General features: G+C 40.5%; 3 protein-coding genes and 1 pseudogene across 4 annotated transcripts; 3 read left to right on the top strand and 1 right to left on the bottom strand.

The window, feature by feature from the left end:
* Positions 1-552: 552 nt before the first annotated feature.
* TMOD3 (tropomodulin 3) lies at positions 553-80,624 on the top strand. 2 transcript variants are annotated; one of them, XM_053593126.1, is made up of 10 exons: positions 553-754; positions 39,175-39,376; positions 44,523-44,679; positions 60,133-60,255; positions 61,583-61,675; positions 65,992-66,122; positions 68,382-68,489; positions 71,067-71,210; positions 72,998-73,142; positions 80,286-80,624. In XM_053593126.1, exons 2-10 carry the CDS (start codon positions 39,251-39,253, stop codon positions 80,318-80,320), a joined length of 1,062 nt encoding a protein of 353 aa, XP_053449101.1. In that variant the 5' UTR covers positions 553-754; positions 39,175-39,250; the 3' UTR covers positions 80,321-80,624. The 2 variants fall into 2 exon arrangements, with proteins under 2 accessions (XP_053449101.1, XP_053449102.1); XM_053593127.1 differs by lacking the exon at positions 553-754 and adding an exon at positions 1,075-1,186.
* LOC128587213 (small nuclear ribonucleoprotein G-like) lies at positions 56,986-57,335 on the top strand. The gene has a single exon (XM_053593136.1). The coding sequence runs from the start codon at positions 56,986-56,988 to the stop codon at positions 57,214-57,216; it is 231 nt and encodes a 76-aa protein (XP_053449111.1). The 3' UTR covers positions 57,217-57,335.
* A 16,634-nt stretch (positions 80,625-97,258) lies between the features above and the next one.
* On the bottom strand, positions 97,259-109,328 carry LOC128587211 (RNA polymerase-associated protein LEO1-like). The gene is made up of 9 exons (XM_053593130.1): positions 109,231-109,328; positions 108,482-108,627; positions 105,985-106,069; positions 103,570-103,664; positions 102,210-102,344; positions 100,535-100,670; positions 99,525-99,693; positions 98,801-98,895; positions 97,259-98,618 (listed from the first exon to the last, which is right to left on the bottom strand). Exons 1-9 carry the CDS (start codon positions 109,309-109,311, stop codon positions 98,568-98,570), a joined length of 993 nt encoding a protein of 330 aa, XP_053449105.1. The 5' UTR covers positions 109,312-109,328; the 3' UTR covers positions 97,259-98,567.
* LOC128587672 (protein S100-A10-like) lies at positions 105,380-105,930 on the top strand (annotated as a pseudogene).
* Positions 109,329-110,796: the final 1,468 nt, after the last annotated feature.

The following is a 110,796-nucleotide window of genomic DNA, read 5'->3' on the forward strand; positions in this document are numbered from 1 at the left end:
CCATCCGCCCAGACCACTCCTTGGAGCTGCCGTGTATTTTTTTCTCCCACTTACATCAGCCCAGCCCTACAGCCTGAGTAACGTCTGAAGCCGGAAAGGGGCAGGCACTGCTGGGGAAGATAGGGGCAATATTGTTGCTTCATCATCCTTGGTTGCATACCTACGAAAACTACTAGGGTCGCCACACCCTTGAGGTAACATTCGCCTGCCTTATATCCCTCTCGGGCCTTAGCTTTTATTTGTTTACTTTGTCATCATTTTTTCATGACATGTTTAAGGGACTGGATGTCTTGTCCTTGGATTAACACCAAGAGAGCAATGCAAGTTCTGCCGTGTGCCTCTTTACAAAAGATCAAAGTAAAAAGGAAATCTATACCAAAGAACCTCTAGATATGATCGGTAACTTCCAGAAGGTCAAGGGTAGGTCTTCCCGAGAGTAGCGAGCTTTGTCTCAAGGTTGAATTTTCTGCCCTTTGTAAAGACCAGAGTTTGCACCCAGCCGCACCCTCGCTCGCTGGAACTACAACTCCCGGGATGCCCCGCGGGCTGCACGTGCGCAAGCGCTAGAAGAAGAAGGGGCGCTCGCTGCTCCGACAGCGCGGTGGAGCGAGGGAGCCACTGCCGGAGGACCGGGCAGCTCCCGGGAAGGCCCACACAGGCTGACGGACGGGTACTGGGGACCCAGCCTTTGCTTGCTGCCGGCAGTTCCCGCGGGTCTGTGAAGAGCTCGGCAGCCCCAGCGGGCGCCAGTCAGGTAAGCCCAGCCCGGTGCTTTCCAGGAAGTCCGTCTGCAGCTGGGACAGGGAGTCGCACCGGCCATGGTGGCCGAACAGGGAGAGGTTGCTGCCTTCCAGCCGCCCAGCTTGGGTCTCCTTCTCTAAGGGCCCCTGCTGGGGAGCAGGAGTACGCTGAGGGCTGCTTCAGGGCGAACCCGCCCGGGTGGGGCTGTGGGGCGGGCTGGGCGTCGCCCACCGCCGGGGCGCGCAAACCCGGAGCTGCGGATGAATCACTCGGGGGCCCGGCCTCCCCCAGGTTCGGGACCGGCCCCTTCCCCTCCCGCGGAGCCGGCGCCTGCTGCGGCCGCGCGGGCTCCCTCCACCCCACCCGGGCGTACCTCGGGGACGATGATCTTAAAGTCTTTTTTTTTTCTTCCCCACCAAGACTCCTTCAAAGACTTCTGCTTGTTGTAAGTTGGGGTGGGGGTGTGGAAACTTAGGGCACACCCATTTGTGATTGAAACCTGGCTTTTCTTGCATTCGCCGTTTCGAGCTATGCTCGTCTTAGAATAAATTCCTGGCTCTTGGGCAGCACAGCTGGATCCGGCTGTGAAGTTTGTTTGTTGGTTTGTTCTGAGGACGTGACTGAGTCGTTGTATTTTTGCTTACAGAGGCTGTGTGTTTCTTCTGCAAGCGTGCATTCTGATTACAAACAGAAATGGGCAACAGCCGCAGTTTCTTTCTTCGTTTGTAAAGTTTAGTTAAGCAATCACATTTCCAACTTGCCCTTGGCTTCTCTTAAAACCAAATGTCATCTGGTAATGTAACACTGCAGTAAAACATATCCCAGGAGGTCATACTTCAACAGGAAATTAGCCTGTGGAGATTTAAATTAGTTATGTGCAGTCTGTTTTGGTTTGTAACATTTTCATGCAGCTCATGTTTCTTTCGCTGAAAATTCTTCATATTCATTTTTTGGCAGATTAAATTGATTAATTAATTGACCTGTCAAAAATATATTAGCGTTAGAAAAAATAGCTTTGCCCAGGCTTATTTACTCCTGCTAGTTTCTTCCTAGTCCTAGGCACCTTTTTACATTACATTTCACGAAGAGCCAGCAATTCTAAGTTACAATCCCCCAACATATTCCTACAAAAGGAACAAAAAGGGAATTAAAATGTGAATTCCAATATATTCTAGCTTTTTAGCTTTTTTGCTTTTGCATCTCTCAGAATTTCTAGTTTGCTCATCTTTAAAATGAGATTGTTGGACCAGATGACCCCAAGATTATTTCAACTTTAAATATTTCTGATTTTTAAAAATTCACTTATTTATTTTATTCATTCATGAAACATTGGCCACATGAATCATTTTAAGCCCTGTGCTAGGAACTAAGAACAAAAATGAGTTCTTAAGAATGTTACTGACCTACTGCTCAATTGTCTTTAGTCATATGTTTTTATGACTAATTCCTAAGTTTTGTAATATACCCATTAGGCCAAATTACTCTGTAATATAACTTCACCTGAAGTTAAATAAGTACAGGTCCAATCCCAATACAAATACTGATTTCATAATCAAAGATTTTTCAATTCTCGTTTACTGGTGCATATATATATTTATTTATTTATAGACAGAGTCTCACTTTGTCACTCTCAGTAGAGTGCTGTGGGGTCATAGTTCACAGCAACCTCCAACTCTCTTGGGCTCAAGCGATTCTCTTGCCTCAGCCTCCCAAGTAGCTGAGACTACAGGCGCCCACCACAATGCCCGCTACTTTTAGAGACCCGGTCTAGCTCTTGCTGAGGCTAATCTGGAACCTCTGGGCTCAGGCAATCCATCTGCCTCAGCCTCAGAGAGTGTCAGGATTACATTTACTGGTGCATTTAAATGAAACACGATTCAGTACCAAGGGAAAGACCTGAATAGTGTAGGGCAATGCTTTTCAAATGTTAACATGTTTAAATCACTCAGGATACTGTAGGATTGAAGTGAGGATTTAGAATCTGTATGTCTAGTAGGTGATGACCACATTTTGAATACCAAGAGTGAGGATAAAATTTTAAAGATATTTCAAGGTGTTTAAAATATTGGTGCTGATCTTTTTTTTTTTTTTTTTTTGGCCGGGGCCGGGTTTGAGCCCACCACCTCTGGTATATTGGGCCGGTGCCTTACTCACTGGGCCGCAGGTGCCACCCAGGTGCTGATAATTGATATTAGATACATATTGATGGTTTTTCCAACTGTGAATTTTTAAAGATACTGTAATCCTGTTCACTCTATCAAAAACAATTTCTTTCACAAAAGATTTTTCTCTCCTTTCTCTTTCTTCTTTCTCTTTGCTGTATCTTCTCACATTTTTCTTTCCTCCTCTTCTACTCTCAGTTTTTTTCATTCACATTAATTCAGTAATTCACTAATTCAACAAGTATGCATCCCCATACAAGGCACTGGCTCAGGCTCCTGGTGAATTTGTGTAAGACATAGGTCCTGTCTGGGAGCTTACTTTCTTTGGGATTAGGCATGTATACTTGTTTAGTTCACAGCACTTGAGCCATTTATACAGAATAAAAACATGTGGTGGGTATTCAGGAAAGGTCGTCTTCAGTTGTAGGGGTGGGGAACAAATAAAGTCAATCCTTTTTTCTATTCACTGGCCATCCCTGTTTCTCCTAGGCTATACCTTCTATACTATTTGAGAATATATGACATATACTCACAACTAAAATACAAAGTATTAACCTGGAACCTGAGGTGGGCTAGGTACATGAAAATCAGTTAGAACTAGACATGGTGGCACACAGCTATAGTCCTAGCAACTTGGGAGGCTGAGACCAGCCTCAGCAACATAGCAATACCCTAAATCAAAAAGAAAATCAGTCACATCTGAATAATATTATAGGAAGGGTGAGAGGCTGTGGGGATAAAAATATACTGGATACTACTTGGGAAGCTGAAGGGGGAGAATCCTTAAGCCCACAAATTTGAGGTTGCTGTGAGGTGTGATGCCACCGCAGTCTACCGAGGGTGACATAGTGAGACTTTGTCTCAAAAATATGTATATATCTGGATAGCGACCAACAGAGGGAGGAGAAAAGATAAAAAGGAAAGAAAATAGAGGAGGATCCTATAAAATAGTTGGAAAAAAGGACTTCTAGTAAGTTTTCTGGGGTCAGTCCGATGTACACTGATACCCCGTTTCCCCGAAAATAAGACAGTGTCTTATTTTAAGGTGTGTTCCCAAAGATGCGCTAGGTCTTATTTTCAGGGGACGTCTTATCTTTCCTGTAAGTAGGTCTTATTTTCGGAGGATGTCTTATTTTCGGGGAAACAGGGTACTTAGGCTGTGTTACATCTTAAATATGTGTGTGCTCTGTTGAATAGTTGAGGAGGGTATTCTCTGGATTGCAAGCATGGCTCATTAATCTTGCTAGCTGACATCTGATTTACATACTTTCTCAGTTCTATAAATCAGATCCTTTATTTTATTTTTGAGACAGAGTCTTATTATGTCGCCCTGGGTAGAGTGCTGTGGCATCACAGCTCACAGCAACCTGCAACTCTTGGGCTTCAGCTATTCTCTTGCCTCAGCCTCCCAAGTTGCTGGGACTACAGGTGTCAGCCACAACGCCCGGCTATTTAAATCAGATCATTTAAAATCACAAATACAGGCCAGGCATGGTGACACATTCCTGTAATCCCAGCACTCTGGGAGGGTGAGGCGGGTGGAGAGCCTGAGTTCAAGAGTTTCAGACCAGCCTGAACCAGAGCAAGACCCCATCTCTACTAAAAGTAGAAAAACTAGCCAGGCATTACGGTGGGCGCCTCTAGTCCCAGCTACTCAATAGGCTGAGGCAAGAAGATCTCTTGAGCCCAAGAGTTGGAGGTTGCTTTGAGCTATGATGCCACAGTACTACTTTACCAGGGGTGACAAAGTGAGATTGTCTCAAATAAATAAATAAAAATAACAAACATAAAATCATATTGAAAGACAAATGATATAGAAAACTCCGGGCGGCACCTGTGGCTCAGTGAGTAGGGCGCTGGCCCCATATGCCGAGGGTAGCGGGTTCAAACCCAGCCCCCGCCAAACTGCAACAAAAAAATAGCCGGGCGTTGTGGCGGGCGCCTGTAGTCCCAGCTGCTCAGGAGGCTGAGGCAGGAGAATCGCGTAAGCCCAAGAGTTAGAGGTTGCTGTGAGCCGTGTGACGCCAGGGCACTCTACCCAAGGGCGGTACAGTGAGACTCTATCTCTACAAAAAAAAGAAAAAAGAAAATAGAAAACTCCACTGGACCTATAATTGGTTTATAATGTGCATATTAAAGTTATAAAGACTCATATTCAATTTGCTATTTATGAAAAATTAGATACTTGAACATACTTTTTTTTTTTTTTTTTTTTTTGTAGAGACAGGGTCTCACTGTACCGCCCTCAGGTAGAGTGCCATGACGTCACACGGCTCACAGCAACCTCTAACTCTTGGGCTTACAAGATTCTCTTGCCTCAGCCTCCCGAGCAGCTGGGGCTACAGGCGCCTGCCACAACATCCAGCTATTTTTTTGTTGCAGTTTGGCCGGGGCTGGGTTTGAACCCGCCACCCTCGGCATATGGGGCTGGCGCCCTACTCACTGAGCCACAGGCGCCGCCCTTGAACATACATTCTTATATCTATCTATCTGTATGTGTCTCTAATCTATTAGACTGTTTGCATGTATGAAGGAATATAGATGTGAATAATCCAAATGATAGAATATACATGGGTGGTATTCAGGAATTTCATTTGAAACAAAATTATTAACCTATATCTTGAAGCAGAATGCTACTTTGTATTTTTCTATTGAGGTATAATTAATACTCAGTAAAATTCACATATCTTAAATATCCAGTTCAAGGAGGACAATTTTATATATACTGTAACTTTTACCAAAATAAGAAAACATCTTTTTATTATCCTAGAAAGTTCCCTCATGCTCCTTTTCAGCCATTACCTTCCCCATTCTGCCTCCAAAGGCATCTACTTTCTGACTCCATAGATTTCTGACATCATAGATTTGTTTTGCCACGTCTCGGATTACATATAAATGGAATCATGTAGTTATGTCCTTTTCCTGCCTGGCTTCTTTCATGTAACAGTGTTTTTGTTTGTTTGTTTGTTTGTTTTATAGAGCAGAATCTCACTTTATAGCCCTTGGTAGAGTGCCATGGCATCACACAGCTCACAGCAACCTCCAACTCCTGGGCTTCAGCGATTCTCTTGCCTCAGCCTCCCGAGTAGCTGGAACTACAGGCGCCCGCCACAACGCCCGGCTATTTTTTGGTTGCAGTTAAGCCGGGGCCGAGTTTGAACCCACCACCCTCGGTATATGGGGCCGGCACCTTACCAACTGAGCCACAGGCGCCGCCCTGTTTTTTGTTTAAGTTTTGGCTGGGGCCAGGTTTGAACCTGTCACCCCCGGTATATGGGGCTGGCGCCCTACTCCTTGAGCCACAGGCACCACCCAGTGTAACAATGTTTTTAAGATTCATTTCTTTTGCACATTTCAGTGTTTTGTCCATTTAAATCAATGAGTAGTATTCCATTATATGAATATATCCCAGTTTATCTATTTCTCTCGTTTTTTTAAATTTCAGATTAATATGAAAGTACAGATGATTAGGTTACAGTGTTTGCATTTGTTGGGTGAACCCCCTGTTGTAGTTGTATCCAGCACCCGGGAGTTGTGTCATATAGAGGGGAGCACTTCAATCTCCCTCCCTCCCTCCTCTTCTCGCCTTCCTCCCTCCACTTCCTCTCCCCAACTTAAAGTAAGCTTTTCTCTTGTGCAGGCATGTATTACTTCATACTATACCAGCCTCATGTTAGTATTGAGTACATTGGATACTTGTTTTGCCATTCTTGAGATACTTTATTAAGAAGAATGTGTTTTAGGTGGGCCTGGAAACCTATAATGCTAGCACTCTGGGAGGCTGAGGGAGATGGATCATCTGAGCTCTGGAGTTCCAGGCCAGCCTGAGCAAGAGTGAGACCAGATGCTGTCTCTACTAAAAATAGAAAAACTGGCCAGGTGTTGTGGTAGGTGCTTGTAGTCTCAGCTACTTGGAAGGCTGACACAAGGGGATTGCTGGAACCCAGGTGTTTGAGGTTGCTGTGAGCTATGATGATGCCATAGCACTGTACCTTGGGAGACAGAGAGAGACTCTGTCTCCAAAAAAAAAAAAAAAAAGTGAAAAAGTGTGTTTCAGCTCCATCTAGAATAATACAAAAGATGTAAATTCTCCATCCTTTTTTATGGCTGAATAGTATTCCATGGCATACATATACCACAGCTTAACAATTTTTCTCTTGATATTTGTGTTACTTACAGGTTTGGGTTATTATAAATAGGTTGTTATGAACATTTTATTTATTTATTTTTTTTGTAGAGACGGAGTCTCACTTTATGGCCCTCGGTAGAGTGCCGTGGCATTACACAGCTCACAGCAACCTCCAACTCCTGGGCTGAAGCGATTCTCTTGCCTCAGCCTCCCGAGTAGCTGGGACTACAGGCGCCCGCCACAACGCCTGGCTATTTTTTGGTTGCAGTTTGGCCGGGGCCGGGTTTGAACCCACCACCCTCGGCGTATGGGGCCCACGCCTTACCGACTGAGCCACAGGCACCACCCTGTTATGAACATTTTAAGTCCTTGTGAACATGTTTTTCATTTTTCTTGATAAATACCTAGATGTGGAATTACTGAATGATAGGGTACATGTATGTTTAACTTTACATAAAAACTTTATTAAAAGCCAAACACTTCTCCAAAGTGGCTTATACATGAATTCCAGTTGCTCAGTATTTTTAGTGTTGCCAGCCTTTTAAAAAATTTTAGTCATGTGGGACCACACCTACGGTGCATCTTACAAGGGTACATGTGAAACTTACTAAATGTAGAATATAAATGTCTTAACACAATAACTAAGAAAATGCCATGAAGGCTATGTTAACCAGTTTGATGATAATATTTTATGGTACCCCATGATTGCATTAATGTACACAGCTATGATTTAATTAAAAAAAAATTTAGTCATGCTAGAGGATATACAGTGGTACCTCATTACGGTTTTATTTTGCATTTTCCTGATGACTGGGGATGTTGAATGCTTTACAATATGTTAATTGGCCATACAATATCTTCTTCTGTGAAGTATTTGTTCAAGTCTTTTGCTTGTTCTTTCATTGGGTTATTCATCTTTTTATTGTTTATAGGAGTTCTTTATATATTCAGGATACATACCTTTTGTTAGATGTATGTATTGGCAATTTTTATTTTATCCAATCTGTTGCTTGACTTGTTTTCTCAGTGATGTTGTAATGAGCAGATGTGCTTTCTTTTTATAAAGATGTGCTTCCATTTTATCAATTTTAAAATTTTATGGTTAGTGTTTTTTTTTGTGTGTCCTGACCAAGAAATTTTTACCTCCACCCAGAGCTGCAAAGATAGTCTGTTTCCTTCTAGAAGCTTTTTTGTTCTAAGTTTTTCTTATCGTCCCCCTAATCTGTCTCAAATTAATTTGTGTGTTTCAAAGGCTTAGGTTCATTTTTCCCCCTACATAGATCTCTAGTTGTTCTAGCAACTTAGGTTAAAACAAACAAACAAAAAAACCTACCTTTCTCCATTAGATTGTCTTGGCATCTTAGTTGAAAATCAACTGAGCTGGGGTGGCACCTGTGGCTCAAGGGTGCTGGCCCCATATGCTGGAGGTGGCAGGTTCAAACCTAGCCCTGGCCAAAAACTGCAAAATAAATAAATAAATCTAAAAAAAAAAAAAAAAAAGAAGAAGAAGAAAATCAACTGAGCTATTAATACTTTGTATTTTTATTGTACTTTATTGTTTAGTGTCTTAAAAACAGGCCCTGAATCATAAAAATCAAAAACAAAAAAAACACAAAAAAACCTTTAATGCACCCCTTCCAGATTGGGGCTAGACTGAGATAGATTCAGAACTAGTTACTATGTATTTCCTCATGGAAAAATGCTAATTATGAATTTGAATTTTAAATGGCTTTTCTGGGGCTTGAGTTAATGGAGACAACCTCATTTATTTCTAGACTCCAGTTGAACCTTGCCTATAAGCCAGGTTCTGGCAGATGCTAGGGAGGAGGAAGGAGATTCAAGCCCAGAGTGATCTCTTAGGACTCTAATAGAGCAATTAATACTAAAATATTGGTGGCACCTGTGGCTCAGTGAGCAGGGCGCCGTTCCCATATACCGAGGGTGGCAGGTTCAAACCCAGCCCCGGCCAAACTGCAACAAAAAAAAAAGCCGGGCGTTGTGGCGGGCGCCTGTAGTCCCAGCTACTCGGGAGGCTGAGGCAGGAAAATCGCCTAAGCCCAGGAGTTGGAGGTTGCTGTGAGCTGTGTGATGCCATGGCACTCTACTGAGGGCGATAAAGTGAAACTCTGTCTCTACAAAAAAAATAAATAAATAAATAAAATATTAATATTTTTTGGCTTACTGGCTTGATCAACATAGATGGAAATATATATGGCCCATGGTTTTTCATTGCCATCTCTGTACCCTATTGTCCATTCCAATCCTTGATGACACACAATTCTTGAATGTCCCTTACAACAATTTTTAAGGAAACAGATTGGTGATTTTTTCTTCTAGCGTTATTTACTGATAACACCAAAAAAAAAAAAATCACATTATTTTTAAAAGAATGTCCCTAGCCTAATTACTCTAATATTAATATTTCATTTTTCCTCATTCCCTCCAGGCTTTATTTGTCTGCATATTTTTTTTTTTTGTAGAGACAGAGTCTCACTTTATGGCCTCGGTAGAGTGCCGTGGCATCACACAGCTCACAGCAACCTCCAACTCCTAGGCTTCAGCGATTTTCTTGCCTCAGCCTCCCAAGTAGCTGGGACTACAGGCACCTGCCACAACGCCCGGCTATTTTTTGATTGCAGTTCAGCCGGGGCCGGGTTTGAACCCGCCACCCTCGTTATATGGGGCCAGCGCCTTACCTACTGAGCCACAGGTGCTGCCCTGCATATTTTATATGATTGTAATCATAGTGTACGTGTTATTTTTGTTCTAAGATTAGTGGATGCCATCTGTCTTATTTGGATCACCCCTGTTAGTAAAAACAAACAACACTAAAGATGGAGAAAAGATGACAAGGGGACTTACTTGTGTGGAATCTTGAATCCTGAAACTTAACTAAGATAGAAGCAGAAACAATTTTGATTTTCTTATTCATTCTCTCTCTCACTGTCTTCAATGTATAGCTTTATTGAAATAAAATTCACATATCATAAGTTCACCCATTTAAAGTGTATAATTCGCCTCAGTTCCCGTAGCGCCAGCCACATATACCGAGGCTGGCAGGTTCGAACCCAGCCCAGGCCAGCTAAAACAACAATGACAACTGCAACAAATAAAAAATAGCCAGGTGTTGTGGTGGGCGCCTATAGTCCCACCTACTTGGGAGGCTGAGGCAAGAGAATCGCTGAAGCCCAAGAGTTGAAGGTTGCTGTGAGCTGTGATGTCACAGCGCCTACCAATAATGAGATTCTGTCTCAAAAAAAAAAAAAAAAATTAAAAAAAAGTGTACAATTCATTGGATTTTGTATATTCACATTGCTGTACAATCATCACCACTATTTTAGAACATTTTCGTCACAGCATAAAAAAAAGCTTTTATTAATTAGCATCACTACCCACTTCCTCCCAAGCCCTCTCACTTCACCCCCAGCTATTGGCAATCACTAATCTACTATCTCTATGGATTTGCCTATTCTGGGCATTCATAAATAAAATGATTTAAATAATATGTGATATTTAATACTGGCTTAATTCAACCTGGTACTACTCTTAATAGTTCGTTTCAAGAATCACTGAAATACAGGCATGGTTCCTTCACAGATGTGCACCCTATTTGACCTGTCAAGATATGTTCTCCCTCCAGTATTTATGCTCAAACACCTACACCCACACAAACACACTAAGACAAACTTACAAACTAAGGTAACTGATAGGCAGTGATAACCCTCTACAAACAAACATCTTCATACCTAGGCATATCTAAGCATTAATATCACCATAAGTACATACAAGTGAACACAATTCCTGAAGTATGTGGGAGAAAATGGATGAGAAAATGAGGGCTGAGTGGACAAGAGTGAATGAGTATGGTGGCAAGTTGAAGTTATTTAAATAAAGTCTATTCTCTTGATGTTTAGAACTATTTCCTAGAACCTTTAGCTTTTTTTAAATGTATCATTAGTCTGTGTATATATTATTTGGTATGTATACAGACTTGTCTGTAAGATTGCTATAGTTCTTTAATCTATTACACAGCAATTTCTTTGAGCAGGATATTATTAATAATAATTATACAGTAGAGAATTCCATATGGAAGATTATGATCGATAAAATATTGTGGTTTCCTGGTGTGGTTTTTTTGCTTTAATGAGTTGTTAAGGAATATTCCCTTGATATGCATACGAGTAGAGGGGAAGGAGGCCCCTCAGATGAGTATATTATTATAAGTCTGTTTCATGTTCAGGCAGCCCTTATGCTGAGATAGGCGTGGCAAGGTTTGATACAACCTCAAGATTTATTTTCATTCATGGCAGACTTATTATTATTATTTTTTTTTATTTTTATTTTTTTTTGTAGAGACAGAGTCTTACTTTACTGCCCTCGGTAGAGTGCCGTGGCGTCACACGGCTCACAGCAACCTCCAGCTCTTGGGCTTATGTGATTCTCTTGCCTCAGCCTCCCGAGCAGCTGGGACTACAGGCGCCCGGCTATTTTTTTTTTTTTTTTTGTAGAGACAGAGTTTCACTTTATGGCCCTCGGTAGAGTGCTGTGGCGTCACACAGCTCATAGCAACCTCCAACTCCTGGGCTTAAGCGATTCTCTTGCCTCAGCCTCCCCAGTAGCTGGGACTACAGGCGCCTGCCACAACGCCCGGCTATTTTTTGGTTGCAGTTTGGCCGGGGCTGGGTTCGAACCCGCCACCCTCGGTATATGGGGCCAGCGCCCTGCTCACTGAGCCACAGGCGCCGCCCCATGGTGGACTATTATTAATCCAAGTTAGTATTCTTAAAGAACCTTTTTTGTTTGTTTTCCTCTTTTTTTTTTTTTTTTGTCCGGGGCTGGGTTTGAACCCACCACCTCCAGCATATGGGACCGGCGCCCTACTCCTTGAGCCACAGGCGCTGCCCTGTTTTCCTCTTTAATATGCCCAATAGCGGGCTAGACCTGCTGAGGGGAGGAGGGAGAGTCCTAATTTGATTGGGAAATATCAATAAGTAGTTGATGGTTTCAGAGCTCAGCCCCTCTCCCCTATTTTTCTGCTGTTGTCCCTAAGATCTATAGTTTCTTGGAGAAAAATCAGAACCATATGCAGAAATGAACTGTGACAGATTAGCACAGATTTCACCCTCGTCTGCAAGGCCATTGGTGCAAGTGGGCCCTTTTGTTGTCAGCTCGTCCTCCTCCTCTACCTACCTTTCCTGTGCACTTTTCTTGAGCCCCTATTATTATTCTTTGTCAGACGATCTCACTTCCTACTGTCCTTAGACACCTGCCAACATTCCAAGTGATACAGTTCACACTCTACCAGAGAAGAGCTCTTGTCACTCCATTCAGCCCCTTAGCTTTCCTTCCTGCCTCAAAAGAAACCATATATTCTTTTATCCCTTTGTCTTCTCACTGCCAAAACCATAGTGCTGGCCTGTATCTCCTTTGAGTAGGAAGCCAGGGAAGTCTCTTCAAAGATATGTTATTTGAACTTGTCTCTGAAATATGTGAAAGGCTTTGACATGGGAAAGAGTGCAGAAGAATAGTTCCAGAGTAGTGAACAGTGATGTAAGGGCTGGATGCAGAAGGGCAAGGTGACTTAACCTCATGGCTGTAACGCGAGTGTTTGCAGATCACTCCTTTCCCTTTACTTTTCTTCCCCTTTCCCTGGCTCCTCCCAACCCGCTTGTAGCCTGTGCTTTGATCTCTTTGCTTTGTATATACTTCTCCTCCCCCTCTATGTTAAACTCTATCCTTCCCTGACCACCCACAGCGATCTCTGAACTTGTGTAGCACTAATTGCTGCTGCTCTTTTTTGCAGTTAATTATGTATTGCCTTGATTAAAAAAAAATACAAAACAGAAAACACAGCTTTACGTGCAGGTCTCATTTTCCCAAATAGAGTGTGTATTAGTCAGAGGTTCTTAGGTCTCAGGGAATGCATACTCACTTAAGCTAGCTTGCTAGATTGTGTGGAGGCAGACTGAAAATTATTGTGTGTTACTATTGTAAGGGCACTGAGCTCCCTGAAATGAACTACAACTGAAACCCAGAGTAGGCATTTGGAAACCTCTGTCCTCCCTCTGTAGCTCGCATGGCCTCTCTTTGGCTTCTTTCTGTGCCTTTGCTCCATTCCAGGACATTAATTTTGATTTTTAAAAATAGCGTGCATTGGGCGGGGCCTGTGGCTCAGTGGGTAGGGCGCTGGCCCCATATACTGAGGGTGGTGGGTTCGAATCCAGCCCCTCCCAAACTGCCACAAAAAAACAGCTGGGCATTGTGGCGGTTGCCTGTAGTCCCAGCACTTGGGAGGTTGAGGCAAGAGAATCGCTTAAGCCCAGGAGTTGGAGGTTGCTGTGAGCTGTGATGACACAGCACTCTACCAAGGGCGATAAAATAAGACTCTGTCTCTAAAAAAAAAAAAAGTGTGCATTACATATCATTTATCTTAATTACTGAGTTTTTTTGTGCCCTCTTGAATCATGTGCCTGAGTCAGGTACCTCCCTCTAGCCCTAGCCTTGCCCTCCCCCATAGTTTGGCTTTCTCTGCTTTCCACCTAGCTTCAGCTTAAATAGGACTTTGGCTTGTTATGGTATTGCTTCCAGACTTGATAATACTTTATCTTTCAACTTAGGTTTCGTCTCCCAGCTTTCCAGGTCCCTACAGAAGAATTGGATTTGATCTATCCTGTCTGGGTTAGGTGCAGTGACCCCTGTACCAAATAGCTGTGAGAGATGGGGCATTGCTATGTGGTTTCTTTGGCTGTGTCCTTCTGGGGTAAGTGTGGGCCCACAAAAAGGTTTGTGGTTGATCGCCCATAACATACTTACTGTGCTGCCAGAAATCAGGGAGGTGAGCAGGGCTTATCTCTTATATCTACAGTTTGACAGCTGAAAAGTGTGTGTTTTCTTACTTAGTGTCTGTTTATTGCTATGACTGCCTGACCATTTTACTGTTAGGATTAACTTTTAGGTTTAACAGGCTACTCAGAGCATTATTCTTAATAACAGGGTGGACTGTGTATGAAATAATTACTGAAATTTATTCTATCATCATTTGGAAATTTTCTAATTTTATAGCAAATTATCTGCTTTTTTTTTTTTTTTTTTTGCAGTTTTTGGCTGGGGCTGGGCTTGAACCTACCACCTCCGGCATATGGGGCTGGCACCCTACTCTTTTGAGCCACAGGCACCACCCCAAATTACCTACTTTTTAAACATAACTTTTTGAGATTTATTTCCCAGTTCAGAAAGAATAGAGAAATAGAATATTGGTGATCAAACGCAGAGGGATAGAATACTCTGCAGCTTTACTGACTCTGTCCCCCAGCCCAGTTAGTTTATAATGTAACCAAGAACTCCCACGATTGATCTCAAAGTTTACTGGTCCCCCTAATTATTACAATTTGTTATACATTAATTTATTTTTATTTATTTAATTTCTTTTTTTTTTCTGAGACAGAATCTCACTATGTCACCCTTGGTAGGGTACCATGGCGTCACTGCTCATAGCAACCTCAAACTCCTGGGCTCAAGCGATTCTCTTGCCTCAGCCTCCCAAGTAGCTGGGACAACAGGCACCCGCCACAATGCCTGGCCATTTTTTGTTGCAGTTGTCATTGTTGGTTAGCTGTGCCGGGCTGGGTTTGAACTGCCCACCTTTGATGTATGTGGCTGGCGCCGTAAGCACTGTGCTACGGGTGCTGAGCCCTATTATACATTAATTTAGTGTCTACCGTGTTGTAGACACTAGTTAAGGGCTAGTAAAGTAAAAAAAAATAGGTCCTGCCCTCAAAAATACTGTCTATACTGAAGATAGGTATTTACACAACTGATTGTAATGTGATGAGATAAATGTTGATAGAAGTGTGGGCAAAGTGGTGACTAGAGGAAATATGTCCTTTAGCCTCTTTTTTTTTTTAAGACTCAGCCTTACTTTGTTGCCCTGGGTAGAGTGCTCTGGTGTCACAGCTCATATAGCAACTTCAAACTCTTGGGCTCAAGTGATCCTCTTGCCTCAGCCTCCAGAGTAGCTGGGACTAAAGGCGCCTGCCACAACTTCTGCCTGTTTTTAGAGATGGGGTCTTGCTTTAACTCAGTCTGGTCTCTAACTCCTGAGCTCTGGTGATCCACCAGCCTCGTCCTTCCAGAGTGCTAGATTTACAGCCGTGAGCCCCCCATGTCTGACCTTTAGCCTCTTTCTAAAGAACCTATGCCAGAGGGCAGTGCCTGTGGCTCAGTGAGTAGGGCACTGGCCCCATATACTGAGGGTGGCAGGTTCAAACCCACCCCCGGTCAAACTGCAACAAAAAAATAGCCAGGCATTGTGGCGGGCGCCTGTAGTCCCAGCTACTCGGGAGGCTGAGGCAATAGAATCTCCTAAGCCCAGGAGTTGGAGGTTGCTGTGAGCTGTGTGACGCCACAGCACTCTACCGAGGGCAACAAAGTGAGACTGTCTCCAAGAAAAAATAAATAAATAAAAAAGAACCTATGCCAGAGCAGACCTACCCTGCAAACAGTGAACCAAGCTTCTCGGCCAATAGCAATGGTTTCTAAGACTTCCTGTCTTTCATTAGTTCTGCTTTCTTCACCCATCACCAGTCTTAAGTATTATTTTGTTTTGCTTTCTTCCTCAACTGCCTGCCATTTCTTCTTTCCCAGGAACTATCCTTACTAGCTGAATATTACGGTTCTTACTATTTCAGTGGTTTTACATGGTTTGGTTTTTAGTTTTATGTATATTGTATTTTTCAAAGGCTATATCTTAGTAGTTTTCATCATTTATAGTGAATTCTCGTATCTTACTATCGTGAGACATTTTCACTTCTGTGCCAGAAGTTTTATGCCTTCTGTCTTGAAACCTCCAATAAAAACTTGTGACTACCCCTGCCTTACTGGACTGGATGCTTGTCCACGTGTGAATATTCTTGTATAGGTCACCAGGTTACTTTTAAAAGAAGACAATTTTATCAAAGTATAATTTACATCAATACTGATTCGTTTTAAGTGTATAATTTTTTTCTTTGGATTAGTATTGGATTTTTTTTTTATTTTTTTTTGATACAGAGTCTTACTCTGTCATCCCAGCTAGAGTGCAGTGGTATCATCATAGCTTACCACCTCAAATTCCTGGGCTTAAGTGATCCTCTTGCCTCAGCCTCCCAAGTAGGTGGGACTACAGTCATATGCCACCAGTCCTGGCTAATTTTTTCTGTGTTTAGTAGAGGCAAGGGTCTTGCTCTTGCTCATCCTGGTCTTGAACTCCTGACCTCAAATGATCCTCTTGCCTTGGCCTCCCAGAGTGCTAGCATTATAGTCATGGGCCACACTTGGCTAAGTGTAAAAATTTATTCATACCAAATTACTTTACCTACCAAACATTGTTCATTGCTGTCTTTGTCCTGTAAGATGATAGTCATCTTGTCCTTTTCACTGTGTATTCCCAAATCATTTATGGTGGCGTGTCCAGCTTCCATGTGGTTACTTACAAGTGCCCCGTCTGGTGGCTTTATTTCAGCTGTTTATTCTGGGTATCACAGTACCTCGTTAAGCAAAGAGATTTTCTATAGTTGGGATCCAGCTTTAAGATGGTGGAACAGTGATATTTTCTTGAAGAACTGGCTCCCTTTTGCCCTGCTGTTGACTGAGGGAGCTTGCTTATTTTCTCAGGTACTCAGTTTATCCTTTTATTCTACCTGATAAGAATTATATCCTGACTTCAGTGGTTACTATATCTCTTTGACTAGAACTATAGCCCTACCCACCACCATGAGGCATCAAGATACAATGTGCAAACTATAGACTGTGTCTCCTTGTTAATTTGAAAATTAAATGAATTGTGGTAACAAAGCTTGATGTGTCTCCAGGCCTCTGAAATTGATTAGAGTAGTGTCCCTAAAAGCCGCAAGTGTGCTATAAGGATAGGCAATTAAGTTCATGAACTCATTCTAGAAAAAGTATACATACCTCATTGCTGAAAATCACTATAGTCACCTTTCTTTGAAGTATTCCCTGGGGAAGCTATGCACAGATGCCAGCACTTAATCCATTCAAAGGAATTTTGTAACTTTTGTTCTGGAATGGCCATCAGAACTATTGTTGTACAGTCACCACATGGCCAAAGGGAGTACTTTGAAGGTGACCATAGTGATATTGAGCAGTGAGGTATATACCACTTATTCTAGGGTGAGTTCACATTTATTCTAGGGTGAGTTCATAAACTTAATTATCAGGCCTTGTACAATAGCAGCTCTGATAGCCACTCCAGAAAAAGAGTTCCAAAATTTCTTTGAAGGGTGGACTAGGCGGTGGGGTTGGTGCATAGCTTCCAAGGGGAGTACTTTGAAGGTGACCATAGTGTTATTCAGCAGTGAGGTATGCAACACTTTTTCTGGGATGAATTTGCAGACTTAATTGCCCAACGTTTGTATGGCTCTGAAAGTGTGTGTGAAGTGCCTTCACTATGTGGGAGGGAGGCATGGTCCATTGAGGAGCATGCACTTGTGCCAGCTGGGGCACCAGACACATGAATCAATGGCAGTAATGGGGCTGGTGGACCCTGTGCATGGTTGACCTTCGGGGGGAAAAGGAGACTGGGAAAGGTTGGAGAGAATGACTGGTCCTAGTCTGAATTGTGCAGAGTTGGGGTAGGATAGAGAGGTGAGATTTGGGAATGAGGTAGGGAGGGTTGTTGAAGTGTACACCGTTGTGGGAAACAAATGAGGCAGAGGGGTGGAGGTGAACTGGGGGTGTTTGTGAGGCCCGGAGGAAGCCAGCCTAATTAGAGAAGGTGATATTGAGTGCAAGTAGGAAGGAGAAGTTTTAGCAAAATCACCCGAGGATCTGTCAAAATGCAAACACCTAACAAAAATTTCTAAGTAAAGGGGTGAAATGTTCAGAGCAGTATTTTAGGTAGCTATAAGCAAGATGTATTAGAGCAGGAAAACAGGATCCTAGAATCAGACAGGTGAGGAGTTTGCTTGCCTAGGGCTTAGGAGAGAGAGCTTGATAAAGCAGTGTTTTTTATTTCTTCTCTATGTAAGATTCCAGAAATCTCTGTAGTTCCTGGGGAGGGAGAGGGCCCAGAGATGTAGGGCTTTGAAGTCTGCACAGAACTCTGAAAAAATTGTTTCTCTTTATGTTTCTTTAAGGGGAGATCTTGAGAAAAAATACCCCCACACTGGCCTCAATCCCAATTTTAAAATTTCAATTAAATAGAGCCTTTGGTCCTAAGCTGTTGAACTTGGAAGAATATCTAATTATGTATCTCTTAAAGTAAGTTTTGGTATTGGTTTCATAGATTCTTAGTTTAAAAAAAATAAATGTTCTGCAGTTTTTTTTTATTTCGTTGCTTATTTTTTTATTTTTATTTCTTTGCTTTTTTTTTTTTTGTTGTTGTTGTTGTTGTTGTTGTTGTTGAGACAGAGTCCCACCCTATGCCCCTGAGCAGAGTGCAATGGCGTCATAGCTCACTGCAACCTCAGACTTGGGCTGTGGGCATCCCACTGCCTCAGCCTCTGGAAGCCAATGGGATTACAGGTGCTCGCTGCTGTGCCTGGCTGGGATTTTCCATTTTTTCCATGAGTTGGGGTCTCTCTCTCGCTCAGGCAAGCCTCGGACTCCTGAGCTCAAGCAATTCTCCCTCCTCAGCCCCCTACAGTGTTGGGATTACAGGCATGAGTCACCATGCTCAGCTGTTCTGCAGTTCTTTAAATAGAATTATTTGATGGTTAGTGCTTCTTATTGTTTTGATTTTTCTACCAAAGCATAGTTTGCTATTATCTGAATGTCGTATGTAATTCAAAAGTCAGAGACAATATTTGTTATTTTTTTTCATACACAGCTTCAAAACACAACTAATGATTGAATTTTCCTTCAAATTAAAAGTAAAATTTAAGTCTGGGCATGGTGGCTTGCCTGTATAATCCTAGCACTTCGCGAGGGTGAGGCAGGAGGATACCTTGAGGCCAGGAGTCTGAGAACTGCCTGGGCAATAAAGCAATTTTATTTTAAAAATTTTTAAATTTTATTTTAAAAATTTTAAAATTTTAAAAATTAGCTAGGTGTGATGGTACATGCCTGTAGTCCCAGCTACTGCTGAGGCTGAGATGAGAAGATTGCTTAAGGCTAGGAGTTTGAGGGTGCAGTGAGCTGTGATGGCAACACTGCACTCTATCTCAGGCAGCAGAGCAAGAGTCTGTCTCAAAAATAAAAAGATATACATAGTGCCACTGAATGTATAGCAAATACTGGGTGAACATGTTCTGTATCTTCAGCTATCCAGTTTATCTCTGGTTTTATAGATCCTTCCATAGTTATTCTGAAGCACTTACTACATTTTTACAATTGATGTTCTTTAAGCTCAGAGGAATGGATGTAGTATTTGACCATAAAAGAAACATTTTTTTTTTTTCTTTTTTGAGACGGTCTCACTATATCACCCGTGGTAGAATACCATGGAGTTACATCTCACAGCAACCTCTAACTCTTGGGCTTAAGATTTGCCTGTGGCTCAGTGAGTAGGGCGCTGGCCCCATATACTGAGGGTGGTGGGTTCAAACCCTGCCCTGGCTGAACTGCAACCAAAAAATAGCCGAGCGTTGTGGCGGGCACCTGTAGTCCCAGCTGCTCGGGAGGCAGGAGAATCGCTGAAGCCCAAGATCTAGAGGTGCTGTGAGTCCTGTGACATCATGGCACTCTACTGAAAGCGGTAAAGTGAGACTCTGTCTCTACCAAAAAAAAAAAAAAAGATTCTCTTGCCTCAGCCTCCCAAGTAGCTGGAACTACAGGTGCCTGCCACAACGCCCGGCTATTTTTTTGTTGCAGTTGTCATTGTTGTTTAGCAGGCCCAGGCCGGGTTCACACCCACCAGCCTTGGTGCATGTGGCTGGTGCCATAACCACTGCGCTATGGACGCCGAGCCCAAAGAAACATTAATTACTTAAAAACATAAGGAAATAAAGTTGATTGTTTAGATTTGGAAGGACCTTAAGTGTCTTTTGTTAATCATTAGAGTTTTTTGAGGTACTAGAGAAAAGTGGGCCAAATTTGAGGAATAGACATGAATAATAGGGTGAGGGAACCCCTCTAAAACTCCTTAGAATATCACCTTCTGAAATTAAAGGCTTTGAGATATATTTACCAAAGGTCTCTTTCCTAAATTACAAATCCATTTTCCTAACCTATTTTTCATATTCTAAAGTCTTTTCCTGGAATTTTTGAGTACTATCCTCCTCTTGAGAATGTTGGCTATAAATTAAGATAAAAAGAGACAGTAACTTAAAAAAACAGCACAAAACAGATTAACAAAATGAAAAAAGTAAGTAATGAAGAATAATTAGATACTTCTAATTTTTTTAATAAGAGAAAATGTAATAAAGATAAAGGCAGTTGGAGGCCAAGGCAAGCAGATGGCCTGAGCTCATGTGTTTGAGACCAGCCTGAGCTAAAGCGAGACCCCGGTCTCTAAAAATAGCCAGCATTGTGGAAGGCACCTATAGTCCCAGATACCCGGGAGGCTGAGGCAAGGGGATCACTTGAGCCCAAGAGTTTGAGGTTGCTATGAGCTATGATGTCTACCAGGGGCTACAAAGTGAGACTCCGTAAAGGCAGAAATGAATGTGTTACGTTGATATTTTTACTATATTAATAAAAGTTGTATTTATTAAATTTTGTGATTAAGACTTCTTGCATTCATTCCTACAATTTGTGATATATTGAGAATTCATGTTTTTATAGTAACATTTCTAATTTTACTGTGGAAATCAATGTGACTGTAGGAAATGAACTTACAAATTTGCTTTATTATTTGGTCAACTTTCAGGAAAGCATTTATTAATATGGGCATACTGTTTTAACTTTTCTTTTTCTTTAGTACTTAACTACATTGGCCCACATTTGACTTCGTTATTTACTTTTTTCATTTTTTTAATCTATCTTGTTCTGGTTTTTCAAGTTACGTTCCTAAAGTATTTCAGTTTTGGTGTGCGTGTACATGCTTACCTAGCATGATTCAGCTGCCATATTTTTCCTTTCTAGTTATACATTATTCATCCTGGCAGTGATGAGGGCAAGTATTTTTTTCCCAAATGATGTTTTCTTAAAATCATAGATTGGAGCTAGAAGATACCCAGGGATAAAATGAACAGGTTTCATCCCATTGCCAGTTCTCATCTACCAGTAGTGGCTGCCTAGAGATTGAGGTAGATACCCTGTTTCCCCGAAAATAAGACAGTGTGTTATTTTAAGGTGTGCTTCCAAAGATGCGCTAGGTCTTATTTTCAGGGGACGTCTTATCTTTCCTGTAAGTAGGTCTTATTTTCAGAGGATGTCTTATTTTCGGAGAAACAGGGTAGAATCTGCTCAGTGGGGAAAAGGCTATTTGACTTTTCTTTGTCATGGACATAGAGGAGTTGATTGTCAGAACCAGTGATGTATTTTGACTTTATCTAGTCTAGGAAACTGAGAAATGAATTGACTTTTGTTCAAAGTCACAGAGCCCTTAAGCCTATAGATCTGCTGATCCTCAGTTCAATGCTGGGCGCTGACTAAGTGCTAGACTTTTTCTCCTAAAGAATTCTGATTCCCTCTGTGTTTTGTTTGTTTTTGATAGTTTAATCCTACTGGGAGCTTTAAGTTTATCACAGTTTACTACAGATCTTGGAGAAAAATTCTGGAGTATTCATCAAGCAGTCAGAGTAGAGAGGGTTCTTATCTAGCAAAGAAAAAGAGCTTGAGGGCGGCGCCTGTGGCTCAGTGAGCAGGGCGCCGGCCCCATATACCGAGGGTGGCGGGTTCAAACCCAGCCCTGGCCAAACTGCAACAGAAAAATAGCTGGGCGTTGTGGCGGGCGCCTGTAGTCCCAGCTACTCGGGAGGCTGAGGCAGGAAAATCGCCTAAGCCCAGGAGTTGGAGGTTGCTGTGAGCTGTGTGACGTCACGGCACTCCACTGAGGGCAATGAAGTGAAACTGTCTCTACAAAAAAAAAAGAAAAAGCTTGAGTTATGTAGTTTAGAAAACTTTTTAGCATCTATTTTTAAGACTAAAGATTTTTCCATTTTTAACATTTTTAAAATGTACTACTGTCTTATCTCCATTATGATTCAGCCAGGCCCGTGTTACCCCTAAAAATGAAAAACAAAAAAATAGAATTTTTTTTTTAGACAGAAGAGAAATTGTTTAAAAACAAAATCTGGTCTGGAAGGATTAAAATACTAGTAGAATTAGCGTAGGGGAATTTAAAAAACTTTCCAGATATTTATCTATTGTACTGTTGGACATTTTGGCCAGATCATGCATAATTTTGCAGTGAAGCAACACAAACAGCAAGAGTAGCTGTGTCGGGGCGGCGCCTGTGGCTCAGTGAGTAGGGCACCGGCCCCATATGCCGAGGGTGGCGGGTTCAAACCCAGCCCCGGCCAAACTGCAACAACAACAAAAAAATAGCTGGGCGTTGTGGTGGGCGCCTGTAGTCCCAGCTGCTCGGGAGGCTGAGGCAGGAGAATCGCGTAAGCCCAAGAGTTAGAGGTTGCTGTGAGCCATGTGACGTCACGGCACTCTACCCGAGGGCGGTACAGTGAGACTCTGTCTCTACAAAAAAAAAAAAAAAAAAGAGTAGCTGTGTTTTGTGCGTTTAGAGTATTTATTTTATTATCATTGATTTGGGGAATCTTCATGTTAAAAATGTCCTTTCTATCCTAATTACTCTGATTTTATCATTACACATTATCTACATGTATCAAAGTATGACATGTACCCCATAAATATATGCAGTTATTATGTATCAATTAAAAATTTTAATCCTGACATTTCCCACATCTTATATGCTTATTTTGGTGATATAAATTAGTTCTGGTAATCTCTTAGAACACTTTCCCCCATGTTTTACCAAAACCTTACCTTTTTAAAGTCTCTAGAATACTGGGACCATTTTCATACAAAATATTTTGATGCCTTCTTAACTGTTAATAAGCCGATCGGCAAGTGTGGCAGCGATACTCACGCCTGCGTTCATCCAGGCACATTGTGTTGAGAATTGATTTCTCCTAGCACAGTTGCTTCATTTGGGGGAATATTTTTCTATGTAAACACGTTTTCAGGTGAACAGTGATGCACTTCTGAATCTTTATTTATTGTGGCACAATTGTCAATGCATAGCATTGCTGGAGGGTGGGGTTCTGCATGTCTATGGATGTAAAAAGGGAACGGAGAAAAGAGCAGAGACATTCCAGTGATGGCACCTCTTCAGTCCACCACTCTTCCGAGGGACAAAACCTAGGAAAGACTAGATTTCCTTTAGTTGTTTGCCCAACTGTGCAGCTTACCATTTTTGTAAATTTAGAGATGGTGTATCTAAAGAAGATTCAAAAGTATTGTTTTGTACCTGCCTTTAACATTAAGTCTACAATTGAGTATTACAGTCTCTGTCTCCTCTTTGTGCCGTATCTTTTGTTCTTGTGGTCTCTTAAACTCTAGTTTGACTTACTGAAGGCAGAATACAAATGTCTACATACAGTAGCTAAGGAAATGCCATGAAGGCTGCGTTGAACAGTTTGATGAGAATATTTCAGATTGTATATGAAACCAGCACATTGTATCCCTTGATTGCACCAATGTACACAGCTATGATTTAACAATAAAAATAAATAAATAAATTCTAGTTTGAGAAACATTTATAAAAGGGGGAGAGAGAACAAAAATCTGTTCTACGTAATTTTCTCTAATTCTTTTCCTTTCATTCCCAGGGTTGCTTTCCTCACCCTACATCCTACCCTCTAGTCCAGCACCTTCTCCCCTCCAGGAAAGTACATTAAATGTGATAGGCATTTAATAAATGTGTATGTGTGTGTTATTTTGCTTGAAGATGGGAAAATTGGTAAAGTTAATTAACAAAGGAGAGTGTTTCAGAATTCGGAGGATCTAAAATGAAGCCAATATTTTAGCTCGAAGCCCAGGAAATTCAGAAGGAGTGAAACTGAGGAAAGATAATACCTTTTGTTTGCTGCATAAAATTCACTTTGCTCTCAGCACGATTTCTGGTCTAGTTCATTTTTTATGTACTTCAGCGCTTACTAACTTGATGGATTAAGAAAATTCTTGCAAGAGGAAGAATGAGTCATGGCAATACTTCCCTTTGGGGGTTGGGGGAAAGAGAGAAAACCCTCAGATTAATCTCTCCATTATAAACTTGGAGTGGATTTAGCATTTTGAATGATAGCTGAGCACTGATAATCTTTCCCTGTAACCCACCTTATATTACTTTTGGTTGTGTCTACTGTGTGGCTGGTAGAAAGCTCTTTTAGGTTAACCAGCAGAGATAAAGAGTTCCGGTAACCTTATTATCCTGAGGGCCTTGTTCGTATGATGTCATTTCTTTTTTAAGATGTTTTGAGTTTGCAACAACTTTTAGAAAAGCTTCCGCTTTTTCTAGTCAGCCCAGTCTATTAAACAAACAAACCAAAAATAAAACAATAAAATAAAAAATAAAGACGGAGGTATGTGGTACTGAGAAAACTGGATGTGCTCAGGGTGTGGCTGTTCTGGCATCCGTCTTTGGTCTGCACGCAGTGGGTTCCTGTCTGACCTTGCCTTGTATCTCTGGTGCTGCAACCCCACCAGGAAGAAAAAGAGGAGGTGGGATAGAACTTGGAGCTAGTTTACTGCTTTGAGGCAGAAAAGGAAGTGGGGTACCCACATGGGAGCCACAAAAGTCTTGCAGAAGGGTCTTGGTGAAAGATCATTTTTTGAAGTGGGACGAGTAACCCATCAAGTATTTTCTTGTAGTAATCAGAGAACTGATCTGGCTGCTTTCTACTTTAAGGTTGCCCTCAGTAACCTGCTTCTAATTACATCCCTTCTTTGTTCTGGCCCCAACAAGTTTTTCTGAGCTGACTTCAGACTTTATTTTCTTTCCTTATGCTTTTGGGATCTATAGATCTCATTATTAAAAATGCAAGATGGGGCCATACCCAGTGGTTCACGCCTATAATCCTAGCACTCTGGGGGAGGCTGAGGCGGGTGGATTGCTTGAGCTCATGAGTTTGAGACCAGCCTGAGCAAAAAGTGAGACCCTCATCTCTACTAAAAATAGAAAAACTGAGACAAGAGGATCACTTGAGCTGGAGTTGGAGGTTGCTGTGAGCTATGATGCCCCGGCATTCTACACAGGGTGACAACTTGAGTCTCTGTCTCAAAAAAAAAAAAAAGAGCAAGATGGTATCAGCAGTGGCAGGAAAGGCGTCTTAGCTGATCTTATTCTTGGGTTGATTAGTTTCCATGGAACCTTGTAATCAGCCACCATTTTCTCAAATGTGTGTGTGCAAAGCAGCTATCTCACAGATAATGCTTACAGCTGAGGTCAACTAGAGCATCCCAAGAATGTCACAAAAATCATTAAAGTACTATCTTTTAGGCTTTTGTTTGTTTAGAAGAGTCAGTGAACTGAATGGATAGATAAATTTAGTATCTATTCAAATCACTTACTTATAAAAATGTCTAATTTATGGCTGCGCCCAGTGGCTCATGCCTATAATGCTAGCACTTTGGGAGGCTAAAGTGGGAGGACTGCTTGAGGCCAGGAATTCAAGACCAGCCTGAACAACATAGTGAGATCCAAGTCTCTACAAAAAAAAATACAAAAATTGACTAGGAGTGAGCTTGGGCACCAATAGTTCCAGCTTCTTGAGAGGTTGAGTCAGGAGGATCGCTTGAACCCAGGAGTCTGATGTTGCAGAGAGCTGTGATAACACCACTACACTCTAGCCTGACAAAAGAGCAAGACCCCGTCCAAAAAAAAAAAAAGTCTTATTTACTATAGCAGTAATATATATTAAATACAACTGAAATAAAATGGGTTTCATTTTTTAGAAGGTAAATATTGTGAGCATAGTGTTTGGACATGGCGGATACTGATATGGTCTGAATGTTTGTGTCCTCCCAAAATTCGTATGTTGAAGTCTTAATCTCCCTACTCACGAGGAGGTGAGTAGGTCTTGAGGGTGGAGCCCTTTGTGGATGGGATTAGTACCTTTTATAAAAGAGGCCCTAGAGAGCTGCCTTGCCTCTTCTACCTGTGAGCACACAGCTAGCTAGAAGGTTTCAACCTATGACTCAGAATCACGAGCCACTGAATCTGCTGGCATCTTCATCTTGGACTCTCCAGCCTCTAGAACTGTGAGAAATAAATTTCTGTTGTTTATAAGCTTTCCAATTTATGGCATTTTGTTATAGCAACATAGGCTAAAACAGACATTGAGTACATTTTTTGGTTATAATTAGTGTTATTTAGAATTATAAGCTTATAAAAAGGAAATGACCTTATGACAGTCTTTTTTATTTTATTTTTTTTTGAGACAGAGTCTCATTTTATTGCCCTCAGTAGAGTGCCTTGGCACACAGCTCACAGCAACCTCCAGCTCTTAAGCTTAGGCGATTCTCTTGCCTCAGCCTCCTGAGTAGTGGGACTACAGGCGCCCGCCACGACACCCGGCTATTTTTTGTTGCAGTTTGGCCAGGGCTGGGTTCAAACCTGGCACCCTACTAACTGAGCCGCAGGTGCCACCCCCTTATGAGAGTCTTAAAACTCCCTTGGAGCTGAGAAATCTGCCACATACTATCATGACAGATACTCATGCTCAGCCTGTACTTTAACAATCCCAAGAATACATAGATGACTTTCTTTAGTTTGGTGTTCTCCATTAAAGAGAATGTTCTTCCAACCAGCAGAGATGGCACTCAGCCTAACATTAAATAAGAGAGCATTTAGATAAAAAAAAATCTTCAGACAGAAATAACTTATTTCAACATTTTTTCCAGATTAATTCTGAAGCCTGGTCCAAACAAAAAAGAAAAAGAAACGTTGATTTGAATTTTTAAAACCAAAGTAAATTGAAGCAGATACTTATAAAATTACTGGATAGTGAACCATATCCAGTTCAAAAGATTGTAAGGATATTTATCTAGAGGGAATTTTTCAATCCAAGCTATTATTATCTAGTATGTATCAACATTGAAATATTTTTACTTAAAAATAAACATATGTTATCACTAAAAGTTTCTCTAGCATGAAAGGATGATGACACTACCAGTCAATATCTGAAGCAAAAAGGCAAAGCTGAATTTAATACTGCCTATAGTGAGGGAGAGCTATGCTGGCCAGCCACACTTCTCTAAAGAGAACAGGCTAATTTTTTATATAGGATTTTGAAGAAGTGTGGAATTCAGGGATTGGCACACTTTCAGAGGCCATAGTGGATTCTCTGTAGAAGCATAACTATGATTGGTCGGCTGGCACTCAGAGGCATGAGTAAGTCTGTTCTGTCCTGATTGGCTGACTACCAGGAGTGAAGGACTCGACTGTGATTGATTAGCTTGCATTTTGGAGGCTACTTATTACTATGACTATAGAAAAAGCAGTCTTTTCCAAGTTTGTAGAAACTTTTTAATTTTCAGCATCAAATATTTGTAATTACCTGTATAAAGCAAGCATATATGTTAATTTTTAAAGATAACTTTTTATATATAACTTAAAGGGAGAAAATATTAAATATATAGCCCAACAAATTTTCTACATCTGTGTATGCCTGTGTAACTACTATCCAATTCAAGAATATAAGACATTTTTATCGGGCAGCACCTGTGGCTCGGTGAGTAGGGCGCCAGCCCCATATACCAAGAGTGACGGGTTCAAACCCAGCCCCAGCCAAACTGCAACCAAAAAATAGGCGGGCGTTGTGGCGGGCGCCTGTAGTCCCAGCTACTCGGGAGGCTGAGGCAAGAGAATCGCTTAAGCCCAGGAGTTGGAGGTTGCTGTGAGCTGTGTGATGCCATGGCACTCTACTGAGGGCCATAAAGTGAGACCCTGTCTCTACAAAAAAAAAAAAAAAAAAAGACATTTTTATCACTCCAGAATGTTCTCTGATTTCTTTTCTAATTAAACTTCAATAGTTATTCTGATTCCATGCCCGTGGGTTGATTAGTTTTATGTATTCTTAAATTTCATATAAATGATAGTGTATAGTATATATTACTTTATGTCTGGCTTTTTTTATTTCTTTCAATATAATGCATGTAAGAGTGATTTTATGTTTTGGTACATAAAACCATGTAGTATTCAGTTATGTGAATATTATACCACAATTCATTTATGTAAACTCCTGATAATGGACGTTTGAGGCTGCTATGACCATTTTTGTTTAGATTTTTTTTTAAATGAACACTTTTACTCATCATTATACTCATTTTGGGTATATAGGTAGGAATGAAACGCTGAGTTATTATGGTACATGTATATTTAGTTTTAATAAATATTAACAAAGTTTTTTAAAGTGGTTAAATAATTTGTACTCTACCAGAAATTTTTGAGATTTCCAGTTGTTCCGTGTCCTTGTCAACACTTGGTATTGTCATTCTTTTAAATTTTAGCCAGTCAGGGTTTACACAAGGTTTGATAATTGAGTTTGTGAACTCATCCTAGAAAAAGTGCTACATACCTCATTGCTGAATATCACATGGTCACCTTTGAAGTACTCCCCTTGGGAAGCTATGCACCAATGTCATCACCTCATCCACCCTTCAAAGCAGTTTCGGAACTTCTTTTTCTGGAATGATCATCAGAGCTGTTGTGGAATGACACACAAAAATACGCAACAAAAATAGTGAATGCTGCTGAGCAAGACACTGGCATACGTCAACACAAACACAGCTGTGAGACACTGATATAACAAGGTTACTGAGTTGTTAGTACAGTGCTGCCAAAATAAGTGCACAGTGGCCATCATGAACTTAATTGTCAGGCCTCCTAGAATAACAGCTCTGATGAGATCCCCGTCTCTACCAAAAAAAAAAAAGAAATTGGCTAGGCATGGCATTGGGCACCTGTAGTTCCAGAGGTCCAGGTTGGAGATAGAAAATAGTCATGTATGAAATTGCCAAGAGAAGGAGTTTAAAATGAGAAGCTGTCCAAGGAACTAAGTCCTGGGAGCACTTTGCCATTTAAAGATGAGGAAGATGAGGAGGAACCAGCAAAGAAGAATGAGATGAGGCAGAGAGAAAAGGGAGAAAGGGCCAAGAGAAAAAGTCCTCAAATCCATGTGAGGAGAGTGTTTTATGGCCAGATACTGCTTCTAATAGGTCCTGTAAAATGTGGACTGCAGGCTCGGTGCCTGTAGCTCAAGCGGCTGAGGCGCCAGACACATACCCCAGAGCTGGCAGGTTCGAATCCAGCCTGGGCCTGCCAAACAACAATGACAACTACAGCCAAAAAATAGCCGGGTGTTGTGGCGGGCGCCTGTAGTCCCAGCTACTTGGGAGGCTGAGGCAAGAGACTCGCTTCAGCCCAGGAGTTGGAGGTTGCTGTAAGCTGTGATGCCATGGCACTCTACCCAGGGCCACAGCTGGAAGTTCTGTCTCAAAAAAAAAAAAAGTGTGGACTGCAAATTGACAGTTGGATTTGGCACCATGCGGGTCATTGCTGACAAGGTCAGTTTGGGTGGAGTGAGTGGTGGAGATGAAAGCCAGATTAGGGAAGATTTGAGAGAATAAGAGGGAAAAGAATTGGGGTACCAAATGTAGACAGTTTTTTGAAGGAGTTTTGCTATAAAGGAGAGTCAAGAAGTAGGATAGTATCTGGTGAGGATGTGAAGTGCAAGGAACGTTTGTATGTTTTTAATCCGGGAGATGTATGTCAGTCTGTGTGCTGATCCACTAGAGACAGAGCACAATTACTGGAGTGCTTTTGTGTAAATGAGCAGGGATGGGATCTGGTCACAAGAGTCGGGATTGGCTTAGATGAGGGTCTGGGTACTTAATCCATAAGAGCCAGAGGGAAGGTAGAATGTATGGGTACAGATACAGGTAGGATGGTAGATGTGGTGGGAGCTTACATGTCACTTTGATTGTTTTCATTAAAATATATTTTCAGTGAAATATTAAGGTAAGGTGTTCAGAGAGTGAAGGATAGGCAATATTAAAGGCTTGAGGGGAAAAAAAGAGGTAAATAATTTATCTAAGAGGAGAATGACTAGATGGGATTTGAAATACAGTAGAATTATTAGGCAGCACTTTGGTGTTAGTGATGGTAAATTTTAAATATGTCTGGTCAGTTCATGTGTTTTTCTTCAATTTCATCTGTATCGTGGTGCTGGTAAAGAGTAGGAAGAGTTAATTTTAACCAGAGAAGGGTCATAGATGTTGAGCGCTATGGAGAGCACACTTATTGGTGAGGATAAGGACTAGGTGGTAGTGTGGGGCTGAGGTAGGCTGAAGACTGAACTATCAGAAGAGAAAAAGGCAAGGAACTCTGACCAGGTGTTAGAGAGTCAGCTATATAGAGCTTGAAATCACTAATGATTGCTGGGTGCCAGATTCTTGACTATTTCTTCTTCAGCAGTTTGACCGGTGACTTTGAAAATATAGGGAAGAAAAGAAGTTAGAAATAGCCATTGTCTGATTTTTATTTTTTAAGTCATAACAAATTATTTGTTTCACTTTTTAGACTTAGCCTTTTGCAGAAGATGATATGAGAAATGGCATTAACAAAGACATGTGCTTTGGTTTAGCTTGTAAATATGTTAAAGTGTAGCCAGCAAATATTTCATTTAGTAATTTTTGGTTCATTTATTTTACTTAATTTGTTGTTATTATGGGTGTGTTCTTAAATTGTCATGTTAAGACAGTTCACTATGTGGATCTCAAAACAAATCACCCTAAAATATTAACTAAGAAACTTTTTTAAAAGCAGACCTAGAAATATAGGTGACAAAGGGCCATACTTATCTCCTCAGGAAAAAAAAAATAGATATAGAATAAAAAAACATTATTACATACTAACTGAAGTTGACTTGGGAGTCATCCCTCTTGCTTTGGTATCTCACAACCAACCTGTTAAGTCATTTTGGTTGTGCTTCCAAAATACATCACATGTTTATACCCTTCTCTCCATCTGCACAGCCACAACTCTACTCCAGACTACTCTACTATGACTGTTAGCACAGAATCTTAGGCTGAGAAAGCTGCTGGGGGCGTAGCTCAAAAGTCATCTTTCAGAACAACTTATCTGAACCACTTAAAGTAGCCTTCCTAATCTCCCCACACTCCCATAGCACCGGACACTCCTATAGCACTGTTCAGGGTTTCTTTTCCTTATAGTATTTATTGCTATCTGATAGTATCTTTTTCTTTTGTTCATTGATTTTTGTTCATAGGCCACCTATACAATAATTTAGAGCAAGGAACTTGTCTGTGTCTTTTATATTGCCTATGCCTGTTGTCTGGAAGAAGTCAATTCCTGACATAGGAGATGTTAAAAAATAATACGTTGAATGAACAGTATATATATTTTATTGTTCAACATATTATTTTTTAACATAATATTTATATACACTTTTTAAATATTATATATATGCACACACACACTTTTTTTTTTTTTTTTTTGAGATAGAATCTCACTTTGTCGCCCTGAGTAGAGTGCCCTGATGTCATATCTCACAGCAACCTCTAACTCTTGGGCTCAAGCGATTCTCTAGCCTCAGCCTCCCAAGTAGCTGGGACTATGGGCGCCCACCACAACACCTGGCTATTTTTAGAAATGGGGTCTCATTCTAGCTGAGGCTGGTCTTGAACTTGTGAGCTCAGGGGATCCTCCGACTTCGGCCTCCCAAAGTACTGGTATTTCAGGTGCGAGCCACTGCATCTGGCTGAACAATAAATGTATTAAAAAACAAATATTCATCTGGAATTAAAAAAAAATTTTTTTGGTACAGATACGGTTTTACTATATTGCCCAGACTGGTCTCTAACTCCTGGCCTCAAGTGATCTTCCTGCCTCATTTACTCAAAGTTCTGGGGTTATAGGCATAACCACTGCACCTGAAGTGCTGGGTATCTTTGAGACCAAAAAATATCTCTAATCTAGTGGGTCAGGGAGGTTTAGTACCTAGAGATTTTAGGAGAAGCTAGTGAAGAGAAGACACATTTTGAGCCTAAAGCATCTGAAAAGTAGGCCTTCAACACTTGAAGTGGGACTGACCTGAGGCTTGGTGCCTTCTAAGGAAGAAAGTAATTTCTTTACCTAAAAGAAAAGCAAATTTTCATCAGGATTTATATTTCATTTCAGAAGTCCGATGACTGATTATCAGGTGGATATGTTTTTTTTTGGTTCTGACTGGGAAAGATTAGCAGAGAACTCTGAATATCAAGCCAAAGTGGGTTGATACTAAGGGAAGAAAAGATGAATAATGCAGAAGCTCTAGAGGAAGGAGGGTGTCCATCCTCTGGCCTGCAGGCTGCATGCTAATTTTGTGAGAACTTTTTTGTTTATCTGTAGTGTCAGATATCACCAAAAGTATGCAGGCTTTTTTTTTTTTTTAATCAGCTTTCATTGGGGCCCAAGACAACTCTTTTTCTTCCAATGTGTTACAGAGAAAAAATAAGACTGGACACACCTGAATGTAGAGGGTTAACAGACTAATTTTCAATCCTTTTTAGTTGTGATAAGGGAATTAGAGTTAGGGAGCAAGAGGACTAGATAGCTGGGGGAGGAAGATAAACTATCAAAGAAGAAAAAGTAGAGACTGATAGATGATCTAATTCAACCAAATTTGGCTTATCTATGTGCCACCAGGTACTGTACCTGGTGATAGTAACCCGGTGAGGCATGAGATCTAGGAGAGAATCTCTGCTCCTCAGGAGGTTTATCATTTCTGGCAATGGAGACAGATGAACGACTATGCATTTTTTGGTTGGAAGTGAGATTATGGGGTGTCGTTAAGGGGTAGCTGGCTGGCCTGGGATAGGATTTCATGTAGTGGTACATAGATTTATCTTTGCAGAGACCCGATTTTAATCTACCAACAGGTGCCTAATCACTTAAAACTTGGCCCATAGTAACCATACTCATAAAAGACTAGTACAAAATCCCAAATGTCTGGCAGGGCATAATGGCTCACACCTGTAATCCTAGCATTCTGGGAGGCCAAGGCGGGTGGATTGCTTGAGTCCAGGAGTTCAAGACCAGCCTGAACAAGCACAAGACGCTATCTCTACTAAAAATAGGAAAATTAGCTGGGTGTGGTGGCACATGCCTGTAGTCTCAGCTCAGGAGACTGAGGCAGGAGGTTTGCTTGAGCCCAGGACTTTGAGGTTGCTATGAGCTAGGCTGAGGCCATGGCGCTCTAGCATGGGCAACAGAGAGAGATTCTGACTCAAAAACAAACAACTAAACAACAACAACAACAACCAAAAACCCAAATGTCACTTTATTAATTTACGGTAGGGAAAGCTACATGAATAGCCAAGCTTTAATTAGAAGACTACTTGGTGAACATGGAGAAAAATAGGGAGAAGTAATTGGGTGCTACAAATTTTGTCTTCTTTCTTTGGTTATGTTACCATCATTTCAAAGTAATTTGTTATTTTATCTGCTTTCTTAGGAAACCCTCTTACCATTGTGTGTTGATATTTTCAGTTATACCCTTAAGTTTTGAAGTTACATATCAGGTTAATGGCAACATCAGTAAGGAAAATATTAATTTTTGGTGGGGGTGAGAATAGAGAGACCAAAGGAGATTTTTCAGGGAAGATGTGACATTTCAGCTATGCTTTGAAGAATGTGTAGGAGTTCAGTTGAGGACAGAGATAGATGGAAAGAAAACATTTGTTTTGTTTTTTTCCTAGAGGGAGGGAACATAATAAGCAAAGAAAGAGAGAAACCTAAAGTCTTTGGCCTATTTGGAGTATGTGATAGGGAGCGCCAGGAGATAACACGTATTGGAAAGCTAGGTAGGACCAGGTTATCTCATGCTGAGGAGTTTAGACTTTCTCTTATAGGTCAGAGATGGGAAAACTTTTTCTGTGAAGGGCCAGATAATAAATATTTTAGGTTTTGCAGGCCATCTGGTCTCTATTGCAATTATTCAATTCTGCCATTGTAGCCCCAAAACAACCATCGGCAATATGTAAATTAATTAATGTGACTGTGTTCTAATAAAACATTTATAGAGACAGGCAGTAGGCTGAATTTGGCCCTCTGGCTATAGTTTGCCTAACCGTGTTGCAGGCTTTTATGAATGTACCTAACGTTTTTGAACCAGAGAATGGTAAGATCCTATCTTTGCGGGCAGTGCCTGTGGCTCAGCGGGTAGGGCGCCGGTCCCATATGCCGGAGGTGGCGGGTTCAAACCCAGCCCCGGCCAAATTAAAAAAAAAAAAAAAAGATCCTATCTTTGCGTTAAAGAGAGGACAGATAACAGTCTAAAAATTGTGAGCCCATCTTATAGAAATGGTGCTGAAATGGAGATTAACAATTCATATATTGCAAGAATATATATCTGAATCATGCAATTCCACATTTTTAAAATATAGCTAGTGTCAAGACCTTCCTCTCCATAAAAATATAAAACTGAAAAATAAGTGGAGATTGGTTAAATAGAGTAGACCAGCAGTGCTTCTCAAACTTACACAGTTTATAGACCCCTTTTAAAGGAAAAGAAATTATTATGAAACCCAGTGTTAATTGATGATTTTTATAAAAACTAAATTGCTATTGGATAGGAATGTGATACATTGCAAGTTTTTTGTTGTTGTTGTTGCAGTTGTCATGGTGGTGTGGCTGGCGTGGGCCAAGTTTGAACCTGCCAGTCTCGGTGTATGTGGCTGGCGCCATAACCACAGTGCTACAGGTTCCAAGCCTGCAAGTTCTTTTTGAGTTCATTGTGTCTGTCCTACAACCTGCCATGTGCAAAACTAGTCTCCGGTCTTTCTATGTTTGAATCTCAGAGAAACCTTTGGTTGTATTGTGCCCGTGACCTTTATTTTGTGTAACTGTATCCATTAAGTATTAAGGCTGGCTCTATTAGAATAGAATAATTAAAGCAGTTCTACCTGGTGCTGGTGCACTAATAAATATAAATGTAAACATGGCAACAGTGCTTTGTTTGAAGTTATCTGAAAAAATTCAGAATATGGTGATTTTTGGAAATTATTCGTATAGAAAGCTAATATTTAAAACTTCTTAAAAAAATCAGATTGCCAAGAATCCATCAAAAACTTTATATGGTTCTGAAAGTCCACTGTGAAAAATAAGGATTCTAAAGACAAATGATAAGTGAAAAAGAGGTAAGTTTAATAAATGATGACTTAAGTTAATAGAATATTCCAGGAGTTTCCTGCTGTCCCTTAGTACAGCCTTCACTAATTGAAGTGCAGTGCAGCAGTGGGCAAGTAGAAAGAAAAGTAGCAGCATGCATAGGCTTTGGGGAATATTTAAACAAAATTCTTTAGCTTGTGAGTAGGACGAGATAGACCATCACAAGAATATGAGACCTTGTTGTCAGAACTGATGAGGCAAGTGCCTGTAGAGCAATAGATTTCAGAAAATCTGCAAAACGAGAAATACTAAGACACGGGTCCCTTAAGGCATACCATACTAAATTTAATAAGATTTGAAAGAAAATGGAAGAAGAGATTTGTTGCATATAACTGACAAAGATTGGTATCCAGAATATATGAAGGGCATTTATTAAAAAGAAAAACAGGCTCAGCGCCTGTAGCTCAAGCAGCTAAGGTGCCAGCTGCATACACCAGAGCTAGAGGGTTCGAATCCAGCCCGGGCTTGCCAAACCACAATGACAACTACAACCAAAAAATAGTGGGCGTTGTGGCAGGCGCCAGTGGTCCCAGCTACTTGAGAGACTGAGGCAAGAGAATCGCTTAAGCCCAGGAGTTGGAGGTTGCTATGACCTGTGATGTCACGGCACTCTACCCAGGGCAACAGCTTGAGACTCTGTCTCAAAAAAAAGAAAAAGAAGAACAACCTCAGTATAAAAATGGACAGTGAATTCTTCACAGAATAACTAATACTTTGGCCATGAACATATGAAAAAAAAATGCTCAACTTCATTATAATTCAGCAAAATGCAAATTAGAACCACAATGAAATACCATTTTACATCCATTAGAATGGCTAAAAATAAAAAACTCTGATAATAGCAACATTATCAAGGATGGGAAGCAACATGAATTGTCATGTACTGAATCGTCTAGGGGTGTTCATTGATACAATCACTGTGAAAATAGTTTGGTATTATCTATAGAGTTGAGTATGAGCAATGCCCTTTTCCTAGGAATTCCATTGCTAGGTTTGAATCTTGGAGAAACTGTTGCACATATGTACCAGGAACCAGGTAACAAGCTTCTTTACAGTAGAGAAATAGAGGGAGAAAGACTATAAGTAACTTAAATGTTCATTTATGATAGAATACTATATAGAAATGAAATTAAAAGAAGTATAACTCGTAAGCAACAACTCAAAAGTGCTAAATGAAAAAAGCAAGTCAGAAGGGTACATACTGTGTGAGTCCATATACATAAAGTGCAAAACTTAAACTGTTAAGGGCATGTACATACAAGGTAAAACTAAGGGAAAGCAAGGGAATAATTAAAATCAATACAGCGGCCACTCTGAGGGGGATGCAGCTAGAGCGTGAGGGTGTTAGTCGTGTTCTCTCTCTTAAGATGGGCAGTGCAATGCCCCATGATTATATCAACGTACACAGCTATGATTTAATAAAAAAAGAAAAGATAGGAAGTGCATTCATGGGTGTTCATTTGTGTGATAGATTTTACTTTGGGATTAGGAGGAGAAATCCCTTGGAGTAAGCTATTTAGTCTTTCCACAGGATAGAGCACATTATAAAACATGAATGGCGTTTAACATTGCCCACATTTGCCCTTAATATGTCATTCCTATTGTGTTGCCCATTACAGAGCCTTATTTGTAGGGTGTCCATGGAATTTATTGCCTGTGCTGGGATAATATTGAAAGTAAATTGAGGGAATGCTCAAAATAATTTAAATTTTATATATATATATATATATATATATATACACACACATATGTTATGTATTTAAAAATATTTTTGATGAAGAAATTGGCTCATATATTATAAATTTTTAAAAATTAAAGCACATTAAAAACTTTTAAAATGTTTAAACATTTAAAGAAAATAGCATGAGCTAAATTATTCTTGGTACAAATTTATATACTTTTATCAATTTCATACCCTTAACTATCTCAAATACCATGTCATTGAGATTTTTATATAGGGAATATTTTTTCAAAGTGGTCTCATTTTTAATTTTTGTCCCTTGAAATTGCTCACTATCTTCTTCTAAATTACATTTTATACTTAATATATTTGAAAATGCTGGTATCTTCCATTGAATCTTCACTGTGGGCTGTGTTGGTTTTAGTGGAGAAAATATACTCTCAGAATATCTGTAAGTTGGAAGTACAAAGTCAAGGTTTAACAAGCTTAGTAATGACAACAATGATGATTAAAAAAAGAAAACAAATGCAGTTTAACTAGTAAACCAGAAAAGGTGCCACAGACCAGCCATAAGCCAGACCTGTCTTGAGCAGTTACAGAAAACGCCTGCAGTTTAACATCTGCATGAGGAAATTCTGTTGGTTTGTTCCCTGTCCTGAGGTGGTGCTGTCAGACCTTCTGTTCTAAACTTGGCTTGAGCAGTTCTGTTCCTAGGAGATGAAAGCACACACAATAATCCTTAAAAGTTAGTGGTTTGCAGAAGAAAATATATTAATTAAAATATTAAGCTGGAAAAACTTAGGGGAAGGGGATAGTACAGGAAATAAGTCAAACTTTGAAACACTGGGCATTTTGAAGCCAAGAAGAATTTAGCCGCATCACTAAGTCTAAGGATTATTTCTTAATCCACACATATGGCTAGGATTTATGGAAATACTTGGTGGGGTTTTTTTGGTTTTTTTTTTTTTTTTTTTGTAGAGACAGAGTTTCACTTTATCACCCTCCGTAGAGTGCCGTGGCATCAAACAGCTCACAGCAACCTCCAACTCCTGGGCCTAGGCGATTCTCCTGCCTCAGCCTCCGGAGTAGCTGGGACTACAGGCGCCCGCCACAACGCCGGGCTATTTCTTTTTTTTGTTGCAGTTTGGCCGGGGCCGGGTTTGAACCCGCCACCCTCGGCACATGGGGCCGGTACCCCGCTCACTGAGCCACAGGTGCCGCCCAATACTTGGTGTTTTGTTTCTATTTTACATGTGATTTATTTTAAGTATCCTTTCCTATCAAACAGTCCTGCTGTGGCAGCAAATAATTAGCTCTTTGAGATACATCAAGTTCTGTGTCTCTTCAGGGCTTCTATTAACCTAATTCTTGATTAACCTCATAGTGAGGAAATGGTAACAGTCCTTTCCCATGGTATCCATGGGTGACATAACCCAGCATGATTTTTAGTATTTTATTGAAATATTTTCAGAATTCTGTATTTTTTCCTTTAAAAACACATTTTCAGAAAAATATTTTCTGAGTGAGCATATTTTCAAATGTACCTTTTAAAAAAAATTGTTTTCCAGTGGCAAGAGACCACTCTCCCTCCATGGGGAGTGTATTGATATCCAACCTGTATTAACATTGGGTCATATTGTTCTCCTAAACAATTTACAGTAAGATCATTGTGCCTTAAACATACTGAGCTGAAGCAAAGTACTCTGGAAAAATAATGTAAAAGCTATTGATAAAAAAACTTTTATTTGGCACACATTATAGTTTCTTTCCTTCTAAATTTCAGTTATCAGAAATTCTAAATTCTATTAAGTAGCTGTCTTAATGGATTTGAATTTTCTTCCATCCTCCCACCTTTTTTTTCCCAGTTGAGTTTTTTCCTCAACAAAAGACAAAAAGTGTCTGGGTGTAGTGGCTCACACCTATGATTCTAGTACTCTGGGAGGCCAAGGTGGTGGACTGCTTGAGCTCAGAAATTCGAGACCACCCCATCTCTACTAAAAATAGAAAAATTAGCCAGGCATGGTGGCAGGTTCCTCTAGTCCCAGCAACTCGGGAGGCTGAGGCAGGAGCATTGCTCATGCCCAGGCCTTTGAGGTTGTCGTGAGCTGTGATGATGCCACAGCACTCTAGCCCAAGAGACACAGTGAGACCCTGACTAAAAAAAAAAAAAAAGGACAAAAGGTAAAAGACATTGAAAGATTCACAGCCAAGCGTATTATGTGATAGATGATACAAGAATATATGACATGGGAAAATTACATTTTACTTAATCTAATAGTAGATTAAGTAGGTAGAGATTACTTAATATTTAAAATGTTTTCATTTCTTTTCTCTATAGCTTTAAGAAAAAGTAAAAAAATCACTTCTAACTGTACTGAATAGCAAAAATTAAGTGACATCCTACACTGCAAATCATGGCACTACCATTTCGGAAGGACTTAGAGAAGTACAAGGACCTTGATGAAGACGAGCTCCTTGGGAATCTGTCAGAAATAGAACTGAAGCAACTGGAAACTGTTCTGGATGATCTTGACCCGGAGGTAGGTGTTAGCTGCTGAGGAGAAACCAAGTACCTTTCAAATCCTTTGAAAGTTCGAAGTTGCCTTTGAGCAGATAGCTTTTCCACGACTTTTCCCTGGGACCCTCCACACCCACCCCCTTCATCCAGGTGAACTTGCTTTTTGCTGTTGCTTCAGTTTCCCCACTTCTGTCTCTGTATGTTTACTATTCTAACCTATCTTCTCCAATATCCTTATTTTCAAATTTTCAAATATCTCTGAAGTTTTTCAGATATCCTTTTTTCTGTATGCAGGAAAGGATATATATACATACATATATATATATATACACACATATATATATATATATTTTTTTTTTTTTTTTCTTGTGGTTTTTGGCCGGGAATGGATTTGAACCTGCCACCTCCGGGATATGGGGCCAGTGCCCTACCCATTTTTTGCGGTTTTTGGCCGGGGCTGGGTTTGAACCTGCCGCCTCCAGCATATGGGGTGGCAGTGCCTGTGACTCAGTGAATGGGGTGCCAGCCCCATTTACCAAGGGTGGCGAGTTTGAGCCCGGCCCCGGCCAAAATGCAACAAAAAAATAGCTGGGCATTGTGGCAGGCTCCTGTAGTTCCAGCTACTCGGGAGGCTGAGGCAAGAGAATCGCCTAAGCCCAGAAGCTGGAGGTTGCTGTGGAGCTGTGATGCCATGGCACTCTACCAAGGGTGACAAAGTGAGACTCTGTCTCTAAAAAAAAAAAAAAAAAAACAAAACAAAAACCACACACAGAGACGGGACGATTAGCTCCTTGATAGACGAGACACCTCTATCTCTCTCCAGAACTTCTATACCATGGTGGCTCCAGCACAGAATGCCTTCAGAAGGTTCTTTGTGACTTTCAACCTACCTGTTACCTTTCTGAGAGATGCTGACCAAATTGAATAAATTGTTAGTCAGTGGTAGAATAGATCTAAGTAGCTTCTTGGCGATACAACAGTCTATTGTTAAGCAGACCTGAATAGATATATGTTTTAATTTGCAGAGTAGATGTTATTTGTTTTGTAAATTACACAGGCTAAGGTAGAAGCTCTTAACCCTTCAATTATTATGTCTGATATGAGGGTTTGGGCAGGGAAGGGAGAACCTAAAGATAAATGGTAATGGTTATTTGCTAGGCTGTGTCATCTTTTTTTGTAATACCACATTTCTTTATGCCAATATACAGATTTAAAATGCCTTTCATGGAAGTTTTCAGGACACTTAAATGGGGGGGGGTTTCTTAGAATAACAGTGCTGTTTTTATCATGTTGCAGTGATATCTTCTACAGGCTATTCAACCTGTTAGATCTATTTGAAGCATTTGAGGTTTTAGAGTGAGTAGAATCCTAAGAGTTCATCTAGTGCAGGGTTTTCCATCCTCAACACTATCGACATTGGGGCTGGATAATTCTTTGTTAGGGGTGCTGTCCTGTGCTTGGGAGGGAGTTGTGCAGTGTCCCTGGCCTCTAGCCAGTAGCACATCCCCTGTTTTAAAATGTACCTGGGGTTTTGTTTTAATCAGGTCTGGTAACAAACACACAGACAACTGCCTTGAAAGAAGAGTTTATTACTTACAGTTCCCAAGAGCAGGAGGCACACCATGCCATGCAGGGACACACGGGGAAGCCCCTAGGTCCGTCAGGAGGCAGCAAAAGGAAGGAATGAGCATGGTCCAGAGCCTGTATTGTGGTTTCTGGGGGGAATGAATGGGTAAAGCAGGATAGGCAAGTTGAGGACTGGATAGTTTGGATAATTTCAACAGACTCAGGGCTATTGTCATCTAAGACCCGGCCCTGGGGCAGTTTACGGCTGGGGAAATACTGGCTTGGTGTGTGAGAGATAGGTTAAAGAGGTGGTTGCTGGTGTGGGCCCTGGCCTGGTTGGTTTATGTGTGAAAGGTATGCTCATGGGGCAGGGAATGAGGAGTAGTGAGTAGTGCTATCTCCATGAATTAGTTAGCCCTGGGAAAATTAGCAGTCCCTCAAGATGTCAAAGCATTATAAAATTCAGAACATAAAAAGCATAACACTCCCCCCTCAGTGTGACAACCAAAAACATTTCTGGATATTGCCAGGTGTCCCCTGGGTACAAAAGTGCCTGGGTTGACAAACATTGATCTAGTCCCTACCTTCTGTTTTATAGATTAAAACAAAAGTCAGGTGACTTGCCTCAGTTATTACAGTTAGAAAAAGAATGGAGAGGGCAGCGCCTGTGGCTCAGTGAGTAGGGCACCGGCCCCATATACTGAGGGTGGCGGGTAACAAAAAAATAGCCGGGCGTTGTGGTGGGTGCCTATAGTCCCAGCTGCTTGGGAGGCTGAGGCAAGAGAATCGCGTAAGCCCAAGAGTTAGAGGTTGCTGTGAGTCGTGTGATGTCATGGCACTCTACCGAGGGCGGTACAATGAGACTCTGTCTCTACAAAAAAAAAAAAAAAAAAAGAATGAAGACTAGATCCCTGATTAATACCTGGCAGAATCTAGCAGTCTTTCTGTAAAACTGTGGTATCAGTCTAAAATCTGCGGCTTTTTTATTATTTACAAATCCATCACCTGTTCTTGTATGGAGAGGTTTGAATGTAATATATTCAGATCTAACTTCTGAATGTAATATATTGTAAACTCCCTAACCCAGTTGCAACTCTTCCAACCTCAGATACTGTCCATAGAGACTAGAATGCAGTGATGTTTATTGACAGCATGCCCCTTGTTGGGTGATACTTTGGGGAAGAGTTTTGATGAAGGACTAGGTAAGAAAGGAGGGTACCACAGTAATAGTTATTTTAGCCAGAGAAACACTACTGTAACTTACAAAGTCTCAGAAGACAGGATAAGAGCAGGTGAAGGTGTGTGTGACAAGCATATTAATGAATTTTTTTTTATCTATTTGTTAAGTAACTGTAATCTATTAGCTTACTTGATTAGAATATGCGTATAATGAAGCTCAGTTCGTGGGTCTATAGCTTTTAAAAACAGTTAGCTGTCATTTATTTTGTAGTCAAAAATTGTATTTAAAGAGTCGGGATCCCAGCTAATATTTAAAACTGTATGTTACACATGGGCTTGAGCAAGCATGTAGAATAGTATAACTCCATCACCACCACCAGGAAATAGCAATGCATAAGTACATGCATTATTGATGGAGAGGCAATGTAACTTGTTAATTATTTGCCTTAATAAGCATTTTTCTTTAAGAGTATTTTAAAATCTTTATTTAATGAGTACTTGAGGGGCAACCTGTAGATCCAGGTACTATGCTAGGCTTAGGGATATACAAGTAAGAAAAACAAAGGTGGTCTTTGCCCTCATGATGCAGGCTGGTAGGAATGGGGGCAGTTAGTCATTAGTCAAGTAATCATACCATACTAAAAAAAAATGGTAAGTTGGGCCGCACATGTGGCTCAAGGAGTAGAGCGCCGGTCCCATATGCCGGAGGTGGTGGGTACAAACCTTGCCCAGGACAAAAAAACAAAACAAAACAAAAAAAAAGGTAAGTGTTATAAGCTATAAGAACTTTAAATGAAAGATCAAGATGGGCAGAACATTGGGGACCACACACATAGAGGCCTTGTGGTAGAAGGAAGTACGTAGAACGCCATAGTTGGCCACCTTTCCACGTTGACCACTTCCTTAAGTTGACCTAATTTTCAGAGACTGGACATGCATCACAGGTACATATCGGTACAGTAGGCCTAATTCTTTACGTTGACCACTTCCGCATGTTGATCAGTTTGTTACAGTCCCTTGGGTGGTCAACTTACAGAGATTCTACTATATATGGCAATCACGGGGAGGAAGAGCAGCTGACACAACTAGAATGGAGAGGGTGTGTGAGCTGAGGCTAGGGTAACTAGCTGAGGTGATGGCAGTGAGGGTGAAGAGCATCAAGCAGCTAATCCAATCAGGAGGCTAATGTGACATTCTAGGCAAGCTCCAGTCATAGCTCGGGCCAAAGTTGATTAGATGTATATTCTAATGAAATAAGCTAATGGGTCAGTTACTTAATAATGGTGTCAGAGATGGGAGAATGAGTGAGTTCTTTAGGAAGTAAACATGGATAGGACTTGCAGATTGATTGGGAATGGATTCTTTGTGTATATAGTTCTTGTCTTGATGTCCAAGTTTGAAAGTAGAAATCTTGTATTTTCTTTTTATAGTTTCATAGACAATTTGGAATTACAGATACATAGTTGGTCCAGAATTAGGAACAGACCTTTGTATTTCATTTTTATAGGTCATCTTTCCATGTAATGAATGCCATTCCATAAAGTGGAACACAAAGTGAAATTTATGAAAATTATTATGGATCTCAGCAAATGGCCAAAGCTGAATTGCTGTACTTTCTAGTTATAAAATGAATGTTTTCTGCTATCATTATTCATATAAGATCAGAGTAGAAACTACAGGAGATAATTTTAATCCATTGCCCTCTAGCTCACCACCCCCAACTCTATTCATTCAGAAAGGCTGTAGCCACGTGGAAATCCAGGAACTTGGCTCTTACTCTGAGGGTCTGAGGGGTGCCTTGGGACATGCGGGACATGCGTGGCAATGGCAATGATTGTTGCAGGTACATCCTAGGGCTCACATAAATACATATGAACACACACAAGTGGAACACTTCACATTGGGTTTGAAACGTGTAAGTGTGAATCTGATCCTCTCTGTATGGTATTCATGTTTTTATCATGAGAAAGTCTGTACAATGAAATAGGAGTCATTATGAAGGCATGTCATTTATATAGTCATTTAACATTCTTTTACAATAAAATTATTCTCTGTATATATGTGCTGAGCATTTATTAAGTATTTAGAAAACTACTTTTTAATCCATCTCAGAACACTTAAAAGCTAAAGTGTGTTTCCTGCTTGTAGAATACTTTCTGAAGAAAATGTTCTATTTTCTTCTGTTGTTTTATTAGGAAATGTTCCAATTATGTGCCTATTTTAGTAATAACGTAACTGAATTCTACCTAATTAAAAAAAATTCTTTGGAGCACATTTATATTGCTGCCCTAAAATCCTGCAATAAAACATTTAATGCCAAAATCACATTCTAGTCTGTAATTCTTTCATATGTGGGTAATCTATGGAAGCGTATAGTGTTAGTATCTTGGTGGTCATAATGGCTGATTCATTCTCTTTGGCAGAATGCCCTTCTGCCTGCAGGGTTCCGGCAAAAGAACCAGACATCAAAGACCGCCACAGGGCCATTTGATAGAGAGCACCTTCTTTCCTATCTGGAGAAGGAAGCATTGGAGCATAAGGACAGGGAAGACTATGTGCCCTACACTGGAGAAAAAAAAGGTAAACCCAGAACTTTGAAGTTATTGTGTGATAGCACTTGATTTTTATTTTTATAGGTAGATATGGAGAAAATCATATTTTTAGAGGTAAGTCCCTGGTAGCCTTAAAGATAATGACACTGTTGACTTAAAATCTTAATAGTTTAGATATTTTATTTATAATTTTCATCAGCTCGGCTGGTAAGTTTCTTCTTAATGATTTGTTAATAATATTTTATTGCACAGTGGTTTTGTCTAACATGGTAAAGCACTGTGCTATTCTAATGCCTGTCTTTAAAATGGAATGCCATGGGTGGCGCCTGTGGCTCAAAGGAGTAGGGCCCCGGCCCCATATGCCAGAGGTGGCAGGTTCAAATCTAGCCCCAGCCAAAAACTGCAAAAAAAAAAAAAAAAAAGAAGAAGAAGAAAAAAAAGTGGAATGCCATAAAACAATTTATATTTTTAAAGACCTTGTAGCCTTCCTTAGTAATCATGGTTATAATTGCCAATGCTTTGTAATCATTACTTTCAGGAAATATTTCTATTTTAACTCTCTCTCTCATTGCAATATTTGATTTTATGATTCTCTCATAAAAATGGAATGCAGGTGAGTTTTCAAAAGTTCTGTGTATAATAGCACTTAAATGAAATAGGATAAGTTTCTCAGCTTTCACAGCAAATAAGAATACAGATTGGCCTAAAAAGCCAAATTATACATGGCACTGTTATTTGGGATATCATGTGTAAAATACTGGGGAATGGTGGCAGCATAGTAAAGCTGAAAATCAGTTCATCCAGGTTTATCTGAATTTGTACTAGTCCGGTAGGGAAGAATGGGTTAGAGCTTAGTGCTTTCTCCTATCGAGACTCAGGAAAGAAGCCTTTCTCAAGAAATTTGGTGAGGGTAGCTTTTGTGACTACCCCAAAGCTGCAAGGGAAACAGGAAAGTTCATTCTAGCATTCCACCTCTATAGTTGAGGAAGGCTAGTGAATGACTTTGAGTACATAAGCCACAATGTCTACATCAGGCCTTTTCAAAATTGTCCATCACCCCTAGTCCCTCTGCTCTTTCTTTAGATTCCATCTCCCTTCCTTTCCAGTTGAGGATTGCTACCTTCACTACTTGAAATTGCCAGCTTCTCCAGAGAAACCAAACCAACATGATATTGGGAGGGGAAGAAAGAGATTTATTTTAAGGAATTATCTCACATGATTGTGGAGGCTTCATAAATCCAAAATCTAGCAGGCCAGAAACACAAAGAAGAGTTACAGTACCTGTTCAAGGCAGCCTGCTGGCAGAATTCCTTCTTACTTGGGGGAGATCAGTCTCTCAAACTATTGTTAGAGAAGGGAATGTCACATCCCTCAGGTGTCTGGGGCCAGAAAAGGGGTGGAAAACCAATGCAGAATATTTAAGTGTAGAAAGTCACAAAGACAGGCAGAAGCATCTGTTCCTTTGTATTTGTCATAGGAAAGACAGCTGGTTATATTCTCTCTGTACAGCCATACCCTTAATCCTACTTAAATAGGAGAGCATGATTTGAGGATAAAAAACATTGATTGATTACCTTTTACTCATCTGAATGTTTCAGGTGGACTCTAGAGTTATAATTAGGAAGAGTAATGGAGACAGAAACAGAGAGAGAGAGATGTGAGAAAAAGAGATGCAAGGGAAAACTTTGAATTCCTCTGCAAAATGGAGTGAGTAAAAAGAGAACAGGAAAAACATTAAAAAAAAGAAAAATGAAAAAACTGGAATTTGAAGACAAGAAGGGGAGAAAATTAAAGATATAAAAGAGTACTGTATTTATCCCAGGCTCACCCAGGAAGATTCCTAATAGGTTCTTGTTTTATAATCTCTGGTTACCTAGGAAAAGATCTTTGAGGATTAGAGGAAATAGGAAAGTAGAGAATTGTGGAAAATAAGAAAATATGATAGAGTGAGGAATATGGGTGATGATTTTTTTAAAAGTGCTATATTCTCAATATGATGGAATCATTTTTCTCTCCTTTTGTATCTTTTTAAAATTTTATTTCTTACTTTAGGTTTTAGATGAGTAAGAGATAAATGGAAATAGTTGAATTAAAAAGCAAGTAATTTTCCATTCGCAAATAGTGCAAAATCAGGTCGTAACTTGAGAGTTTTTATATAGATATAAATTAGTAATTTCATTTTATGATTTGTGAAATGATTGTCTCTATAACTATACTTTTGCAGACTTGAAAACATATGTCAAAATCTGAGAAGAAGGATTTAATCCTAATTAAGTGAAGCTCAAGGCCTTATGTCTTAGGTGAATTTGGGGGAACATTTTGTCCTATACTAGTAAAATGTCCTATATTTAATAGTATAGTTAATTGCAAAATGAAGCCATCAGGCAACTAATAGGGCACATCTGACAAAAGATGTGTTAAGGATCATTTTCAAATGCACTATTTATAGGAGAACCCACAATCTATAGTTAAATTCATCTAAATCTAATAAGCTTATAGGAATGGTATCATGGTATAAAATAATCTTGGCAAAGATTAATGGAAATGTCTTTTTTTTTCATCAGCTCTTATGGAAATGTCTTTATGAGTCTTACTATGTTCAAAATGTTGAGAAAGTAAAACTTAAGAAAATTAAAATAATATAATTTCAATGTATGTTTCTTTTACTAAAAGATAAAATGTTAAGGTGTTTTTACCTCTTCCTCTTGAAATTTTGCAAAATAGACCAATACAAGAGTGAAGGACAGTATTCATCCAGCTCTTTCTCATTCCTGAGAATGGTGAACATGCACAAGACATTGATTATTATTTCCCATCATATTTGTACATAACGTGGATATTCTGTCCCAAAGTCAGATAAGGCATAGAGCACTGCAGTGAACTCGTCACTTGGAGAAATAGTTTGCCCTAGTCTTTAATATTTTTTTTTACTGCCTCTCATTTTGTTTTGTTTTGCTAGGGACTCCTCCTTCCCGTTGCTACTATGCTTTCCCTTTACTTATACAAAGATTTATTTTTTCACTGTGTTCCTTATTTCACAGAGGCACCAGAGCTGTACCTTATATACTACACAGAGGTGTGCCATCTAATTTCATTGAAGCTGCTGACTCACCCAATGTGGGCTCCTCCCTTCCCTGCGGAGCACTCCTTTTCTCCCTGTTGGCCTTGGGTTAGAGCCGTGTGTGCTTTTTTTTGTTGTTTTTCCCTTCCCCATCCTGAGAATGGAATGCACTTGAGTTCTTTCCCAAGAATGCCACATGCCACACCTTAATTTTCTTTTTTCTTCCTCTCTTTCTTTCTTTTTTTTAGAGACAGAGTCTCACTTTATTGCCCTCAGTAGAGGGCTGTGGCGTCACAGCTCACAGCAACCTCCTACTCCTGGGCTTAGGCGATTCTCTTGCCTCGGCCTCTTGAGTAGCTGGGACTACAGGTACCCGCCACAATGCCTGGCTGTTTTTTTGTTGCAGTTTGGCTGGGGCCGGGTTCAAACCCAGCACCCTGGCACCCCACCCACTGAGCCACAGGCACCGCCCCACACCTTAATTTTCTAAAGGCAAATTTAAATAGACTGTCTTAAAATAAGCACTTCCATATATTTTCCAAGTTACTTATTCACAATTAACCTTAGTTTTCCAGAAAACTTGTTCATTTTTATTCTAAAAGAGGCTTCCCTTACCTTGCTGGGTACATGATTTTTTATTATTTTGGAGGAAAGACAGACCTTATCCTTTAGTAAGATCATGGTTATAACTTGCCTAAATCAGCAGAATTATATAACCACCAGTGGGCAATTGGTTTCCACTAAGTCAAGATGAAAACTGGTTCTTGGCCAGATGTGGTGGCTCCTGCCTATAATCTTAGTACTCTGTCCGTTCACGGGGTGTTTCAGGCATGTGGGTAAATTCTGTCCCTGTTACTCTATCTTGACTAGAAATAGAAATTTCCAGAAAAGGATGCAGTAGATATTCTATTTCTCCAACAAGTGAATTGGTTCTCTTATTTTGTTTTTCTTGTATCTTCCTAGTTCATTATCTAGTATACACAAGCTCATTAAACATTTGTTTACTAAGTATTTATTGCTGCTCAGTTTATCAGCATTGAGCAGATATGGTGTGTGTCACTGGATCAAAACAAAAATGTTTTTCCAGGATCTTCTCCCTCGTCCTTTAGTTTGGATGGTTTGAGGTTTGTATGCTGCTTGTCAAGCATAAATCCCAAAGCCCCTTGGAGATTATAGTGGCATGGTTTTCTGGAATAAGGCAGCTTATAAACAAACAGTAAAATTATCCATGGCCTTTCAACTCTGTAGGAGTGAAATAACTAAGAGCCATCTGTTTCTTGTATTGTTGTATTTTCTGTAGACTCAGCTAGGAAGGGAGCCATGACTAAAGTAATTCTTAACATTTATTATAGCTGCAACTTGGTATCAGAGCAGAAGAGATGAGGACTAATAAAGAAAGGTCCTGGCAATAAAATTGTTAACACAGTTCACAGTATCTCTTACTGATTTTGTGACAATAACAAGGATCTTGGCACAGGATATTCCCTTTTTTTTCTTGGCACAAACATGCTTTGGATAAATGCCATACATTTAAATTACCATTATGTGAGTTCTTATCTCGGTTTCTTCTATTTCCTTGGCTGTCATTTTGTAGTACAGAAACTTACTGAACTATTTTAACATTCTTAGCAAACAAGAGCCCTAGCCCTGGTTTTGTTTGTTTAACTTAAGGGTGGGGGATGTGTCATTTTATACTTGTCTGAGAGAGTTTTTCTGATCTAGTCATTTATTTTTATATTTTGCTACAATATAAAGTCATAATTTCAAAATTAAAAATTCCAGTCTGGGATTTAAGTTTATTAAATAAGGAAATTAAAGTCATTGAGATAGAATGCTGTCTACTGAAGGATAAAAAATGAGTAGCTGTTTTATCAAACATTGTTATTTCAGAAATTACAAATATTAAAAGTTACAAGTCAAAGGGTCTTATTTTTTTTTTTTAACCATATTACAAGGAGAGGAAAAGTAAAATTAGATCAATCTGAGATAACCCATCCTCATCTTTTCTGGACTGTCATTATACAGGTTAGTGGTTAGCAACCTGACTGGGTAAGAATTAGAATCACTTCTAGAACTTTTTCAGAAATATCTATGCCTGGCCAGTCCTTATTCCATGAGTAAGAACACCAATATGGATGATTTGGGACTACATGGTTTTCCATGCTCCTGGGTTGCTAGTTTGTTTTGCAAAACTCTCTCTCTTTCTCTGTGTGTCTCTCTGTCTCTCTCCCTATCTTTCTGTCATACTAGAAAGCCTAGAGGTAATAAGAATAAGGAATTGGGCGGCGCCTGTGGCTCAGTCGGTAAGGTGCCGGCCCCATATACCGAGGGTGGTTCAAACCCGGCCCCGGCCAAACTGCAACCAAAATATAGCCGGGCGTTGTGGCGGGCACCTGTAGTCCCAGCCACTCGGGAGGCTGAGGCAAGAGAATCGCTTAAGCCCAGGAGTTGGAGGTTGCTGTGAGCTGTGTGAGGCCACGGCACTCTACCGAGGGCCATAAAGTGAGACTCTGTCTCTACAAAAAAAAAAAAAAGAATAAGGAATTAAGGTGTGTCAAGTATGTTTCCTAAAACATTTGTTAATAGATGGTTTGGACTAAAGGCAGTATCAAATTTGCTATGTGTGTTCTTAATCTCTGCAGAAAGACACACCACTCTATGTAATACTTCTGTATCTAATAACAGCCCAACATTTCATTCTTCCTGCAAGACGGAGCACAAACCAAACTCACCATCATAAAGGAGCTCTGTGAAATTTATCAGTGTCTTATAGTCATTAAGATTTTTAAATTGAGTTGATATTAATTTAAACTAATACAAATGTTTAGAAATTCATTTTCTGTTATATGAAACTGTTCCAGGAGTTTGCTAATTATGTATTTTCCAGAAAACAGCTGATTTTGACTACGAAGCACAAACATAGACTGTGTCTGGCTCATTTTGTCTCAGAAAATTATTTTTTTTCTCTTTAAATTTCAAGGGACCAAATATAAATTTACTCAAGAAAACAGAAAAACCTGTTATCTGATATATTAGCTTCTTCATGGCTTTTGTAAATATCTTTATTAATAAAGATGATAGATATCGGTATAATTCCTATATCGTAAAATTTACCCATTTAAGAGAAATAATTCCATAGTTTTTAGCAAATTCAGATTTATACAACCATCACCACCGTCTTACAGTCTTATATTTAGAACATTTTCATAACCTCAAACCAAAACCCTGTACACATAAGCAGTCAATCTCCATTGCCCACTATGATCCCTAACTCTAGACACAAGTAAGAGACTCTGAACATTTCCTATACATGGACTCCCTGTGATTTGTATTTACTACTAGCTTCTTTCACTTGGCATAATGTTTTTCGGTTTCATCGTGTGGCATGTTCAGTACTTCATTCCTTTCTGTGGCTGGATGACATTCCATTTGGATATATACCACATTTTGTTTATCCCTTCATCATTTAAGGGATACTCGGGTTATTTTCATTTTTTAGCATATCATGAATATGCTTCTATGAACATTTTTATACAAGTTGTTGTATAGACATATGTTTTCATTTTCTCTTGGATGTATGCCTAAGAATGAAATTTGCTGGGTCATAAGGTAACTATGTTTAAACAATTTGAGGAACTGCCAAACTGTTTTCCAACATGGCTGCAGTATTTTACATTTTCACCAGTAATGTGCGGGACTTGAAATTTTTCCATGTCCTTGCCAATTCTTGTCTGTTTTTTGATTACAGCTATCTTGCTATGATATTGAGGATTTTTTCATGTACTATTACATTTTTTTCTGTTCTTTTTCTTTTTCCTTTTTTTGTTTTTGTGTGTTTGTTTTTAGAGAGTGGGTCTGGCTGTGCTTCCAGGCTGGACTCAAACTCCTGGGTTAAAGTGATCCTCCTGCCTTAGCCTACCAAGTAGCTGGAACTACGAGCATGTACCGCCCTGGTACATGTATAGCTCCTGGCTATATATTTTCTTTGTAGAAATATCTTTTCAAATATTTGCTTATTTTTAAATTGAGGTGTCCTTTTATTATTGATTGGTAAACATTCCTCATATATTCCATTACAAGTTCTGTATTAGATAATTTGATAATGTTTCTCCCATTCAGTAGGTTATCTTTTTACTTTCTTGATGGTACCATTTGCCTCACAGTTTTAATTTTGATATGATCCAATTTATCTATGCTTTCTTTTGTCCTTCATCCTTTTGATGTCAGTTCTTAAAAACCATTGCCTAAATCAAGGTCATGATAATATAATCTTATATTTTTTTCTATGAGTTTTATAGTTTAGCTCTTACATTAGGATCTGTAATCGATTTTGAGTTACCCTTGTGTATGGTATGAGGTTCACCTTTGTTCTTTTGTATATGACTGTCCAATTGTCTTAGTTCCGTTTGTTGAAAACACTGTTCTTTCTACATTGAATTGTTTTGGTATCTTTGTAGAATGTCAGTTGACCATACATAAGTATAAGAGTTTCTTTCTGGATTTCCAGTGCTATTCCATTGACCTGAATATCTTTCTTTATGCACTGTAACATTGTCCTGATTATAATAGCTTTGTCTTAAATTTGGAAATTGGGATTCCTCTAACATTGTTCTTTTTCAAGATTGTTTGGCTGTTCTAGGTCTTTGGATTTCCATATGAATTTTAGGATCAGCATGTCACTTTCTGCAAAAGAAGCCAACGATTTTGAAAGAGATTGTTTAAATCTGTAAATAAACTTCTGGAGAGCCCCTTAGATTTTGTATTTATAGCACTAAGCTTAGGTCCTTCCTAGTATATCCTTTCATATAAAATAAATTTATTTACTTTCAGTTTTCTATAACTAGATTTTGTATATACTTTTTTTTTTGGAGACAGAGTCTTGCTCTGTTGCCCAGAGTAAAGTGCTACAACCTCATACTCGTGGGTTTAAGTGATCCTCCTGCCTCTTCCTCCTGTGTAGCTGGGAGTACATGTGCCTGACACAACACCTGGCTAATTTTTCTCTTTTTAGTAGAGATGGGGGTCTCACTCATTCTCAAGGTGGTCTTGAACTCCTGAATTCAGGCGATCCTCCTGCCTCAAGCCTCCCAGGGGAGTGCTAGGATTATAGGCATGAGCCACTATCCCTGGCCTGTATATATACATTAAAAGATAATTTCTTGAATATATTAGTATTAAACTATGACGTAATTACTGTTTGTGAATAGTTAAAAACACAATATTGTATAGTTTAAATACCTCTATAGCAAAAATTCCTACATACAGACAAATTATCATTAAGAGAAGTATCGGATGGACCCAACTATATCATATAAAATAGTACAAAATTCTATATGACAGAAAAATTTTCGTCAGTCTTTGGAAGTTTTATTTTGTTTTGCCTTGTTTTTTCTGTTGAGATTCATTTTGTGTTTGTAAGCATTAGCAAAAGTTTATGTATGGAAGGAAATTAGATATGAATAATGCCTCGTAAGGAATGTGGATGAGGATAACAAAAAATAAACATCTTGAATTTTTATAATGCTTTAGATTCCATTGGTCTCTTGAATAAGACATGGGCAGCTATTTGATAGCTTGTGTAGTTTTTTAATTGATAAGTAAAAACTACATATATTTGTGGTATACAACATGTTGTTTTGATATATGTACACATTGTGGAATAACTAAATCAAATTTAAAATATACATGACCTCACCATTTTTTTGTGATAAGTAGCGTACATAGTTTTGTTTAGTCAGTGAATGCCATAATCTAGTTGTTTTAATTATCATTATTTTTTTATTAAATCATAGCTGTGTACAATAATGCAATCATGAGGCACAATGTGCTGGTTCCATATACAGTCTGAAATATTTTCACCAAACTGGTTAACATAGCCTTCATGGCATTTTCTTAATTATTGTGTTCAAACCCTTATACTTTATACTTAGTAAATTTCACCTGCACCCTTCCAAATCTGGTTGTTCTTGACCTTGGCTGGTACACATCAGAATCCTTGCAGAGCTTTTAAAAATTCAGCTCCCCCATGTAGCACACTAGACCAATTAGAGTCAGAATGTCTGGGGTGGGATTTGGACATTAGAATTGTTTGTTTTTTTTTTTTTTTTGTAGAGACAGAGTCTCACCTTACTGCCCTCGGTAGAGTGCCGTGGTGTCACACGGCTCACAGCAACCTCCAGCTCCTGGGCTTATGCGATTCTCTTGCCTCAGCCTCCCAGACGCCTGCCACAATGCCCGGCCATTTTTTTGTTGTTGCAGTTCGGCCGGGGCTGGGCCCGAACCCACCACCCTCGGCATATGGGGCCAGTGCCCTACTCACTGAGCCACAGGCACCGCCCTGGATATTAGAATTGTTAAAGCTGTTGTAGTAAAGCCAATGTGCACCTAATGTTGAGAACTACTGCCCTCGACAGTTGAAAGTGCAGGTGAGATTGAGCTCAGGAGAATGTAATTATCCTGAAATGACAATAAAAGAGAGACATGTGCCCTGAACATGTGCCACTTCAATGGTAATATCAGCCACTGTGAAAAGTACTGTGGAATTATCAGTACTTAATAATGATTTGGATTTGCCTTTATCTGTGAACAGTAATAAAAGATTATATAATTACCAGAAATCGAAAATGTGGTACTAAGATCAGCTGTGCATATCACCATGTAGGCAGACATTTGTTTGGGGAGAAAGTCTACTACTAAAAAAATTTTGTAAGCTACCAGTTTATTGGAAGAAGCCCTGAAGTACTGGTTCAAGGGTTTGACAACTTGTGTTGTCTCTGCTGTGTAACTTGGAATCCGTGTATTTAAATTATGCTTTACAAAATAAAGCCAGTGGGCCGGAGGTGGTCTAGATTTTTTATTCAGCAAATTGGATTGCCTACCTTGTTCAAGGCAAGGATACAGGGATGAACAGAACATAGATCATATCCTTGAAAAGCTCCCAGAAGGCAGACACACACACATGCAGAATACAGCAAGAGTGCAGTTTTCAGGAAGTTACGACAACATGGAAATACTTCATTTAGTTTCAATTTGGGACAAACACTATGACGTTGACAAGTTCACAAATTCATAGCAGAAAAAGTGCTGCATACGTCATTGCTGAATATCACTGTGGTCACCTTTGAAGTACTCCCTTTAGGAAGCTATGTGCCCACGTCAGCTCTTGGTCCACCCTTCAAAGCAATTTTGGAACTCTTTCTAGAATGACCAGCAGAGTTATCTTTGTATTACCCTGATGTCCTGAATGTCACCAAAATGTCTTCCCTTCAAGATTTCCTTTATCTTTGGATAAAGAAAACAGTCAAGGGCGGCGCCTGTGGCTCAGCGGGTAGGGCGCCGGTCCCACATGCCGGAGGTGGCGGGTTCAAACCCAGCCCTGGCCAAATTAAAAAAAAAAAAAAAAAAAAAGAAAACAGTCAATTAGGGCCAAATCAGGTAGGTAGAGATGAGTTATTTGTTTTCCTGGCTACAAATTCACTCATAATGTCGTATATAAGCTGGTGCATTGTCATGGTGCAAAGAGTCAAACCTTTCTTATGCCAAGATTTTCAGTTAGGATTTTCCTAACTGTTTATCAGTGTTTACTTGGTCTGCTATGCTTCTCACGGTCAGCTGATGATTTTGACACACAATTCAATAATTTTTGCAGTGTTTTTGTCAGCTCTGCTTGTTACTGGCCTCCCTGACCTCTTCATCAATGATGAATTTCTTTTCCATTTGTACACTGCCATTTTCTTCATGGCATTATCCCCATAAACTTGGATTAACATGTCCTTGATTTCACTTCCACTCTTGCCAAGTTTAACAAGAAATACATGAATGTTTGTTGCTCTAATTCAAGCTCCAACATTCTTGCAACAACACACAAAAGCACACGGCAATGATGAACTCAACTCAGCAAGACCCTTCCACACATCAGTGCTAACACAACTGTGAGATACTGATATACCAAGGTATGAAACCTTACTGAACTATTTGTACAGGGCTGCCAACATAGCCACATGGTGGCAAGTTTGCTAACTTAATTGTCAGACCTAATATAGTTGCTTAGTCAGCAACCACTCAGAGATGCTTGATTTCCTAGCTGCCCTTCCAGCTTAGGACATGGGCATGTAGCCCAGTGCTGGTCAATAAGACCAGAAAAAATCTGAAGGGCAGGTTTTCTTATAAAAGTTGTCAATTGAAGGCCAGGCGTGGTGGCTCAGGCCTGTAATCCTAGCACTCTAGGAGGCTGTGGCAGATGGATTGCTTGAGCTCAGGAGTTGGAGACCAGCCTGAGTGAGAGTGAGACCCCATCTCTAAAAAAAAAAAAGCCAGGTGGGGCAGCACCTGTGGCTCAAAGGAGTAGGGCACCAGGCCCATATACCAGAGGCGGCGGGTTCAAACCTGGCCCTGGCCAAAAACTGCAAAAAAAAAAAAAGCCAGGTGTTGTGATGGGTGCATGTAGTCCCAGCTACTTGGGAGGCTCAGGCAAGAGGATTGCTTGAGCCCAAGAGTTTGAGGTTGTTGTGATTTATGATGCCACAGCTCTCTATTGAGGACAACAAAGTGAGATTCTGTCTCAAAAAAAAAAAAAAGTTGGCAATTGAGAAAGTACTCTTCCTTCTATCCTGACCTTATTACATGGGGACATGATACTTTGTGTTAAAGAGGTCATCTTGAGACTAAAGGTCTCCATGCCAAGAATGGCCAGAGAAACAAAGAGCCTTGACTCTCAGATCCTTGATAGCCACACTGAGCTGCTGAGCCAACCTTAGAGCCACCTGCCTGTGGGCATATTAAATAAGACAGTAACAATTCATGTTATTTGAACCGTTGTTGCTTCAAGAGTGGTCTGTGAATCAGTGTCACCTGGTGGGGAGGTTGGATGTGCAGAATCTCAGACCCCACTTCTAACTTAACTGCATCAGGATCTATAATTTAATAGATCCCCAGGCGATTACTATGCACATTAAAGTTTGAGAAGCACCAGTTTAAACCAGTTTTAATGAGATATTCTGCTATATGCAGTTAAAAACATCCTTACTTAGCCAGGCATTAGGGTGGGTGCCTGCAGTCCCAGCTACTTGGGAGGCTGAGGCAAGAGAATCGCTTAAGCCCAAGAGCTGGAGGTTGCTGTGAGCTGGGACGCCACGACACTCTAGTGAGGGTCTTAAGACTCTGTCTCAAAAAAGAAGTCCTTACTATTGCAAATACCTTGTGGATTGACTGAGTGCCACTTTTTAAATAAAAATACCTGACTAGGCTCATCCTTGATCTGGTGGAGTTACTACCATGAGCAAAGCTCACCCTCCCGAACTGAAAAAATTTATGGACAAGAAGTTATCATTAAAATTAAATGGTGGCAGACATGTCCAAGGAATATTGCGGGGGTTTGATCCCTTTATGAATCTTGTGATAGATGAATGTGTGGAGATGGCAACTAGTGGGCAGCGAAACAATATTGGAATGGTGGTAATACGAGGAAATAGTATCATCATGTTAGAAGCTTTGGAACGAGTATGAATAATAGCTGTTCTGTGGAGAAATCCATGTCCCGTCTCCAATGAGCCTGTTTTACTATGATGTCAAAATCAAGTCTTGTACATTTTCATATTCAACTTTTTGTTAAATAAACTTTTCTAATAGTCAAAAAAAAAAAAAAAAGAAAGAAAGAAAATACCTGACTAGAAAGACTTTATTCAGACCTAGGAAGTTGTAAGAGACTGTTATTCTTGCCATTATAATAACCAAAACAAGCACTGTAAGCTACATAGTTTCTTGTTAAGCCTATTAGAGAGCTTGAGAACACAAACCTAAATGATTCCAGAAAGTGACAAGCCCTTCAATAAAGAGATGATCCACTTCTCTCATCCTTGACTGAAACGTAGGGAGGAGGAAACAACCACAGAGGGGAGTAAGGAGAAATCAGCCTAACTTTTTTTGTTTTTTTTTGTTTTGTTTTGTTTTTTTGTAGAGACAGAGTCTCACTTTACTGCCTTCGATAGAGTGCCGTGGCATCACATGGCTCACAGCAACCTCCAGCTCTTGGGCTTATGTGATTCTCCTGCCTCAGCCTCCTGAGCAGCTGCAATCAGCCTAACTTTTAACAAACTTTTAATGGCTGTGTGTGAGCTGGCACAGTAGGTTAGAATCCAGAGAAGCCCTACCAGCGCTGTCCACTAGATGTTACCAGTATGGCAGCGACTAGCTACTGTAGATGTATCTGTTGAATGCTTGAAATGTGGCTAGTGTGACCAAGTAACTGAATTTTTCATTTTAATTAATTTAATAGTCACACATGACTAATGGCTTCCATTTTTGAATAGTGCAGCCCTAGAGGCAGACTGGTATATAATATGGTACCCCTGGCTCTTTTCTGGGTTCTTCATTTGGTGCTAGAGATAGTACTCCAGGAACAGAGGCAGTGAAGCGGAGCTGAGAGAAAATCCCCAAGGCGTGAATTCTCATCTGGGGGAGATGAAGGGAAGGGCGGTAGAGCTATACTTCAGAAAGAAGTATCACAGTCCATGGTTCAGAAAAGAAGGCAGCGTGGCAAGTTTCTAGAATCTCACCAGGGTTCTAATCCCAGGCCTTGCTGAAGGGAAATTCCTGATTCTCTTCTCAAAGTGTTTTAAGCCAATGAGGAATTTAGTCAAAAACTAAAGTTGCAGCAAGGCCCAGATTTAGCTCAACAGTAGAACACAGATTGATTCACCTCTGACCCAAAATCATGCTCCTTTCTAGGAATAAATATCATTTCCTTTAGTCTCTGCTATAATTTTACATAAAATGCTCAGCATACAGTCAAAGATCTTAAAACACATGGAAGCAAAAATAGTCAAGAACATAAACGGTCGATAGAAAACCTAGAGCCAGGGGAAGACGAGGATGTTTGGCAGAAGGAGGGAGGGCATGGGGCGGGACCTCACCTACTGTGCACATTGAGAGGGTGTATAACACGCCCCCTGGGTGAGGGGCTCTCTACAAATGGAACTTCACCCTGGAAGTGAGAACAATGTAACCTAAATATTGTACCTTCATTAATTTGAATAAAGTTTACCAAAAAAAAAAAAAAAAAAGGAAACCCACTGCCACACATGGCAAGGCATACCAGTCTTCTCAGCTACTTCGGAGGCTAAGCCAGGAAGATGGCTTAAGCCCAGTTCAAGGCCTGCCTGGGCAACATAGCAAGACCATATCTCTTTAAAAGAAAGAAAAAATGATGACCCAGATTTTGGCATTACTAGTCAGGGACTTTAAGATAACTTTGCTGGAAACGGTTAGACAGCATGTGTCAGATGTGGGAGATTTTAGCAGAAACATGGAAATTGTTTTTTTTTTTTTTTTTTAAAGAACCAAATGGAAATGTTAGAAATAAAAGTATGTCCGAAATTAAGATCCTTTAGATTGGTTTAGCAGAAAATACCTAACCAGCCTTGGTCAAATTTGTGAGAGCAGTCTGTATTGGGAAGTCATCATTCCTTATGACTGATAATTACCTTGATCAAGACACAACAGTCACTGAAATTATAAGCCCACAAACGTTTCTTTTGATAGAGTACTTCATAGATTCATAAGGTCACATAGTCTTGCGAATTTCCCTGATAGTTTCTTTTACTTTTTTTAGACAGAGTCTCACTATGTCGCCCTCAATAGAGTGCTATGTTGTCACAGCTCACAGGAACCTCAAACTCTTGGGCTTAAGCGATTCTCTTGCCTCGGCCTCCCAAGTAGCTGGGACTACAGGTGCTCGCCACAACAACCATCTATTTTTTGGTTGTAGTTGTTATTATTGTTTGGCAGGCCCAGGCTGGGTTCAAACCCGCCAGCTCCATTGTATGTGGCTGGTGCCCTAGCCGCTGAACTACAGGCGCCAAGCTACTCCTGATAGTTTCTTGATAGAAAAAAAAAAGTGGCAGTTCTTTAAATTCCTACATAGGCATTGTCAAATAATTTGGGTTATAATTTTCACTTGTCTTGGGAGAGAAAACAGAAGCAGCCTGGGTAACCCGGTTTTCACTTTGTGTGAGTGCATCTTGTTTGGTCAGTTGGTACAGCAGTTATATCATCATTTTCTATTCCCTTTATATTCTCAACCTTGCATTGAACGTATGGTCATAAACATGATTTTCACTTAATAAAGACTACGTCTTGGATCATGTTGTTTTTAATCTCGCTAAAGTTGTATACATTTTTGTTCTTTTATTGCTTGATTATTTGTAAAGTAACTCATTATTACTCCAAAAAGAGCCTCTTTTTATTTCTACAGATGAAAAATTTCTCAGTTGATCTTTTCTTTCACACTTGTATAGCTGAAGTATTGCCCTGGAAATTTATAAATCCATGTAAAAGAGGAAACAAAATGACTATAGATGTTAATCTTCACTTTTACTTCAGTTTCAATTGAACATACTTTTAACAAAGTGTTTTATTTTACAGGAAAAATATTTATCCCCAAACAGAAACCTGTACAGACTTTTACAGAAGAAAAAGTGTCTCTTGATCCAGAATTAGAAGAAGCTTTGACAAGTGCTTCTGATACAGAATTGTGTGACCTTGCAGGTATCTCATAAAACAAATTAACTGGTGAATGAGCATGGTGTGGGAGGGGAACACCAGCACACACCTATATACATTATACAAATGCCTTGCCTAGTAAACTGCGATGGAATTTGTAACCACCCATTTGGCTTTGTATTTTATGCAATAAATCAGACATAGAGGATTCCATTTGTATAAATACTTTAAATGGTAAAATTTCTATATTAATGGAATTTGTTATTTGACTCTTTTCCCAGGCTGCCATATTTGAAAGTCTTTTTAAATAAGTATCTTTTATCTGCTTTTGTTCAGTTTCCCACCTAAGCACTGGAACAGTCTTTAGGATTAACTACTGCCCCATAATTTATCAGAAAACCCAGAGATGAGTAACTAGAAAGCAAATGGAAGAATCAGTCCTAGGCTATATTCACCACTTTCCAAACTTCCGAAATGTGTATTGGCACTTTCCATGCGTCTGTCATTTTCATCATCGCTGATCTTATCTAGACCAGTATCTTCCCATATCACACCCGCTCATACATAACTCATTTTCTTAGATGGAAAATGTGGTACATGGGGAGATCTTAGTACCACAACAATCCTAGGAACTAGCATATTTGAAAGTTACACTGATGGTTTTGGGGGAAGGACCTTGGAAAGGAATATGTTAAGTTGTGCTATATCTTAAGTCTTGAGACAACATCTTGCTCTGTTGTCTGGGCTAGAGTTCAGGGCTACAGGCCCATGCTTCCATGCCCAGCTAATTTTTGTTTTATAGAGATGGGGTCTCGCTGCTGCCCAGGCTGATATTCTTGAGGGAAGCTACATTTTTCTTAAATACAAGAATGTAACAATACTTTTAGTATCCTACTCTTAGCTAGATTATGAATATAAATTAATGAGACTAACAAATGTAAAAATACTAAGGTTAAATCGAAAAACCTGCATTTTACCATCTTCCTAGAAACCTTGTGAGATGGGTGGACAGCAAAAATAGATTGTTTCAATTTTCTCCTTTAGCCACCAGATGGAGCTAAGCACAGATTTATGTTTCGGGATAGGCTGGCTCCAGCTATGTATGTGTCTGAATTTGGAAATATGAGGACATCTAAATTCAGGAATGTGGGAGAAAATAACAAAGGTCTTGATGAGAATGAGATTATAGGTGACTTTTAATTGACTTTTAATCACTTTGTCTCCCATTTTTCCCCCCGGCTACAAAATCTATAATTCAATACAAAAATGTCCAGAGGATGTTAAAATTATTGATAGAAACTTTTGATTTTAAAATTAATCCTTTATGTTTAAAAGAGTTGGAAAGATGATCTTTGTTTTCCTATATTTTTAGCTATTCTTGGGATGCACAATTTGATAACGAATACACAGTTGTGTAATATAGTGGGAAGTAGCAGTAATGGTGTCGACCAGGAACATTTTTCAAGTGAGTACTTAAAGTGAATTGTGAATTTCAGTCCTTTATTAAATGTATATTGTTTTCTCCATGTATTGACGTCTGCATTTACATACTGGATGTTATATATATGTACTTAAAACCCAAAGTCCAGTTTATGATATGGACAGAAAGCCATTAAAAGCATAATATTAAATATTTTTATTGATTTTTTTTGTTGGCATTTTATTACCAATGTTACTGATTTTCAAGAAATCCCCCAAAATGCTGACAAATTACATTATAAAATCAGATTCAGGAGAAACCACAAAACCATCCAGCCCCTAACCCTTTCAGTCTGATACAAAATATTCAATAGCCTAAAGCAAAGCTTTTTTAAAAATTCATTTATAATCATATGTACCCTTATTAATCCAAAATAAAATAAATAAATAATAAAAATATAATAGATGAAAAATTCATTAATAAGGTGTTTTATTTTTTTGAGATAAAGTCTCACTTTGTAGTCCTCGGTAAAGTGCGATGGTGTCATAGCTCACAGCAACCCCAAACTCTTGGTCTCAAGTGATTTTCTTGTCTTAGCCTCCCAAGTAGCTGGGACTACAGGTGCCCACTACAATGCCTGGCTATTTTTTTTTTTTTTTTAAGACATGGGGGTCTTGCTCGATCTCAGCTGGTCTCGAACCTGTGAGCTCGGGCAGTCCACTTGTAGCCTTCCAGAGTGCTAGGATTATAGGCATGAGCCATCTGCCTGACCATATAAGGTATTTTTAAATTACAAAGGTGATACATGCTTTTTGCAGCACACTTAAACAAAGGTATATATGGTAAGACGTAGAAGTGTCTCTATCCATAGTCACCAGGCCCTCTGCTCCCCATACCACCACCCTTTTAAGAATTTAGTATATATACCCTTCTATATTTTATACTATATTTTTATAGTACAAAAATGGGATCATGCTATAAATATTTTTTGCAACTTAATTTTTCAATAATAATACTATTGGCTAATTTTTTCTTTTGTTTTCTTTGAGACAGATTCTAACTCTGTCACCCTAAGTAGAGTGCTATGGCATCGTAGCTCACAACAACCTCAAACTCTTGGGCTCAAGCTATCCTTTTGCCTCAGCCTCCCAGGTAGCTGGGACTACAGGTGCCCACCACAGTGCCTGGCTATTTTTAGAGATAGGGTCTTGCTCTTGGCTCAGGCTGGTCTCAAACTCCTGAGCTCAGGCAATCTTCTTGCCTCAGCCTCCTAGAAGTGCTAGGATTACAGGCATGAGCCACCATGCCCAGCCTATAAGCTAATTTTTTTTGATGCTTAGTATGGACCATGTTCTTTTGTGCACACCTTTTTTTTTTTGAGATAGTTTCACTTTGTCACCCTGGGTAGAATGCCAGGGTGTCATAGTTCACAGCAACCTCAAACTCTCAGGCTCAAGTGCCTCAGCCACCCAAGTAGCTGGGACTACAGGTGCCTCCCACAATGCCTGGCTGTTTTTACAGATGGGGTCTCAGTGTTGCTCAGGCTGGTCTTGAACTTGTGAGCTCAAGCAATTAACCCACCTCGGCCTCCCAGAGTACTAGGATTACAGGCGTGAGCCACCATGCCTGGCTCTTGCGCACAACTCTTGAATGTGGATTATTTTCTTTTAATACTCACAAGAGTTCTGTGAAAAAGGTATTATTATCTTTAATTTGCATGTGAAGGAGCTGAGAATGTCACACAAAGTAACTAGCCTGATGTCACACAAAGTCAGTGGTAAGGATTTAACCAGTGTACATGTAGTCAGTGTACCTCATTTGGGCATAACCACAACACCATCATCAAACTTAAAATTAACAATAATTCCTTTATATCATCCAATACCCAGAAAACATCATCTCATAGTTGTTTGAAATCAAGATTCAAATTAAAGTTACACCCTGCACACAAGGTGGTTTGTCTTTTCAGTCTCCTTTAATTTCTCAACAGTTCTCCTCCTCAGCCTCTTTTACCTCTTTTTTTCATGACCTTTATTTCTAAATTAAACTAGGTTATTTTTCATATAGAATTTTCCACATTCTGGATTTGGCTGATTTTGACCTCATAGTGTGATTTTATATATTTTTCTGTCACCTATGTTTCTGTAAACTGTTAGTTCTAATAGCTTGATCAGATTCTGGTGCAAATCTTTTTTGGCAAGAATGCTTCATGAGTGTTCACTGAATTATAGTAGGAAGCTTATCAAGTCTGGTTTTTCTTCTCTGGGAGATGTGTTAAGATGGATTACTGGGTTCAAATGTTAGAAGCCTGATCCATCATTTTTAAGTTCATCATGAACTATTTTGCCCAATGATTTCAGCATCATATTGACTAGATCCATTATTTCATTAGGGGGCGAGGCTCTTTACATCTTTTTTTTTATATATATAAAGGTGGAGTCTTGCCATGTGCTCAGGCTGGACCCTGGGCTCAGGTGACTCTACCACCGCATCCTCCCAGTTAGTTAGAACAGCAGCTGTGTGCCACCATGCTCAGCTCTTTAAATTTAAATATGTAGGTGATGGATACCCCAACTACCCTGATTTGATTAATTCATATTATATACCTGCATGAAAACATCACATGGACTCTGTAAAGATATACAGATACTACCATTCTGAAAGTACCGTTTTATATAATAAGACACTGATCTCTTTTATTCTTTCAAGTAGGAGTGATAATGAACAAACTGTGTTATTTGCCTTGGGATTTTCTGAACATTTGTAAAATGCTGTCTGCCTTTGTAGTCCAGACAGCAGCAGTTTGGGAATTGTTCTTTTTAATTATACTTCCTCTGACTTGTATCCCTGAATACCTGCACCCTCCAATCATTAGAGAAAAGGGGACAGGGAAACAATATAGCTTCTGTTCTAAGGTTATATTCCCATTATTAACTTGCTGATTACAGTTCAGAGCATTTATACTGGAATGTGTGCTGGAGAAATTGATAATATTGGGGTTTTGTGTTTGTTTAATGGTGCCTATTTAGAGTTGGAAGTTGAACAGCTGTTGCAGTACATACTTTTTGCTTTTTATTAAAATTTTGAAATCAAATTTGTCTTGATTTTTCTGTTCTATTGAATTGCTATGTTCAGGATGTTCTGCAGGGGGTGGGGGCAGGGACTCTTTCGTAATAAGCACTTGTTTTATTTTGTGTGTGTGGAGTATAAAGACTACACCCTTATTGTAAAAAAAATAATAAAGAAACAATCAAAAAAGATATACAAATATTATATGCCCATAATAATTAAAAATAAACATTAAAAAATAAATTTAAATACACTTATTCTGTGGAGTAAGGAAAGAAATTTTTTGGTTTTATAAAATTTAGAACTCAAGTTTCATGAACTCATCCTAAAAAATGTGCTGCACACCTCACTACTGAATATCATGTTTACCTTTGAAGTACTGCCCTTGGGAAGCCGTGCAGCAACATCAGTGCCTAATCTTCCTTCAAAGCAATTTTGGAGCTCTTTTTCTGGGTTGGCCATCAGAGCTGTTGTCCTATGAAGTCTGGCAATTAAGGCCATGAACTCATGCATATATACCACTTTTTCTTGAATGAGTTCAAGAACTTAGTTGTATGACCTTGTATTCTGTGTCTTGTATGTGGATGTATAAAGTGAAAATGAAGGTAAGAGTGAAGGAGGGCAGTGAAAGTTGGAGTTTCTGTCTCAGGAGATCTTCTACGCACCTTCACTTGTCTCTCCCTCTCCACTCCTACCCCTACCCTTCTTCATATGTATTTGCTACTTGTTAGTATGAAGTTCTTTCCTTTTGCCCATTGCATAGTGCCCCCTGTGGGAGGAGAAAGGGAATATGCCCTCCTCTTACCTTACTCTTCCCAATGAGGCTATATTTCTTTAAGTCTGATTCTTATACCAATTATCTGTCAAATCTCAGAGAAAGTGATAAGAAATGCTAGATTTTATCATGCTAAAACTTTATCTTGAATATTGCTAAAAATAAATGGGATCATCAGTTTGCACTGTCAGATTATTTGAGTGGTAAAGATATATTGTAATACATTAGGAGGCAGTAAAGATATTCATTTTTGAAGGCTGATCCACGTCAAACAAATGTTGAATGTATTTTGGTGTTTATATTCAGTAAAATTTGACTTGGATGCTTGAAATAGGTGTTAACACATAAAGGATCTTTAGGAGCTGTGCGAAAAACTTTTAAAACTGTTCTGTTGTATAAATATGTTTATGTGTGTCGGTAAGATTAAGAGAGAGAAATGTGTTACCACGTCAGTATACACATGCACTGTAATAGTGTCAACCAGTCAGACTCTTGCTCTTTTCGTCCGCTACTACAGATGTGGTAAAAGGTGAAAAGATTCTTCCAGTATTTGATGAGCCACCAAATCCAACCAACGTTGAAGAGAGTTTAAAGAGAATTAAAGAAGATGATGCTCATCTTGTTGAAGTTAATTTAAATAATATAAAGGTAAGTGTACTTAGCGCACAAAGTTGGTTTGTATGGCTTTAAGGCAGTTGGACCTAGGATGAGAGCTGGGCAGTTTTGATATAGCCGTCTAATTCTTTCTACTTACAGGCAAAGGTTTGCTCTTAACAGTATGCTAACATAGATTCCTTCATATTTTAGATCTTAAAGTATTACAGTAATTTCTGAATTGCTTTTTAAAGATTTTATCGTATAAAAATGTAAACCCTACAGGTGCCATAAATCTCTCTGGTTTTCAAAATACTTTCCCTTTCTAAGAAGATTTAGCTTTTGGGGTTTTGCTTCTTGAAAATCAGGATTCTTGAGATAAAATTTAAATATATTTTGTGTACAGTTCTGTGAGTTTTGACAAGTACATGCAGTCGTATAACCATCACAACAGTCGACATACCTATCATTGTCCAGATTTTCTCACACACCTTTGTAGTCATTTTCTTTTTTGTTGTTGTTGTTGTTGTTGTAGAGAGAGAGTCTCACTTTATGGCCCTGGGTAGAGTGCCATGGCATCACACAGCTCCCAGCAACCTCCAACTCCTGGGCTTAAGTGATTCTCTTGCCTCAGCCTCCCGAGTAGCTGGGACTACAGGCGCCCGCCACAACGCCCGGCTAGTTTTTGGTTGCAGTTCAGCCGGGGCCGGGTTTGAACCTGCCACCCTCGGTATATGGGGCCGGAGCCTTACAGACTGAGCCACAGGCACCGCCCACCTTTGTAGTCATTTTCTTCCACCCAGTTCTGGTCCCTGAAAACCACTGCTCAGTTTTCTTTCTTGTTCATTTTGCCTTCTCCAGAATGTCATAGAAATGAAATCATAAGTATGTAGCCTTTTGAGTCTGTTTTCTTCTACTTAGCCGAATGCATTTGAGATTAAGCGTGTTATTGTGTGTTTCATTAGTTTGTTCTTTTTCATTGCTGAGTATTATCCCATTGTATGGATGGGCTGTAGTTTGTTTATCAATTTATCAGTTAAGAGATACATGGCTTCCTTCCATTTTGGGTTGATTATGAACGAAGTCACTATACACGTTCACATACAGGTTTTTGTGTGAACATGTTTTCTATTTTCTTTTTCCTTTTTTTTTTTTTTGAGACAGTCTCACTTTGTCACTCTCAGTAGAGTGTCATGGCATTGCAGCTCACAGCACCCTCAAACTCTTGGGCTTAAGCAATTCTCTTGCTTCAACCTCTCAAGTAGCTGGGACTACAGGCGCCCACCTGGCTATTTTTAGAGATGAGGTCTCACTCTGGCTCAGGCTGGTCTCAAACTTGTACGCTTAGGCAATCCACCCACCACAATTTCTCAGAGTGTTAGGATTACAGGCGTGAGCCACGCTCCTGGCCATTTTTGATTTTCTTGAGTAAATACCTAGAAATAGGCTTTCTGGGATCTTATTGGTTTTTATTTTTTTATTTTTTTTTTTGGTTTTTGGCCGGGGCTAGGTTTGAACCCGCCACCTCCGGCATATGGGAGCGGCGCCCTACTCCTTGAGTCACAGGCACCGCCCTCTTAATTGGGTTTTAAACAATACAGCTTTTTCTTGGGGTAGGGAAAAGAAGAGAGTAGGTAATTATCAAAAAGTAAACTTGAATTATCTCCTGGGTATTGGCCATTATACAATAGTTTCATTAAAAATTTCTTATTTTATATCTTAACTTTTCTGAAATGAGGAGTGAGAGGAGGAAAGCATCTGAAAATTACCTGAACCTAGGGAAGAAGACCTTTGTGCTGCTTGAGAGGCTGTTCCTTTCTGTGATTGAAGGGGAAAAAGCCTTGGATAAAAGTATTATTTTTAGTTGATCACTAATCATTGATCTTTTTTTTTAAAACATTTGGTCCCCATGTATCTCTGTCTCTAAATAAACAGCAATGATCTGAAAATAACCAGGCTATAAGGAATTGCGGTTTTGGGTACTAAAGGCAGAAATAAGTATTCTCAGTAACTATATTTTTCCTCCTTCGAGTAGTGTAGGGTTAATCTCTGTTAATACCTTATAGCTTAAACTGAGGGACTAAGAACAGTAGTCATCTACCTCAGACATCGTACTCATTACAGATAGATTTCTACATCTCTGTCCTTGTAGGAAAGTATATCCACTTTTAATTATTAGGGGATGGCTGCATATAATAATAATTAAAAGTAGAATAGTGAGACTTTGTTTAACCTAAATACTAGAGAAGTGATGATATACACTTTGTCCTGAAAACTAAAATGTAATGATGTTTCATGTTATTGTCTTTTAAGAATATCCCAATTCCAACCCTAAAAGATTTTGCAAAGGCTTTGGAAACTAACACACATGTGAAATACTTCAGTCTTGCAGCCACCCGGAGCAATGACCCTGTTGCTGCTGTAAGTAAGCTACTGTTAATAATATTGAAATTATGCCTACATGCCAGGGTATGTAGTGGTGGTTAAACTGGGATTTTATGGACAAGATTTACTCCCTTTTCCATTGGTGTTTTGTCTCACTATTAGGCAATATAACATTTTTTTTTATTATTATTATTATTTTATTATTATTTTTTTTTGTAGAGGCAGAGTCTCACTTTACTGCCTTCAGTAGAGTGCCATGATGTCACAGGACTCACAGCAACCTCTAGCTCTTGGGCTTCCGCGATTCTCCTCCCTCAGCCTCCCGAGCAGCTGGGATTACAGGCGCCCACCACAACGCCTGGCTATTTTTTGGTTGCAGTTCAGCCAGGGCTGGGTTTGAACCCGCCACCCTCGGTATATGGGGCCGGCACCCTACTCACTGAGCCACAGGCGCCACCCTTATTATTATTATTTATTTATTTATTTTTTTTGTAGAGACAGGGTCTCACTTTATGGCCCTCGGTAGAGTGCTGTGGCCTCACACATCTCACAGCAACCTCCAACTCCTGGGCTTAAGTGATTCTCTTGCCTCAGCCTCCCAAGTAGCTGGGACTACAGGCGCCCGCCACAACGCCCGGCTATTTTTTGGTTGCAGTTAGGCCGGGGCCGGGTTTGAACCCACCACCCTCGGTATATGGGGCCGGCGCCTTACCGACTGAGCCACAGGCGCCGCCCTATTATTTTTTTTTTATTGTTGGGGATTCATTGAGGATACAGTCAACCAGATTACACTGATTGCATTTGTTAGGCAAAGTCCTTCTTGCAATCGTGTCTTGCCCCCAAAAGGTGTGGCACACACCAAGACCTCACCCCTGGCAATATAACATTTATTGCCCTTTTATGTTTATTGCTGTATTTCCTTCCTATGAATTTTTTAACACATAATGTAATATATGCTATTTTACAACTTGATTTTTTTTTCTTTTTATATCAACACATAAAGATCTACATTGTTTAAACATCTGCAGAGGATTCCATTTATAGATCTATAGTGTTGGATTTTTGTAAAGTGTTTTTTGAGATGTTCATGTGGGTTTTGTCCTTTATTTGATTGATATGGTCTATTACACTGAGTGACTTGTATGTTAAACCAACCATGCATTCTTGAGATCCCACTTGGTCATGATATGAACCTTTTCCTTCACTTGGTTTTAGGGCTATCACTCTTTTCGGTTCTCCTTCTGGGCGGTCCTTCTCAAGGCCCCACACTGGTGTCTCCCCATCTCTCCAACCTCTAAACACTGGAATGGCCCAGGGCTTAGTCCTTCTTTTTTCTGTCTATCCAAACTCCTGGGTGGTCTCATTCTGTTCGTTGTTACCTGTTATCTACATGTGCTAATGACTCCCAGTGCTATTATCTCCAATTTATACCTCTTTCTTGAACTTTATACTTAACATCTAACTGCCTACTCAATAGGTTTACTTGGATATCTAGTAGACAGTTTACATCTGTGTCCCCATCCAGACTCCTGACTTCCATCCCAGGCCTGCTTCTTTCACCCTCTTTACTTTCTTTCTTTTTATGATTTTATTTTATTTTTATTAAATCATAGCTGTGTACATTAATGCAATCATGGGGTACAATGTGCTGGTTTTATATACAATTTGAAACTTTTTTTTTTTATTGGGGATTCATTGAGGTCATCCTCTTTAGTTTCTATCTCACTAAATGCAACTTCAGGTTTTCATTTGCTCATTGAGGGGGGTGGCGGGAGGAAAGAATTATCTTTGACTTCCCTTTCTTACAACCTCAAATATACTTTCAGCTGTATCTTCAAAGTATTTCTATCCCTTGTTTAGTGGTTAGGGAAAAATACATATATATTTCTAGAATCTAGCTACTTCCTCACCATTTTCACAACTATCACCCTGAGCTAAGCCACTATCTTCTCTCATCCAGATTGTTGCAGTAACCTCCTAATTGAGCTATCCCCTCTTATCTTACCCACCCCGAAGTTTATATGTAGCACCAAGTGTTATTCTTTTAAAACTTAAGTTAAGGGCGGCACCTGTGGCTCAAGGCGTAAGGCGCTGGTCCCATATGCCAGAAGTGGTGGGTTCAAACCTAGCCCCGGCCAAAAAAAAAAAAAACTTAAATCATTTCATTCCTATATTGAGAACCCTCTGGCAGCTTCACATCTCTCTAAGAGTAAAAATCAAACATTTTCAGGGGACTGATCAGGCCACCCGTGAGAAGACCTCATCTCCTTTACTTGCCCTTTCTTTCATTCTGTACAGCCATCTTGCTTTTCCTTAAACATGCCCTGCAGGTTCCCAAAATTATATACTATTCATCTGACTAGAATTTCTTCCTAAGATAACATACATTGTTTCACTTCATCACTTTGAGTCTGTGCTCAGATGTCTCCTTCTAGGTGAGGCCTACCCTGTATGAAATGGCAGTCCCAGCCCTACCCCAGGCACTCCTTTACCTCTTTTCTTCTGACCACCTGACATTACCTTTTGCTTAGTTAAGTATTTGTATGTGGCGGGTACAGTATGTAATAGAAGGCTATCAAGTTTTAATCTTCACATATTTTCTTCAATTTCTAGGCTTTTGCAGATATGCTGAAAGTGAATAAAACTTTGAAGAGCCTAAATATGGAGTCCAACTTTATCACAGGAGCTGGGATTCTAGCACTGATTGATGCTTTAAGAGATAATGAAACCCTGGCAGAGCTGAAGATTGACAATCAGGTCAGTGTCCTACAATTGTAATTTTGAGGAAGTGACAGCCCACACTGCTATGTAGGGCTTGGGGACTCAGAGGAGAGTGGGATGAGGGCTGTCAGGGATCTCTTTTGGAAGGTGGTGACTGAAAAGGGATGAGGGGACATTTGGGGCATCCAAAACACTAATTCATGTATATAAAGGTGTATACAAAGTAGGGGCTGGGCACAGTGGCTTATGCCTGTGATCCTAGCACTCTGGGAGATCAAGGCAGGGGAATTGCCTGAACTCATGGGTTCAAGACCAGCCTGAGTAAGAGCAAGATCCTGCCTCTAAAAATAGCCAGGGGTTGTGGCGTGCACCTGTAGTCCCAGCACTTGGGAGACTGAGGCAAGAGGATCACTTGAGCCCAAGAGTTTGAGGTTGCTATGAGTTATAACACCATGATACTCTACCTAGGGCGACAGAGTGGGACTCTGTCTCAAAATAAAATAAAATAAAACAAAATGAAGTAAAAAAAAAAAAATGAAGTAAAGTTTAAAGTAAAATTTAAAAAATAATAAAATAAAAATTTTAAAAGGTATATACAAAGCAACTCTCTGTAAGTCATTTTAAGAAAATTTAAACAACTGGCCGTTTTGAACTAGAAGGACTCTTATGTGTGGCTCAGTCCATTTTCCAATTCCTTGCTCTGTGGTGGCAAAGTTCACACTGTTGACTTTGTATTTGTAGTAAGAGGCACAGAGATGTGTATGTTAGAAACATTTCCATCCATAGTGGCTATTAATGTTTTATTTGAAAAATAACTGCAGTAGTTAAACCTGGTAAGTGTCTCCCTCAGTCTTTCAAAGTAAATAAATTTTGTAGACCTTGAAGTTAAAAAAGATTGTCTTAAAAAAAATTTTTTTTTTTGCCTGTGGCTTAATAAACTTTTATTATTTTTTCGTTATTTTTATTCAAAAGAATGTGTTTCTCTGTCACAAAAGTTAGATAACCACACCACCAACAGCAGTAAAGTCTGTGGAGTTACATTGATTGGTGGAGAGTTTTTTGCGTGGTCCCAATGTCCCAAAGGTCATAAAAGAGGAAAAAAAGAAAAAGAATATGTCTTAAAATTTAATCAGAATGCTTCTTAATCCATGTTTTCGGGTTTTTTTCATTGAGATATAATTCATTATTTCAAAGTATACAATTAAATGGTTTTTAGTACATTCAGAGTTTTGCACCCATTGCCATTAATTCCAGAACACTTTCATTTAACGTAGAAAGAAGCCCCATGGGTAGTAGCAGTCATCCCTCTCCGTCCATCCCACCCACCAGACCCTGGCCACCACTAATCTGCTTTCTGTCTCACTGGATTTGCCTATGTATATTAGTGGATTCAAACAATCTGTGATCTTTTGTGACTGGCTTCTTTCACCTTGTATAATGTTCCCGAGGTTCATCGGGTGGCTCTAACTTTTTGAGTAACAGCAAAGAAAAAGTTCTCCATGGTAGCTATACCCTTTTACATTTCCACTAACAATGTATTAGGGTCCCAATTTTTCCACATTTCTGGCAATACTTGTTATTGTCTATCTTTTTTGTTATACTTGTAGTAGGTATGAGGTGGTATCTATCGCATAGTAATTCACTTTTTAAATGTCTATATGATCATGTGAACTTTTGAACATGTATTTTTCTTACATATGTTTTTTTAGGAATTGGAAGAATTTAAAGAGACCAAAAGAATCAGCACATGCCTGAATATCTTCATCTTAATTTACCTGAAAAGTATTACTGTCTATTAATATTGTTCTTTGTGATTATTCCAGAGGCAGCAGTTGGGGACAGCTGTAGAATTGGAAATAGCCAAGATGCTTGAGGAGAATACAAATATCCTTAAATTTGGGTATCAGTTTACACAGCAGGGACCACGAACCAGGGCAGCCAATGCTATAACAAAGAACAACGACTTAGGTAAGATACATGTAGTGTCCAGTTGAGTTTCTGAATTGTACCATAAAGCTAACATATTGGGCAAACGTTTTTCATTTTTAAAACTAAATGTTAGAGAGAAATTACTCGACCTTTGTTTCTAAAATTGGTACAGTCCTTTTTATATTTATGGAATTAGAGTTAAATTTAATTGAGGTAGTAGCGATCATTGGGTCAATGGGTAAAATCAGCTTCCTGTGATAAATATATTTTATGTTTTCTACAACAAGCATATATTTTGTTCTCATTTACAAATCGGTGCTTGGAGCTATTTTTTTTTTTTTTTTTTTTGAGACAGAGCCTCAAGTAGAGTGCTGTGGCATCACAGCTCACGGCAACCTTCAACTCCTGGGCTCAAGCGATTCTCCTGCCTCTGCCTCCCAAGTGGTTGGGACTACAGGCACCTGCCACAATACCCAGCTATTTTTGTTTTTCCTCAGAGCCATCATTGATGTTTGGCGGGCTCGGGCTGGATTCAAACCCGCCAGCTGAGGTGTATGTGGCTAGCGCCTTAGCAGTTTGAGCCACAGGCACCAAGCCACTGCTTGGAGCTATTAAAGAAAAATTTTAACATTACAGGGAAGTTTTTTGCCCTTTTTATCAAATAGACCCAGATAGAAATTTTATATAAAACATAGACTATAGAAATATATAAAATATAGAATACTCATCATTTTCACCCAAGTTTTATAGTCACTGGTCTGTAAATGTTTGCTGGTCTGCCTGACAAAACTGTTCTTGGGCAGTGCCTTGTTGACATCTGGGTCAGTAATCTCTCATTCTTCCATGGATCCTGTTAAATTGCTGAGGCTTGTAGCATCTGTTTAAAATAAATTTCCCAGCCAAGGCTTAATTAAGGAACATGTTGCTTAAAATTTTGTTTCTACATGTTTTCCAAAATTCACTGTTATGGTGTTTGCCATTGGAGTATTTTAAAAGATGTGTTTTAGGCAAGAATTAAAATCAGATTTCTCAAATGGAGTAACATTTCAAAGTGCTACAGTTCTTTTAAGCCTCAGACACATTTGAGTTTAATTCTTTAAATGTTTCTAGAGCAGAAAAAAATACAGCTTCATTCCTTTAATCCAGATCACTGTGAGAAGTGTCAGTTCACCCGCCTGGCGCAATGGCTCATGCCTGTAATCCTAACACTCTGGGAGACCGAGGCTTGTGGATTACTTGAGCTCATGGGTTCAGTGTGTGGATTGCTTGAGCTCATGGGTTCGGTGTGTGGATTGCTTGTGCTCATGGGTTGGAGACCAGCGTGAGCCAGAGCAAGACCTTGTCTCTAAAAATAACTGAACATTGTAGCAGGCGCCTCTAGTCCCAGCTACTTGAGAGGCTGAGGCAAGAGAATTGCTTAAGCCCAAGAGTTTGAGGTTGCTGTGTGTGATGCCAGGGCACTCTACCAAGGATGACAAAGTGAGACTGTCTCAAAAAGAAAAAAAAAAGAAAGTGTTAGTTCACACCCTTACATCCTTTCTGTCTTTCATATGACTATAGTTTCCCATAGGATATTTTAGCCACTTAATTTTTAAAAGAAAAAATTGATGTGTTTTGGTGTATTATTGATTCTAGATATAGTTTGCAAAGTCATGCTGATTGTTTTAGGATTGATTTACTAGTCACTTTTATTTTTCCTGTTAGGTAATTCATTTTGGTTTTTAGAGCCAAGTTTTTCAAGTCTAGTTGAATTTCATAAATTACTGGAAAGCTTTAAGAACATTTAGATTATTGGCTTTCCTTCCCTAAGAGCTCCTGGTTTAGTCTAGCGTGGAACTCGGGCACTGGGACAGTGAGCAGGTACTGCAGCTGATCAGCTGGAGGCGGTTTCATGCTCGGTGCGTGTTTCTCCACTTGTGAGTGGAGATTTGAGTTTCTTTTGTTTGTTTGTTTGTTTTTGGCCGGGGCTAGGTTTGAACCCGCCACCTCCAGCATATGGGACTGGCGCCCTACTCCTTGAGCCACAGGCGCTGCCCGGAAATTTGAGTTTCTAAGATCATTGTTAGATATCTGAACAGCTATCTTGTCATAGCTTGTGTCACACTTTTTAAATTGCTTTTTACATGGCAAATCATTTATACTTTAATGAAATAGTCTGTTTTCAAAAACTGTAAGATTATTGAGGGCAGGGTCCATGTCCAGCTGTTGAATCCATAACTCTCTTGAAATCATACCTGAGACATACTAGGTACTTAATAAAATTGTATTAAGTGCATAAATGAGATAATAGAATTTGAACCCTGCTCAAAGTTACAAGTTTCTGGTACTTAAATAGGGATAAACTAAGCCAGAACTATCCTCCCTTTTTCTTCTTCTCTAAAACTACCATAATAAGTCCTAGAATCTCACCCAACGGATTTGTATCCCCAACCATCTCTTACTTAAGTTTTTCCCAGGGGGCAGGTGATTCTAGCAGCTGTCCCTCTGGAACTGTACAATGAAAAATCTGTAAGTGTCATGGGGGACACTAATCTTTGCAAGGCCTCAGCAGTTGTGAGCTGTTCTGCAGAGCCTTTGGTGGAAGGCATTCTGCCCAATTTCTATAAGAAAGGAAATGTCCAGTATTAGAGTAAGGTAGACTTTGGCAAATGGAAGATGAGGGGAAACTCATGAAAACTATTTCCTAGGCTGCTTTATGTTGACACTGAACAGTGGAGTTGCTTTCCCTGGCTGTTTGTTGGAGAGGAGGCCGTGTTGAAGTAGTTGTGGTCTGACAAAGCAGAATTGAGAGAAAGCAAACAGCTTTGTCCTGGGAGCTCCCTAGACTTGCACTTATGTTTCATTCTGATCCAAACTAGATTTTTAGGCATGAAATGACAATAAGGACATTTCTAGAGAGAGAAATTGCATGGATAAAAGCCCAAATTTGAGGCGGCGCCTGTGGTTCAGTGAATAGGGCGCCGGCCCCGCATACCAAGGGTTCAAACCCGGCCCCGGCCAAATTGCAACAAAAAATAACCGGGAGTTGTGGCGGGCGCCTGTAGTCCCAGCTACTCAGGAGGCTGAGGCAAGAGAATCACCTAAACCCAAGAGCTGTAGGTTGCTGTGAGCTGTGATGTCACAGCACTCTACCAAGGGTAACAAAGTGAGACTCTATTAAAAAAAAAAAAAAGCCCAATAATACGGCTATCTTGCAAAAAAAAAAAAAAAGCCCAAATTTGAGAGCAAGCAAGTTATGTACGTGCTAACGACAGCCTGCAGATTTTGAAAAGTGGCTCATAGTATAAACTTTCAGTATTTCTTAGTTGTAGCTAATGATAAAAAAGGGGTGTCAGCAGATTAGGAGACAGAGTTGGAGCTTGGTGCCTGTAGCCCACTGGTTAGGGCGCTGGCCACATACACCGGGGCTGGTGGGTTCAAACCAGCCACTAAACAACAATGACAACTGCTAAACAATGACAACTACAACAAAAAAATAACTGGGCATTGTGGTGGGCACCTGTAGTCCCAACTACTTGGGAGGCTGAGGCACGAGAAACACTTTAAGCTCAAGAGTTTGAGGTTGCTGTGAGCTGTGATGCTACAGCACTCTACCGAGGGCAAACAAAAAAAAAAGAGAGAGAGTTGGTAGAAGACACTAAAATTACGTGGTAAAGAACCAACACAGGCCACTGAATGCATAACTAAGACAGTACTACAAAAAGAACTATGTTTATTATTCTTTCAGAGATAGAGAATTAGGGGAAATAGGACATTTGCAATTGACTAATGATGAAATAGTGAGAAGAGTGGGTTTTGGAAAGAAATTCAACCAGATCCAAAGAATTATTAATAGGGCAAAATGTATAAGCCTATTCTCTAGACCAGGCGTCCTTAAACTTTTTAAACAGGGGGCCAATTCACTGTCCCTCAGACTGTTGGAGGGCCAGACTATAGTTTTAAAAAAAAAAAAAATCTATGAACAAATTCCTATGCACACTGCACATATCTTATTTTGAAGTAAAAAAACAAAACAGGAACACGGTAAGGCGCCGGCCCTATATACCGAGGGTGGCGGGTTCAAACCCAGCCCCGCTGAACTGCAAACCAAAAAATAGCTGGGCATTGTGGTGGGCGCCTGTAGTCCCAGCTACTCGGGAGGCTGAGGCAAGAGAATCGCTTCAGCCCAGGAGTTGGAGGTTGCTGTGAGCTGTGTGAGACCACGGCACTCTACCAAGGGCGATAAAGTGAGACTGTCTCTAAAAAAAAAAAAAAAAAACAGGAACAAATACAATCACACCACCGCATGTGGCCCATGGGCCACAGTTTGAGGACCCCTGCAGACTCTAGAGCAGTTTTTTCAACCTTTATTTTTTATCTCACGGCACACTTAAACATATAGTTAAACTTCCATGGCACACTTTCTTTATGTTGATTAAAAAAAGAACAAAAAGAATATATTTAATGTGCTTTGAACTTCTTTTGAAAATAATTTAATTAAGGGTCTTTGAAAATTTTTGAAGCACACCTAAAATCCTCTGTGGCACACCTGTGTGCCTCGGCACATTGGTTGAAAATCACTGCTCTAGAGGATGAATGAACAAATTGCTGGAAGTTAACAGGTGGGCCCAAGGTGAGAAAGAGGAGTCAGAAATGGCTCTTTGCCCTGTTGCCCTCTGCTGTGCACAAGGCAGTGGCAGCCTCCCATCATTTATCCATCAGCTTGATTTTTTTTTTTTTTCAGCCATATACCCTGACCTCTGCCTGTAGGTCAAGGTGGAAGGCCTAAAGATCATGTTTTCTGACATACAGGTGTCAGCAGCCTGATGTTTAGTAACTCAAAAAAGGTATCAATGAATAAGACTCGAAACTTAGACAAAGTCTCTTGGACATACTAATGTTTTTCATATCACAAATGGGGCTCTATCAGATTCTTAGTGTTCTAATTTTGATAACATCATTTCCTCTCTCACTGTTTTCTTTATCTCAGCTATTCATTAAAATAATTCTGCCTACTTTCTATCTCTCCAACTAAGAAGTATCACAGCTATAACAGCAAAGAAGTTGTATGGTATACATGCAATATTCGATTTAACTTTGAATCTCTCCTTATCATCTTTATACTAGCTAACTACATAATCCATCTTCTACACCCTTTTTGTTTGCTGTACTGTCCTATAGATCTTGTTTATAGCATGTATTTTTTATACCATGCATTTTAACATCTGAAGTGGTCTGCCAGTAATATCTAAACCCTGCTGCAATTCAAATTTTTCTTTGCAGTGTTCTACCCTGAAGAATTATCTGAAATTCGCCTGTCAGAAATTTCTATATTTTTCAGAGATCTATTATATGAGTAAAGTTTGTAGTTGAGGACTCAAGTTTCTTGTTTTTGTTTGTTTGTTTTTTGAGACAGACTCTGTCTGTCCTGCACCGGCTAGAATGCCTAACTCAAAGCAACCTCAAACTCCTGAGCTCAGGCAATCCTCCAGCCTCTCTTGTAGGAGGTTTTTGTTTTTTTGTATTGTTTCCCCCCCCCCCCCCACCAGCTCACCCCAAGTCAATGGCTGGAAAAGCTTTTCTACACTTAACTTGAATGTCTGATCTCATCTATTACGGGCCTACAAATAGAAGCCAATAGTCAGAAAAGCCCAAGAGCAGAGTGTCTATGGCCCAGCCAAGTGCACCTGTCAACTTCTAGGTCCTCTGTCAAACAGCCAATTTAGGATGAAGAAAGAGGCAATTGCCTTCCGATTTACTTCCATAGATTGAGGAGAATAGAAAATTAATAGACCAATAATCTAACATAAACAGAGGAACTTACTGGGGAAAGTATCGAAACCAGTAATATGTAAATGCAAGTCCTAACAATAACAGCTACGGTGGCTTTCTTCACCCCAAACAGCTGACCAGGCTTGAGGACCATCTCATAACCTTACCATGGTGGATAATAAAGCTGATTATTCTTTATTGAATGCCTGCTGTGTTCTCAGTAATGCACGAGGCCACTATGAGGTGCAGATGCCATTATTCTCCTGTTACAGAGGACAGGTTGGCTCAGAGAGATTAACTGACTTGCCAGAGATTAACTGACACAATACAAGGGAAGTGACAGCCATGATTCTCACTTTATTTGTCACTGTCTGGGACCTGGGCTTTTTGTCCTCTCTAAAAAGGGGTTGGCTACAATGCTAAGGAGCCTTAAGTTGGTGGCTGTCAGAGAGTGCTCTCTGATGGCTGGTAGATAAGAGTGCAGGAAGCAAAGATTCTGAAGTTGAAGACTTGTCCTGCTGCTGGTGAGCACAGCTGAGTGGTTTGGCATCACTAGTCCATGAAGAGGCTGAGAGTCCTCAGATATATGCGCCTTTCTTTACTCCATCAGCTGAACTAGTTTGCTGGCTACTTTGACAGGCAACGTTTATGATAGCCAGAGTGACCTTACCACATTACCAGGGTCTGAGGTTTTCATTACTTAGCATTTGTTGTTTTGTCAGAGCCCTGAACTGGTTAATTTTGTGGGAGACAAGAGAAGGAAAATTTGGAAAGCAGTAGCAAGTCACTGATGTTTGAAAATGACAAAAGTGTTTTTGGTATGTTTTTTTACAGACTAAGAAAATACATTGTAGTGTCTGATCAAGAGATAATGCAAATAGTTACTTTTAATATGTTCTTATCTAAGTTTTGTGTGTGTGTGTGTGTGTTTTGTTTTATTTTTTGTTTTTTGTAATTTTTGGCCAGGGCTGGGTTTGAACCCGCCACCTCTGGCATATGGGGCTGGCGCCCTACTCCTTTGAGCCATAGGCGCCACCCTACTTTTAATATGTTCTAATCCCTTTTGCCAGAATGTCATTTCAGAATTTAACACAGTAATTTATTAGTCTTTTTTTAAACCCAGGTATACATTTTTTCAGTAAACAAATGACTTGAAGATGATTGCTGACCGTGCTAGTTTTAGGTTTCTAGAGCTGCTACTGTATAACCACATAGGTATCAGTGAGTTTAGGATCATAGTTTTTGTTTTGAAGCCCCTCTATTCTCAACAGGTAAATGAAAGTTTGTTTAAGTTATTAATTATCGTGTTAGAAGTAGACATTACATTTTGATAAAACTATAGCTGGATTATGCAGAAACTTGTTTGTCACAAGCAAATCAGCATTGTAAAAACTAATAGGGATTTCTAACATACTTTCATTTTTCTTGTAGTGCGTAAGAGACGGGTTGAAGGAGACCACCAGTAAGCCCACCAAGGTATAATACTTGGAAGACTTCAAAAGATCACCCAAGCCTTATTTGGGTGATATCAGATATAAAATTTTCCTGGGTAGAAGGGAAAAGACTGGAAAAAACATTTTTTATGATTTTGAAACAGTGTATTTTTTTAGTATAAATTGTTATTAGTGTCACATTGTACAATCAATAGTAGATGATATTTTATATTTTGAAACATTTCTACTTTCTACTAAAATCAATTTGAATTTAACTTAATTGAATGATTTACGATGGATCTTGGGCAAAAAAATAACAATTGTTTAAAAAGATTCAGAAGGATTTATGTAGAATAATTTGAATATTTTGAGGACCATTTTTTTTTAAATTGAAAGGGACAGTGCTGCTATCAAAATTGCTATCATTCCTTTTACACGTAAAGAATTTAAAAGTGTTCTTTGTTCCGTGACCTGGATGGAGCCTTTGCCATTTTTAAAAACACATGAACTTTTTTTGCTTGTCAAGGGAACAAAATGCCATGATTTTAAAACAGTTCATTCAAAATCTGTTTATCTGTTTAGGACCAAAAGCAGATCTCCAGGGAGAGAAAGCGGTCTTCTGTGCTTTCCAGGTTACTTCATTTGTCTAATAATGTCTCAGAAATACCTAGAGCTTGTTTTAAACAAAGTTATCAGCTTTGCCAGGTTATATACTTTGTTTAAAAGTATAGTTATATCTAAGTTCGTTCCAGTTTTTCATATAATAATGTGGGGGGAGGGGTTTCTTCTTCTTTGAGACAGTTTCACTCTATCGTCCTGGGTAGAGTGCTATGGCATCATAGCTCACAGCAACCTCAAACTTTTGGGCTCAAGTGATCTTCTTGCCTCAAGCCTCCCGGGTAGGTGGCATCATAGCTCACAGCAACCTCAAACTTTTGGGCTCAAGTGATCTTCTTGCCTCAAGCCTCCCGGGTAGGTGGGCCTACAGGTGCCTGCCACAATGCCCGGCCAGTTTTTTCTATTTTTAGTAGAGAGGAGTCTCGACCTTTTTCAGGCTGGTCTCAAACTCCTGAGCTCAAGCAATCCACCTGCCTCAGCCTCCCAGAGTGCTGAGTTTACAGACGTGAGCCACTGTGCCCAGCCAATGTGGGCATTATTAAATTTTATGAAAGCTAATAGTCAAAAGCATCTGAGTAGAAAAGCTAATTTTTCCCCATAAAGTGGCATATAGCCAATTCTTGCTCATTTGGTATAAAAGGAAAGAGAAACCTGATGTTAAACGCATGAAATCAGAGATCATAAATATGATAGAGTTCAAGTATGAGGAGCTTGCAAAATGGTCATTTAAACTGATGGTTACTGTAAGTAAATTAGAAACTGGCACAGTTATAAATCACTTGGTGTTACACAATATGCTAAGAAGTTCCCATATGCAGTGCAGAATTGCATAAGCAGTATTAAACCACCACTCAATTTTTCCAACCAATAAGGAAAGCTCTTCTTCATAAATCTGATTTTTAGTGTATACTTCCTTTCATTTTGGACTTTTTTTTACATTTTTAACTTCAGGTTAATGTGAGGGTACACACAACTCTGTCTCGCACCCAGGAGGTGTGCTGTGTACCCTTACATTTTGCTCATTAAGTGGGAGCACAGCAGTCCCCTCCCTCGTTTCCTCTCCCTGCCAACTTGAATTGAGTTTCTCTCTTATGTTGGGCGTGTATTAGAACATCTTGTACTTTTTAATTCATATTGTATAAAAGTCATTTCTATAACAAAAGTGGCTCAAAGTTTTAAGTGAACAACTGAGTGGTGCACAGATGAGAAGACTGACACGAGATTGCAAAACACCGCTGGGATAGGGGGTTTCCCTGTGTATTCATGCCCCTCCTGGGGCAGCCCTTGGAGCAGGAGATGGCAGAGGCAAATGAGGCTACAGAAATGGAGCAGAAGGCAGTCTAAGGGACCATGGCCTCCAAGCCTCCGAAGTTCGGCCTGGCTGTATTTTTCTGAGGGAAGGTTTTTCTGAAGGGAAGAATCTTATTTTTGATTAAGGAGGCGGTCATTTGTTAATTTTTTTTTTCTTTAGCTTCTTGAAGTTGAATCACAAAATATCTGCTATTTTGGCCTGGGCCAGACAGTTTCTCTAATTAGCTAGGTAGCGTCTATGGGAATAAGCCCTCTTAACAAGCTTATGGCTTCCTTCATAAGAACAGTGGTGTGGGGCAGTGCCTATGGCTCAAGGAGTAGGGCGCCGGTCCCATATGCCGGAGGTGGTGGGTTCAAACCCAGCCCCGGCCAAAAACCACAAAAAAAAAAAAAAAAAAAGAACGGTGGTGTGTTCTTCGTTTATTTTTGGTATTTGTTACTTTTTTTAAGTCAGTATCTAGTGTTTTAAAGGGGCCAAAGATAAACTTTGTACTATTCCTTTTCAGTTATAGGCCACTGGTATTTTTTTTTCAAGGTGACAAGATTCACTTGCTTGCTTTCTTTTCTTCCTCCCTCCTTACTCCTCTCTTCCTTTTTGCATACAACTTTTGGATTAATTTTATAGAGACAGCACATTACCAGCAAGGTTGAGGGTCAAGAGTGGAGCACTATCTAAGACTACCAGAAAGAATTGGTCACTTATACTTTCATCCAGCCATCCTTGTTTGCATTGTCCAGTAAGTCAACTATTGTTAAGTAGGTTCCCCCTTCCTCCCATAAACTTTTTTTTTATATAGGTAGGTAGGACCCTACTTAGGATTTTGTATCATACTTATGGGTAATATCCTTTTCACTTACTATTTATCAAAGTATAAAGTTGAGTATTTTGCTTGTACCATTCCAGTTCATTATACACATATAATTAAAGATGTCTTTATTAGTACCTTTATGAAAATTCATGCAATTGAACATAGAAAATCTTTCAAGAATTTTAACTATAAGGGAAAGAAATGGTATTTACTTTGATCTTTAAAAGTCTGGTACCTCTTGATCTTTTAGTAATCTTCAGTATTTCTGAATTGCTCTAAAATTTTATAATAGAATAAATAGATTGGAGTTTCGAAATAGCCTTGGTAGTTAAGCCAAAGATTTTTGTAAGACCTTAAGTTTTGTAGTCTAACCAACTTATCTAATTATCTAAAATAATAGTCTTTGTATTTTTAAATTGCTAGTTTTTGAAAGGGTTTCAGTTACTCATTTTATAAAATTTTATATTTATATTTGTCTGAAGTTCTCATTTTTCCAAACATGAAATATATGTATTAAGAACTCAATATTAGTGGCAAATATTAATACTATTAATATTTAGTGCTGTCTACTTGTATCTAAAGCCTAGTACAGTCTAAAGAATGGATAAAATACACCTTCTGAGGGTGCCTATGTTTAAAAGACCAAATAAACATACTGTGTTAAATAAATTAGCAAATTTTTGGAGAGTTATCTTGGTCATTTAATCACAGATTCTTATTTGCATGAAATAGCACACACATACTTGCTATGTTCAATAGATGCACTGTGGAAAAGTTACATGTAAATAGAACTTTGTAAATTGTTTTCCAATTGACCATCTGATGTGTTTTCATTTAAAAGGGGGATTCCATAATATAATAAAAATTCTAAAAGAAAAAAATGTTTTGATAAAATGTTAGTCATGTTTTATTGTACTTTATATTTAACTCTTGCCATTAAAATAAGATGAAAGAATTTAATGGAGTTTCATAAAATCTTATATTTTTGGCTCTGTGTCCCAAGGCTGTCTTTTTCCCTATAAAATCAAGAACCACTGTTAGTATCCCAGTATATTAAAGGATCATGCTTCCTCTGAAGTCTATAGCCACTTCCATTCTCTGCAGGTTCAATACTGTCCAGCTTTATTCTTTCATTACAGTGCTGTTTACTTGTGAACAGTAATGACTGAAGATGTGGTGCCCAAGAGAACCAAACTCATCTGTGCACTAGACAGCTCCTGCTGCTGTTAGAAAAGGGGTGTATTTCCCACCCTAAGATTTGCTTACAAAAAAAAAAAAAAAAAATCAGGCGGTGCCTGTGGCTCAGTGAGTAGGGCACCAGCCCCATATGCCGAGGGCGGCGGGTTCAAACCCAGCCCCGGCCAAACTGTAACAAGCGTTGTGGCGGGCGCCTGTAGTCCCAGCTGCTTGGGAGGCTGAGGCAAGAGAATCGTGTAAGCCCAAGAGTTAGAGGTTGCTGTGAGCCGTGTGACGCCACGGCACTCTACCCGAGGGTGGTACAGTGAGACTCTGTCTCTACAAAAAAAAAAAAAAATCTTGCAATCAGTGTAACCTGGCTTATTGTACCCTCAATGAATCCCCAACAATAAAAAAAAAAAAAAGAAAGAAAAAAAATCTTTTTTAACTCATTACTAATTATTTTAAATTGAGAAAATAGTATTCATAGGCAAACATTTATGTGTATATATATTTATTTAGAGATGGGGTCTTGCTTTGTTGCTCAGAATGGTCTTGAAGTCCTAAGCTCAAGTGATCTTCCCAAACTGCTGGGACTACAGATGTGAGCCACTGTGCCCAGCCTTATATTCTTATGTCATACAGGTTGAGCATCCCTAATCCAAAGATTCAACATTCAAAATGCTCCAAAAGCCAAAACTTTTTTTTTTTTTTTTTAGAGACAGAGTCTCACTTTATCGCCCTTGGTAGAGTGCCGTGGCATTACTTGCCCCAGCCTCCCTAGTAGCTGGGACTACAAGGCGCCCACCACAAAACACGGCTATTTTGTTGTTGTTGCAGTTTGGCCGGGGCCAGGTTTGAACTCGCCACCATTGGTACATGGGGCTGGCGTCCTACCCATTAAGCCACAGACGCCACCTCAAAAGCCAAAACTTTTTGAGTGCTCACATTGGTGCTGAAAGAAAGTGCTATTTGGAGGATTTCAGACTTTCAGATTAGGGACGCTGAACCAGTAAGTGCAATGCAAATATTTCAAAATACAGAAAAATGTGAAATCTGAAACACTTCTTGTCCCAAGCATTTTATATAAGGGATACTCAACCCATATTGATTTTTCTCCTCTATAATTCAGTCTCATAAGTCCTTCCCTATAAAAATCGAGTTAATTGGACATTTTTATAATAAAACATTGTAACATTTTTATTTTAAATTCTTGCAGTCTCATTATTCAGAGAGGCTAACCTTTGGGGTTATCTAGGATAAAGGACATTCCTAATTAAAGTACTGTAAGTCAATAGCAAGTCTTTTAGAGAGCCTTCATTAACATATAAGGAATTTGACTGAAGACACCTGCTATAGAGGCTAGCTAACAGATTGTAACAAGAAGAAACATCACCAGCCATATTTTGTTAGCATAGCTTTAATAGGTACATAAATTTTTTTTTTTTTTTTTTTTTTTTTTTTTTTGAGACAGAGCCTCAAGCTGTCACCCTGGGTAGAGTGCGTGACATCACAGCCCCTGGCCTCAAGCGATTCTCTTGCCTCTGCCTCCCAAGTATCTGGGACTACAGGCGCCTGCCACAATGCCCGGCTATTTTTTGGTTGTAGCTATTGTTTGCCAGGCCCAGGCTGGATTCAAACCCGCCAGCTCTGGTGTATGTGGCTGGTGCCTTAGCCACTTGAGCTACAGGCAAGCCAGGTACATAAATTTTTCAGAGTTTATACATACAAGGTTTTACTCTTTTTTTCTACAGATTCTCTCTTTGTTTTGAAACAGAGTCTTGCTCTGACACTCTGGCTAAAGTGCAGTGGCATCATCATAGCTCACTACAACCTCAAACTCCTGGGCTTAAGCAATCCTTCTGCCTCAGCCTCTTGAGACTGAGACTACAGGCATATGTCACCAGTCTTGGCTACTTTTTTTTTTTATTATTATTTTTTTTAGGTGCACAAAGCTTTATTTACTTTTTGTATTTTTTGTAGAGACGGAGTCTCAGTCTGGTCTTTTTTTTCTTTTATTAAATAATAGCTGTGTACATTAATGCAATCATGGGCAGTGCCTGTGGCTCAGAGGGTAGGACGCCAGCCCCATATGCCGGAGGTTGTGGGTTCAAACCCAGCTCTGGCCAAAAAAAAAAAAAAAAAATACCATTAATGCAATCATGGGGCACCATACACTGGTTTTATAGACCATTTGACATTTTGATCACACTGGTTAACATAGCCTTCCTGGCATTTTCTTAGTTATTGTGCTAAGACATTTATATTCTACATTTAGTAAGTTTCACACGTACCCTTGTAAGATGCACCGTAGGTGTAATTCCACCAATCACCCTCCCTCCGCCCATCCTCCTCCTTCCCCATATTCTTAGGTTATAGCTTTCATATGAAAGCCATAAATTAGTTTCATAATAGGGCTGAGTACATTGGATACTTTTTCTTCCATTCTTGAGATACTTTACTAAGAAGAATATGTTCCAACTCCATCCATGTAAACATGAAAGAGGTAAAGTCTCCATCTTTCTTTAAGGCTGCATAATATTCCATGGTGTACATATACCATAATTTATTAATCCATTCATGGATCGATGGGCACTTGGGCTTTTTCCATGACTTAACAATTATGAATTGGGCTGCAATAAACATTCTGGTACAAATACCTTGTTATAAATGTGATTTTTGGTCTTCTGGGTATATACCTAGTAGAGGAATTGTAGGATCAAATGGCAGGTCTATTTTTAGATCTCCATGTGTTCTCCAAACATCTTTCCAAAAGGAATGTATTAATTTGCATTCCCACCAGCAGTGTAGAAGTGTTCCCTTTTCTCCACATCCATGCCAACATCTCTGGTCTTGGGATTTTGTCATGTGGGCTAATCTTACTGGAGTTAGATGGTATCTCAAAGTAGTTTTGATTTGCATTTCTCTGATGATTAAGGATGATGAGCATTTTTTTCATATGTCTATAGGCCATACGCCTATCTTCTTCAGAGAAGTTTCTCTTCAAGTCCCTTGCCTGAGAAGAGATCACTTGTTCTTTTCTTGCTTATACGTTTGAGTTCTCTGTGATTTCTGGTTATTAAACCTATGTCAGAGACATAACCTGCAAATATCTTCTCCCATTCTGAGGGCTGTCTGCTTGGTTTACTTACTGTGTTCTTGGCTGTGCAGAAGCTTTTTAGTTTGATCAGGTCCCAGTGTATTTTTGAAGCTGTTTCAATTGCCCATGGGGTCCTCCTCATAAAATATTTGCCCAGACCGATTTCTTCAAGGGTTTTCCCTGCACTTCCTTCTACTATTTTTATAGTTTCATGTCTTAAGTTTAAATCTTTAATCCAGTGAGAGTCTTTATCTTAGTTAATGGTGAAAGGTGTGGGTCCAGTTTCAATCTTCTACAGGTTGCCAGCCAGTTCACCCAGCACCATTTGTTAAATAGGGAATCTTTTCCCCACTGAATGTTTTTCATTGGCTTGTCAAAGATCAGATAACAGTAAGTAGCTGGGTTTGTCTCTTGGTTCTCTATTCTTTTGCATACATCTACCTTTCTGTTTTTGTGCCAGTACCATGCTGTTTTGATCACTTTCGATTTATAGTATAGTCTCAGGTCTGGTACCATGATTCCTCTTGCTTTGCTTTTATTTCTGAGTAATGTCTTGGCTATTTGAAGTTTTTTCTGATTCCATATAAAACGATGTGTTATTTTTTCAAGATCTTTAAAGTATGACAGTGGAGTTTTAATAGGGATTACATTAAAATTGCATATTGCTTTGGGTAGTATGGATATTTTAACAATGTTGATTCTTCCCAGCCACGAGCATGGTATGTTTTTCCATTTGTTAACATTTTCAGCTATTTCTTTTCTTAGAGTTTCATAGTTCTCTTTATAGAGATCTTTCACGTCCTTTGTTAGATAAACTCCCAAATATTTCATCTTTTTTGGCACTACTGTGAATGGAATAGGGTCCTTAACTGTTTTTTTCAGCTTGATTATTGTTGGTATATATAAAGGCTACCGATTTATGAATGTTGATTTTGTAACCTGAGATGCTGCTGTATTCCTTGATCACTTCTAAGAGTTTTGTAGTAGAATCCCTGTTGTTTTCCAGATATACAATCATATCATCTGCAAATAGCGAAAGTTTGATCTCTTCTGACCCTATATGGATACCCTTCATCGCCTTTTCTTCCCTAATTGCAGTGGCTAAAGCTTCCATTACAATGTTAAAGAGCAGTGGAGACAATGGGCCGCCTTGTCTGGTTCCTGATCTGAGTGGAAATGATTTCAATTTAACTCCATTCAATACGATATTGGCTGTGGGTTTGCTGTAGATGGCCTCTATCAGTTTAAGAAATGTCTCTTCTGGGTGGCGCCTGTGGCTCAGTCGGTAAGGCGCCGGCCCCATATACCGAGGGTGGCAGGTTCAAACCCAGCCCCGGCCAAACTGCAACCAAAAAATAGCCGGGCGTTGTGGCGGGCGCCTGTAGTCCCAGCTACTCGGGAAGCTGAGGCAAGAGAATCGCTTAAGCCCAGGAGTTGGAGGTTGCTATGAGCTGTGTGAGGCCACGGCACTCTACCAAGGGCCATAAAGTGAGACTCTGTCTCTATGAAAAAAAAAAAAAGAAATGTCTCTTCTATACCAATTTTCTTAAGTGTTCTGATCATGAAGGGATGCTGGATATTATCAAAAGCTTTTTCTGCATCAATTGAGAGAATCATATGGTCTTTATTTTTTAATTTGTTTATGTGCTGAATTATATTTATAGATTTACGTATATTGAACCAGCCTTGAGACCCTGGGATAAAACCGACTTGGTCATGATGAATAATTTGTTTGATGTGTTGCTGGATTCTATTTGTTAGGATCTTGTTGAATATTTTTGCATCTATATTCATTAGTGATATTGGTCTATAATTTTCTTTTCTTTTCTTTTTTTTTTTTTTTGTAGAGACAGAGTCTCACTGTACCACCCTCGGTAGAGTGCCGTGGCCTCACACGGCTCACAGCAACCTCTAACTCTTGGGCTTACGCGATTCTCTTGCCTCAGCCTCCCGAGCAGCTGGGACTACAGGCACCCGCCACAACACCCGGCTATTTTTGTTGTTGTTGTTGTTGTTGTTATTGTTGTTGCAGTTTGGCCGGGGCTGGGTTTGAACCCGCCACCCTCGGCATAGGGGCCCGGCACCCTACTCACTGAGCCACAGGCGCCGCCCTATAATTTTCTTTTCTTATTGGGTCTTTTCCTGGTTTGGGGATCAGGGTGATGTTTGCTAATAGAACGCATTGAGTAGTCTTCCTTCTTCTTCTATATTTTGGAGCAGGTTGAGTAATATAGGTACTAGTTCCTCTTTAAAGGTTTGGCAGAATTCTGACGTGAAGCCATCTGGCCCCGGGCTTTTCTTTTTAGGGAGATTTTGTAAGGTTGATGCTATTTCAGACTTGATATGGGCCTGTTCAACATTTCCACTTGATTCTGGCTAAGTCTTGGTAGGTGACATGCTTCCAAGTACTGGACAATTTCCTTCAGATTTTCATATTTTTGAGAATAAAGTTTCTTATAATATTCATTAAGGATTTTTTGAATTTCTGAGGAGTCTGTTGTTATTTCGTCTTTGTCATTTCTGATTAATGAAATTAGAGATTTTACTCTTTTTTTTTTTTTCCTGATTAGGTTAGCCAAAGGTTTATCTATTTTATTGACCTTTTCTTTTTTTTTTTTTTTTTTGCAGTTTTTTTGGCCAGGGCTGGGTTTGAACCCACCACCTCCAGCATGTGGGTCTGGCGCCTTACTCCACTGAGCCACAGGTGCCGCCCTTTATTGACCTTTTCAAAAAACCAACTTTTGGATTTATTGATCTGTTGTATAATTCTTTTGTTTTCAATTTCATTTAATTCTACTCTAATTTTGATTATTTCTTTTTTTTTTTTTTTTTTTTTTGTAGAGACAGAGTCTCACTTTATGGCCCTCGGTAGAGTGCCGTGGCCTCACCCAGCTCACAGCAACCTCCAACTCCTGGGCCTAAGCGATTCTCTTGCCTCAGCCTCCCGAGTAGCTGGGACTACAGGCGCCCGCCACAACGCCCGGCTATTTTTTGGTTGCAGTTTGGCCGGGGCCGGGTTTGAACCCGCCACCCTCGGTATATGGGGCCGGCACCTTACCGACTGAGCCACAGGCGCTGCCCAATTTTGATTATTTCTTTTGTTCTATTGGGTTTGGGGTTGGAATGTTCTTCCTTTTCCAGTTGCTTGAGATGTCCCATTAAGTTGCTAACTTCCTCTCTTTCCGTTCTCTTGAGGAAGGCTTGCAGTGCTATAAATTTCCCTCTTAGGACTGCCTTTTTGGTATCCCAGAGGTTCTGATAATTCATGTCTTCATTGTCGTTCTGTTCCAAAAATTTGGCAATTTCCTTCTTAATCTCATCTCTGACCCAGCTATCATTCAGCATAAGGTTATTTAACTTCCATGTTTTTGTATGAGTATGCAGTTCCTGTTGTTACTGAGTTCAACTTTTATTCCATGGTAGTCTGAGAAGATGCAAGGAATAATTTCTATTCCTTTAAATTGACTGAGGTTAGACTCGTGACCTAAGATGTGATTGATTTTGGAGTATGTTCCGTGGGCTGATGAGAAGTATGTGTATTCCGTTTTGGGGGGATGAAATGTTCTGTAGATGTCTGCTAAATCCAAATGTTGGATGGTTAGGTTTAAATCTAAAATTTCTTCACTCAGCTTCTTATTGGAGGATCAATCCAACACTGCCAAAGGAATGTTAAAATCTCCGACTATTATGGAGCTGGAGGAAATCAAGTTGCTCATGTCTGTTAGAGTTTCTCTTATAAATTGAGGCACATTCTGGTTGGGTGCATGAATGTTAATAATTGAAATCTCATCATATTGAGTATTACCCTTAACAAATATGAAGTGACCATTCTTATCCTTCCTTACTTTTGTTGTTTTAAAGCCTATTTTATCTGCAAATAGAATTGCAACACCTGCTTTTTTCTGATTTCCATTTGCCTGAAATATGGAGGACCATCCTTTCACCCTGAGTATATTTATCTTTTAAGGTAAGATGAGATTCTTGTATGCAGCAAATATCCGGCCTGAGTTTTTGTGTCCAGTCAGCCAACCTGTGCCTCTTTAGAGGACAGTTTAAGCCATTCACGTTAATGGAGAATATTGATAAGTCTGGTAAAATTTTGGGTATCGAGTTTTTTGAAAGTCCAGTTGACATTTTTTTTAAAATAATTTTAATAACCTGGTTAATTTCAAGTGTATTATATTGCCTCAGAAGTGGCTCCAGTGTCTTTTTTTTTTTTTTTTTTTTTTGTGGCTGGCGCTGGGTTTGAACCCACCACCTCTGGCATATGGGACCGGCGCCCTACTCCTTGAGCCACAGGCACCGCCCATCAGTTGACATTTTTAATCCTTTCGCCACTATGGAAGTTTGAGTTTGATCAAAAGTTTCTGAGTGAGTTTACTTTTGTGGTAGAGAATTGGGCTGGTCATTATGGAGGATAGGTCTGAGAATATCCTGAACAGCTGGTTTGATTATGGCAAATTTCTTCAACATGCGAATGTCATTAAAGTATTTAATTTCTCCATCATAAATGAAACTCAGTTTAGCTGGATACAGGATCTGGGGTTGAAAATTATTTTGTTTTAGGAGGTTTAAAGTGGATGACCATCCTCTTCTGGCTTGAAAGTTTTCAGCAGAGAGATCTGAAGTCTTTCTAATATTCTTCCCTTTTTAGGTTATGGTTTTCTTATGTCTGGCTGCTTTCAGAATTTTCTCCTTCATATTAATTTTAGTGAAGTTAATTATGATGTGCCTGGGGGATGTCTTATTCAGGTTGAGGGTTCTGAAACTGTCTGCTATCTGAATTTCAGAATCTCTTGGTATATCTGGAAAATTCTCTTTTATAATTTCATTCAGAGAAGAGCCTCTGTGCCTTGCAAAGCCACTTTCATCGCTTTCAGGGATTCCCATGAGGCAGATATTAGCCTTCTTCAAATTATCCCAGAGCTCTCTGAGAGAATGATCCGTTTTTGCTCTCCATTTCTCTTCCTCTTTGAGAGTTTGGGAGTGTTCAAAATCTTTGTCTTCAATGTCAGAAATCCTTTCTTCTGCTTGCTCCACTCTGTTATTGAGGGATTCTACTGTATTTTTCAGATCTTTAAGGGCTGCAAATTCTTGCTTCAATGTGTCAAAATCTTTGGTGGTTGGGGCGGCGCCTGTAGCTCAAAGAGTACGGCGCCAGTCCCATATGCTGAAGGTGGAGGGTTCAAACCCAGCCCCGGCCAAAAACCACCAAAAAAAAAAAAATCTTTGGTGGTTTTGTCTAAATTCATTGAATTCTTGAGACAACTTTTGAATTTCTCCTCAAATTTCTAATTCCAACGTTTGAATTGCTCCTCGAATTTCTAATTCCAACTTTTCCTCCATTCTATTAATCTTGTTTGCAATCCAAACTCTGAATTCAATTTCTGACATCTCGGCCATCTGTTTATGAATGGGATCTTCAGTTACATCTGCCGTATCTTTCCTTGGGAGGTTTGATCTACTCTGGTTATTCACGTTACCAGAGTTTTTCCGCTGATTCTGCCCCATGATTATTTTACACCGTTTGACTAGATGAGTGCATAAAGAAAAGTTGGGTTTAGGGCTCCAAGAGTAGTGCTTAACCAGAGCTTTGCCCAAAAGCTGTGACTGGTGTCTGTACCTTTTTCCCTGGGGCTTGTGCTGAGGACCCCTACAGCGCTATGGCCTGAGAAACGGGGGACCTGCTTGGTGTGGTGGGGCTAAGTGGCTCAGTCTTGTTTTCAGCTGGTCTCTGTCCGACCCTAGTGAAACAGCTACTCTGGGTTGAAGTTTTAGCTGTGGAGAAATACCAGCAATTAAGTCACCCCACCCCCCCACAGGCAACAATTGGAAAAGGAAAATCAAACCTTCCTACAACCACACATCCAGGGTACCACTTGGATAGTTCTCGGGTGATTGGCTCAGTTCAAAAGGTCCAAATCAATTGTCTCAGTCAACACCTATCTCAAATAAGAGTTTAAAAGGTCTCTGGCAACTAGATTGCAGGGGTCTGCTGACAACTCAAATATGACTTGCTCCGGTGCTCTGTGAGGTCAGGAGGACCCATCCAGCAAATAGATTATTCTGGGAAGGTTGATGCCTCCTTCCTCACCTTGCACCTCTGTCACACCCAGTCACTGATAACCCCGTAGGGCTGTGACCCAGTTGCATCCTATGAGCAGATACTCCAGAGAACAGAACAACATTTTGTTTCTGTACCTGCTAAATTCCCCTGCAGGAGAGAAGCTGTTTTGAGTTCACAGAACCTGTGCCTCAGGCCCTGTCTGTGCCACTGTCCAGTCTCAGCTGTAGTTTGTATTCGCAGCATGGTTACATGTGAGTTCCAGCCTCTGCCTGCCCTCCTTTGTTTAGGCTGATGATCCCCTGGGGGCCGGGTGTGTCTTAGGCTCTAAAGTGGTCCTCTAGGTCAGCCCCACCCTGGGAGTCTGCCAGCACTGTGCGTGCGTTTCCTAGTCCCCATGTTCCACCCAGGCCAGTACCGCCTCAGGCAAACCCTTTACTCACGGGGCCTGCGTTTCCATCCCAGATCTGTTCCGCTGGTGGTTGCCACCTGAGAAGATGCCCGGCTTTCTCTGGTTGCCCAGAGAGACAGGGGGTGTGACTCCGGAATATCCAGGGGTGAGCCCTATTATTGCCAAAAACGGCTGCTACTCTGCGCCTTGGGGCACCGCCGCTCCTGTGTGGTTCCCTCTCAGCCAACCGTCCTCTCCTCACTCCCATGCTGCAGAATCAACACAGAATAGCAGCAGTCCAGGCCCTGTCCACACCTCTCAAGAAAACACCCAAGAATCTGGACTCCTGGGGGACAGACCTCAGACTGAGAGTGGAGGGGATGCTGGGAGCTCAGAATTGCAGGTAGAGAATATATACAGTTTTACACAGTTTTATGCCTGGCAGGAGAGCACCATGGCACCCTAGTAGGGGAAATAGGTCCAGTTTTTAGAGGGTCTCTCCTGTGGAGTATAATGGGAGGACTTTTGAACTCTGTTCGTTTGTTTACTGGGTACTCTGAGCCATTCTCATGGGGGAGGGGACTCCTGTCTGCTTGGTGATGGATTTTGTACCTTTTGTTTGTATCCTTGGGGTCGCAGCTCGCCTTAGCGGAGTTGATGTGCATTCTTCAACCTTCTCTCTTGGCGCAGCTCTAATCCGCCAGGTTACTTGCTAAATTTCTGTCCTTAAACTCTCCTTCTGGACAGGAGCCTCTGTGGGAAGCTGGCTTCAATCAGCCATCTTGTTTCCACCCCCGTAACCAGCTCAGTCTGGTCTTGAGCTCAAGTGATTGTCTCACCTTGGCCTCCCAGAGTGCTAGGATTGCAGCCATGAACCATAGTACCTGGGCTATTTTTCAATTTTACACGTATAAAAGCAGTTAATTTACAACAGTGACATTTAACTAATGCAGAGTATTATCAACCCAATTCATAATATCACAGTGAATTTATTTTGAAGAATATTTGCTAGAGGTATTTAGAATTTACCACTGTATACTAGAATAAATTTCAATAAAGTTAATCAGATATCCTGTAGACTTGGGAATTTTTGAGAAAGCACATAATCCCTTTAGTTCCTGTGTTCTAAATTTCATTCCTTACATCCCTCTTCAAGAACAAGCGTATTGATTTGCTGAGTTATTTACCTATTAAAGACTGAATGTTTATTATCTAACCCCAAATTTGTATGGTGAAGCCCTAGTCCCCAATGTGGTAATATTTGGAGAGGGGGCCTTTGGAAGGGGATTAGGCTTAGATAAGGTCACAAGAGTGGAGCTCCATAATGGGATTTGTGTCCTTATACAAAGAGACACAAAGAAACACAGGACTCTGCTTACCATGTGAAGTGATAGCAAGAAGGTCACTGTTTGCAAGCCAGGAAGGGAGCCCTCACCACAAACCGAATCTTGATCTCAGACTTTATACATTCTAGAATTGTGAGAAATAAATTTATCTTATTTAAGCCACCCAGTCTATAGCATTTTGTTAGGACAATCTGAGCTGACTAACCTACTATTAAGTCAAACCATATAAAATTGTCACTAGTTGACCATTTTTACCCATAAAAATAGTTATTTCATATGCTTCAACCTAATATCAGTACTCAGTTTTGTGTTTATAAGATGAAATTGAATTGAAAAACATGAAGAAGCAAGGTCCTATGACATAGTACATTGTGGACCTAATTGGAGCCAGACCCACGAATAAACTAGAGATGATTTTTATCAGTCACCTATCTACATCTACCAAAACAGAAAATTAGTGAAACATTAATGGGTTTGAGGTACCAAATAGTAGGGGGTGGCTGACCACATGTGGGTCTGAAATTCCCATTTTTTTTTCCTTCAAATTTTAACCTTTCCTGCATGGTTTGCAAGGGTTGAGGGCCTGCAGATCCCAGCCCAACTCCCTAGCCAATCCCTTTTCTGCTCACATACATACCAGAGCCTCAAGGCTAGCTCCACAAAATGAATACCTGATCTGGGCAGTGCCTGTGGCTCAGTGAGTAGGGCACCGGCCCCATATACCGGAGGTGGCAGGTTCAAACCCAACCCCGGCCAAAAAAAACAAAAGAGAAAAACCTGATCTTATAATTAAATTGTGCTAGTAACTCTCAGTGTTCTAAATGAGTCTCTAAATTCTCTTTCAGGACTTAATGCTAATTATGAAAGTGTTTATAACCATTAAGTTATGCTGTTAAGGCTTGGTACCCATTGCTCAGGTGTTAGGGCACCAGCCACATACACTGGCCTGGGCCTGCTAAACAACAATGGCCACTGCCAGAAAAAAAATAGCTGGGCATTGTGGTGGGCGCCTGTAACCCCAATTACTTGGGAGGCTGAGGCAAGAGAATCACTTAAGCCCAAGAGTTTGAGGTTGCTATGAGCTGTGATGCCACCGCACTCTACCGAGGGTGATATAGTAAGACTGTGTCTCAAAACAAACAAAAAAGTTATGCTGTTAATAAAAGAAGAAAATAGAATATTAATTGGGGGTTTCTGCCTGGTGAAATTGGCCATTTTTTCCTTTGATCATTTCTATTTAACAAAACATTTTAAAAATATATCTAGTATTCAACTGTCCAAGATAGAGAAATATAAACATTAGGTCCAGAAAGATTGACATGATCAACTCCAAACCCCAACTAGTTGAGGAAACTGATGTCAGAAGTTACATGATTTGCCCAAGATAATGCCACTGGTTTATTCATTCAATAGGTATTTATTAGGTGCCTATCATGTTCCAGCTACTGTAATAGTCACAAAACTAGAAGTCAAATCCAGTATTTTGTTTCCCAATGCTCTTTTCCCTAAACCTAATGGTGACCATTTACCTCAGGTAGATATTTTCAGTATGTGTCACTAAAGTATCTGCTATGCATTGGGAATGCTGTGCCTCTAAGATCCTAACCCTTGTCTCAGAAGACTTATATGTTTACTCAGGGAGAAAAGGCATTGTACAAAGATCTTCAGCTCTTTAATCTTCAGCTTCCGCATCCGTAGAAAGGCTGTAACAGCACCTGCCCTGCAAGGGGTTCTGAGGATTGGGCTTGGGACGGCCCACATGGTGCCTGTGAAAGCACCGGGTGTCCAATGAGCTCTCTCTGCTGTACCTGCTCTTCTGAGATACAGTGCCATGTGGTAAGTGGCACTAACGCCATGCCAAGGTGACTACAGAGCACAGGAGGGCCTAGAACCCAGCGAAGCAGGAGGGGGAGGCCGTCCTGGAGGAGGTGGCGGGGGGCAGAGCAGCAGGAATGCACCAATACCTGAGACCCACCCTGAGCAGTTACCAAAATGATCTCCCTCGGGAAACTTAGATTTTCTAGAATCATATGCTTTTGAAAAATTTTTATTCATGGCGGCGCCTGTGGCTCAAGGAGTAGGGCGCCGGTCCCATATGCCAGAGGTGGCAGGTTCAAACCCAGCCCCAGCCAAAAAAAAAAAAAGATGGAAAAATTTTTATTCACAACGAGGATTATACAGAAACGATTCATTTCAATCAAAACAAGTCATTTCAATGCATCAATGTACAAAGTTATGATTTAATAAAAATAATTTAAAAAAGTCATTTCATTATTGTTTTAAAACAAACTGTTGAATGCGACACATACAAGCATGCACACTTTAGGGGTTTATAGCATCTTCTTCCTCTTTACCCCCAGCTTTCCTCTTTTGGGAAAGTCCTCCTGAACAGAAATGAGAGATAAGAAATAAAATTCCATATAAAATATTTCTGGAAATTTTTTCTAAAGTAGTTTTGAGCTGACATTGGAGAAGCCAGCTCTTCACAGTAGCATTTACATTATATTAGGTATTATAAGTAATCTAAAGATAAAGAATATGAGAAGGAAGCCAAGCCGGACGTGATGGGTCATGCCTGTAATCCCCACACTCTAGGAAGCCAAGGCATGTGCATCCCTTGAGCTCAGGATTGTGACACCAGCCTAAGCAAGACCCTCTCTCTATTAAAAACAGAAAAATGAGCCACGTATTGTGGCGGGTGCCCATAGGAAGGTAAGGCAGGAAGATCACTCTAGCTTATAAATTTGAGGTTGCAATGAGCTAGGCTGCTGCCACAGCACTCTAGCCTGAGCGACAGAGGGAGACTGTCTCAAAAGAAAGAAAAAACTGAAGTATATGGAAGGATTATGCAATTTATATGCAAATACTATGCCATTTTATGCAAGGGATTTGAGCATCCAAAGATTTTGGTATTTTGGAGGGTCTTGGAACCAATCCCCTACAGATTCTGAGGGACAGCTAAACCTATATGTGTGTGTGTGTTGTATAGAGAGAGAGAGAAAAAAATGAACATACAAGTGACTGATGTTTAACTAAACATTATGTGACTGGGCGGCACCTGTGGCTCAGTGAGTAGGGTGCCGGCCCCATATACCGAGGGTGGCGCCTGTAATCTCGGTTACTTGGGAGGCTGAGGCAAGACAATCACTTAAGCCCAAGAGTTGGAGGTTGCTGTGAGCTAAGACATCACATCACTCTACTGAGGGTGACATAGTGAGACTCTGTCTCAGAAAAAAAAAAGGCTTAAAATTTCTTTGCCCCTGTGATTTCAGAAGGGGAAAAGGAAACAAAGGAAAAATACTTGGATAACATGGAAATGAAATAACCTTCAACTACTATTATGTCCAAACAGTGGACAATTATACCCAGGTTCCCACAGTGATCATAGCAGACCCCTTGCTTTACCTGTACTGAACTATTTGTAGTTCTCCAGCTGAGACTTGGTGTCTCGGGGCCTGGGAGCCTTCAAGCTTCCACTCCTTCAGCACCCAGCTGAGGTTTCCTCCTCTGGGGATCCTTCCAAGACCCACCCAAGCACAGGTATCAGACTGTCCTCTGAGCCATTCCTACTCCTATAACTGCATCTATCGTACTGAATTTCTCTGAACTGGAGCCATCTGTCTGCACTCCTGCTCACTCCCGGGAGTCGGCTCCCAGGCACAGGGGAAAGCCCTACTACTGAATACGTCTGGTCTTACCTCGTCACTGGTGAGTTTCTTTGCTTTGAGCAATCCTGGAGCCTTATCTTCTGACCCCTCATCACTGTCTGAGGAATTGATTCTGGCTTGTGCCTCTGAAAGGAAAGGCACTTGAGACATGGGATTGACCTTCAAAGATGATCTGTTCATTCTTAAACTTTTCTTTTATTGAATATTGTTACATCCCACAGTACGTTTTTCCTAGAGATCCAAGAATTTTTTTTTAAGTTTCAGTGGAAATGAAGCTTTCAGACATGAAATGACTTTAGATTTGAGAATTTGGTTTTTTTTTGCAGTTTTTGGCCGGGGCTGGGTTTGAACCTACCACCTCTGGCATATGGGGCTGGCGCCCTACTCCTTTGAGCTCCAAGCGCCGCCCTGAGAAGTTTTGTTGTTAGGTTATCTGATCACTTTTAAGTATCCAAGAAACTTCACTAACACATCATTTTAAAGAACGATGAGGCTTAACTATAGGGTCCTTGATTGCACAAGCAAGAAAACTGCCTGTTACACACTTTCATCCACAAGGACATAAATTATTTTGAGAATACCTTATTTTCACAGCTAACCTTATCTGTGGGAAAGTGGTCCTCTCTCCCCCCACCAACAAAAGACTTTTGTACTATTTTCCTAAGTAAGAGTAAGGCAGGGAGTGAGGGCTCACCAGAGCAAAGCAGGCGCCGGCACCCCGAGATGTAGAGATGGGACCTCACACCCAACTCACCTCGGGGTTCCCCTTGGTAATAGTTTTTGATGGCAGCCAGGCTGACGGCGTTTTCCTCCTCATCTTCACTGTTAGGATCCTGAACACTCAGCCTTTGCTGGTTCTGCTTCTCCCACAGATGGGTTTTCTTAGACCCCTGGTGAGTGGAAGCCCTCAACCGTTCTTCTTTCTGTAAAGCCAGTAAACTCATTAACTTAAAAAAGGAACTACTTTCATGTCCACTTGAGCCCACTTCTGCCATAAAGAACGTGTAATGCCTCGTACAGGACAACAGCCATGCCGTGTTCCTTCCCACACACCGATGTGGGGTTTCGTTTGGAGGTATGACGGCAAGACCGGGGTGAAGGGGCCGAGGGATCCCCCACACTGAGCAGCATGTTCAGATCCAGCACAGGTGTGTCCTCAGGAGCTTCCCTGTCCTCTGTGCTGCCACTCAGGGCCCAGCAAGAAGTGGCCAGCCTGACGGGCGCACTGGAGCGGCAGTGGCTATTTTCTGTTGGTCCCTGGGCCAGACACCTGACCTTCCTGGGCTCCACCAAATTCCCTCAGCAGCTCCCAGCTTCCTGTCCCAGCCCCTCAACCCAAAGGGCTCCCCACAGTCCCTGATCACAGGTGGAGAGGTCTCCCTGGGCCACCACGTAGAATCCTTTCTTTTAATCTGCATTCTGCATGTTGGGGTTCACCGCTTGGGCCAGTGTCAGTCCAGTCACAAATGTTCTTCCACCCTTCTATCTACTAACACAGTAGATACTATCTGTTGAAGGTTACATTTTTAAAATCCTAAATTAAAAAAAAAAAAATCTCATGAAGGGAAGAGCATCTGAGTCTCTTGTTTAATATAATCCCACTAGCAGCCATCAACATTACTGTAATTAATGAAGGTTAAGATGGCTTCCTCATAACTGTAAGAAATAAAATAGCAGTGGCAACAAGAAATGGTAAGTTAGTATTCTGAAAAACACAGTTGTTAATACCCCAAATATACCAGGATTAAAGTTTAGCAAATATACCTTCATCATGTCTGCACGCTGACATTCAGGATCACAACCAGCAATGGGTAAGATTCTAATTTTCTGTTTCTTTGAATTTCTGTTAGCAAGTGGCAAGGTCATCTTTTTATGTGTGGCACTGTCAGTAGAATGAGGTCTGCAGGAAAGGAACAAAAACGTCTCACTATTTAAGAACAACTATAGTTAATCAGATCAACAGCAAAAGCACCTATGGAAATGATGACCTCACCCTCAGCACAGCAAGGAGGTGGGACCTGGGTCCTTGGCTCTGCTCCCTGAGCAGCTGCTCCCTGGGCCCCACCTCCCAGGTGGTGAGGTCAGGGCTTTTACAAAGACTAACCCAGAATGTATCATAGGGAGGAGAGGAGGGGGGCGGAATATGACATCCCAGTTCCTAGAGGGTGGCACCAATGCCAAGACAATGCAATTTGAGAACTAAAGATGAGTCCCTCCATCTGGAAAAAGTCAGAAGGAAGTCAAAGCAAGGAGGCAGGTCAACGTGGCAACAGGGGCCTCACGACAGCCCAGGGAGACAATCCAAGGGAAAGAGTCCCAGGACAGAAGGAAATGCCTTCCTAAAAAAAACGAGGTTGTATTGGGCACCATTTATTGTACCAGGTCTCTGCATGATGTTTTCTGTGTCATTTGACTTACGACATCCCTGTGAGATAGATGTTGCTATCTCCATTTTACAGATAAGGAAACCGGAAATCAGTGAGATGTAGACCCTTCTCCAAGATTTTAAAAAGACTAACAAATTTCCTGAGTGTAATTTGCATGCCACAAATTTTAAGTATACAAGTAAACTATTTATTTACAAAGTCGAGCAACCGTGACCACAGCTGATTTTAGAATATTTGCACCATCCCCAAAAGGACCTTGTAAGTGCTCCACCTCTCTAAGAAAACCAACTCCTAATCAACAACAGTACTATGTCTTTCAAAGAGAAAGTTTGGGGAAGGGACCACAGCAGTGAGTGAGCTCAGCTGCCTCAGGTGAGGGGGGAGCCACAGCAGTAATGCCTGTCGCAGACACACCAGCACCATTCCGTTGATGGCTTAGCTTCGCAGGGCAATTCCTTTCAAGGGAACAGACCCGCAGACCACCAAAGACAAGTCTACTACACCTCTTACCAGGTGCACTGATCGGTGTGGACTAATGCAGGGGGTTTCTGGGTTAACTAGTCTCCTGTGAAATTAATAGTGTGAACTATCTCCCTGAGAAATAATAACGTATAGTAAACTTGAAAAAAGTATATCAGAACCATACCAGCTGGGCATGGTGGCTCACACCTGGAATCCTAGCACTCTGGGAGGCCGAGGCAGGTGGATTGCTTGAGCTCAGGAGTTCGAGACCAGCCTGAGCAAGAGTGAGACCCCATCTCTACTAAAAATAGAAAAACCAAGGAAAGAGGCTCTCCTGAGCCAAGAGTTTGAGGTTGCTATGAGCTATGATGATGCCATGGCACTCTACCCAGGATGACAGGAGTTAAGACTGTCTCAATAAAAAAAAAAAAAAAAAGAAAGAAAGAAGAAAAAAAAGTGTATCAGAACCAAACCATGGTCCTTGGTGAACTGTACTTTGAAATTATGTCAATCAAGTGAGTCAAGCTTTTTGTATAACATGTCTGCTTTGTTGCTCCTTAACTGCAACACGTGTCCATGTGGATATTTACCTAAAGGTAAGTTTGGATTTAAAGATGGTTTGTCCTTGTAGACCAGTGTCTTCTCTTACGAACAAGTGGTTGCAATTGCCCTGCAATGGGGCTTTGTAGACATCAAACACTTCCTTGCCTAAATGCAGGGACATGCTGAAAATGAGAAACAAGTCAGGTATTAGGTGGACATTTAATGACTCCTACAACTTCCATTCTACCCTGTTAGCAAAATAGCCTGGAACTGCAGGATCCTTTCCTCATAGTGAATTCGTAAGAAAACCAGAAGAGATGCTCTAAATAACCTATCTCCTTTCAAAGTAAAAAGTGGTAAAAATCTATCCTCTTTTCAACTTTTAAATTCCAAAACAATTAGATTTCAGTTGAAATCTCTACCACTCCATTAGCAAAACAGAAACAACTTCTCAAAAATACCTATTTATGGCTGGGCGTGGTGGCTCACGCCTATAATCCTAGCACTCTGGGAGGCTGAAGCAGGTGGATTGCCTGAGCTCAGGAGTTTGAGACCAGCCTGAGGAAGAGTGAGACCCATCTCTACTAAAAATAGAATTAAGGGGCGGCGCCTGTGGCTCAAGTGGTAGGGCGCCGGTCCCATTTGCCGGAGGTGGTGGGTTCAAACCCAGCCCCGGCCAAAAATCAAAAAAAAATAAAAAATAAAAATAAAAATAGAATTAAAAAACTAGCATCATGGGCACATAGTGGGCACCTATAGTCCTAGCTACTAAGGAGGCTAAGGCAGGAAGATTGATTGATCCAGGAGTTTGAGGTTACTGTGAGCAAGGATGACTCCATAGCACCATGGCCTGGGGCAACAGAGAGACTCTGTCTCAAAAAAAAAAAAATCCATTTGTAATGTCCAATATCAATAATGGTAGCCAACCTTAGTCTTTCATATCAATCATACAGCTAAAAGGGCTTTGATCACATCTTGGGTCTACTTGTAAAGTCTGCCACCAACATAGCTAGGTGAACACAGCCTTACTTCAGGTTTCCTAGGTAATGCAAGGGCCCTATAACTTTGACAATTCTTTAATGAAAAATGTCCCCCAGGGTGGCGCCTGTGGCTCAGTGAGTAGGGCGCCGGCCCCATATGCTGAGGGTGGCGGGTTCAGACCCAGCCCCGGCCAAACTGCAACAGAAAAATAGCCGGGCGTTGTGGCGGGCGCCTGTAGTCCCAGCTGCTCGGGAGGCTGAGGCAAGAGAATCGCGTAAGCCCAAGAGTTAGAGGTTGCTGTGAGCCGTGTGACGCCATGGCACTCTACCCGAGGGCGGTACGGTGAGACTCTGTCTCTACAAAAAAAAAAGAAAAATGTCCCCCAAATACACCGTGTCCCCATCCCATGCTTCCCTTTGTGTTCACCTTCCATCTGACCACTTGACTATGCGAGTATTGCTTTCTTTAACTTTATTCCCTTTTTCATCCCGGCGTACTCTCCAACGTATAGTATTTTCTACCTGGTTCAAAACACAAAGACATTTGAAAACCAATTGAGCTAAACTAAATATTTTTTGTTTCTCAGGCGATTTATAATCACATGCCACAAACTGATAGGTAATGACAGAATAAGCTTATAAAAAGCAGCTGCTTCTACAACTGAACCCACCAGCTTCAAATACCTACAGATGTTGGTTAAACTAAACAGACATACATATCTGAACTGCAGTTCTTAGCAGTGGAAACATGACCTAAGTAGGATGCAGGCCGAGGTGTTATCGAACATACCCCGAGCTCCCAAGGAGAGAAGAATAAGGCTTTGGCTTCCCTTGAGGCAGGCAGGTAAAAGTGAGACCTCGGCCTATTGCAGGGACGCTTGAAGAGCCGTGAGTGCAGTAAAGAACGGCCAAATAAGTGCCCCTTCCTCTAGGGAGACTGGAACACTCTGGGCATGAACTTTACATCTTTAAAAAAGAACTAACAACAAATTGAAACCTGAGACCTGTGTCTTGCCCTGTTTTTGAGTTCAAGTTTGTCTACTCATATAGCAGGGAACTCAAGTCACAAAAGCAACATAAAAATTGACCCTGCCCAGTGCTGCTGCTGGGGCCCCTGGCAGAAGCTCATAGGATTCCTGTGAACATCTCTGTGAAAAGCAATAGTAGTATTTTTTCATCCCAGGTATTCTAGAGAGGAACCAACTAAGGACAAAGTCCCTTTTTGTGCATAATTAGCATATCCACGAGAGCCTGAGACTTCTCTATTGTCAGAAGTTGCTAGGATCAACCCACTATAAGATGCAGGCAGTTCCATATACCTGGCTGCACTGTTATTTATAATAACAGCAGAGTAGCTAACAGTTTTCAAAAATTTTTCTCTCTGTCAAAAAATTACAATTGCAAAAAAAAAAAAAATTAGGCAGTGTGACAATTATACAGGGCTAAAAAGGGGTATGCAGCTTCTCTCTTAAAAATATTCCGAAAAGGGCAGCGCCTGTGGCTCGGTTGGTAAGGCACTGGCCCCATATACCAAGGGTGGCGGGTTCAAACCTGGCCCCGGCTGAACTGCAACCAAAAAATAGCCGGGTGTTGTGGCGGGCGCCTGTAGTCCCAGCTACTCGGGAGGCTGAGGCAAGAGAATCGCCTAAGCCCAGGAGTTGGAGGTTGCTGTGAGCTGTGTGATGACACAGCACTCTACCGAAGGCCATAAAGTGAGACTCTGTCTCTACAAAAAAAAAAAATTCCGAAAAGATATTTAATTTCCTCAGTCCAAAGAGCTATTTATTGATTGAACAGGAAACATCAAAGATTTTCATGAGGCCAAGTCTCAAGTTGTCATCCCCCTGTTTTACTTGATAAAAGGAAAAACTCAGGCTGGCAAGGTGGCTCACACCTCTAATCCCAGCACTTTGGGAGGCAGAGTAGGGCGGATTGCCTGAGTTCTTACGTTCTAGACCAGCTTGCGCAAGAGCCAGACCTTGTCTCTAAAAATAGCGAGGCATTGTGGCAGGCACCTGTAGTCCCAGCTACTCGGGAGGCTGAGGCAGGAGGATCGCTTGAGCCCAGGAGTCCGAGGTTGCTGTGAGCTATGATACCAATGCATTCTATGACAAAGTGAGACTCTGTCTCAAAAAAAAAAGGCCGGCCGCAGCTCTGTTGGCCGCCCGCAGCTCTGTTGGCCGCCCGCGCCCCAGCCAGCGTCCGCCGCACCTCTCGGCCCACTAGATCTCACCAAAATGCCATCTCAGATGGAGCACGCCATGGAAACCAGGATGTTCAAGTTTCACAAATCTGCCGGGGATAAAGGCTACTTAACAAAGGAGGACCTCAGAGTGCTCATGGAGAAGAAGTTCCCGGGATTTTTGGAAAATCAAAAAGACCCTCTGGCCTTAGACAAAATAACGAAGGACCTGGACCAGTGCTGAGATGGCAAAGTGGGCTTCCAGAGCTGCTTTTCCCTAATCGCGGGCCTCACCATCGCGTGCAACGACTATTTTGAAGTACACGTGAAGCAGAAGGGAAAGAAGTCGGCAGCACCGAGCAATTACTCTGCCCTGGGAAGTGTTCTCTCAAAGGATTGCTTCAAACATCTGCCCCACAGCTTCTCCCTACATAAGGATTTCATGAGCAGATCAGGATCCTTAGAATGTATACAAATAAAATCCAACTCCCATTTGTCAAGCAGAGAAGAAAAAGTTAATTAAATGCCAGATGAGCTTTTGTTTTTTACATTGTTTGCATCCCCTTGCCCTCAATAAACATAATCCTTTTGTTAGTTCCAAATTAAAAAAAAAAAAAAGGGGGGAACTCAAAGAAAAAGGGAGTAGGCAGAGGATGGTACCTTTAGTCTTAACCTGGTTCTATCTTCCTCATCAAGTATTTTCTCATCTTCAAATTCATCTTCATAGGACTGAGGATCAAAAGGTCTAAAAATTGTTTTTTAATGTCATATTAGCCATATTTAATAATGAATATGATTAATACTATAAAAATTATCTCTATAGCATATACCAATGTGTTTTTAAAAACCACAGTAGATAAATAACTTCATGTAAATCTTCAAAGAAGTGGGCAAATTATTGTATTTTCTTAAAATTTGTTTTTGAAACATAATGCCTGAAATAGCACCAGTGCAGTGGCTTGCGCCTGTAATCCTAAACCTCTGAGAGGCTGACGCAAGAGGATCCCTTGAGCTTAGAAGTCTGAGACCAGCCTGAGCAAGAGCAGGATCCCGTCTCTAAAAAAAAAAGAAAAAAAAGTTAGGCGTTGTGGCGGGTGCCTCTTGTGCCAGCTACTGGAGATGCTGAGACAAGAGAATTCTTAGCAGTGGAAACAGAATCAAAGTAGGATGCAGGCAAAGACACACCAGGAGCTCCCAAGGAGAGGGGATAAGGCTCTGGGTTACTTGAGCCCAGGAGTTTGTTGGAGGCTGCTGTGAGCTATGACGCCATGGCATTCTAGCCTGGGGCAACAGAATGAGACTGTTTCAAATAAACAAAAAACAATGCCTAAAATAAACTCCAAATGTGACTTGTAATTCAAAATCTTCTTTGATGAAGTGTTGTTTAAAGTATAGGTGACTTATGGTCTATCTTTATTTTTATTTTTATTTTTTTGCAGTTTTTGGCCAGGGCTGGGTTTTTTTGTTGTTGTTGTTGTTGTTGTTGTTTTCCCCGGGGCTGGGTTTGAACCCGCCACCTTCAGCATATGGGGCCTGTGCCCTACTCCTTTGAGCCACTTTATTTTTCTTTTACTTATTTATTTTATTTTTGAGAGAAAGTCTTACTCAGTTGCCCTGGGTAGAGTGCCATGGTGTCATAGTTCACAGCAACCTCAAACTTTAGGGTTCAAGTGATCCTCTTGCCTCAGCCTCCCTAGTTAGCTGGGACTACAGAGGCTCCCACCACAACGTCTGGGTAGTTTCTTTTTTTTTTTTTTTTTTTGTGGAGACAGAGTCTCACTTTATGGCCCTCAGTAGAGTGCCGTGGCCTCACACAGCTCACAGCAACCTCCAACTCCTGGGCTTATGTGATTCTCCTGCCTCAGCCTCCCAAGTAGCTGGGGCTACAGGCACCCGCCACAACGCCCGGCTATTTTTTGGTTGCAGTTTGGCCGGGGCCGGGTTTGAACCCACCACCCTCGGTATATGGGGCCGGCGCCTTACTGACTGAGCCACAGGCGCCGCCCGGTAGTTTCATTTTTAGAGACGGGGGTCTCGCTCTTGCTCAGGCTGATCTCAAACTCCTGAGTTTAAGCAGTCTACCTGTCTCAACCTTCTAGAATGCTAGGATTACAGGTGTGAGCCACCATGCCCAGCTGGTTTATCTATCTATATATTTATATAAAATATATATAATTTTTTTTTTTAGAAAATTTGTTGTGTTTAATTGCACAAAAGTTTGCATGCATGTACCTTAATGCATACTACCCATTGTACTATTTTGTTGGCCCAAATCATTTTATTTGTAGATTCACAATGGCTTTTACACTGACAATTTGTGATTTTTCTAGCATACTTTTTCTCATTTTATGATTTTCAGCTTTATACATGAAAAATACATTGATCTATGACCTATTCATTTAAAGGAAAGTGCCAAAATGCTACAAAAATTGCTAACATCGTCTCGGCTCCTGTGGCTCAAGCGGCTAAGGTGCCCGCCACATACACCTGAGCTGGTGGGTTCGAATCCAGCCCGGGCCTGCCAAACAACAATGACAGCTGCAACCAAAAAATAGCTGGGCATTGTGGCAGGCACCTGTGGTCCCAGCTACTTGGGAGGCTGAGACAGGAGACTCGCTTGAGCCCAGGAGTTAGAGGTTGCTGTGAGCTGTGATGCCACGGCACTCTACCCAGGGCAACAGCTTGAGGTTCTGTCTCAAAAAAAAAAAAATTACTAACATTAAAATTCTTTCTCATGGGCGGCGCCTGTGGCTCAGTGAGTAGGGCGCCGGCCCCATATGCCGAGGGTGGCGGGTTCAAACCCAGCCCCGGCCAAATTGCAACAAAAAAATAGCCGGGCGTTGTGGCGGGCGCCTGTAGTCCCAGCTGCTCGGGAGGCTGAGGCAAGAGAATCGCTTAAGCCCAAGAGTTAGAGGTTGCTGTGAGCTGTGTGATGCCACGGCACTCTACCTGAGGGTGGTATGTGAGACTCTGTCTCTACAAAAAAAAAAAAAAAATTCTTTCTCACTAGTAATTCACTGTTTTTCTACCTCAGCACATCCTAAATTTGTTTTTTAGTCTCCCATCTTTGTGATTAGTCGATTCATAATAAATTTTTAAAAATTTACGTTCTATACATTTTTATTCAAATTTTATAATGTTTAATTATTACTCTTACTTGGGTTCTATGCTGAGGAACTTAGGTAGCTTAACAAAATACAAATCATTTCCTAAATCTGAATTGATCCTGGGAATTTCTATTTCGATTGTTGTTTCAGAAATGGGTTCTTCCTCCTCCTGGTCCTGAGACCCTCCGTGTTTATCCTAAGAGAGAAATGAGAATGTGGAAGCTTAAAGAGACAGGAAATATTTCTAGATCAAGTCTTCCTGTATTAGGCAGATGCAGGTATAAAACGGTCAGCAACCCTTCCAAGCCTCTCCCTAAAAACCTCACCTTAAACACATACACAAAACCAAAACAAAACCCCACAGGAAACAAGACCTGTTTGCCAACATTACTAGAAAAGGCATCTATTTTGACTTATTTTGTGTGATATACTCAGCAAAAGAAGCATGAAATTATTCCCCCCATCCACACTAAGTAACTATTAAAACCAGCAAAGAACATCAGCATAACCTATGCTGTATGGCTCAGGTTTGATTAAGAGAAACCTTTCGGTCCAAGGCTTCACATTATGACTTCTCATAGTCCAGGCCCCGAAGTTTGCCATCAGTCTCCTTCTAAGCAATTCCTTCTGTGCCTTCTTATATCTAGAAATTCCCACCACAGCTAAGAAAGTCACCCACTCATCAGATGTTTGGCTATCCACGTCCTCTCTCAACAGGAGAGAAACAGACCCATTGGGCTCTGAAACTTTTTCTTGGCTTTCAGTAATGGGATCAGTGGAGATGAGTGGTTTTACTTACCACAGATTTTCTTGGGATAGGTGGTAGATTGTCCTCATCACTCTCTGAAGAAATGTCATCTATATCTCCAAACAGATCCATGGTCCTACTGTAATCGTCAGTGGGGGATGGAGGGGGGGATGCACAGTATTAATTTCTCTAAAGTTCTTTACATGGTTAGTTCTTGGCCCACTTCTACATATTCTCAAGTTTCATAAACCAAATCTCCATTAAACCAACCTCAAAATAGCTCCCTGAGCCTGGTCTGCTAAAGCCTGACTAGAGTGTCTTTAGAGAAAGGAGGCAAAATTGGCCGGGGAAAGGCAAGGTCACTGTGACAGCCAGCTTTCAAGACAGCTCCCAGCGGGTCCTGCTGCTTGTTTCCGTGCCATTGCATGTCCTGCTCTAAGGCTGGTTCATTCAGAACACGGGTAGTTCAATTCGCAGCTGGTTTATGTGATCAGTGGAACACAGCTTCAGTCCTGAGGGGAGGCTCTGACAGACATTGTGGCTTTCCTGCTTTGCTGTCTCTCTCGGGTCTTTTGCTCTGGGGAATCTAGCTGCTGCGCTGTGAGGTCACTCAAAATGTTCACGGAGAGCCCACACAGGGAGAAACTGAAGCCTCTGCCAAGAACCACGTGAGCCATGGAGGAAACAGCTCCTCCAGCGCAGGGAAGCCTTTGGAGAACGTGGGGTCACTCTGCCTTGAATACAGCCTGTAGGAGACCCTGAGCTAGAACCACCCAGCTAATCCATTTCTGGATTCCCGACCTCAGAACCTGTGTGATACAGTGAATGTTTGCTGTCTCAAGCTGCTGAGTTTGATTTGTCCTGCAGTGATATGTAACAGATACTGTTCCCAGAAGGCACTTCCTCCTTTCTTTCTCTGGTCTCTGTTCTCCCACTTCTCTTCATTTCCCAGTTGCCCAAATGGCCTCCCTATAGTCTCTGGATACTCAAACTTGAGCCTTGAGCTCTCCACATCAGTCTGCCCTCCACTCAAAAGTATAGATTTCAGACCAGGTGCTGTGGCTCACACCTGCAATCCTAGCACTCTGGGAGGCTGAGACAGGAGGATTGCTTGAGCTCAGGAGTTCAAGACCAGCCTGGGCAAAAGCAAGACCCCTTCTCTACTAAAAATAGAAAAATTAGCTCAGTGTAGGAGTGTATGCCTGTAGTCTCAGCTACTCGGGAGGCTGAGGCAAGAGGATTACTTCAGTCTAGAAGTTTGAGGTTGCTGTGAGCTATGACACCATAACACTCTAGCCTCAGGCAACAGAGTGAGACTCTGTCTCAAAAAAAGGGCAGGGGTGGGGTTGGGGGGAGGTAAAACAAAGAAAAGAAAAGAAAAGAAAAAAGACTGTCTCAAAAAGAGAGAGGATTATCTACAAAAGAGGGAATGGGTGTGTTCCAAAGCCCAAGAGCCTACACTCAGTTTTCTCACTGATCCTGGCCAAAGGATTCACAGCCAGCATCTGTTGGTCTGCTGGGCTATCACGCCCAAGTGAAGAAGTTTGCCCTATGGCCCATACTTAGTGCAGAACATTCTCCTACTCTGGTCCTCACTAAAAATAGGCAGCATCTATC

Source organism: Nycticebus coucang, chromosome 6, assembly GCF_027406575.1.
Source record: "Nycticebus coucang isolate mNycCou1 chromosome 6, mNycCou1.pri, whole genome shotgun sequence".
In the NCBI taxonomy this organism is placed as follows: Eukaryota; Metazoa; Chordata; class Mammalia; order Primates; family Lorisidae; genus Nycticebus; species Nycticebus coucang.

What these genes read in the sequence shown, in the direction of transcription:
- LOC128587213 (XM_053593136.1), top strand. Translation starts at nt 56,986, where the DNA reads ATGAGCAAAGCTCACCCTCCCGAACTGAAAAAATTTATGGACAAGAAG.
- TMOD3 (XM_053593126.1), top strand. Translation starts at nt 39,251, where the DNA reads ATGGCACTACCATTTCGGAAGGACTTAGAGAAGTACAAGGACCTTGAT. An exon ending in TGGATGATCTTGACCCGGAG is followed by an intron (nt 39,377 to 44,522) that starts GTAGGTGTTAGC and finishes TCTCTTTGGCAG; the next exon opens with AATGCCCTTCTGCCTGCAGG. An exon ending in AGAATTGTGTGACCTTGCAG is followed by an intron (nt 60,256 to 61,582) that starts GTATCTCATAAA and finishes CTATATTTTTAG; the next exon opens with CTATTCTTGGGATGCACAAT.
- LOC128587211 (XM_053593130.1), bottom strand. Translation starts at nt 109,311, where the DNA reads ATGGATCTGTTTGGAGATATAGATGACATTTCTTCAGAGAGTGATGAG. An exon ending in CTATCCCAAGAAAATCTGTG is followed by an intron (nt 108,628 to 109,230) that starts GTAAGTAAAACC and finishes TTTCTCTCTTAG; the next exon opens with GATAAACACGGAGGGTCTCA. An exon ending in AGAAACTCACCAGTGACGAG is followed by an intron (nt 98,619 to 98,800) that starts GTAAGACCAGAC and finishes GGGTCTTGGAAG; the next exon opens with GATCCCCAGAGGAGGAAACC.